Source organism: Cryptomeria japonica, chromosome 10 (assembly GCF_030272615.1).
Source record: "Cryptomeria japonica chromosome 10, Sugi_1.0, whole genome shotgun sequence".
NCBI lineage: Eukaryota > Viridiplantae > Streptophyta > Pinopsida > Cupressales > Cupressaceae > Cryptomeria > Cryptomeria japonica.
Genome location: NC_081414.1, coordinates 10,125,290 through 10,269,468, shown reverse-complemented (window position 1 = coordinate 10,269,468; position 144,179 = coordinate 10,125,290). Strand labels below are relative to the sequence as shown.

The window sequence follows — 144,179 nt, the reverse complement described above, 5'->3', positions numbered from 1 at the left end:
GACAAACTTTATTGATAAAAAAAATAAAAAAATTCTCATCACTCTAGATGTGATATCCGCATAAGCTATGAAGACATCTTGAATACTGACACAACATCAAGCACATTATTTGAAGATACAACCCTAGAAAAAACATCAAAGACATTATCCATTCATGCATTTGCTATTACATAACAAACAAGAAAGAAATCTACATGGTGGCATCTACCAGCTGGCTTGCTTACTGGTCTATGACATCATCCTTCCACAGATGTGAAACCTACATGGCCGTATCTGCCCTCCGGCTTGCTTAGGCTATGACATCATCTTTCGGCAGATGTGAAATAATTCAGATCAGTTACATCGTACATACGTAATTAATTATAAAAAAACATTGCAGCCTTATATTGTACCGGCACGTTCCAAACTCTCCTCATTTTCTGCTTTCCACAGAATCACATGATCTTCCTTTCTTTTCACAAAACCCCGCTGCCCGATAAATTTCAGGGAATAATAAGTTCGTCATTCGATAGAAATTTAGAAAGATGAATGAAAACTTTTGACTGGCGACTGGCAGAGGTCAGCTTTCATGGAAAATGTACCGCACAAATTACGCTGACACATGAAGATTCTTCTCAGCCCATGTGATTTTCGCATTTCTATAAACTCTTTCTCCACACCCAAAATTTGTAACATGCTTTAAAACTTTAATCATAAAAGCTGAAATATTGTTGAGAAGCAGAAAAATGAAAAACTACAGGAAGAGGCACAGATAGATGGTGATTTAGTTTATCTATAGCAGATGCTGATCTCTTTTTCTTGTGAGATTTTCAGTATGTTTGGAGGATTCAATGAAATGAGCAGGGCAGAGATAAAAATCACAAGGATTGATTTTGAGCTTCTGAAAGTCTGCGCGCTTGAGGATTCATTTTGGTGCTATCCTACCCGAGCTTTGTAATATGTTAAATTGTAATGTAATGGATGGCTGGTCTTGACCTTGCAAGACCTTCGAGCTTTGTCTCCTTGTTTGCCCATTTTTTTTATTTCACAGCAGGAGAGTTTGAATCCATTTGCTCAACATAAAATTCTATCCCTTCTGAGCTTCATATCGTAATTATGTCTGCACTTTTACAGCTTCTGGTGTTCTGGGTATGCATTACAGGCTATAGCTATGTAATCTACCAAATTACTTTCAGTGTTATCTTTTTCTTTTTCTCGTCTGGTGATTACTGTTTATCAAGTTTTGAATTGTATTAATGGAAAGGGAGTAATTGTTCTTCGCCATGTTCAATCCTTAAGAAAGTAACTTGTTTCAGAATTCTTCTTCGTTCTGCTTCGAACAAAATTTGTTTCGCTTGCTTACAGAGATGATTACGTACGTTTCTTCTTATCTGATATTATTTCCTTGTTTGTGTAAGAGGGGGAAAAAACGTTTCCCATCATTTATAGGAAAGTTGGATTGGATTAATGGCATTTATTTCTCTGTCGGCTACCTACAATTGGAAACTAGTTGAGGAATTAAGTTTTGAGCAAGAAAAAGTTGAAGTGGACAAGTAAAGCAAGCTCTTACTTTTTCACTCTCATTAATGAAGAGTGTGGTTATTTGGTTATGGAGTATCAGTTTTAAACTCAAATCTTTTTGGTTAAGAATAAGGCGTTTCATTCCTTATCTATTGGGATCCGGTCTTTAGGATGTATCAAGATATAAATGTCATTAATACATTATAACTATTTATAATAAATGTTTGATACATTCTAAGGGCTGGATAGTCATTTCCTCATATTAGGATCTTCCATTCAACAAAATTTCATCTTTAATGGGCTCAATTAAAACCATTGAACTTCACTAGCAAACTAAAGGCCCACTGACATAAAGAGTTGACTTTAGAGATTAATCATTTAAGCAAAGGCAATCCATAAGACTTTCAAACATAAAATTTGATATATGAATTATTAACCTTTATAAATATTTAAAATAACAACATAATAGGCCTATTGATGGGCCTCGAAGGGTTGATCCTTTCCCAAGCAAGAATAGGGTAGTCAAATGGGAGAAACTAGATTGAGGTTGGATCAAAATAAATTTCAATGGAGCTTCTAAAGGTAATCCAAGAGTGTCAGGAGTTGGGTGTGTAGTGAGGAATGAGTATGGAGTTATGGTAGTGATTCGTGCTCTGAAACATAAGGATGGGACAGATAATGAGGCAGAAGCCCCAGCCGCTCTTCTTGCCATCAAGCTAGCAAGAAGATTATTAGTGACTAAATTACATTTAGAAGGTAATTCCTAGATCATAGTTAACACGATTACAACAAAGAAAGCCCAAAATTGGAAAATAAACAAGTGGATTAATATATTATTAAAATGATTAGAAGGTTTTCAAGATTATCTGATTTCACATATTAGAAGGGAAGGGAACATGATAGTGGATATAGCATCAAAATGGGGATGTGATTTGAATTATTTTGATCAAATTGAATGGAGAGAAGATATAAGTCAAGTTCCATTTGAATTTGACAAAGAGGGGTAAGTACCGGTGATGAGATGGAGAGAAGTTGAGTCAGACGGGAAGCTAGAGTATCGCATGTGGTAGCAGGTTGAGGACGTCATCAAACCAAAGACCGTTGAGCTCCCCACGTAGGTTGTAGACCAAATTGACATTGGAAGAAGAGAACGAGTTGGAAGAGGATATATTTTCATATTATATGGATAACAAAGATAGATTAGTAGCAAAGGAAGGTCAGGTTAGCAATATGCAAGGATAGATATGGAACTAAATTTCTCTCAGGGAACGACCAAACAATAATGCACATTCAAAAGGAAATAATTGAGGAGAGGATGCACCACAACGTCAAGATAGAGGCCCCTGAATATTTGTGAATGATGGATGTTTTTCTAGGGGAAGCTTATAAGAAGTAAACATTCAGATTCTGAACTAACGTAGATGTGGTGTCTTTGTTCCTAGCATGGTGCCTAGAGCTTGGAAACAAGAAGGATGTCAAATGGGTTATGCGAGAAAGTGTCAGAAAGGAGTGGAAGGGTTGAGTTCCTTCTTAGTCATGGCTCGACCAAGTGAGCAATTTATCCTGAAAGGTGGGGAGTGGGTTCATGTGGCAGAGGTTAATGCCCCTCTAAGGCTTTTTTTGGTGTGGGGAGTTGATGATGATCATGAAGTGAGGAGAGTATAAGCTCTTGATTGGTGGAGAAATATCAAATATTACTTGAGGAAAAGAGAAGTGGAAATGCAGGATCAAAAAGGAAACTAATAGGGAGGATCCTAGTTGCTTGAGTCAGCTTGACTCACTCCAAGGCTTTCTTCCTAGCCTAACCCAGGAATACTTCTCTCCATTCCCCTAATCCACTCTAGGTCCTCACTACCGAGGGTTGTTATTCTGCTCCTTGTGAATTCACTTTCGTAAAATCCACCAACTCATTAATCCATTGGATCACACCAAACACCTTGCAGGGTTTGCTCTACCATGGACTATGCCTACAACTCCTCCTAAGTTGTTTTCTCCTCATCCTAGGATCTTCTCTCCCTTTGATCCCATCTTCCTCTGGTCTGAGGTTGATAGCCTAGACTCTGGTCTATCCTGCAAGTGATTTCCTTTTGGTCACTGATACCTAGTCGGGCTATCATCAAGCTCGCCTAGGGCCAGTTTGTTGAAACGACTGACGCCATTCCCTGGTCTGCTATTGTACATGAATGGCTCTTCTTGACAACCTCCAATGATCGTGTGGATCCCACGATGGAGAATCAAGACAGAGCCATGTTTATGACTGCTTGTCACCAACAGAAAAACAAGAAACTAAATGACTACTTATTTACAGAGCCGAGCTTGGCACGACTTCACAATCGGAACTTACAAAACACAGAAAAGTCACATTTACTCTAGCACATCGATATTTAGAAACTTAAACCATTATTTACAGAATTCTGAGAAAATAACCAGAAAATGATCTTCTATTTGTTATTGTACAGAAGTCTGATTTTGTGGAACTACCACATCCAACAATCTGAAATCCAACCTCTTACAGAATGCCCATTGGGTCTTTTATAGCCTCTGTGACATGTCATGAAAACATCCCTAACGGACGAGATTCAACTCGACACAATTTGGACACAATTTGGTTTCTGTCTGTAACTGATTTTCAACCTCCATTGGATCATCGGGTTAGCACCACAACACTTATCCCGACGTCCGATGGTCGTTTACAAATCACTTGTTTCCCCTATCAGGTCATCAGAGTAGCCTAAAAACACTAACACCGATGCTCGATGACATTTGACAAACTACACACTTCCACATTGGTTTCCATCTGGTCATCAGAGTGGCAACAAAACATTATCGGCGATGGCCGATGGTGCGCTCCTAACAAAGAGATTCCTTATCGGGTTGTCGGTATAGCCTAAAAAACCTCTTGCCGATGACCGATCAATGGGTTATCGAGCGACACACAAAATGGTTACATTGATATCCGATGGCTCCCCTTCGTCTCACTCCGTTCGCTGCCTTTGCTTTCTCATCGGGTTATCGGGCGGCACAAGAGCTAGTTACACCGATACCCGATGGCTCCACTTCGTCTTGCTCCGCTCATTGCCTTATCACTAAGTCCCACCATGGTCGCCAAGTCACGAGCGATAAACCCTGTGCAGCTTCCCATAACGGTATAGCGACCGACGTAGATCAACCTGGGACTTGCTCACCTGTTAGCTGGCGGTATTGGTCGGCTATCGGGTTACGTAAAAAACACTCCCACCCATATCCGATGGTTCGCTTTGACTCACTCCAACCACTGATGACTTCATCAAGGCAAGTTACGTCGAAAAACATGAATTTTCAAAAATGAAGACACAAATGCGCTCCAAGCTCCAAACATACAACCTAATGGACTAGAATCAGTCCTTATGCCAAAATTGCCAAAATTGCAAAGGGTATTTCCTCACCCTTAGGTGCTCCTGTAGTAGAAACGTTCCAAAGAATGGCAAGAAGAAACAATATTTTAAAAAGGAATACTATTGGGTTAGTAGGGAAATGTCTGAGGGTGAATCCTGTATCCAATAATGTCCTTCGTGTGATTAGGTAGTTAAAGGGGAATTTTTGGTAGTGGATATGATGGTAGTGTTAGCCATGGTCTAATTTATACATATATGAGTAGTTTAGCAAGCAATCTTATGTGTATTTATGTTTAAATTTCATATGGAGTATTAAAAGATGTAAATTCATGGCTGAAATAGCTATTGTAGAAATGGTGTTGCTTTTGGAGATGGGTTCTTCAACACATTTTTGTAAAAGAATATGTAATTTCTATTATAATTAATACGATACTATAGATTTTACCTATCAAAAAAAAAATAACAACATAATATGAATGATGTATAAATTATATAATTATTACTAATATTATTTAAAATAGTTAAAATTAAGTGTATATGAATATAGTATTTGATATTTAAATTATCATTTTGTAATGGTAGAATTATTATATCATTTTTTTTTTAATTTGTGTTTGTGTGTGTCTTGGTTGATATTGATCATTAGTATATATTTGTGTTTGGTTTGGTTCATGGTTTGATCCATATTCATTTGCATTTACTCTTATCTACACAAATTTTAATACATTCATTATTATTTATCATTATTGCACCTTCATTCACACTTGGTTTCATATATTTTCTCATGATCTTGAGACTATCATGTTAACTCTAATGTTCATTTTTTATTAGCTTGAGATTGACATAGTTCAATTGTGTGGTGCATAGTAATGAATCTAAATTTCATATTCTAAATCTCTCACCCCTTCTACTAATCATTGTAAATTAACTTACCATACAATTGTGCAACATGTAGCTCTTCCAATCTATTGAAAGGCATTCAATGCATAATAAAGTAATTGGAGGACACTTTCATTTATAAAGGAAGAAAATAATTGCTTCTACATGATTACTTATGTAGTCTTCGATATCTTTAATGTAACTTGCCAAAGGGTTTTCCCTAGGACAACTCATTCATCTATGATACCACAAACTCCTAAATAATGCCCCCACACACCACCTTCACAAAATAAACTATCAAAATGGCTATAGTGAAGGTGAAAAGATTTTCAAGTGTACATTATGTCAGATCATTACTATATGTAACACAAATCATCTTGCACATCAAATCAAATTTTCATCACTTCATATCAAACCTATAGGACTAAATATTGAACCCCAAAAGTTTTATAATACAATAAATATTTTAAGACAATCATCAAACCAAGGATAAATGTTAAATTTTAGATAATGGTCAATTGTTTTTGTACAAAATTGTCATTCATCCACCAACCAATCTAGAGCTAAGTACCCTTGGCCCCAACTTTCAATTTTTATAAACTAATTTTCATTATTGACCCTAGCTCTTTTTATCTAGGTTAATTATGTACTTGTTGATTGAATTCATTTAGTTAACCTAGGAAATCCATGTAAACTATTTTATTTCTTTATAGTTTTAGTGAACATGGAATTGTCAAACATGACCTACAATTTACCCTTAAGTTTTTCATCCTTTATCACATATTTTAGATCCAATTTTTTAATTTTTTTTATCTAATTTTTTAGATTAATCAGGGTTTGATTTTCGTTCTTTATTTGTGCTTGATACCTCTATTTATTTATTTTAAGATTTTGAATCCTTTTTCTCATCTTTCTTTCACCCATCTTACTCACCCTTGATTTGATTTCTAGGGTTTCAATGTTTGGATCTAATTTTATCTTTTTTATTTCAAATTTACCTAGGCTTCTAGGTCACTCTCGTGTACCTTTTTCTTATCATATTTTTGTTAGGATTTGAACATGCATAATGACTTGCCACTTTGATATTAATGACCCATCATTGGATAATATATCATAATAACTTATCATTGATTATTCTTCTTAGCTAATACACATGCATGCATTTCAAATTTCGATGTGTTTTTTTTATATATCTTTTAACTTGTGATCCTTCCATCCTTGGTGTATTATCATGTGACATTTTTTATGCCATCATTGATGTATTATCTTGGTTCCAAGTGGGTTCCGAAATTAAGTTTTTAAGATCATACAAAGGAGGTGAGTTTACTTCAAATGATTTTGAAACTTTTTTGTGAACAACATGGTATAAAAAGATGGTTCTCATCTACAAGTACTCCTTAGCTGAAAGGAAGTTGTGTAAAGTAAGAATAACACTATCCAAAAAATGGCAAGAACCATGTTGAATGAATCTAAGCTACCTAATGGAGAGAAGTAGTTACCAATTTGTTGACTACATTCTAATATAGAGGACAAAAAAGAGTCTTGCAATAACAAAACTCCTTCTACATCATGGAAGGGAAGATATGCAATAGTCAATTACTTCAAAGTATTCAGAAGAAAATTCTATATAAGAAGATATGATGAATAATTGGAAAAATTTGATTCTAGATTAGACGAAGGAATTTTTCTTGTTTACTCCTCAAAAAGAAAAGCCTATATATGTTACAACAAGAGATTGTAGAAAATAGTTAAAAGTCCAATTGTGAAAGTTGATGAAATAATGCATCAAAAGGAAAGATCATAAGAGGATAATCGGTAGAATCAAACTATATAGAAGAACAAAGCATAGAAGAATAACCAAAAATAAAGGATACAAAGAAACCTTTTAAGTAAGTTCAAAGGGATCACACAGAGAGTCAAATGCTTAGTGAAAAATTGTTAAAGTTTAGACCAAAAGTGTTGGCATTTACATGAAGATTGCATTAATGATATGTTATGTTGTCATTGATGTCAATTAATTGGTAGGATGAGCTAAATGAAGAAAACTGTAAATCGATATGTAAGTTTGTGAGTTGAACCGGTAACCGATAAAAAGGTTAAACCCTATCCATTGATGTAACTGGTAAACCCTACCTGTTGTTTTTGTTAAACCCTAACCGATTAAGGTTGTTGAATTGGTTATGTTGGTTTATGATCTGATGATGAGCGATAATGATGGTGACACGTATGGTCATTATATGAAGATGATTTCAAGTGTCTTTTGGTGCGTTGTTGTAATGGTTTTTGTCTAGGGAATGAGCAAAGTGTATTGCATATAATGCAAAGCACGTGATGAGTTACTGAGATCGATGAAGTGGTGATCAAGGAGTGGTCAAGGTTTTCTCGATTAATGTGCAGAGATTGCTATGTGATCTAATGGTCATACTTGAACCGATTTGTTTGTAATCTCTATGAGAATTAGGTTTTTGTCGTGTTACCGATCTAATTGATTTGTTTATAAGGTCGATGAAGTTGTTTAGTTTAAGAGTTGGCAAAAGATTAGTTGAGTGTGTGGTTGCCAAACTAGATGATGTATCTGCAGTTTGAGTAAAGGTGGATAGGAGCATAAAAAGGATCTGATCAAGCAAGTGTAGTGCTATTCAGATAGATCAACAAACTCCTATTGTTTTCTAACAATTACAATAGATTTGAAATCCCTTAACTGGGTAAACTCTAACAAGCTTGGTGCTTATTAAATCCTCTAACAAGGTGATCCATTAGTTTGGGTTTTCAAATGATCTACCGAGGTTACTCCTTACAGGGTATTGCTTCTAACAAGGCATTTGTAGTCAATCCCTTAACCGGGTGGTTCTTAACAGGATCAATTCTTAACAGGACTTTTGTAAAGATTTAACAGGCTTGGCTCCTAACAGGGCAAACTTCAGAAGAGTTCAGATAGTTATATTGTGAGTCTCATCTCACCGTGTTTTTTACCTATTTGGGTTTCCACGTCAAAAAATATTTGTGTCAAGTGGTGAATGTTTTTGTGGTTATGATCTTATGGTTGATTTGATTAAGTACTTAACTATTTTTGATAAGTCGTGATTATTGGATTTTGCTAAGATCAAGAGGTCAATGAAATGTACAAGATAGAGACATAATATGGGACAAGAATAAACTGTATTCTCATCAATAGAAAATGATCAATAATCAACTGGATTATCCGTTATTACATACAATGTAGATGAGCCTGCTTATATAGGCAAGGCTAGGGATATGTATGAGCACACAAATATGACATGTGGATCAATAAGAAACAAGGGTAGGTAGGAAATAGGTGTGGGTAGGTAGGAGAAATAATACAATATTCCACATGAGGTGGATCACCCACCGAAGGTGGAATTATCACTCCACTATAAGTGGATATGATAGTGTAATAACAAGATCAACACCATAAGAGGTGGAATTTCTCCTACACACACTATCCCAATGTGGCACAAACACCCAAGTGTCTCATATCCAAACTACTATGAAATGCATTATCCTAAGTAAACTTAAGTAAGTGTAATAATATCCATGGTGAATAATTATTTACACCAACACCCCCCCTTAAGTGCAACTTAGGGGAATGCACTTAAGTCTACAATGCAACTAAGCAATGCAAGATGGGTCCCGGCTACGAGGCCATGTTAGGTACCCATGAACAAATGCAAATGCATGCAAACCAATGCAATGAAATCTCTCACAAAGTGGGGAAAGAGAGAAAAACCCAATGGGAAAAAACCCTCCCCCAAAAGAGAGATGAAAGCTATACAAGAGAACTCTCATAGAAGTATGTGAGGAGCAAAACCCCATGTGAGGAAAAAGTCCCCCCCATATGAGAGAAGAAGAGAAGTCAAACTGTGATCCTCCCTCAATGAAGAATCTGCACCAATGATAGAAGTTCAATGTATGAAGAAACTGCTCCACGAACGTCGAACAACATTCCTCCCTTTAGGAAGAAACAAAACCAAAGGTGTATCCATGAAGTCTCCCCAATCATGAAGGGAAGATGTATGAAGAAAACTCATGATGAAAGGAATCTCTGAAAACTGCTCAAGTGTCCCCATGTCGATGCTGAAAGATACCCCTTCCAAAGGTGGTGAACTGCTCCACACTGCTGAAAAAGGAACTCCAACATCTAGTGGAGATGAATGTAGAACAATATCCAAAGACTCATGTGTCTCCTCAAAGAATAAAGAGACCTCCTCCAACTGCTGTACATAAGTATCCACAATCATGTCAACCTCGAAAGAATGATCATGTAGAGAATGAACAAGAGGGTCAGAGTGTGCCCTCGCAACAATCGAAGAAGGATCATCTTCATCAAAGAGAAGATGAATGTCATCAATGATGTCTCCCAAATCTGCAATGTAGGATTCCACAAACAAACCTGCAATATCTGTCATGTAATCATCCCATGAATCTGAAGCTGGAAGACAATGTATATCCTGCTGCACTGAATCACATGAAGGCAAAACTGTCGCACTATCTGCATCATCAGGTGCAATAGGTGATGTGATATCAATATGAGGAGATGAGATACAAGACTCAAGAACGGGGTCACATGTGAGAATCCCCATGTTCAAGTGTCCAAAGTTCTCCTCAAAATCTGAACCATCACAATAAGTGTGATCATCATGTGTAGAATCATCAAATGTGAAATCATCATCATCAACAAAATCTGAAAAGGAGTATAACCGAGATGCATGATCAACCACCCCAGGCGCAATGATAGCTCTAGTCTCCATGTCTCTAATAAAAACTGAGTCAGGTGTGAACTCCACAACTCTCTTAGTTGTGCCATGTGTGATTTGATAGATAGAAAGGAGATTGTTTGTCAAGTGGGGTACACACAACACATCATTGAAGGAGTTATCCCCAATGTCAATAGATCCTTTCCCAATCACATCCATGTATGTATGATTGCCCATCAAAATCTGTGGCATGGTACAAGGCTCAAATGTAGAGAACATAGATTGTGAAGATGCCATATGATGAGAAGCCCCTGAATCTAGAAGTCATCTCTCTGAATCATGACTGATAGTAGCACATAGAGCTTTTCCTTTTCTTGTTCCAAAAGAGTGAGTTTTTCCACTTGTAGAAGCCATGAATGCTTGCCCTTTTCCTTTTGAATGTGAGGAAGTGGAAGTTGATGAATCATCCTTCTTGTAGACTTTAGGCAAATCAATGTTATGCTTTTTGATGATATGTGTGAGCTCATCAATCTTCTTAGTATGGCAACGATGTTCCTCATGACCAATATTTTTACAATAAGCACAAGTAGGTCTCTCTCTCTTTGGTGAATTATCTTTCTTGGAAGAAGATGAATCTCCTTGTTGTGGAGAAGATGGTGCTTTTTCCTTAGGTTTTGATTGCCATTTCTTCTTGTTTGAGTTGTCCTTTCCTTGATTTCCTTTGTTCCCTTGATTTGCCACTAATGCTTGAGACTTAGAAGAAGCCTTAAGAATGCCCATGCTTATCAACTTAGTTTGTTCCATCATCAACATTTCATTGAAAGCATCAAATGTAGGCATTTTGTAGCTTGAACCCATTGTCATCCTATGAGTTTGGAAACTAGAAACAAATGCTGCATATTCTTGTGGAAGCTTGCCTATCAAGTTGAATATCAATTCAGTATCCTTTTTATCAATGCCACAATCTTTGAGTTGTGCCCTCAACTCATTTGCCTTAGTGACATAATCTTGTATAGTATCAAAGTTCTTGGGATCTAACATGGTGAGATCACTATCAATTTGATATCCCCTAATCTCATCAACTTGACCATACAAGTCTTGAAACTTTTGCCAAGCATCCTTGATTAGAGTACATTTCTCAATATGAAAAATGAGATCCTTTGATACATACTTTCTTAAGGTACCAATTGCCATGATATTTTTAGTGAGCCAATCTAAGTGACCAACTGGATCAGCCTTAGGATCAGCTAGAGCAACAATAGTTCCATCAATGTAATGAGTGAGTCCTCTTTCCATAAGTTTACTCCATGCATCAATTTTCCAAGTAGCATAGTTATGTGGAGTTAAGAGAGGAAACTTAGAAGAACCCATAGCAGCAAAGAGGAAAGAACACAAGAGCACAAAAGCACAAGAGACACCCCCCAAATTCAATCAATCAAAGTACCCCCCCAAAAGTGATGATTTTGGCACTTTATACTTAGTGTGATTACAATGAGCCACTTGCAAAACAAGACAAAGTGGGCTTATGATGCAAATTTTACAACTTCTCAAATGAGATACAAGAGACTTCAATCAATAGTGCAATGAATCTAATTGAGATTCAAGCAAATATACAAGTACCAAGAGAGCCAAAAATGGCCAAGATCTGAAAGTACAATTTCTACTGACAATGACATCAATCTGATAGCATCATGTGAAAGTAGATGAAAAAATACGCACTTTCAAAAAAAACGGCACCTAAAAAGGAGGTCGGATGACCCCAAACGAAGCCTCTGAAGTTGCAAAAACTAGGATTACTCAGGGACAGTCACCAAAAACTGCATTTTCTGAAAAATCCGTGCATCAAAATCAAAAAATGCTTTCACCACTGCGGAGAGCACGAAATTCTAGCCCATTTCAAAAAAAATTGAACCAAAAAAGGAGCAAAAATGAGCAAGTTATGGCCATTTGAAGTTGAACTGCAAAATCAAAAATGCAAATGAGAGGGGGTCCAAAAATTTTCAAACCCTGCTGATGTGGCGCTGACGTCAGAAAAACACTGTGTTAAATTTGATGGCCGTATGACCGTCGCCAAAACTTCGCCTATCTGGCTGACTGGGCGTCCGTACCGTACGGACAGATGACGTGGCGTGCTGACTGTACAGTCCGTACTGTACGGATTTGCTGACGGTGCAGGATGATGCGGCTGCTGATGTGGCAGTCCGTACGGATGATGCGTGGCAATACGGAAAAATGACGTGTCTGTGTTTAGTCCACGGGCCACGAGCCTCCTGCCACGTGGCGGGCGTGGATTCGCCTGCCTGGATGCCGCGTGGCGGAGGATGCCTGAGCCGAGAGGCGACGGTAGGCAGAAGGCAGTGGTGGTGGAGGCGCTGCGGGAGGAGCCGAGGTGGGCAGTGCTCGGGGAGCAGCGCCGGAGGAGCAAGGACGGCAGCGGCGCTGCTGGGGAGGTGTCGACGGACGGTGAGCGGAGATCCGGGAGCGGAGGGAGCCTGGGAGTTGCGGGCTTCGGCGCTGAGAGACGGTGTAGCGGGCGCCAAGGTGTTGCCGGGAGCGGAGGGAACGGAGGACCTGGACGGCGCGGCTGCGGGCTCTCTGCGGCGAGGACGGCACGGGCGGGCCTATCAGCGGCAGGCAGACAGAAGGTACAGCGGCAGGTACGTGCTCTGCGAAAAAACTGCAACACGCGGAAAACGGGGGGTACGGGGGTCTGCGGACCCCCAAACAAGCAATTTTTTGTTTTTTTTTTAAATTTCTTTTTCGAATTTTTTTTATTTTTGACAATTTTTTGAAAACAAATTTTCAGAAAGAAATTATATATATATATTTTTTTCTGAATATTAATAAAAAAATTTCGAAATCCGTACGATATAGGCAAAAATGGAGAAAAAAAATTTCTCACCAAAATAGGCCAACTTTATAACCAAAATTCATGGAAATGGCCTTCCGGACGCAATGGAGAGGTCGGATCTGGTCTAGGACGCCTCCAAATGATGCTGCTCCTCAGATCTGCCTCTTGACGTCACAATAATGCCTCTTCAAGACGAATCAATGAGACTCCAATAGCTCTGATACCATGTTGGATTTTGCCAAGATCAAGAGGTCAATGAAATGTACAAGATAGAGACATAATATGGGACAAGAATAAACTGTATTCTCATCAATAGAAAATGATCAATAATCAACTGGATTATCCGTTATTACATACAATGTAGATGAGCCTGCTTATATAGGCAAGGCTAGGGATATGTATGAGCACACAAATATGACATGTGGCTCAATAAGAAACAAGGGTAGGTAGGAAATAGGTGTGGGTAGGTAGGAGAAATAATACAATATTCCACATGAGGTGGATCACCCACCGAAGGTGGAATTATCACTCCACTATAAGTGGATATGATAGTGTAATAACAAGATCAACACCATAAGAGGTGGAATTTCTCCTGCACACACTATCCCAATGTGGCACAAACACCCAAGTGTCTCATATCCAAACTACTATGAAATGCATTATCCTAAGTAAACTTAAGTAAGTGTAATAATATCCACGATGAATAATTATTTACACCAACAGAAATAACCCGAAGCACTGAGAAATGAAGTTTGTTGACATATGATAAAGCATTTGGATGTTTATAAGTTTGATGTTGTTTACTGTTAAATTGTTGTAACAGTCAACCGGTTTATCTTATGAGTTTTTATCTTGACAAGTGGTATTTCATTGATAAGTTTACTTTGAGAGATTGAATTTGAGTTTGGGAAAGTTTGTATCAGTTTTTTAGATTACTGATTCACCCCCCCCCCCTCTCAGTAAACTACTGGATACTTATTCTTTCTTCATACCATCAATTGGTATCAGAGCTTGTCAGGTCCTCTAAGATCTAAGCCTAACAACTTGAGGTAAAGATCTTGCAGATCATGATGAAGAAGGAAGGTCCGAAGTTTAATAGAGAAAACTATAAGATATGGAGCAACATAATGAAAATTTACATCAAAAGTATGTGAAGTCAGTATTGGGAACATTTCAATACTCAATATATTGCACCTACGGGGATTTTGACTGATGATCAGAAGAAAGAGCAACAAGAAAATCATCAAGCATTAGAGGCCATTATCAGTTCTCTGTCTGATGTTGAATATGTAGATGTTCATGGTCTAGAGACTACATATGAGGTATGGAAAAAAATTGAAGAGATTTATAGCGGTGATGAACATGTTAAGATTTCTAAAGAGGAGAGTCTAAGAGGAAATTTTGATGACATGTAGATGGCTGAAGGTGAGAATATCTAGCAGTATGGTCAAAGGATAAAAGAGATAGTTGGTGAAATTAAGAGTGCAGGAGGGAAAGTGGAAGATGCCACAGTGATCAGTAAGGTACTGAGAACCCTACTACCGGTCTACGCTATTCGAGTTGTAGCCATTCAGGAGATGAAGTCCATTGACAAAACTAAGGTAACTCTTGACTCCATCATTGGAAAAGTTACTGCTTTTGAATTGAACGATTATGATGGTAGTGTACAGAAATATGAGTTTGCATTTAGAGCTTTTGTTTCTAACCCATCTATGAGAAAAAGTAGAGATTCTAGTCACAGTTATGAATCCAGATCCAGCTGAGATGTTGATGATGAAGACAGTTTAATGGAGCTTGAAGCATTGTTGGTAAAGCGGTTGCCTAGAGGCACTGGAAAATATAGAGGTAAATTACCTTTGAAATGTTTTGCATGCAACAAGATTGGACACATAGCTGCTAACTGTCCTAATGGTGAAAATGAACACAAGAGAGAAATTCAAGAAGTGTAAGGGTAAAGGAAAGAGAGATTGTGTTATTTTTGTTGATGGTGGTATCACTGATGAAGAATATGATGGTGATGCTAATGAAGATATAGTGTTTGTAGCTATTAAAGAAGAGATATCAGACTAGAAGGCATTAGTATTCAGGATATATAATTCTAATGATTGGATCATTGATAGTGGTTGTTCACATCATATGACCGGTGATCGAAGCAAATTACTTTCTTTGAAGGAATTTGATGGCGGAGTTGTAAGATTTGGTAATGACTCACCCTGCATGGTTAAAGGTAAGGGAATTATTTCTCTTAATGGGAAGAGTAGTGCAGATGATGTCTACTGGGTTGAAGGTCTAAAGCACAATCTTTTGAGTGTGGCACAACTCAATGACAAAGGATACCCACTAGAGTTTAAAAATGGTATGTGAAAAATCTTTGACAACCAAGGTGAATTGATTGCAACTGGGAAGCAAACTAAAGGTAACCTATTTCACCTTAATCCTAAAGCTAACAACTGTTCAATTGCAAAAATAGATGATAGATGGCTTTGGCAAAGGCGATCTTGTCATATAAACTTTGATAACATTGTTAAAGTGAGTAAGTCCAAGACAGTGAGAGGTTTGCCTCAGTTGGACAAACTAGTTAATGCTCTTTGCAAAGAATGTCAGTTAGGAAAGATGACATCCTCAAATTTCAAGAGCAAATCCTTTTCAGCGGAGCATTTATTAGACTTGGTTCATACAGATCTTTGTGGACCAATAAGAACAAAAAGTATTCAAGGTGACAAATATTTCATGATCCTCATTGATGATTGCTTAAGGATGATGTGGGTCACATTCTTGAAGGATAAGACTGAATCTTTTGGTAAGTTCAAGGCATTCGAGGCCTTAGCAGAGAAGGAGGGCGGTAAGAAGATAAAATTTCTGAGGACATATCAAGGTGGTGAATTTACTTCTAAGGAATTCACTAGGTATTGTGAAGAGAATGGTATCAAACGTCAACTTTCTGCACCAAGGACACCACAACAGAATGGTATAGCAGAGAGGAACAATGTTGATACAAGGAGGTGTAGCGAAAACTTTTTGGAGAGAAGCTGTCAGCACAACTGTCTACGCTATGAACATAGTTCTGGTAAAAAGAGGTAAGGACAAGACTCCTTATGAATACTGGTATGGAAGATCACCTGATGTTAGTTATTTCAAGATATTTGGAAGCAGATGTTTTATTAAGAGAGGTGATTATATTAGCAAGTTTGAGGCTAAAAGTGATGAAGGTATATTTCTTGGCTATTCCACCAAGAGGAAGGCCTACAAGTGTTTTAACAACCGGACACAGAGAATTATTGAGAGTGTTGATGTTCAAGTGGATGAATATCCTGAAGCCTCAAAGGAAACCAATTTGGAGAAGAAGGATGAAGATCCTTGCATTTTGTTTTTGGAACTAGAAACTGTGAAACCTGAACCGGAAAAGCAAATTTTGATGCACCAGTTCAACCAGAACAGATAAATTCAAAATAAGATGATGATAATGAAAAAGTTGAACCTGGAGAAAATGATCATGTTATTCCTAGATATTTGAGATTGAATCACAATCCTGAACAGATTATTGGGGATAAGGATGTTGGAGTACCAACTAGAAGAAGTGGTCCAAGAGCACCTAGGACTTAGGCTAGTAGTGATTTCTCAATTTTGGCTTGTACTGACCCTAGCCAATTTAGGTAGTGAATAAGGACTCTAGGAGGGTCCAAGAGTTAGTGTTTAGAGTCAATTTAGGCCTAGGTTGAGTTCATTCTTCCTAGGTTTGCATTTTGTGTCTAAATAGTGGTTTGAGTAGGTAGTTGACCTTCTTGATGGTCAAAAGTGTTAAAAATTGGTATAGGCATTAGGGAGGGTTAAATTAGTCTTAATCATGTTTTAAAAGTCATGAGTGATGACTTAGAATAGGTCTCATAGGTTGAGAAGACCAAAAAGTGCAAAAGTTCAAAGTTGCAAAAAGTTGTCATGACAACTTTTGTCCTGAATTGGTTAGCGATGGAGTTAGGGATTGTCCAACTCCCTAGAAAGACTCCAAAAATGGTAAATTATATAATAACCCTCTCTTGCATGGTTACCAAGGTTGGAGAATGTGTTTTGTAAGTTCAACAATCTGAAACTACTCATTTTCAGACTAGTTGGCAGCATTTTGGCTTGTTTTTACTCATTTTGTAATTGCAAATGGATTGAATCCATTGATCCAGAAATGGATTGAGTTTCTCTAGTGTGTTACACTATTGTTGGTTTCATTTCAAGATTTGTAATTAGTCTGTATTGGTGTTTTCTTGCTTTGGTTCGCAAACAGCTAGTTTTGGCTTGTATATAGCAGTTTTATGAAAAATGGTTGCCCCATGAATTCCACACGTGCTAGCATCATGACCTGTTGGGACATAAAGGGAAAATACTTGTACAGTGTGCATATGCAAGGACAAGTGCTGGAGATGGGTTTCAATATGTCTGTCACCTTTTTCTAGGCGAGTCCAGGAGCAACTCGGCTAGAGGAAACAAGGTGAAATTGAAGTGCAAAGTGCAGGGGTGAATGCCAAACCACCATCTAAGATTTTGGAGGGGTCCATGAAGTTGGGAAATATTTTAAAATGCAAGGAGAAGCCTTGAAAAAGTCATTTGATGTCCAAACACCAACTTGACTAGTCATTGCCGGCTAGAAGGCCTAGAAACCCTTCAAAACCCTCATTTTTGGGGTTAGCATATTGTACGGTGGAGTAAGGAGCCCCCCCCCCAAAAAAATCACTTGAGGTTAGGTGTATCTTTGAAGGAAATCCAAAATTTCTAGGGGGTCTTTTGGACCGTTTTCATTCAAGCCCTAAAAAATAGGTTTTAGGAGGCCTAATAGGGCTAATTCCTTGTAGCCCTTTTCTAGGCAAAATATTGAAATTGGTAAGAAAGCTAATGGTTGTAAACCTAAAATGGACCCAAAAGGCATTCAAAACATGTTAGAAGACACCTCTGCATCAACTCACAATAGTAGGAGGTCAATTTGACAAGTTGAAGCCAAGAAGCCATAATTGAGCACATGGGAAGCATTGTAACTTGGTAGGGTTCCTAGCTAGAACGCTTGAAGCAAACACCTTGGAATGGTTAAGAATAAATACCTAGAAGAGATTGAGAAGGAATTTGAGGTCTAGAATGCAATTAGGCCTGGAGAGTTGGTGGAATTGAGCAACTCCAACTAGGTGAAGTGTTGAGGAAACTAGGTGAACCCCACCAAATTGGTATCAAAGCCTATAAGATTTGGGCTAGGAGAGTAGATGTCCTTAGTGGAATATATAGGAGATAACAACATGGTGACCAATGCAGAGTTGGAAAAGAAAGTGGATGATCGGGAGGAAGAGAACAAACTCCTGAAGGAGAAGTTGCTAGAATTAGAGAGTAAGCTTGGTGAGATAGAAACCAAGGCAGATGAAGTGTTGGTAAAGGTAGAAGGAGCAGAAGGGAAGGGTAAAGAAGTGTCAGAGATAGAAAAATTACCTGAGCCAGATCCCATCCTAGAACAAGAACCTTTCCTAAAGGCATTGAAGGCCTTAAGTGGGAAATCACTAGAAGGATTGTCATTGTTCACTGGTAAGATGGAGACAAAAGTGGTCCTATAATGGATAGAAGGCATGGACAACCATTTTGAATGTGAAGGCATAATTGAAGCCCAGAGAGTCAAGGTAGCCAAGTCAAGGAAGAGAGGAGATGCTCTCACATTGTGGAAATTTGTGCATGATAAGAGGAAGAAAATGGGCAAAGCACCCATCTCTTCTTGGAAAGGGATATTAGTCAAAATCAAAGAAGTCTATCTCCCTGATGACTATGAAGTGAAAATTCATAGGAAGAGGAAAAAATTAAGACAAAAAGACATTGATGTATGTAGCTATACGGAGGAGTTTCATAAACTTAGCCTTAGATCTCATGCGGTGGAAGAAGACAATCTCAAGGTTGCTAGGTACCTAAATGGTCTACGGTGGAACATCCAAGAAAAAATCAGTTTAATGAGCCCAAAAACTGTCCATCAAACCTATCAACTTGCCCTTAAAGTGGAGGAAAAATTGAAAAGAAGACATGACTCAAGAAACAATAGGGGCGGGGGTAGAGGAAAAGACAATAGAGGCCATAGGGGAGGTTTTGGAGGAAGAAGTTATGAACAAAGAACAGAAGGAGAGTCTAGAGTTACTGAGCAGCAAGAGAGTGGCACTAATTGAGGAGGATTCAATAGAGGAAGGGGGTCCAACAGTGGTTTTAGAGGAAGATCTAGTGGCCAAGGTAGAGGTTCCTCATATTTTGCAACAATGAAGTGTTACCATTGCAACCAACTTGGTCATCCAGCATATAGGTGTCCAGAGAAGGGATCATCACCACATGGTAGTGAAAGAATAGTGAACTACCTTCAAGAAGAGTCTTCAAGCAACAAGACTTCATAGGTTGCCTTAGAGTCAGAGGTAGGTGACAACTTGATGATAAGGAGAACTTTGATCAAAGAACCGGTTAGAGAAGAGCCAAGCCAAAGAAGTTCCTTATTTAGGATCAAATGCAAGATTATGGACAAAGTTTGCAAAGTGATCATTGATTTAGGGTCAATAGACAACATTGTGTCAGAAGAGGTAGTGAGTAAGCTCAAATTGCAAAGGATACCTCATAGAAACCCTTATAGAGTCACTTGGTTGAACGAAGGCCAACATGTCCTAGTCAATGAGCAAGCATGGGTGGATTTTACCATTGGGAGGTATAAGGACAAGGTATTATGTGATGTCCTACCCATGGATGCATGTCATCTTCTATTAAGAAGACCATGGCAATTTGATAGACAAGTTATTCATGATGGAGCCAAGAATACATACTCATTCAAGCAAGATGGAGTCACATTCAAGATTTAGTCTATCCTTGAGGAAGGTGAAAAGAGGGTAGTAGGTCCCAATGTTCTTTTGGTAAGTGAAAATCAATTCTTGAAGACACTTGAAAAAGGTGAAGGTATGGGGTTTGCACTAGAAATGAAGCCCAAAGAGGAAGACAAGAAAGAGAAGCCAGATTTACCAATAGAGGTGCAAGATTTGTTGAAGAAATTCAAAGGCATAGTAAGTGATAGATAGTTAGCCACCTTACCTCCTAAAAGAACCATAAGCCATCAAATAGACTTCATTCCCGGAGCATCCTTGCCTAACAAGGCAGCTTATAAAATGACTCCCCAACAAAATTTTGAGATTGCCAAGCAAATCCAAGAGCTCTTAGACCAAGGCCTAATTAGGAAAAGCATTAGCCCTTATGTTGTCCCTACTGTGTTAGCCCCAAAGAAAGGTGGTACTTGGAGATTGTGTACTAATTCTAGAGCTATAAATAGGATCACCATCAGATATAGGTTCCCTATTCCTAGAATAGAAGACCTAAGGGATTGTTTAGGAGAAGCCAAGTAATTTACCAAGATTGACCTTAAAAGTGGATATCACCAAATTAGGATTAAGGAGGGTGAAGAATGGAAAATTGCCTTTAAGACAACAAAGGGTCTTTATGAGTGGCTTGTAATGCCATTTGGTATATCCAATGCTCCAAGCACATTCATGAGACTCATGAATGAGGTGATGAAGGACTTCATAGGTAAATTTGTGGTGGTATATCTAGATGATATTCTCATTTTTCAGTAAGGATAGGGCAGATCATATTAATCATTTGCAAGATGTATTACAAAGATTGTATGACGAAAAGCTAACCATGAACTTGGATAAGTGTGAGTTTGTTAAGCAGGGGTTGGTTTACCTTGGGTTTTTGTTGTCTTAAGGAAACCTCAAGATGGATCCCAGCAAGGTTGAAGCCATTGTAAATTGGCCTACTCGTAAGTCAGCAACAGAGGTGAGAAGCTTCCATGGACTAGCTCAGTACTACAGGAAGTTCATTAGGCAATTCAATGCTATATGTACACCAATGTTAGACACCATTAGAGGTGGAATGAACACCAAGTTTCAGTGGGGTGAACAAGCAAACAAAGGTTTTGAAACCTTGAAGGAGAAGATAGCTACTCAACTGGTGCTAGTGTTGCCTAGTTTTGAGAAAGTTTTTATAGTGGAATGTGATGCAAGCGATGTTGTAGTAGGTGTTGTCCTAAGACAATAAGAAAGACCAGTAGCTTTCCACAGTCAGAAGCTAAGTGATTCTAAGACAAAATACTCCTCTTATGATCTTGAGTTATATGCTTTAGTGCAAGCTTTGAGGAAATAGAGACACTATCTCCTTCCTAAGGAATTTGTAGTCTATACGAACAACCAAGAAAAGAGTTTTCTAAACTCACAAGACAAACTCAGTCATAAACATATGAAATGGGTGGAGTACATGCAGGCCTACACATTCACCATTAAGCACAAGAAAGGGCAGTTAAACTGGGTAGCTGATACATTAAGTAGGAGACTTTTGACAGTCCAAGAAATTCAATTGAGAAGCATAGGTGTTGACAGTTTTAAAGGCTTGTACCCAGAGGATGAAGACTTCTCAAATGCCTACAAGGTGTGTAAGGAGTACCAAAATCACTTCCATAGTGAGTATTCTGATTTTACTTTGCAAAATGGACTATTGTTTAAAGGTGGGCATCTTTGTGTGCCTAGAGGCTCAATGAAGGAAAATCTCATTCAAGAGAAGCATAAGGGCAGCCTTAGTGGACATTTTGGAGTCAATAAGACTCAAGAGTTGGTTCAAAGGTATTACTATTGGCCAAGGATGAATCAAGATGTGAAAAATTACATGGAGACTTGCATAGTTTGCCAAAACACCAAAGGTACTTCTTCAAATGTCAGTTTGTACCAACCTATTCCCATACCAAGTAGACTTTGGGAATGCATTAGTATGGACTTTGTAGTAGGTTTACCAAGGACAAGGTAGGGATATGATGTCATTATGGACATATTTAGAAAAATGGCTCACTTTGGGCCTTGCAAGACTACTCATGATGCATGCCAAATAGCTCATTTGTTCTTCAAAGAGGTAGTGAGGATACATGGTTTACCCATGAGCATTGTTTAAGATAGGGACTCAAAGTTCACGAGTCATTTTTGGAAGACACTTTGGCAAAATATTGGCACCAACCTCTCTTTTGGATCAGCCTACCATCCTCAAACAGATGGGCAGACCGAAGTGGTGAATAGAAGCTTGGGAAACTTATTAAGGTCCTTACTAAGGAATATGGTCATATATGGGATCAAGTACTCTCACAAGCTGAATATGCATATAATGACACCATGAATAGGACTACCGACAAGAGCCCTTTTGAAGTGGTCTATGGTGTGCACCCAAGAGGTATTTTGGAGTTGAGAGACTTAGGTAGTGCAACAACAAGAAGTGGATATGCAGAAGACTTTGCTCAATCAATGAAGAAGATACATGAATCAGTCAAGCAAACCTTGATGGAGGACACAAGCAAAAAAAAAAAAAAAAAGTTGATGAAAGAAGGAAAAACCTCCAATTTCAAGTGGTAGATCTTGTCATGATGTACCTAAACAAAGCAAGGCTACAATAAGGAGTGCCTAACAAGTTTCAAATGAGAAGGATAGGTCCATGTGCCATTCTAGCCAAGTATGGAGAAAATGCATACAAGGTGGATCTACCTACTGACATAGGATTGTCACCGGTTTTCAACATAGCAGACTTAGTTGCCTACAAGGGACCAATTCAAGGTTCATATTGCAGTCACTCAGAGGTATCAGATGATGTGAACAACCTTCAGTTACCAGCCAAACCAAATCCAAAGGCTGAGAAGGTGTTGAGTTCAAGGATCGCCAAGAAGACAAGGCATCAAGCCTATTGGGAGCACATAATCAAATGGCAGGGTATGGATGATGCTGAAGCTACATGGGTGCTTGAGACAAAATTTAAGAAGCTAGGAATTGATCAGAATCTGATTCCCAAGGAGGTGACATGGTTTTCTTTTGTTTGGGAGAATGGTGCAGGAGCACCTAGGACTTAGGCTAGTAGTGATTTCTCAATTTTGGCTTGTAATAACCCTAGCCAAGTTAGGTAGTGAATAAGGAATCCAGGAGGGTCCAAGAGTTAGTGTTTAGAGTCAATGTAGTCCTAGGTTGAGTTCATTCTTCTTAGGTTTGTATTTTGTGTCTAAATAGTGGTTTGAGTAGGTAGTTGACCTTCTTGATGGTCAAAACTGTCAAAACTTGGTATAGGAATTAGGGAGGGTTAAATTAGTATTAAAAATGTTTTAAAAGTCATGAGTGATGACTTAGAATAGGTCTCATAGGTTGAGAAGACCAAAAAGTGCAAAAGTGCAAAGTTGCAAAAAGTTGCCATGACAACTTTTGTCCTGAATTGGTTAGCGATGGAGTTAGGGATTATCCAATCCATAGAAAGACTCCACATGTGGTAAATTATATAAGAACCCTCTCTTTCATAGTTACCAAGGTTGGAGAATGTGTTTTGTAAGTTCAACAATCTGAAACTACTCATTTTCAAACTAGTTGGCAGCATTTTGGCTTGTTTTTACTCATTTTGTAATTGCAAATGGATTGAATCCATTGATCCAGAAATGGATTGAGTTTCTCTAGTGTGTTACAGTGTTTTTTGTTTCATTTCAAGCTTTGTAATTAGTTTGTATTGGTGTTTTCTTGCTTTGGTTCGCAAACAACCAGTTTTGGCTTGTATATAGCAGTTTTATGAAAAATGGTTGCCCCATGAATTCCACACGTGCTACCATTATGGCCTATTGGGAAATGAAGGGAAACCACTTATAAAGTGTACATATGTAGGTAAAAGTTCTGGAGATGAGTTTCAATATGATTGTCACCTTGTTCTAGGCGAGTCCAGGAGCAACCCGACTAGAGGAAACAAGGTAAAATTGAAGTGCAAAGTGCAAGGTTGAATGCCAAACCACAATCTAAGATTTTGGAGGGGTCCATGAAGTTGGGACAAAGTTTAAAATGCAAGGATAATCCTTTAAAAAGTCATTTTATGCCCAAACACCAACTTGACCAGTCACTGCCGGCTAGAAGGCCTAGAAACCCTTCAAAACCCTCATTTTTGGGGTTAGCATATTGTACGGTGGAGTAAGGAGCCAAAACCAAAAAAATAACTTGAGGTTAGGTGTATCTTTGAAGGAAATCCAAACTTTCTAGGGAGTCTTTTGGACCGTTTTCACTCAAGCCCTAAAAAGCCGGTTTTAGGAGGCCTAATAGGGCTAATTCCTTGTAGCCCTTTTCTAGGCAAAATATTGAAATTGGTAAGAAAGCTAATGGTTGAAAACCTAAAATGGACCCAAAAGGAATTAAAAAAATGTTAGAAGACACCTCCACACCTTTTCATCAACTCACAACAGTAGGAGGTCAATTTGATAAGTTGAAGCCAAGAAGCCATAATTGAGCACATGGGAAGCATTGTAACTTGGTAGGGTTCCTAGCTAGAATGCTTGAATAAAACACCTTGGAATGGTTAAGAAGAAAGACCTAGAAGATATTGAGAAGGAATTTGAGGTCTAGAATGCAATTAGTCCTAGAGAGTTGGTGGAATTGAGCAACTCCAACTAGGTGAAGTGTTGAGCAAACTAGGTGAACCCCATCAAGAAGAGTAAGAGAAAACTCTTGCATGATCTCCACCATTGAACCAAGAACTGCTAAAGAAGAATTTCGTGATGATAATTGGGTTAAATCTATGGAGGATTAATTATATCAAATTGAGAAAAACAACACTTGGACCCTAGTACCCCGACCGGTAAATAAAAATGTAATAGGTACTAAATGGGTATTCAGGAACAAGTTGAATGAAGATGGTGTTGTAGTTCACAACAAAGCTAGGTTGGTGTGCAAAGGTTATTCTCAAGAGGAAGGAGAAGACTATGGTGAGAATTTTGTACCAGTGGCAATACTGGAAGGTGTTAGAACTTTAATTGTATTTGCAGCCTATAAGAAATTCAAGGTATACCAGATGGATGTTAAGTCTGCATTTTTTAATAAGATACTGGAAGAAGTTTATATTGAGCAACTAGATGGTTATGTTCTGACTGATGAGAAAGCCATGGTATGAAAATTGCATAAGGCTTTATATGGATTAAAGCAGGCACCCAGAGCATGGTCTGAAAGGCTTCATACACATTTGATGAAGATGGGCTTTCTGAGAACCAGTGATGATAGTAACATTTATCTCAAATCTGAAGGAGATGAAATACTGGTCAGCGAAGTATTTGTAGAGGATATCATATTTGGAGGTAATGATGTTATGAGCAATAGTTTTTTAGATGAAATGAAAAATGATTTTGAAATGTCTTTAGTAGGAGAAATAAAAAATTTCATAGGCTTGCAGATACAACAAATGAAGAATTGTATTTTCATTACACAGTCTAAGTATGTAAAAGAGGTCTTGAAGATATTTGACATTAGTGACTGTAAACCACTTGGGACACCAATGGTTACAAGTTGTAAATTTTCTAAGGAAGATGAATCTAAGTCTATTGATGAGAAGGAATATAGGTCAATGATTGGAAAATTGCACTATGTAGTTCACTGTAGACCGGATATAGCTCATGCAGTTGGCATAGTTGCTAGATTCCAGAAGAATCTGAAGGAAACACATCTGATAGAAACCAAGATATTTTTAAGGTACTTGAAAGGTATTGTTGACTATGGATTATGGTATCCATATGGAGGAAATTTTTACTTGAAGGTGTACACAGATGCTCATTGGGCAGGAAATGTTGATGACTGAAAAAGCACAACCGATGGAGCATTCTTTCTTGGAGAAAGACTTGTTTCATGGAGTAGTAAGAAGCAGAGTTGTACTTCACAGTCTACTGTTGAAGCTGAGTATGTTGCAGCTTACATGATTTGCACACATGCTATTTGGATGAGGCACATTTTGGAAGGTTTTAAGATGAATATTTCAGAACCTATAAAGATTTTATGTGATAATACAAGTGCCTTAAATATTTCCAAGAATCTTGTTTTGCATGCATGAACTAAACATATTGAATTGAAGTATCATTTCTTGAGGGAAAAAGTGCAAAGCAAAGATGTTATCCTAGAGTATGTTTCTACCAAGGACCAGCTTGCAGATATTTTTACTAAACCTCTACCTATGACTACATTTGAGTATCTTAGAAGTCAGTAGGGGTTGTACCCCTTCATGAGGTTAGTTGAGCATGACATAGATTACATCAGTCCCTGAGCTACTTGTAGAATTTTACAAAAGGATTGGTGTAGAAGTGGAAGTTATTCCACAGGGGGCGTATCTAGTTGTAGATTATTGTTGTTGTTGCACAGTGAAATTTGACATTACATGTTTTACTTTCAATTTGGCATTGTTCTCAAAGGGGGAGAGGAATTATGTGATTATGAGGAGGAGAACCAGTGACAAACTGAAGACATGGAGAGCATGGTGAATACTTGGTAATGTAGACCAAGATTCCTATTCAAAATCACAACAACAATCAATGGTATTAATATTTGTATTGCCATCAATGCCAAACAGGGAGATTGTTGGCATTTGCATGAATATTGAATTAACGATATGTTGTGTTATCATTGATGTCAATTAACCGGTAATGATATTGATGTTATTGCTGATATTGTTGATAGTGTCTTGTAACTGGTAGGATAAGATAAATGAACAAAACTGTAAATTGGTATGTAACTTTGTGAGTTGAACTGGTAACCGATAACAATGTTAAACCCTATCCATTGATGTAACCGGTAAACCCTACCTGTTGTTTTTGTTAAACCCTAACCGATTAAGTTTGTTGAATTGGTTATGTTGGTTTATGATCTGATGATGAGCGGTAATGATGGTGACACGTATGGTCATTGTATGAAGATGATTTCAAGTGTTTTTTGGCACACTGTTGTAACAATTTTTGTCTAGGGAATGAGCAAAGTGTATTGCATATAATGCAAAGCGTGTGACAAGTTACTGATCGATGAAGCGATGATCAAGGAGCGGTCAAGGTTTTCTTGATTAATGTGCAAATATTGTTATGTGATCTAACGATCATACTTGAACCGATTTGTTTTTAATCTAGATGAGAATTAGGTTTTTGTTGTGTTACCAACCTAATTGATTTGTTTATAAGGTCGATGAAGTTGTTTGGTTTAAGAGTTGCCAAAAGATCAGTTGAGTGTGTGGTTGCCGAACCAGATGATGTATCTATAGTTTGAGTAAAGGCAGATAGGAGCATAAAAAGGATCTAATCAAGCAAGTGTAGTGCTATTCAGAAAGATCAACAAACTCCTATTGTTTTCTAACAATTACAACAGAATTGAAATCCCTTAACCGGGTAAGCTCTAACAAGCTTGGTGCTATTTAAATCCTGTAACAAGGTGATCCATTAGTTTGGGTTTTCAAATCCTCTACCGAGGTTACTCCTTACAGGGTATTGCTTCTAACAAGGCATTTGTATTCAATCCCTTAACAGGATCAATTCTTAATAGGACTTTTGTAAAGCTTTAACAAGCTTGGTTCCTAATAGGGTGAACTTCAGAGGAGTTCATATAGTTATCTTGTGAGTCTCATCTCACTGTGGTTTTTACCTATTTGGGTTTCCACGTCAAAAAATATTTGTGTCAAGTGGTGAATATTTTTGTGGTTACGATCTTATGATTGATTTGATTAACTACTTAACTATTTTTGATAAGTCATGATAACTGGAAGCATTGAAAAATGAAGTCTTTTGACATATGATAAAGCATTTGGATGTTTATAAGTTTGATGTTGTTTATTGTTAAATTGTTGTAACAGTCAACCGGTTTATCTTATGAGTTTTTATCTTGACAAATGGTATTTCATTGATAAGTTTACTTCGAGAGATTGAATTTGAGTTTGGGAAAGTTTGTATCAATTTTTCAGATTACTGATTCACACACCCCCCTCTTAGTAAACTACCGGATACTTATTCTTTCTTCACACTATCAAAAAGAAGGTTATAAAATGCATTAGAACATGCAAATTTCTATATGTATCTAAAATAGAGCGTAATGAATTTGTAAATGAAAGAAAGGACAAGCATTAGATTGGAGCTATGGAAGAATAATTGAACAAAATTGAGATGAACGAGACATAGAAACTTGTTCCAAGGCCACAAAACAAAAATGTGATCGACACCAAGGGAGTTTTAGGTGGTATTTATAAATAAGTTTAATGATAATGGTCAAGTAATTACAAATAAAGAAAGGTTAGTTTGAAAAGGTTATGCTCAAGTTGAATGTATTGATTTTCAATAAAAAATTTCTTCTATTACTAGATTAGAAGCTATTAGAATTTCCATGTCATTTAAAAAAAAAATTAAAGTCTATCAAATGGATATCAAGTCTACATTTGTAAATAAATTTTTTGAAGAAGATGTATACATTGAACAATCATAAGGGTTTCTATTATCAAAAAATTAGGACTATGTATGCAAGTTGAAGAATTCACTTTATCAATTGAAGCAATCCCCCCTAGAGAATGTTATTCAAGACTAGATAAGCGAATGAAGATAGGTACACAAAAATTCTTCCTACACCAATCTAATGAGAGGAGATAGTGTGATTTTTCTTAAAACCTTTAATATTTACAGTAATGAGATGCACATATAGTAATTTAAAAAAATGAAACAAATAATTATACCATAACACAAAATACATGTGGGGAAACCATTCGAGGAGAAAAATACCACACCCCATAATCCTACTCAATGTATTAGGATTAACAGTGGTCTTATAATCACTTGCAAGGAAAGTCTTCTTCATAGGAGTTTACAGTGTGACCATCTAGAGCTATTCTAGCAGCATAACATTACCTATAAATTACAACATGCATAATTCTCTCCAAGGCATCTGATATATAGAGTAATACGAGCAAAGAGGAAGCTTCTAGAGAAATAAAGGAGATATGAGTATCCAAATATATGTGGCACATTTTACAACCACTTATAAGCGTGCAAATTTTACTTGTATGTAATTTTATAACCCCTCTTACATACCTCCAAACTTGGGTGCCCAAAATTTTCCATAAATAGGTAATGACGGATGTTCATACACACCTTACAAATATTAGAGTTGTAAAACAACCCGTCATAACTGACTATTAATAGTTGGTTCTTTAATAGCATATCATTACCCAACTTGGGCATCTATCTTCCCCATGTAAATATGCCTTGTGATTCTCTTCCATTATGTCATATAATATGGCTCTTACGCATCATGATTTGTCAAAGGAATCTATCATTCGTCATAAGTCTTCATAACACCATACATGCTACTTAAGATGTCAATATATGGAAAATTATATCTACCACTAAGTGGTACTCCTACCTCCTCAAGTGAGGAAAAAACCATCCGTGTCACCTCCCATGTCACCTTCGATCATGACAACAACTCATCATGCTTAGTCACACTAAAAGATGAAATATGATGTGCAAGAAAATACAAATGTAGGCATAAATAAGTACATAAATAGTATTAAAGACTAAGGTTGAGATACCTTAATTCCCATCAATAAGTATCTAGCATTTATAGTTTTTAAAATAGGAATTTTTGATAGCAATGTGTATATCAAGACTAACAGTGAATATCAATTGATAGTTGTAGTCTATGTTGATGACATCATTTTTGGATGTAGAAACGAAAAGATGTACAAGGAATTTGAAAAGGAGATGCAAAAATAATTTGAAATGCTCATTCTTGGTGAGTTGTCATTCTTTCCTGGTTTACAAATCTCTCAATATAACAAAGCTATATTTATTTCACAAATAAAATATATTAAGGATATGTTGAAGAAATCCAAATTGGAGGGTTTCAAACTAGTGAGTACACCTATGGTTACAAGTAACAAGTTAAGAAAAGTTGATGAGTCTCCTAAAGAAAATTAGAACTTGTATATATCAATTATTGGTCGCTTGGTGTATGTAACAACATCGAGACCATACATTATTCAAGCAATGGGCATGGTGAAATATTGCAAGCTACACCAAAATAAATTTATGTGTAGACACTCATAATAATTTCTAGATATCTAAAAAGAACTGTGATTTTGGTCTATGGTTTCCTAGAAGTGAAGACTTCACATGGACAACATATACAAATGTAGATGGGGTAGGTAGTATTGATGATAGGAAAGTACAAAAGGAGAAACGTTTTTCCTTGGAAACAATATATTTTTGTGTCTTGGCTAAGTGAGAAGTGCCACTATGTGTCTCTACCCAAAATAGAAGCAAGGTACATAGAAACAATATCATGTTGCATATAGGTACTTTGGATGAAGAAGACATTTAAGTACATCAAGGTATATTATGATCAACCAATTTCAATAATGCGATTTCATAAGTATGATAAACATATCAAAGAGTCTAGTTATGTATTCAAGGACAAAGCATATTCCCATAAAGTATCATTTCTTGAGAGAGAAGGTTGCATAATAGCATGTCAAATTGGAGTATGTTGCTACAAAAGAAAAAATTGTAAATATTTTCACAAATTCCCTTCTAAAAGAATTTTTTCAATATCTCAAAAAAAAATTGGGAGTGATATCTCTTTCCTATTACTAAATTCTTAAGAAGAAGAATAGGTTCATGGGGATAATTTCAATGCATTATTTGTGTATCCCTAAAGTGCTATATTAAAAATGAGAGATACAATACCAAGGGGGAAAGATACATGGTATTAGGACAAATACAATATGGGAGAGATAAGTCAATATTCAATAAGAGGAAGAGATACATTGAGGATTAGAGATGCATATAGGAGGAATCACAAAGATGAAGTGTGCATGAAGCAAGCAAATGTGAACATAAAGAGTAATGTTGCACTAAGCATCCCTTTGCCATTGATGTCAAATGGAAATAGATAACCCTATGGGGTAGATTTGCACAAAGGGGGAGATTTCCTAAGCATCATAGTTATTCTCATTTGTTTCCATCTATTCAAGAGTGTCAAAGGTTGTCATCAATGATACAAGGGAATAGTGTTGTAATTTTTTTCTTGATATCAAATGCTAGCTCTCCCTTAGTGTATTGCAAACATTATCCTTGTTAGTTCAATATATGAACAATTAATTTGAATAGACATATCTGAATTTGCCTTTGGAAACCTTTTTTCATAGTCTTTAGGATTTAATCTAGCTTTATCCAAAATCCTAGATCACTTCGAGCCTTAGGGGAAGGGTACCAGTAGTGGACATAGTTCCAATAGTGGACACCTTTTTGTCAACCCAAACCCCTGGTAGTAGATTGTAAATGAGCACAAAAAAATTATAATGAAAAGTTCATTAATGAATATCACCTGTACCAATAATGGATAATTTTTCAGCTTTTTTGCCCTTTATTAGCACATTTGTGCACCACTACTGACCCATTTGTGCACCACTACTAGGACATTTGTGCATGACTACTGGGTCATTTGACCATTACTATTGGACTACTACTGGATATTATGAGTTGTCTACTATTGGGGCAAAGGTGTTTATGTATGGGACGACACTTTTAAATGACCACTTTTTTACCTTTCCACATATAACAATTTCCACATTGTGCAACATTACTACCCATAAGTCAGATCCTTAGTTATAAGTAGTTAGGTCATATATAGAGACAACCAAAAAAAAAATTAAAATCCGACGTACAGTTTGAGAGTTCTATGTGCGCAAAGTTAGTGATGTCCACTATTGGTATGCTTCCCCTAGTTATTTTTATTTTATTTTATTGTTGTCTGTCTCTAGCCCATTCCTAGTTGCTCAAGTTACGACAATCCACATTATGTCGTGTGCATACTGACCCTACATTCCTACTAATATTGATGACCCTGATTGCTCAAAATATATAATTATGATGCAATGGTTCACAAAGGTGACGTGTCATAATTTCATGTCATCACATCTACCATTAATTGCACCTTGTCAGTGCTACGTCGTGTGTGGTCATGACAACTATCAAGTTTGTCACCACAAGCTTAAGTGATGCACAATTAGAATATTTGTCTAGGTTGTCCTTCTTGTGAGGTTATTTCTCATTCATGATTGGTCATGTAACAATGTGAAAGCACATGTCTCTAATCTTTATAGAATCCCAACGATGTGTAGGTACCCTATACCTCAGGTTCACTAAAGAGATATGAGCTTGTACAAGAGGAGGAATGAATGAATGAAGGAATTTTAATGATTTCTACAAGACTCAACAATCTAAGAGATCAGGATGTAATAAGTTAACTAGCATGGAAGGTTAGATCAAGGACTGTGATGAAGTGAGATGCTTCCACATGTTAGACTAGTGTGAGATAATATAAGGAAATATGAAGGCTCACAACTATGAAAGATGATTTTGTGTGGTGGCTTAGCATAAGAGTGTAGGACAAATATTATAGGACCAATCCTATCCAAAATGCACCGCTTTTCTGACATTCTCTTGGGTTAGTTCAAAATGGATGTCCATGTTATACCAACACATATTTGGATGTCTCTTGATTTGTGGGACATGACTGAATGACTTGTAAACAGTGACCCCATTTTGTTGGGTCGATGACTTTTCAACGCAGCATGTCCTCCATGTCATGCTATTCAAATCTGGTCAAGCATGGATCTCCATCAAATTTTCTTATAAAACTCTTGATCAACGATCGATATTCAAAAGTTGAAATAGTATGATAAGGCTCGTAATTCAAACATAAACATGGTTAACTCAAGCTTTAATGAATGAATCTTTTATATCATATTAATGCACATTGTAGTGATATAAATTGTATACCCTTGACAATTTAACACTAGTTTAGCACTCATCTCAATGGTTGTGACTAAACATATTTAGATGTGCATGTCTCAGGACTAAATCTACAATGAGGATCACCCTAACTAGCACCTAGCTCTTTGTGCAACCAAAAAGGTATGGACTCTAGCACCCAACACTAATGTCCTCCCAATTTGGGTATTCGAATGCCAATGTTGTGCCCTTAATGGTTGTATCCCATTGTCAACCTCTCCCAAAAGTTGTTAACAAAAAGGTGCAAGTCACATATACATGTGACTCCCTTTTCCATTTGAAATTTTATTTCTCTAATTCTTAATCCTAAAGAAATCCATTTCAATTGAGAAATCAATCAAGCAAGTACTTCAAGTCATTAATTGCAAGATTACAGATTAATCAAGCAATGATGTCTGAATCAAACATCCAAAATCATTCGAGCATCATTTGTTGTCATGTTGCAGGACTTATGAAAGAAAGTTTTCATCACCTCATAGGAGATCCAAACTAGGGTTTTTTGTATGAGATAAAAAAATTTCATTTGTTTCATTCATTTTCCTTTGTTCTTGAGAGAATATGTGATGATTTTCATTCATCATTGTTGTTGTAGAGGTGGGAACACCAACATAGAGTTTAACTTAGGAAAGCTTCTATAAAATACAACCATTTCCCCCTCTGTGTGTGTAGATCCAATGCTATGGATTTATGATAGTTGAAAGTGTAATGCCCCGCCAGGAAACCTCGAAGGGATAAAGCTAAAACACAAGAATAAAGTGCAAATATATATATATATATATATATATATATATATATATATATATATATATATATATATATATATATATATATATTTAAAGTTAAAACAAAATCAAACATACATTGAGTTATCGTTAAGTTTAGATTACACAATAGAAGGGTTAACTAACACCTAAAGAGTTTCCCAACGTGATTACTTGATTCAACACTTAACTCAACTCACCCTAATTACTCCAATTAAATTGATTAACTTAATGACGTGATAATACTTAACCAAATGATAAATTCTTTTGGTAGGTTAAAATTATAGATAACATGTTGAAGTTCATCTATTACAATTTAACCATACATTACGTTTCAACTTACAATAAGACACAAATCATGCATCTACTTTCTTTACATACTGTGTGGGGGAAAAAGTGACACTAAGCAAACATGCCCTAATCTCACTTTCAATCACACATTTGTGGAATGCGAAAGAGCCTAGAGGTATCACACAATTGGCTACTTCTTTTTATGGAAGAGAGAGCCACGGGCTACCTATTAGGATTTCTATTCCTTTGTTGTAATTGAAAGATAAAATGATGCAAGTTCAATCCCAAACCCCAAAGTGCAAGTATGAACTAATAACAAGATTTGCAGAATTGAACTTAAATAATGGAAAGCTATAAACACAAGGACAAGACAAGAATGTAAATGCGTACCTGGTGTTAAAATCTAAGTGAAAATGTTCGGGACGGGGGCGCGGGCGCCACTGTCTTGATTCTGCCCTTGAAACTGCTGTTTTGCAACCTGAAAAACTGTCAGAAAAATGCTGAAACTTGATGTCTGACAGAAGGACCAAGGCGCCCAGCGCCCCTATCCCAGGGACTAGGGCGCCCAGCGCCCCTGTCCTGGCAGGACCAGGGCGCCCCACGCCCCTGTCCTGGTCTTTTGCTCTGCAATTTGGTGTGGAGTGCCGTCTCAATCTGCTTCCGTCGGATCTGCAACTTGCAGCGTCGTCCGAATCCCAAAACCTGCACTTATATCTGAAAAGGGTATGGTGGGCGGCTATATAGGGTTTTGCCTTAGTCAAACCCCCGCTTTGGTGGTTTCCACCTCCACGAATAGCCAAGTTGTATTGTAAAAGTAATGTGTGTGCAGACCTTGTGTGTGTGCAAGATCCTAAAATGCAAGCAAGCAAACTAGAGCAACCTAGAAAGTAAACCCTAATTGCTTGTAAATGATAATGTAAATGCTCTAAATCAAGATGCAAAGTGATCTAAAGCATGAATACAAATGATATAATGAGGCTTATGCAAAGACATGAAAACAACATGAAATCATACCCAACCCCAAGGGAGGGGTACAAGCCAATCTTCAGTCGGTGATCCCTTATTGTTCTTCAATGCCTTCAAAGCCCTAAATGGATGAATGAAATTGATATATGCTTGATGAATGGATGTTGAAGTCTTCAAAGATCTGCTCTTTCGCTGCCTAGAAGGTCCTTTGAAACCAAAAATCTGGATCCCTTCCAATGAAGAAAGAGAGCTCTTATATATGAAACCCTAGGTCTTAATTTCAACTTTAGGCCGACCTAGAGATTGAATCTCCCACCAATTTCTTGGGGTTAAGCTTTATTTTATGATTGGATCGCGCTCCTAAAATTTCAGGAAAAATGTCCGGGACCATGTGCACGTCGGGCACCATGGTCCTGACAACTTTTCACCAAATTTTTAGGGTCGTCGGATATGATGATTTTAGAGCGAATCCCAAAGTTACAGCTGATTTCGAGATGTTTGACCCCCGAAATCAAGCCCCCAAGTTCAAAATAGGACCTAATTAGGGTTTTAGATTGAATGATGTATTGGAAGAATAAAATGAAAAGGGCACACTTTAATGAAAGGGCCCAACTTTATGATGTAGATGATGATGAAATAGAACCTTAGACCTAATTAATTTAATTAATTAAGTGCTAAAGGGGAAATGCAATGCAAAATGCAAAATGCGCCAAGGCGGGTGCTAAACTAGGTGTGAAATTGTACCACCCTAGCAAGTGCGTACAATTTACAACGCTACACATACTTAAATTGCATTTAAAAACTAATGAATACTTTTCATTATACCAACCTACATTCTTCATGATCAATATTACTGCATTTAATCAGATAAATACATACATGCATTTAAGATTAACATCATCTAATCTACATTATACATTTTAACCATAATATCATCCATACATGCTAAATAAAAAGGAAACAGATGGACACAAACACCACATAACACCAAATTGATATTGGAGTTCATCCCTAGTGGGCTACATCTCCGGGTCTGATCAACTGCAAGACTCTGATAAATAATAGGCTAAAGAATACATAAGGTTCACATCCATTACAACTTGCCAATAAGGCGTACATAAACAAATAATACATACGACCACATTGGTCCAATAGATACATGAATGATCCTAGAAGAAGGAAAAGGATCCATCTGAAACATGATAAGAAGCAATAACAAGAGAACAACTGGAGCACCTGCGAAACTAAGTCCTCGTAACCCATCATAAGCAACCCATGGTCTAACATGAATAAAAGGTACTCTTAAAGGCATAAACAACCAGATATAACTCCACAATAGTGCTCCTAGAAAAGACAACACAAACTACACACTAGTGAACATAAGGGACAAGTGTCATCACATAACTTGGTATCATTACCCTGTCAGGCCTCCATAGGTTCCGGCCCAATCTACTGGGTTACCCTGGCAACCTTTCCCAAACGTCTGGCTCATTCAAGTCTCATGTGGACCCAACACATCCTTTCGTGAAGACAAGGTTGTTGGTTTGTCATTTCAGGCCTTCTCACTGCATGTCAAGTCTGTACTAGCCCGCATCCCATGCGTGAGGCACAATTATCTTACTTGGTGTTTTCATTAACTAAACTCTCTACTATGCTATTAGGTTATCACTTATTTAGACACACTTTCGATGGGTTACCCTGCAACCACTTTAGGCGCAGCCCCCACTCGAAAGCCACTCTCCCATACGACACAAGACCATAATCAGACGAACTCCTAAACCCAAGGTATACACAAGGACAAGCATACAGAGTTCAATACGGTAGAAATACCCACTTGGCCAAACAAGTCCTCATACGAGGTGCACTGACTGATGGTTCTCTGACTAGAGACATGACCAACTACAGTCAACCACATACCAACATTCAACACACACATAAAGGACATGACCGGATACAAAACCATCACATGAAACAATCAATTCTAGAGATCAAGGTCTTGCCATTTTAATCAAATGCGAATACAGAAAATTAAACACGTAAAGACATAAATCTAAAATGACAATATTTTTCCATGTCATTTAAAAATACAAATCGATCAAGTTTTCTAATTGATCTGAATTTTCATATACATTTTTAGAGAAAATCACCATTACATAATAATTTCAATACCAAAATTGCAGTCATATGATCGTGCCTATAATCCAATACATAAAAACAAAACATTATTAAATGTATTTTCTCATCTAATATCCATATTTCATTAAGAGAGAATGTCATCAAGTTTCTAACTATAACTATCCATCTTCAAATTCCCCAATTAACATATTATTTAAACTCAGAAATCTCCAACTAATATATTGCTTTAATTCCCAAAAATTAACAAATAATATAATATCTATTTTCCAAATTTTCAAATACTTTATTGTTTAATTTCACTTTCAAGAATTACCAAAAGCATATGTTAAAGACTTCCAAAATATACCCATAACATTTATTAATTTACTTAACGAATTTATATTTAAAGAAATACAAACTTAATATAATTTTAAAATATATTTTAAATTAAAATTAAAATATATATATATAAATGGCTTTATAGTCACACATTTTTATGCGGACCAAAATGCACACCGCAAAACGGAATAAGCGGGGGGCTGCTACCTGTCGATAGCAGACACTACCAACTGGTAGTGCTGCTACCTTACGGTAGCAGACACTACCACTGGTAGTGCTGCTACCGTGCAGCTACCATCCCATGTGGTGGGTATACCCTACCATGTGGGTTAACATATAATATTTCTTTAAAAAATTATTTTTAAAAGAAAACCCATCCCAAATACGCACAGTCTCAGACCGAGACAAAATAGATTTTAAAAATTAAGTTTCCAGATTACCAAGGTTTTTCAAATGTTTTTTTTTTTTAAATAACCAGTCCCAGAAAGTTAAAACTAGGAAGATTTCTCCAACCAAATTCCATATTTGGGCAAATGGAATCAATTTACTCACAATCATCCAACTAATTTGCCAAACACAAACTAATTTCACAATTTATGAACCAAAATAAGAGATTCAAAATGAAATTTCTTAACCAAAACCTACACACCCATTTTCAGTATAAAAAATCAATTTGAACAAACAAGAATTGATCTCGGAGTTGAAAATGAAAGCAAGGAGGATTCAGAATCAAGATTTAACTACAACTCTTCCTTATCCCACAAATTTATGAGATTTTCAAACAAGCACAACCAGATTTCTTCTAGATCAAAAAATCTCTTTTAAACAAAACCAAGGAGATAAACAAGAATCCAATCTTTATCAACAATCCTGGGGATGATTTGATGAAGAGCCCAACCTGCAAGCTCAAGAAATTTCTTCTCCCACAAATGCCCAAAATTTTCCATTCCAAAAATATTTTCAAAACCTAGGTTAAAAGGGAAAAGTTTTTGACCAAAAATCCTTTTTTTTTTGGATTTAAAATATTTTCCTCCAAAATAAAAATCATTTTTCAAACAATTAAATATGCAAAAATTGCTTTTTCTTCTAAAATTGATTTTCTCAATTAATTAAAACTAACATTTCTATTTCAAAATGCCAAAGAGGGTAAATATTAATTTTCCAATACTATTTAACCTTTCCTTTCAAAATGCATATACTTAATTAATTCATTATTTTTAAAAAATAACCATTTAATCAAACTTGCTACAAACATGAATTTAGCAATTTGATTATTGATAAATCACACAAAGGGGTCCTATTTAAATTTAGTCCCTTAATTTACTAATGCGTAAAAACACATTCAATCTAATTAAATACTTGGGATAAAATACTCAATTTTACCACACGCAAAACACACAAACCAAGAAAGCCAACCAAATACATGACCTGCATACCCAACCAAAGGGGAAACTGACGGACGACTGACCACACTTACTTGAGCACGACTAGGGTAAAATGAGGGTCTTACGACTACCTAATCCAATTCCTTAGGACCAATAAGGTACACTCAAACCTGTGAATCCAAGTGGAGATGAACCTCGTACCTATGGGTATGTGCACCAAGTTGTGGTACCAAAAGGGGGTCTTAAGATGCCACTTTTTTTTTTTCCGAAATCAGCAAAGTCTGAACTTCAATGACAAATTGAAGATAGTTACACTCCAAATTTGAGGATGCAACAAGAACAAGAGTCAGAGTGCTTCGAGTCTACTTTCTAAACTACTAATTTTTTTTTAAAATGGTGGAGATTAAGGGCTTCAAAAAGGGGGGCCACAAAAAGTGGTCATGTTTTTATGCAAAAAACATAACATAGCGTCTGTTATGGCCCCCCTAAAATGTAAACTTTTTTTTTGAATTTTTAAAATCGCTTCAGTTCGAAATTAGCTAACACGTTGTAGTTTATGCCAGATTTTTCAGCTAATTTTTTAACGAGTATATGATTTTTTACTAATTTTCGAAGTGGACACATCCTAAAAAATAGAAATTTGAGCATGCTCCCCCCAAAAATATTTGATAACTAATAAAAAATAAAAACCTTTTTTTTTAAATTGTGTAGAATGGAGTCAGTTTCTTCAAAATCCGATGAACGTGTAAAAAACTATACCCAAAATAGTGCATGTTGGTTTTTGACAAAAAAATGGACAAACTAACAAAAGAAATTATAGATGAAAGCCTTAATGAAATCAAAATGCAAAAAAAATTACATGCTTGGATAGCTAAGAGAGAGACTGAGGTTGCTTTGGTGTTTTTTTTAGTTTCACTGAAACACGTACAAAACTGATGGAGAGCACAACCAAACATATGTGAAATTTTTTAATCTTCTGATAAAAACACGTCTCAGGCCTGAAATGGTCGTCCAACCCTTTGGGTTGGATGCCCAAGTACTGTAGACACCTAAAATTGTCATGTCTAATTAAATAAATACCTTTATTTATCTAATTACTTTAGCCTAATTCTTCTATTAATTAAATAAATCTTTATTTATTTAATTAATTCATTTATCCTCTTCTAGCCTTATTTCTCATTTAAATAAATACCTTTATTTATTTAAATTATCCTTTTTCCTAAATTAAATAAATATCTTATTTATTTAATTGATCTCACTTCCTCTATTAATTAAATAAATCTTTATTTATTTAATTAATTCATTAACCTTTTCCACCTATGACACATGTCATTCATCTCTTAATTCATACACTACCTACCCTCTCATTATTTTCTTATTTCCTCTACCTACCCTCTAATCATATCCGACCTCTTTTACACCTCTCAATCTTATCCATCCATTTCATATAGTGTCTTCTATATAAGGAGATGCTCCCTTCATTATCAAACACTCACTAGGCATTCTAACTACTTGATTACTCGACTACACTACGCCTTTGCACTTTTACATGCGATCCTACTTGCAACCACATTTTCATTCTTTGTTGAGCTCTTGTGCACATAAAATCTGAGAGCAAATATATCAAGCAAGATCAATGGAGATAGGAAGAATGGAGATCCAAACCCTATTGGACATGTGATGGTATAATCTTTGTGATTTCATTTGATTTGCATTGTCTTAGGTAATCTTCATATGTTATGGTGGATCTTTGTTGTTGTCAGGCTAGGGTTTTGTGGTTGAATTCATTTAGTCTTTCAACATTGTTGTTATCCATTTTCACCGTATACATTTTGGCACATCCGGTGGGACCCTTGTCCCTTTTTGCATTTAACATCTTTTGTTGCAGATTTTGTGTTTTGAAGTTGCAGATCTGACATTTCTGACAACATTTTGATATTTTCGCGTCTGCGCACTTTCAGATCGTGTTTTTGATTTTTTGTAGCGTATGTGACATCTGGAACCGCGTCTGCGTCTTTGACAATATTTTATTTTTTGTAGATTTCGAGAAACGCGTCTGTGTTCCGTAGTCGCGTCTATGAAGTCTTCAGGCGCGTTTGCATTAGGGAGCCACGTTTATGTCAGATCTAGGTGCGTCCATGTGTTTTTGCAACGTCTGTGTTTGTGACAACTACGTTTGTGTTCGGTTGTTGCATTTTTTGTTTCTTTGATTCAGTTTTGGTCGTTTAAGTTTCAGATCTGGTTTATTTTGCGCTAACATTTTCAGATCTAGCTAACGAAATTGGTGCATCTTGTCTTGAAAGAAAAATCATTTTGTTGAAGGCCCCTATTTTCACAAAGTCTTTTGGATCTAAAACTTAACTAACTTGTGTGCTTGCAGGAAGGGGTGATTATTTGAAACAATCCAAACTACTAATAGATCTTTGTTGCAGGACCTTGGCAAGGGTTTTTGATTTTTATTGTGTGCCTTGTTTTCATAGACTAGCAAACACTTCAATTGGTGCACTAAAATTGAACCATTGTCTTTTGTGTCTTGAGCAATAGGCTCTTTTTGTTTAATCTTTAGAGGGCTTGTCTCCCCGTGTGGTCATTAGGACTACTAGTGATGAGAGAACGACCCAAGTGGTAGCAAAAGAAAAGCCATCTTCTTCCAAACCACTATAAATAACTGTATTCATGGTGAAAACTATGGATAACGTGTGTTGATTAGTTCATACCGACACTATGTCTCCCCATAAACCCGTTTGATCAAATTTATTTGATCATTTGTAGGGCGTAACCCCTACCGGTTGGGAGCCTTCTGTATTTACAGAGCTGAAAGTGCCGCATGTATGGCCACACGAGCGGATGCCCTTACTAGCACCTTTTTGTTTTAGAAGTCAAAATCCTTCTAGTTGTTGGGGCAGGAGGTCGGACCTCTGGTAGCGGCCCACACACATACAGTTCTTAGTAGAGATACAAAGTTCGCCATGAGGAGTTTTCGTGGGGACTGATGCTTGGCTGCCTCGAGAAGTGAGTGCCGAGGGTGGAGCCAGTGGGGTCAAGCATCTAAGTATCCGCTCTAAATAGCGTAGCCTCGGGGGAAACTCCATGTTGGATCAACAACTATTGTCTTGGCCAGCCATAAGAATTGTGCTTGACTTATTTTGAACATCCAAGACCAAACACCAAAACATTGTGTCTTTTGTGTTTTCAAGTGTATGCAAAATAATTTTACATCAAACAACACACTTTTCTTTGAGTCATTTTGAGTCTAAACACTTGCAAACATTGAGTCCTCATCAACACTGTGTCCTCTTGTCACGAAAAATAGTCAAACATTCAGATTTGGTCACAATAAAACAACTTCACAAATTGGAAAAATTGTACAAAGTCTGTCAAAACGCGTCTGTGTCTGACAGACCCACGTCTGTGTCATCTAAACGCGTCTGTGAAGGGCAGAAACGCATCTGTGTCTTTTGAGCAACATTGCAACATCTCAGAAATGTGTCTATGTCTGATAGAATAGCATCTATGTCCTTTAAGCGCGTCTATGAAGTATACAGCACATCTGTGTTCAGGATTGAAAACTTTCATAATTTAGCAAACAAGAACAGTCAGTTTCAGAATTCTTGAGCTTCCTAAGATATCTCTTTGGGTTTTTCATCTAGCATTCAACCTGTCTTTGGGCCTCACAAAGTCCATCATTGCTTTACACCTTGCATTACATTCACATTTGTCTAAACTTGAGTCAAAAGGTCACTTGCTTGTCCTCATCATACTTTGTCAACACACTACATACATACAACATTTTGCTAAGTGGTCCCTCATCAAGGTCTATCACCTTTGGGTCTCATTTGGTCTTACTTAGAGTCAAGGTCAACTTACCTCATCAAGAGAAACTATCATCTCTTTGGAAGCCACACCTACTCTACTACATACATACTTAGTCTTACACTTTGGACATTGCAAGTACACCTTAGATTCATGTGCATTCCATCCAAACTCTTGGTCTTCCATACTCTTTCCATTTTCATCTAGTCTCACACATCTTGGTCAATACCTAGTTCATGGTTGAAACCTGTTCCCAAAAATCTAGGAGAGAAGCTAAAGAGGCTCAAGAGTCCACAAACATGAGTTCCTATGAGTCTGACAATGATATCTTTTTCAATTCTGATCATACCACATTACCTGACATGGATGCCTATAGAAACATTCCAAATGTTGAAAACATGGACACTACAAACAACAATGATACACACAATGACAATATGGACAACTTTTCTGTACATTCAACAAAAGTGGAAGACACCATTATGAATCCCCATTTCAATTGATTGGTTGAGGAAATAATGAGGAGATATAGACAATACTTTCTACAAGTGATGGCACAAAGTGGAGCCAAGATCCCTCATGCTTTTGACATGTCTTAAATAATGGAAAATCGACCTTTGCAACAACCTCACCTCAACGTGGATCAAAGGAGGCCTAATAGTGGAGGCAAGAGAGGACCACATCTTGTGCCTAAATCACCATCATCTTTGTTTCAAAAACTAGAGGTCCCATACACACATGGTCAAGCATATGATACTCACCTTCGCAGACCATTATGGAAGTCTTATGTAGAAAAATATGCTCAATCACATACCAATGCTAAGGATCAACCACCAAAGCAATTGGATATCCAAAGGCATGATCAAAAATTGGACACAAGGAAACCCCGCGTCAAATTTGGGGGCAACACACTAGAACAAACTCATGACATGCCTATAGAGTACGATATACATGGACAAAGCAGATATTCCATTCCTCAACATGACTCTATACCAAGTGGTCCTTATACACAACATCACTATAGACCTCCTCCATATGAACATGTGTATGATCAATATCATCTATATATGCAACATGCTCCTCCTCCACCCGGTGGTTCAGGCATGGGGTATGGTCCAAGAAGTCGGTCTCCACCTAAGAACAATTTGGAACAACAAATCAAGGACTTACAAAAGAAAATGGAGGACATAAATACACTGAAGCCAACATACACGATGAGACATATGTCCCTATCCGTTTGACAAAAGCATTCCAATGCCTCCTTTTCCTACACATTTCGTGACACCTAAGTTTGATAAGTATAGAGGAAAAGGGGATCTTAAGGCACACATAAGACAGTTTTTCACAGCTTGCATTGAGGTAGTAGCAAAAGAGACATATTTGATGAGATTATTCCCACAAAGCTTTGGTGATCAAGCTATGGAATGGTTCTCCCAACTTCCACCTGGAATCAAGTCTTGGGGTGATCTAGCAGAGGCATTTATTCAACATTTCTCATACAACATAGAGACAAACATATCAGTCACTACTTTGTGCAACACCAAACAAAAGGATGGAGAGTCTTTTTCATCATTTTTACAAAGATGGAGGAATCTAGCCAGCAGATGCTCTTGTGAAATTCCACAAAAACAAATGGTAGAGATGTTCACCCAGAATGTCAACAAAGACATTGGTTATGATCTAAGAAAAGCTTGTTTGTCCACCTTCAAGGACATCATTGAAAAAGACTTAGCAATAGAGAAGGTCCTAATTGAACAAGGAGTCATTAAGATGTTCAAAGAAAACAAAGATGACTTTAAAGGAAAAGATAAGCCAAGATTTTGGAACAAAAACAAGAACACAGTCAATGATGGTGTTGTTGATGCCAATACAATACGACCAAAAATCATTTTTTCTGGATCAAGCTCTACAAACAATCAAGTGAATACTCAAAAAACTTCCAAATCACGAAGGAAGTACAACCCATTGGGAGAACCAGTTGAATCAGTTTTCAAAAAGCTAGTGGCAAACAAAGTAATCACAGTTCCAGATTTTCCTCCATATGAGCCAAAGGTTAAATCAAATTGGTGGAATGATGATGAATATTGCGAATTTCATAAGAGCAATGGCCACAAGACAGGAAATTGCCATCAACTGAAGAACATCATACAAGATCTCATTGATAGAGGTGACATTGAGATTGAAGGACACTCATCCAACCAAGAACATGAGATGTTTAAGGAACCATTCCCAAAACATGACAAGGGAAAGTCTAAAGCCACAGATGACCAAACCAACTATACTAGAGCATCTTATAACTATGATTCAACTATCAATCACATCTCGATGGACAATTATGTCTCTGCCATTATCATCAAGGACAAAATGCCTGAGAATTCTACCTAAAGACCCAAGATTGTCCTAAAAGGCATTGGATCTTCTTCCGAACCTACCTCTAAATGTAATGTTACAACTCATCGAGGTAAATTCACTTTGCAAGGTGCTCCAACCAAAAACATAGCTTCCTCATCGACCAAGCCTGAGTATGACCTTGTAGAACAATTAGGGAAGACACCCGCACTCATCTCCATCCTTGAGCTCTTACGCATATCCCCTGCACATAAATCCATTCTTGATAAAATCTTGAGAGACACTGGTGTTCCTACTTATTTGAACGTGGACCAGTTTCAAGCCATGGTGGGATACCTTTCCATTCCACACTCCCTTACATTCACAGAAGTTGATGATGCCTCCGTAAGTCAACCACATAATGTACCGTTACACATTGAAGCCTTCATACACAAACATCAAATAAAACAAGTCCTGGTAGATGGAGGAGCAAGTCTGAACATTTGTACATTGAGCACTATTAAACAATTGGGATATTCTAATAAAGTTGTGAATTATACAAACAAAATTACCATCAAGGCATATGATGACGAAGAGCGTTCATCTAAAGGCACAGTCACCTTACCTCTCAGAGTTGGGCCAGTTACAAAGGATGTGGTTTGTCAAGTCCTAGACCTAGATCTCACATACAATATATTACTAGGATGTCCTTGGATTCATGAAATGAGGGCAGTCCCATCTACATATCACCAATGCATTAAGTTTCCTCACAATGGAGTTGAAATAACAATTAATGGAGATCCTAATCCATTCATATACTACAATAACTTGAGACCAAAAACTGAGACAATCATTCCCACTAATCGCAAAGTTGTTCCTTCTTCTGCATACATTGATCCTGAGTCATTAAAACCTTCGACATCAAAAGAAGGTGAGCTTAAAGGCAAATTTCAGGACAAGGGCATGGGTGAATACACTTTGAATCATACAATGTACTTACAACAAGTCATGAGTTCACCAAAAGAATATGGAAGACCACATCCTAATAAGCAGGTATCTATCATTATACTCAAATGGGATCCTACTATCTTTCAAAGATGGGGTGAACTGGAAGAGGAGGACTTATACAAAATGCTTTAAAAAGACCCTGAAAATGATACACAAGATCACATCAATATACCATGTGAAAAGTATAGCAAAGGGTTCAAGATCCTACAAAAATTTGGGTATGATGGCAAAAGCCCTCTTGGCTTAAGAAAGGAAGGCATCATTGAACCTTTACAACCTGAATTGACATTCAAAAAGGAACGCTCGAAGGGACTTGGTTTCGTGACTTCCAAGGTCCACACCCAAAGGATAGAAGAAGCATTACAAATCAAAGCTGCCAAAATTCAACAAGAGAATCTCTATTCCACAGACTCCAACGAATGGGAATGAGGTTCAGACAAATCCGCCAGTGACTACGAGCTCATCGAGACATTCAGAGAGCCAGATGAACCCATAGAAGAAGAGGAATTTTATGAAAAATTCAAAGTTGGTCAAGAAACAACCCCAGAGGATCCCATACAATCCTTGCCTCTAGGTCCTAGGTTGAAATCACATAGAAAGAGAACACCTATCCCAGAATGCGCTACTAGTCATGATAATTTGGATTCGTTCATGATTGAGACTGATGAGGAGAGTGCCAACGATGACCTTGATAACTACCTTGACATACCTGAATATAACTGCATCTTCACTCTTAGCCCCACTAACTTCGAAGACATCAAAGGCCTTCCCCTTGTCCACCACCAACTTATTGACTGGGACCATGAAGGACCTACACAGTTTGACACATTCCAAAATGATGAAGCTTTTATTGACTATCTTGGCATACGAGATGATCTTCCCCCTGCGGACCATAAAGCGGGATACACTATAGAACTCAATAGCATGGCATATTTTGGTGAGGGTGTTGGGCCTTCTAGTCGCAAAAATATAAAAATAAAAACAAACCAAGGGTCTTATGGCGAAAACCACATTGTGGCATTGTCTCACCCCAAAAAAGTAAAAACAAAGGACGTATCTGAGGGCAAAAACCTCTCTTAGGCACCCGAAGATGGAAGGCTTGACATTCTCCCAGCATCATATGAGGAAAAGTCATCCATGTTGGTAGAGGAGACTATCAAAACAAATATTGGCACAGAGGAAGTTCCACACAACATATTCTTGGCTCAATCTTTGACAGAGTCAGAAAGGTCAAAATTCATAATTTTCTTCACAGAACGACAAATCAACTTTGCATGGTCATACGCCAATATGCCCAGATTGGATCCGGATTTGGTAATGCATCATTTGACAGTTAAACCAGGGGCAAAACCAGTGAAACAGAAATTAAGGAAGATGCATCCACAAATCGCATTATTAGTCAAAGCAGAGCTTGAGAAATTATTGGATGTCGGATTCATACACCCAATTGATTATCCTGAATGGATCTCTAACTTAGTGCCTATCAGTAAGCCAGATCGTATTATCAAAATATGTACAGATTTCAGAGACATCAAAAAGCTTGTCCTAAGGATGATTTTCCATTACCAAATATTGACTTGATTGTCGATCTCACAGCAGGTCATGCGATGTTATCTTTGATGTATGGATTCTCTGGTTACAATCAAATAAAAATTGCATCCGAGGACCAGCACAAAACAACATTCACTTGTCCTTGGGGAACTTTCTGTTGGAATGTCATGCCCTTTGGGTTAAAAAATGCAACCACTACATATCAAAGAGCCATGACTACTATCTTTCATGATCTCATGCACGTTACTGTGGAAGATTATGTTGACGACCTCTTGGGTAAATCAGTAGACAGAGATACACATTTGGACATACTTTCAGTCATCTTTGATCGGTTGGAAAAGTATAAATTAAGATTAAACCCCAAGAAATGTGTCTTTGGAGTAACCTCTGAGAAGCTCCTGGGATTCATTGTATCAAAAAGAGGAATCGAAGCCAATCTAGCAAAAGTCAAGGCCATCCTAGAGATGCAACCACCAAGAAATATCAGTCAACTTCGATCTTTGCAAGGGAGACTCCAGTCCATACGAAGATTCATAGCACAACTTGCAGATAAGTGTAATCCTTTTCAGCACTTGCTACATAAAAACATCAAATTCAAATGGGATGCTAATTGTCAACGAGCTTTCCAGACACTCAAAGATAATCTTCTGAATCCACTAGTTTTGATGCCACCAGTTCTGGATCAACCTCTATTACTATACATATCAGCTACTTCAATAGCACTGGGAGCACTCTTAGCACAACAAGTTGTTGAGGGCAAAGAAAAGGCAGTATACTATATCAGTCGCACATTGGTGGGATACGAGATAAACTACACATCAATTGAGCATGCATGTCTCGCTGTGGTCTTTGCTTCACAGAAATTATGACATTACATGCTAACTCATAAGACTAAGTTGGTTGCAAGGATCGATCAATTGAAATACCTTCTCAATAAAGCAACACTTACTGGGCGACTAGCCAAATGGGTGATGCTCCTGAGTGAATTCGACATCGAGTATGTGGACAGAAAAGAAATAAAAGGACAAGCTATCACAAATCAGTTAGCAGATGCTCCCATGTTAGATGATGTTCCTCTAATTTCAAAATTTCCAGATGAATCCATTTTAATAGTGTCACATGCAAAGCCTTGGCAACTATACTTTGACGGCTCATACACACAGCATGGGGCAGGAGCTGGCATCCTCTTCATAACTCCTCAAGGGGATTCTATACCAAAATCATATCGATTATCATTTCCCTGCACTAATAACATAGCAGAATATGAGGCATTAACAACTGGATTATGGATTGCAGTTCAGTGGAAGATCCAGGAACTTCGCATTTTTGGGGACTCTCAACTTGTAATTCATCAAGCAACTAATGACTACCAAACAAAGGATGATAAATTAATGCCTTACAAAAGAATGGTGGATGACCTGAAACAACATTTCACGAAGATAGACTTTGAGCAGATACCCAAAGAGAAGAATAGAGTTGTGGATGCCATGGCTACAATTGCTTCACTAATTGATCTACCACCGAATGAGACCTGCTATGTGTTCTTGGTGGATAACCTTTTGGTTCCCTCGTATGAAATCACTTCTACTGAGATGATATGTGTTGTTGGTCCTGAGTCCCAGTTATACGGTTCCATTTTCGCATACCTTCGTGACAATATCCTACCTCCTGACCTATCCAATAACCAACATCACACTTTCATTCACCAATCTTCTCGATACGTCATTTTAGCCCACATCCTATACCGTCGAGGTCTAGATGGCACTCTTCTTAGATGTTTAGAAAGTGATGAAGCTCAGATTGTGTTACGTGAAGTACATGAAGGGATATGTGGTCCACATTCTAGTGGTCCTACCTTAGCCAAGAAACTCATCAGGACTGGATATTACTGGCCCAATATAGAAAAAGATTCATATCAGTTTGTCAAGAAATGTAAGTAGTGTCAACTTCACGGAGACCTCATCCATGCACCAGCACAAGAACTTCAACCAATTGCGACTCCTTGGCCCTTTTGTTAGTGGGGACTCGATCTCATAGGCAAGATTCACCCTCCATCTTCCAACGGTCATAAATTCATCATCACTGCCACAGAGTATTTCACAAAATGGATCGAAGTCATGCCTCTCACACAAGTCACTGTAAAACAAATTGCTACATTCATTCTCAACTATATCATTTGTCAATACGGTATCCCTGTTTCCATCATCACTGATAACGGGCGTCCCTTCAAAAATCAAGATGTTCGTGAACTCTGTGACCGCTTCCATATTACCCATCATTTTTCCACACCTTATTATCCCCAAGGTAACGGTCAAGCTGAGGCGTCTAATAAAACAATCCTTAAAATCTTGAAAAAGACAGTCGATGACACTGGTCGTAATTGGCATATCCAACTTAATCCCGCACTTTGGGCTTACCGCACAAGTGTCCCCACACCTACAGGAGCTACACCCTATTCACTTGTCTACGGCACTGAAGCTATCTTGCCTGTTGAGGTCGAGTTACCCTCTTTACGAGTCTCTTTGAAAAACATTATCAGTGATGAAGACTACTAGGTCTCTCACTTACAAGAACTTGAACTATTGGATGAACGAAGACAAACTGCTTTTAATCATCTCAAGGCTTATCAACAACTAATGAGTCGTAGCTACAATCATAAAGTCAATCCTCGCACATTTGAGGTAGGTGACTTGGTTCTTAGAGAAAATCCTAAAAATCAACAAGACAGAGAGAAGAAGGGCAAGTTCGAACCAAACTGGCTTGGTCCTTACATTATCACAACAGCATATGGATCTGGTGCATATCAACTCTCAACCACAGAGGGTGAACCCTTGGAGGATCCTATCAACAACATGCACCTTCGCAAGTTTTACACATAGCTCTCCAGAGTATCCCAATTCAAAAGTACAAAAAAAATCAAAAAATTCAAAAATACAAAAAAAATGTGAAAAACAGAAAAACATTTCGTCCAACGGTGAAAACCACTTTGGTGGCGCCTTGGGCAAGTACCATGGTGAAAACCGGGTCACCGGCGCCATGTGTAGAGACATTGCTCCTCCCTCCTTCAGGATTCAATTTCATCCTTTCACTTTGCACACACTCACAACCTCTTCATCCATAATAAACTTACACATTCCCATCATGGCTTGTTATTGATCTACCTAAGATTGGTTAGCCATTCATAATAAACCTTCCTTTTCACCCTTTCCATCCATAATAAATCAGCTCCTATCTGTGGCTAATGCAAATCCTACGTCTAGTGATGGGTGTGGAACTGAGAGCATCACATGTTCTAAGGAGTATAGTTTCTTCCAGTTTTCTTCAGTCTATCCGTACACAATCCGCAATAAAGCAGCATTTGCATCGCCAATCTGCAATAAAGTTCCGTCTTCTCCACAATAAAGTATTAGTTTCATGGATTCAGTCAATTTTAGATGAGACACAATAGCAACAATGAGCTTCAACAAATCAAATCTTTCAACAAACTCAGACAACATATGGTTCAGTGCTATCTATCTTTTTTGTGAAAGTAAACATTGTGACCACAATCAAATAAGACTTATACAAGTGACAAGAGACACTAAACTTGAGGACTACAGTGGATGTTGGTGTCGAGTCTTGGTTTTCTTTTGATTTTAATTTTCTGGTGACATGTCTTTTAGCTTTTCTAGGATGTCTCTGACTAGAGATTCTATCTCCAGGATGTCTTTGACTAGAAACGCGAGGATGGGGTATCGTCACCTATTTTTCTTTTGTTGTCTATGGATTGTCTCCTAGTAATGCTATGACTTGTCCAAGGATATGAGGACACCGAGAGTCTAGTGTGAACTGAGGCATTCCTTTTTTGCGATTGTCTTATCTCCATGCAAACGGGTACAATGACTTTCTGGGTCAAACATATGCCTCGATTGTCATAACCTATTTTGCCATAATAAAGCTCAATGATGATAACGCACAAGAAACTCTTTTCACTTTCATATCTTATACCTTCCATCCCCCTTTCTTGATTGACTTCCATCATCCTTCTCGAGTTCGTGTAGCCTGCTATCACATGAGTGAGTATAATGACACACCAAAAACATTTGCATTTCATGTAGTTGCACATGCATTACCACATATAAGCATTTCATACATAGATATAGATATCACAATTGCATCACATCCTTCACACAACACATATTAGCACATTTCATCATTTGCATTATCATATTCATTGGAATTTCATACATTTACATTCACATATGCATAACATATTAAAAACAAAAAAGAACAAAAAAAAAATATTGAATTTCATTATGTACATATTTGCATCCATATCATAAGCATCACATAGAAACATACATCATAAGACATAAACATCACATGGGTACACATGCATATAGCTTCCGCAAAGATGAATCATCTCATATATATATAATCAAAAGTGTCATGATACAATGATGTCAAAATCATATGGCTACAATCACCCGAAGGTGTCTACATCATAATACAAAATGGTACAAAACTGATACATAGGGAGCCCTCTATGGCTATGATGAACTCCCTCCCTCCGAGCCGCTTGGCCTTGATGAAGTCTGAGCCCTGGAAGGACCCGCCTCAGGATCATCTCTCCTGCCCCCTCTATCTAGTGGTGGTGGCAAACCCATGACCCCACCGTTGGACGTCGGTCTCCTCTAACTCCCTCCAGTGGTCATCGTTGTCCGTGATGGTCTGTGGAAGCTCCTAGCCCGCTGCTCTAGTGGCACTACCCCGGAGTATAAGTCTTGACAATAACCTATCTCCTCCCCTGCCTGTAGAACATAGGCGTATCTAGCCCCTGTGTCCTCTACCGTCTGCCTCCCAGCCCTCAATGTTGTCTCAGCCTCAGTATAGCGCTGGATAGCCTGATCCCACTCCCGCTCAGTATCCCTCAATTGTCTCCCGAGCCTAGCTGTCTCCCTCTCCAGGTCCTGGATCTCATCTTCTTGTCCCTGGAAAATCTCCCTCAGCTCCAACAGCTCATCCTCCTTCTCCTTGACCCTCTGTGCCTGTGCCTGTGGCTCTACCTGTGGCTCCCCCTATACTGGTGGTTGTGGTTGTGCCTGTACCTGTACCTGCCTCTGTCCCTATCCCTGCACCTGTCTAGGACCCTGTGCTGCCGACACCTATAGTGGCAACGCACCGCGACCCCTCACCACCCGAGCCTACCTCTCCTCCCCACCCTCTCTCTGTGGAGCCACTCTCCTCTCTCCAACTGCACCCCGCCTCCTCCGTCGCCCTCTACCCCCACCATCTCCATCCTCATCCTCATCCCCTCTGCCATCTCCATCTATCTGCTCACTTGGGTCTGTCAGGCGTGGAAATGGATGCTTAGCACAATATGCAGTGTACTCTGCATCCATACCTGCATCCTCAATCTCAGACCACATATCCCATGGCATGGGCACCACTCTACCAACTGCATCACGGCCTGATCATATGATAATAGTGGCCCAAAGTGTGCCTGGTCTCGCACTGTTTGCGCATGCATACCAGAACCCTGTGGCATCCACTGGATCCTACCAAACTGCCTGCATACCCTGTCCACTAATTGCCTCTCCAGTACATAGGACATCTGCCCAATCATATATCTGCTTCTGAAGGTATAGGGTATATCCACTGTGCCATCCTCTCACTGCTCGCACTCGCGGTACGACCTCAATATCATAGTGTCAATCTCATCAAGCACCCTGTGCCAGTACTCCAACCTGCCAATCTGTGGTTGTGAGGTAATCATATCATATAAATGAACAAAACTGCGTCCATGACCCCAGCCTCTGAAATGTATCAGCCGTGTGACTAGCAGATGCTCATATGCCCAAACCTGCAACAATGTAACTCCGCAGCCTAATCCTACGGATCCATGATAAACAAATTGATGAAGCTCATAGTACAAGTGTGCCAGCACACACGGTCCCCGGGCATATCTGGTATGCTGTGTAACTAGTGTCTCCAAGGTGCTCCCCCAGCCCACAACCAACCCTCGTGTCGCCCTGTCTGGACATAGGAACTCATTGATCACTCCTCCTAACACTATTGGTAGTGCTAGTCCTGTCACTATCATCGTGTCCCATGCCATGTGTCCAGCCCTCATCTCCAGTCCTGGATCCTGGAACACTCGTGTCAGGGCCTCCCTATCTCTATCTCGATCATAGGGTATCAGCTCCTCGTCGATCGGTATCCTCAATATCCTGTAAACATCCTCTAAGGTGACTGTCATCTCACCCATCAACAAATGAAATGTGTATGTCTCAGAGTGTCATCTCTCAGCAAGTGCAATCAGCAAACCCATGTTCGCCCGAAACCCAGGCACATACAGAATGTATCTCAGACCCATAACCTCAATTGCAGCTTGGTCCTCAAATGTAAGCTCTGGTCATAACCTCTGAGTTGATGGGAATCCCTCTCGTGACTCCAGCATAGGCAAGTACTCCTATAGTCAGGCAAAGCAATCATGTAAGTCATAGTGGCATTCCCTGTTCATCACAAAATGCTGCTCTTTATCCTAGTGCTTATATTTATCATATGGCACTATTTATCCTAGTGACACTCACTATTCATCACAAAGTGTTGCTTCTATCCTAGTGACACTCATTGTTCATCACAAAGTGTTGCTATTTATCCTAGTGACACTCACTATTCATCACAAAGTGTTGCTTCTATCCTAGTGGTACTCCTTGTTCATCACAAAGTACTACGTGCTTTGCACTCCCTGTTCATCACAAAGTTCTGCTCATAGTTGCACTCCTTGTTCATCACAAAGTGCTGCTCCTATTGGTACTCCCTGTTCATCACAAAGTACTATGTTTTGGTACTCACTGTTCATCACAAAGTGCCTCAATCTATCCTAGTCTTCCCTAGAGGACCTGCTTGAGTGTATCCTCTCAACAACTTATCCAATCGACAGCGTATGTTCATCACAGAACTGTCGATTTGACCTTGAAGACATAAATGCGCCTTCATGACATAAATGCACTTATAGACTGCAAAAACGTGCCTGCTCTGCACAGACGCGTGTGAAATACACAAACGTGCCTATGCTCTGCACAGACGTGCCCACATTTCACAAATGCGCCTGCACAACGCAGACGCGCTTGCATCTGGCATAGATGCTTTTCCCAGCATAGACGTGCCTGGCACAAACACAGACGCGCCTAGCCAACATAGACGCGCCTAAGCGTTTTTCAACCTTGTTTGACATATTCTAAAATGCATTTATTGCGCTACCTAAGATGCATTAATGACAACATTTATTACAACAAAGTACAAGGAGGTTTTGAGGTACTCACTAGCTCTCCTGCATCTGTTGGCCTCTGAAATTGGCGAACGCGATCGAATCTGTGAACCAATGCCATCGCTGTTGACTGTTGCTTCTCTATTCTCTCTCTGCACTCTGATCTCTTGGATGTGTGGATGACAATGAGGATGTTTTCCCCTCGTGGTCTATCTTATAGACTGCCCTAGCCCTAGCTCTTGTTTCCCGAGTCAGTCTTCTTTATCCCATGACTCTGTCACTCCATCTGGTCAATCCATTCTCCCCTTTCTTTCTTATCGAGAGATTGTCTGCGATCTTTTCAGACATTTTCATCCAATCTCTCGAGGGGGCATATCATTCCCATCTTGGGGCAACTTTGTATCAGTTCATATTATCTTCTTTGAAACAACGCGACAAGCTGCATTGTCTCAAAGAGGGGCAAAATGTAGACACCTAAAATTGTCATGTCTAATTAAATAAATATCTTTATTTATTTAATTAATTCATTTATCCTCTTCTAGCCTTATTTCTCATTTAAATAAATACCTTTATTTATTTAATTGATCCCACTTCCTCTATTAATTAAATAAATCTTTATTTAATTAATTAATTCATTAACCTTTTCCACCTATGACACATGTCATTCATCTCTTAATTCATACACTACCTACCCTCTCATTATTTTCTTATTTCCTCTATCTACCCTCTAATCATAGCCGACCTCTTTTACACCTCTCAATCTTATCCATCCATTTCATATAGTGTCTTCTATATAAGGAGATGCTCCCTTCATTATCAAACACTCACTAGGCATTCTAACTACTTGATTACTCGACTACACTACGCCTTTGCACTTTTACATGCGATCCTACTTGCAACCACATTTCCGTTCTTTGTTGAGCTCTTGTGCACATAAAATCTGAGAGCAAATATATCAAGCAAGATCAATGGAGATAGGAAGAATGGAGATCCAAACCCTATTGTACATGTGATGGTATAATCTTTGTGATTTCATTTGATTTGCATTGTCTTAGGTAATCTTCATATGTTATGGTGGATCTTTGTTGTTGTTAAGCTAGGGTTTTGTGGTTGAATTCATTTAGTCTTTCAACATTGTTGTTATCCATTTTCACCGTATACAAGTACAATCCAACCCAAAGGGTTGGTGGTTTCCAATCCAAACCATTTGGCGAGTGCCAAATATGGCGCTCGCCAAATGTGAAAAGTCATTTTTTTGCATTTGGCGAGCGCCAAATGTTTTGCATTGTCCAGAGTTAATGTTTTGTGAGTGTGTAGATTTTCCAGTCTGGGCACAATTTATATCCACCCTCAAAGGAGAATATATACATGAAATATAACATTTCTTATACTTTAAGTTATATTTCATGTATATATTGGCAGGATGTTTGAGAGTGGTTTTAGCTCTATAGGACTTATAATGTAGATTCTAGTTTTGAGAGGATCATATTAAATTTTAGACTTAGTCAAATTTCAGTAATCAACATGCTCTCATTAGCATTCTTCAGCTATGTATCTCACTCTCTTTATCGTCCCCAAACTCTAGACCTATCTCTATCCCTCTCTTGTCTCTCTCACTTCTCTCTCCCCTCTCTAGGTAAACCCAACTTCTCTACCTTTCATTCCTTCCTTAACCCCATATCTATCTTTGACTCCCTCCCTCTCTCTTCTTCTCTCTCATTCTCTTATTATTTCACTCCCCTCCCTCTCCATTCTCTTGGCCACTACCTATCCCTTCTATCTTCTCTCTCCCCATATCTAGGTCTCTTCCTCCCTCCCTATTCACCTCACTACCTCTCCCTCCCTATATTATTACCCACCTCTCTCTCCCCCTCTAGTTATCTCACCTAATTAATTGTCCACCCTCTAGTTCTCTCCCCCCATCTCCATATTTCTCTCTTTCTCCCTTACTCCTATCCATTTATGAACTCTCTGCCTCTATTCTCTCTCTTTGAACCTATCTATCTCCTCATTCCTTAGGTCTCTGAATCCCTCCATGTCTACCTCTCCATCCATCCCCTCTTAGTCATCTCTTTTATTCTATCTATTCCCTCTCTCCATTGTCTAGGTTGTCACCTCTCCCTCCCACTCTCTCTACCTCCCTCTCTCAAATTTCTAGGTTTCTCCCTCATTCCCTCTCCACCTCTATACTTATCCATTAATGTCTCATTAGGAACCTATCTTTAAGCCCCTCTATCTATCTCTCCTCTATCTCTCCCATCTATGTATTTAATCTATCTCTCATACTCTACATATCTCATCTCTATATTTATCCCCTCTCTAGTTCTCTCCATTCCTCTCCACCTCTCTCTCTTCATCACCCTTACCCATCTCTCTTTATGAACTCTCTCCTTCTCTTATCTCTCTCATCGCCTCTTTATCTACCAAAAAATCTATATCTATTACTCCCCTTTCTTCTCTCTATTTTTTCTCTCCCCTTTCTAGGTCTCTCCTATACTCTCTCCCTCTCTCTCTCACCTTCCCTCCTTATCTCCATATCTATCCTTCCCTCCCTCCATCTCTCTTCTCTTCTTATTGTTTCTCTCCAATCTCTCTGTGTTCTCTTAATGAATACCTCTCCCTCCTAACCTCTCTTTCCATACCGATTTTTCTCCTTCCCTCCATCTTTACATACCTACATCTCCCTCTTTGTCTCTTAATCCCCCTGTATCTCCTTCACCTCTATCTTTCCACCCTAGGTCTCTCACCTCTCTCTTCCTAGGCTCTAGATCTCTCACCTCTATATCTCTCTCCTCTCTAATTCTTTCATTTCCACCTCCTTACCCCTATTTTTGTCTTTGTGCACTTATCTCTCTTATTTTATTATCTCTCTCCCTCGCCTATCTACTCTTCCCTCTCTAGGTATCTCAGCCACTCCCTACCCACCTCTCCCTTTCTTCATAGATCTCTCTTTCTCTTTATTCTTCCCTCTCCCCTCTTTTTTCTCCTTCCGCTGTATAGGATTTAGATAATAGGTTGTAGGATATAAGGTTTATGGTATGGGGTACAAGATTTATGGAACATTATTTAGGGTAGATAAGGTTGAGGGTAGTAGTCGTATTGATACTTAGGACACCATATGACCCCTTAAGACACCATATGACCCCTTACGATACCATATGACCCCTTACGACACCATATGACCCCTAACAACACCATAGCATTTCTTAAGGTGTCATATGGTATTGTTAAGGGTCATATGGTGTCCTAAGGGGTTATATGGTGTCGTTAGGGGTCATATGGTGCCATACGGTATTCTATGACTCCTTAGGACACAATATGGTATCCTAAGGGGTCATATGGTGTCCTAATGGGAAATATGGTCTTCTATGACCCCTTAGGACACCATATGACCCCTAATGACACCATATGATGTCCTAAAGGGTCATATGGTGTTTTATGACCCCTTAGAACACCATATGACCCATAACAACATCATATGGTGTCCAAAGGGGTCATATGGTTTCCTAAGGGGTCATATGTTGTTCTAAGGGGTCATATGGTATTCTATGACCCCTTAGGACATCACATGACCCCTAATGATACCATATGGTGTCCTAAGGGGTCATATGGTGTCGTTAGAGGTTATATGGTGCCCTATGACCCCTAACGTCACCATATGGTGTCCTAAGGGGTCATTATATTTCCTAAGGGGTCATATGGTATCCTAAGGGGTTATATGGTGATCTATGACCCCTTAGGACACCATATGACCCCATACAACACCATATAATCCCTAATGATACCATATGGTGTCCTAAGGGGTCATATGGTGTTCTATGACCCCTTAGGACACCATATGACCCCTAATGACAACATATGGTGTCCTAATGGGTCATATGATGTTATATGACCCCTTGGGATACCATATGAGCCCTCAAGACACCATATGACCCATAAAAACACCATATGGTGTCCTAAAGGGTCATATTGTGTTTTATGTCCTCTTAGGACACCATATGACCCCTCATGACACCATATGATGTCCTAAGGGGTCATATGGTGTCCTAAGGGGTCATAGAACACCATATGATATCTTAGGACACCATATGACCCCTAATGACATCAGATGACCCCTTAGGACATCATATGGTGTTGTTGGGGGTCATATGGTGTCCTAAGGGGTCATAGAACACCATATGACCCATAACGACACCATATGACCCCTTAGGACACCATATTACCCCTAATGACACCTTATGGTGTCGTTAGGGGTAATATGGTGTCATATGGTGTCCTAAGGGGTTATAGAACACCATATGACCCCTTAGGACACAATATGACCCCTAACGACACCATATGACCCCTCAGGATACCATATGGTGGTCTTAGGGGTCATATGGTATCCCAAGGGGTCATAGAACACCATATGACCCCTTATGACACCATATGGTGTCATTAGGGGTCATATGGTGTCCTAAGGGGTCATATGGCATCCTAATGGATCATATAATACCATATGATCCCTTAGGACACCATATGACCCCTAAGACCACCATATGGTGTCCTGAGGGGTCATATGGTGTCATTGGGGGTCATATGGTGTAGTTAGGGGTCATATGGTGTCATTGGGGGTCATATGGTGTAGTTAGGGGTCATATTGTGTCCTAAGGGATCATATGGTGTTCTATGACCCCTAAAGACACCATATGACCCCTAATGACACCATATGGTGTTGTTAGGGGTCAGTGTCCTTAGGGGTCATATGGTGTTCTATGACCCCTTGAGACACCATATGGCTCCTTAGGACATGTCATATGGTGTCCTAAGGGGTCATATGGTGTCCTAAGGGGTCATATGATATTCTATGACCCCTTAGGACACCATATAACCCCTAACATCACCATATGGTGTCCTAAGGGGTCATATGATTTCCTAAGGGGTCATATGGTGTCCTAAGATGCCATAACGTGTTCTATGACCCCTTAGGACACCATATGACCCATAAGACCACCATATGGTGTCTTGAGGGTTCATATGGTGTCGTTAGGGGTCATATGGTGTCGTTAGGGGTCATATTGTGTCCTAAGGGGTCATATGGTGTTCTATGACCCCTTAGGACACCATATGACCCCTAACGACACCATATGGCATCCTAAGGGGTCATATGATGCCTAGGGTTCATATGGTGTTCTATGAACCCCTTGAGATAACATATGACCCCTTAAGACATGTCATATGGTGTCCTAAGGGGTCATGGTATTCTATGACCCCTTATGACATCATATGACCCCTAACGTCACCATATGGTGTCCTAAGGGGTCATATAATTTCCTAAGGGGTAATTTGGTGTCCTAAGGGGTCATAGAATACCATATGACCCCTTAGGACACCATATGGTGTCGTGAGGGGTCATATGGTGTCATGAGGGGTCATATGGTGTCGTATGGGGTCATATGGTGTCCTAATGGGACATAGAACACCATATGACCCCTTAAGACACCATATAGTGTTTTTTAGGGGTCATATGGTGTCTTGAGTTCTCATATGGTGCCCCAAGGGGTTATAGAACACCATATGACCCCTTAGGACACCATATGTTGTCATTAGGGGTCATATGGTGTCCTAAGGGGTCATAGAACACCATATGACCCCTTAGGACACCATATGGTGTTTTTAGGGATTATATAGTGTTGTATGGGGTCATATCATGTCCTAAGGGGTCATAGAACACCATATGACCCCTTAGGACACCATATGACCCCTTATGAAATTATATGACCTTTAGGTTACCATATATTGACGTTAGGGGTCATATGGTATCCTAAGGGGTCATAGAATACCATATGACCCCTTAGGACACCATACGACATTTCCTAAGGGGTCATAGAACACCATATGACCCCTAAGGACACCATATGGTGTCTTAAGGGGTCATAAAACACCATATGACACCTTAGGACACAATATGACCCCTAACAATACCATATGACCCCTAATGACACCATATGACCCCTCAGGACACCATATGGTGGTCTTAGGGGTCATATGGTTTCCTAAGGGGTCATAGAATACCTTATGACACCATATGACACCTAACAACACCATATGGTGTTATGAGGGGTCATATGGTGTCTTAAGGGGTCATATGACATCCTAATGGGTCATATGACATCCTAAGGGGTCATATGGCTTCCTAAGGGGTCATATGGTGTCATTAGGGATCATATGGTGTCCTAAGGGGTCATATGATATTCTATGACCCATTAGGGCACCATATGACCCCTTAGGACACCATATGACCCCTAACAACACCATATGACCCCTAACGATACCATATGACCCCTAACGACACCATATGACCCCTAATGACATCATATGGTGTCGTTAGGGGTCATATGGTGTCCTAAGGGGTCATATGGTGTCCTAAAAGTGCATTTGGTGTTTTATAACCCCTAAGGACATCATATGACCCCTTAGGACACCATACCACCCCTTAGGACACCATATGACCCCTAACGACACCATATGGTATCCTAAGGGGTCATATGGTGACCTGAGGGGTCATATGGTGTTCAATGACACCCTAGGAGACCATATGGCCCCTTTTAACATCCTAGTACATGACATGACCACTTGTGACACCATATGACCCCTCAAGACACAATATGGTGTCGTTAGGGGTCATATGGTGTCCTAAGGGGTCATATGGTGTCATTAGGGATCATATGGTGTCCTAAGGGGTCATATGATATTCTACGACCCATTAGGGCACCATATGACCCCTAACGACACCATATAGCCCCTAACGACACCATATGACCCCTTAGGACACCATATGACCCCTTAGGACACTATATGGTGTCTTTATGGGTCATATGGTGTCATTAGGGGTCATATGGTGTCATTAGGGGTCATAAGATGTCCTTAGGGGCCATAAAACACCAAATGACCCCTTACGAAACCATATGACCCCTTAGGACACCATATGGTGTCATTAGGGCTCATATGGTGTTCTAAGAGATCATATGGTATCCTAAAGGGTCATAGAACACCATATGACCCGTAATGACACCATATGACCCCTCAGCACACCATATGACTTGTAACGACACCATATGTTGTCCTAAGAGGTCATATGGTGTACTAAGATAGATAGTAATGGTTTCCTAAGGGGTCATATGGCCCACCATGCTCATGCACATACCTAGATGGGTTATATAGAGATATAAGATACCTAGAGGGGGAGAGAGGCCTGAGAGACCTAGATAGGGTGAGAGAGAGAGGGATGAGATAGATGGAGGGGGATAGAGAGAGGCTGGTAATGAGATATGGATGGAGATGTAGAGAGGTGGAGAAGGAATGCGGGAGAAACCTAGAGAGGGGTAGACAGGGTGTGATAGAAAGTTGATGATGTAGATGGTAAAGAGAGAGTAATAATTAGTAGGGAAGGGAGAGAGAGGTGGGGATAAGAAGGGAGAGGGAGATAGAGAAGGAGAGGGGAAGAAAAGAATGAAGATGCCTATAAATGGGAGGGAGGGATAAGAGGAGAAATGAAATAATAAAGAGAGAGAAGAGTGTGAGGGGATTGAGTGAGAGGTAGACATGGAGGGACTACAAGACCTGGGGAAGGAGAAGATAGAGAGGTGGCGGGGAAGAGAGAAGAGGAGGAGAGAGTTAAAAAATAAATAGGGGTAAAGGGGGAGGGAGATAGAGGGGAAGAGAGAGGGAGAGAACTAGAGAGGGAACAAATGTATAGGTGAGAGAACTATATTGGGAAAGAGAGATGATAGACCTAGATGACAATATAGAGAAATGAGATGGATAGAGGGGGGGGGGAGAGAGGTGAGTAATGAGACATGATGCAGAGGTAGATAGGTGGAGAAGAAGGAAGTGATAAACCTAGAGAGGTGAGAGAGAGTTGATGACCTAGAATGTATAGAGAGAGAATAAAAGAGGAAGATGGAATAAAAAAGTGTGGGAGAGATATATATGGGGGTATGTATGGATGGGGAGGTAGAGAGGGAGAGGGGAAGAAATGAAGGGAGAGACCTAGAAAGGGGAGGGAGGGAGAATAGAAGAGATAGAAGAACAAAGAGAGGAGTAAGAGGGGATGGATGGAGAGGTAGACATGGAGGGAGGGAGAGACCTATGGAAGGAGGAGATAAAGAGGTTAGGGGAGGAAGATAAAATGAGAGAGTTCATAAAGGGATAGGGTTAAGGAGGAGGAAGAGAGAGGTGGAGAGGGACAAAGAGAGCTATAGAGGGGGCATATAGATAGGTGAGAGACCTAGATGGCCAAAAAGGAGTGAGATAGATAGAGGGGGATAAAGAGAGGTGGGTAACAAGACCTATATGCAGAGGTAGATAGGTGGAGAGGAAGGAAGGGAGAAATCTAGAGAGGGGAGAGAGTGTGGGATGGAGAGGTAATGACCTAGACAATGAAGATAGAGAATAAGAGAGGAAGAGAGAAGACGAGAGAGTGGGAGAGGGAGATAGAGAGGGAGAGAGGAAGAAAGGAAGGTAGAGACCTGGAGAGCGGAGGGAGGTAGAATAGAAGAGATAGAAGAACAAAGAGATGAGTAAGAGGAGATGGATAGAGAGGTAGACATGGAGGAAGTGAGAGACCTAGAGAATGAGGAGATAGATAGGTTTGGAGAGAGAGAGAGAGGGAGAGAAGAGAGGGAGAGAGTGCATAAATAGATAGAGGTAAGGAGAAGGGAGACAAAAGGTGGAGAAGGAGGGAGAGAACTACAGGGTGGACAATTAGATAAGTGAGAAACCTAGAGGGGGAAAGAAAGGTGGGTAATAATATAGGGAGGGAGAGGCACTGAGGTGAATAGGGAGGGAGGGACAACCCTAGATATGGGGAGAGAGAGAGAGGATAAAAGGGATAGGTAGTGACCAAGAGAAAGGAGTGGGAGGGGAGAGAAACAATAAGAGAGCGAGAGAGAAGAGAGAGGGAGAGAGTCAAGGATAGAGAACTGAGAGAGACAAGAGAGGGAAAGACATAGGTCTAGATTTTGGGGAAGATAAAGAGAGTGAGATACATAGCTAAAGAATCCTACTAGGAACATGTTGATTACTTAAATTTGACTAAGTCTGAAATTTTATATGATCCTCTAAATACTAGAATCTACATTATAAGTCCTATAGAGCTATACTTAAATGTTATATATTTTGTATATATTCTCCTTCGGGGTGGATATAACTTGTGCCCAGATTGGAAAATCTACACACACAAAACCTTCACAATAGACAATGCAAAACATTTGGCGCTTGCTAAATGCAAAAAATTGACTTTTCATATTTGGTGAGCGCCAAATGTGAAAATTCAAAATTTTGCATTTGGCGAGTGCCATATTTCGCGCTCGCCAAATGGTTTGCTTGGGAGAATACCAACCCTTTGGGTTGGATTTGCCTTGGGCATCCAACCCATAGGTTTGGACGACCTTTTCATGCCAATGACGCATTTTTATGAGAAGATAAAAAGTGGCACCTTTTTTCTACCACAACTTGGTGCACTTACCCCTATGCGGTATTGTACCTACAATCTCCTACAACCATGAGCCACACATGTATACATATATATTTAATGAAAGTGTTAGCCCGAGATTAATAACATGAATCAGGAGAACAAATAAACTTACATAAGAATCGATGGGAAAACACATTTACAGGTACACACAATAATCATAATATCTGACTATAACATTACAACATGCTAAATCAACCATCCAAGAAGGCCACTAAAAATTCAACCAAGGTCAAACCAGGTTTATAAAAATTTGATTAGGGCAGGGGTACTACAGAAATATATAGGAATATAGAGAAAAAAATGACAAATAATTCTAGATTTTGAACCAAAAAAACACTCAAACACTAGAGATAGGCACTAGTGCCCTCCCAAATTTGCTTAATATTTTGAAGACCCCTTGATCCTGATCTTGACACTATCTTTTTCATTAGGCTACTCTAGGACTTGAATTCCCAACACCCTTATCCTATCCAAATTGCTCCCAGTTTTTGTAACAAGTGCCTCTTTGTGTTTCATTTATAGGTCTATCCTTTTGTTGTTCATTTTTATTCTTTGTTTCATGAATTTTGTCAATCTTGTCCATAATTGCCTTCTTTAGTGTAGTTTGTTACACAACTTCAATCAGTCCCTAATTACAACCCCTCATAAAAATAGACTAGGTGTGGATCTCCCTTGAGGACTAAAGTAAAACCCATTCACACCCATTCTAAATGAAATATATGTGAAAAAAAGATTGATTCTAGGTTGATGCACATGCTAGTTTAGGATCACATTTTTAGCATTTCATTTTATTGAACCCAAAATATCTTGCGCTTGCATATCTTCTAATTTTTAAAGCATAAGTTTGAATTTTATTGTGTACATTGTTTTACTTCATTAATTAGTTAATACTTCGTTAAATTATTTAGTTGCATGTTTTCTTTGAGTATTGTATCATTTATAGAAGCATTGTGTTTTGTTTAGAAATAAAAACTTTAAAACATTTTCTTCTCACATATCATCTACATATCCATCTTGTCATCACTTAATTCTAGTATCTTGCCTTTTAGGAGTCTACATGTGTTGTGAAACTTATGAGTTTTATGGCGCGGTGCTCTTAATCTAAAATCCCTATTAGAAGAATTTATTAATAATGGTCTCCTGTGATTTTGATGGTTGTAGTGATGAGCCTAAGCATTTTAACTCCTTTTCTTTAGAAGAATCAAAAAATAAATCCTTTTTGTGATAATCCTATTTTGCTGACAATACTTGAGCTAAAACAACCTTATCTTTTCCTTAGAGAGTGAGCACTCTATTCTACAAGTTCCTAGAGGTCAAATTCAAAAGCTAGACAACAAGTTGGCTAGGTTTCATAACTTATCCACTTCAAAACCATCAATCAAGGAGGAAACCCCACTTATAGAGAATTTTAGGATATTTTTGTTCAATGATTCACATGGTGTATAAATTCTATGAACTCTAGCTCACATAGGGACACAAATGTTATGTTAGTAGCTAGTTGTATAAAGATCATCAACAATGTGTTTCCTCAAAACCAAACAGGGACATAGGTGTCAATACCTATGTTGTCATCTCCTTTCCCAACCTTCACTTATATTGTCATCACAACTATTGCATATTTGGGTAATATTGCTCATACTATCTATGGGGTTCCATGTGAGAATCCTATAAATCAATATAATTTTGTCCCCCTCTCCCCTACCCTATTTTTTACTTCATATAGTGGACACAAATGTTATGTCAGCAACTAATTGCGTAGAGATTATCAATAATGGGTCTTTGTAAAACCAAACGGGGACAAAGGTGTGAATACTGATGTTGAAATCTCCTATTCCAACTTTCACTTATACTATCATCACAACTATTGTACAATGAAGTAACAATGATAATACTAGCTCTGGGTTTGCATGTGGGAATCCTATAAATCAATATAATTTTGTCCCACTCTCCTCTAGCCTAGCTTTTACTTCACATAAAACCTATTCACTAGTTTTTCCACATCTTTTTAACCAATCACCTCAGCCTTTCACTTACCAAAACATGCATCTCCTTATAGTTATCTCTAGTACATCACAATCTATTGATTCGCCTAGTGATCTCATCATAAACCAACTTTTGTAAAATGTTAGATTGCTACAACAACAATTAGCCAATTTGAACCAAATCCAATCTTAGCCTATATGTCCATAATTTTACACCTGCATTCCATTGTCATATACCATCGTAAAGATTCCCATACCTACCCATATTGAGAAACCTCATTTTGAGAAGTATAATTAAAAAGGAAATCCTAATAGCCATGTGTCAACCTTTACTTATACCATATGCAGTGATTTCATATTCAAAGATGCTCTTCTTGAAAAACTTTTTTCTAGGTCATTGAAAGACACGACCTTTGATTGTTTTTTCTCTCTACCTAATAATTCAACTTATTAATCAATTTTTTCAACATTTTCAAGCTAACATTAGACATCAAGTCTTCTTGATTGATTTGGTTCATTGCAAGAAACACGTGAAGGAGAAAGTTATTGTTTTCATAAGATGTTATCAAGACCCTTTCTCATAGACCTCTTATCCCCTTTTGCATGGAGATTTATAATGAGTTTTTATTAGGAACTTTTAGCCATACATATGTGAGAAGATAATATTGATAAAATATCCTTCATTTACATGTTTGTGCATAGCTCTCTATGAGTACCAATTATTGGTTAGCTAATATGAGGGCATTTCATCATAAGCTCTTATTGGTTAATTTGATGATGCCTTTCCTTAGATTTTCAGTCATTTAAAAAGAAAAATAAGCTTCACTAAAATTTATCCTTCTTCTAATCATATCCAAACTCAAGTTGTCGTTGGAACTCCTAATATGTCCCCTTCTACTCCTAGACCAAGGACACAATATTTCTCCTATATTTTTTATTTCCTCTATTATATTATGTTATAATTGCTTAATAGTAACCTAATTTAGGTTCCCCCTTATCTATCCTATAGATACCTTGAAACCTTTACCCCCTTCCTTTAATTTGAAATCCTTTTTCAATATCAATGTGCTCCTCGACATGATACTGAGTGATGTATGTGTATTAAGCATGAAATTCAAGACATCGTTGACTATAATGCCATATAGGAGGTTGTTGTAAATGACAAACGGAATAAATATGTTGATCCTCCAAACCAAAATCTAGAAAAAAAAAATTTGATGTCATTTAGCCAACCTTGTAGAACCTTTCATAGAAATAGAATATACCAATCCTAAACTTTGAAACAAGGAACTTGTTAACATTTTCAATGTGATAGATGCTCATCCTCACCAACCCAAACCCCAATTGGCATTACCTATCCCCACATTGATCCTCCTAAGCATGCACCTGATGGACCTTTGTACATTACTATCAGATTTAATGATAAACCCACATGAGGAGTTCTCATTAATCTTCTACATGGTGAATATTATTACATAAGGGTTTCTCTATGTATGAATTTCGCTACGAAACATACAGACAATCACAACTCTTGGTTAGGATGCATGATGATTCCACCTGTCCTACCCTTGGTTCCATAACCATTTGTGTCTAGGTTGGACCTAAACATCTAGATGTATTATTTTTCATAATTCCTACCTCAAACTAATTATGTGTGAAGTTGGGTCATCCTTGGCTCACTTCTATGTGGGTGATCCCCTCGATAATCTACAAGTTTTAAATGTTTTGGTTGAAGGTGAAGTGTATACCATTCATCATAGTGGATATAAACCATTATTTCACCATGGATAATTTTCACTTGACTACCTTTTGTCTTGTCTAATCGAACCTCCTAAGCCTCATGAATATGTTTTGTTCTTATCTTATCAAAAGTTCAAAGCTAGTAAGATTACCCAATTATCTACCTCTAGTTTCCCAAGTCCTAGTCTAGTTGTTATGCCTAAGGATCCTTCTTTTGTGGCTAGATCAATAGTTCCTCTTATCTCATATATAGTGAATGAAACACATCCCAAAGATGTTATCCTTCCCCAACCTTGAAATTCTGGTTTTTTATATTGTGGTTCCACCTATTCCATCCTATGTAGCACCAGGAGGCAAATGCCTAGCACAACCTATAGCTCCTCACACTTTGACGATCACTTTTTTCCCTCTTGTTTTGTTTGAATATAAAGGAAAGCAACTTTTTGTAAAATGATCTTCCCGCCCTATTATTTCCCAACCTTCAATGAATCCTTTTTATCCTCCTATTCTAGCAACAAATAAATAATATGATTCAGCATTGTGTGGCACCCCGATTTTTCCTTCACAAGCTCCCTACTGCACTAGATAAAATTGTAATGCAAACAAAAGTAGGAAACGACGTCGTGTTGTAACTTATCAACTTGTTGAAGCAATTAAACTTTTTCTCCCAATACTCTTCCTATGTAGTTGGATCATCGGTTGACCTTGTCCTTCCCAACACCTGAACCTACCTCTAAGATTGAGCCTTATATTTTCCAACCTAACCAAAAGTTAATGTGTGTCGCCTTCTTCTTTGTCAAGTCTAAAGGTCCCTCCTATCACAGGTTCTTATTCAATGGTTAATAATTCTCACGATGATGTTTATAGAATTATTACACCACCTCATATTTTATTTGGATGATAATTCAAATGATATGGATGACAAAGTTGAGAATAATGTAGAAGTGTATATAATCTTTTTTGCAAAATTGATAAATGTAGATTTTGGGGGCATACATGACAATATTTATTTCATGAGTGATCCTTCATGCATGGAACCAAGTTCTTCTCATAGCACTTTCTATAGTGCCTCTAACATATTGCCCACCATCTCTTTATGGTGAGCAAGATTGGGATGCAGACAATTTAGTATTGATCGTCTCACAGCTGCGATACCCTTCATGTTTTATGTTTTACTTGTACGAAATGTCATTCCTCGTGATGTGTTTTATGGTGTGTATTTTATATTGTTATTTCTATTTGGATGACCCTTGATGCTTTTTCGCACTTGGATACAAAGGGAACACATCTATTATGGCATTCATCTATGTGTATCTTCATTCTAATATTTTTCATAAATGTGATATTGTTGTAAATGTGTTTTTGTTTCATCTTTTGGGGACAATGAAAATCATGGAGACAATTAGGTCTCTTCCATATTGACCCAAAAGTATGCCTTTGTCTATCATGTGCTCTTCCTCCTTTGTACTTGTATTTCCATTATGTTTGGGGGACCGGGTCAATTCAACACAATCATATTGATACACATTATTTATCACATATTTATATTGACTCTAAATCATTAGATCCCTTATGTGCTCTTCTATTATATTTTTTTCTTGTATGTTATATCACCTTAATTTTCCTATGTTGGGGGTAGCGACATGCTTGTCTTTACATGTATTGTTCTTTCTACCTTAAAGGTAATTGCTCTCGATTAGTGTTATCAATTACTTTAAGGTGGGGGCATGCATTCACTATGCATTTCACCTTGCTCACAAACCATGAAGCTAGTTGTTCTCTTGTAGCACCTTGTTGATCATATTTGCAGTACCTTATCAAAGTTACCTAGCAAACATTGCATTTTGTTTGGCTTATAATTTTTAATATTAATGTAAAACTCACCTAGTAAAAAAGGGGTTTTACTAGTGTGTGTTATTTTCCTAGTACTTTTGGAGCTCACTTAACATAACATATCTTGATAGCCCTCTTGATGTGTTCACTTTTCCATGAGCCACCTAGAAAAAAGAGGATTTTGCTAGCCTATGACCTAAGGACGTTTTTGTCGATATGGCTCCTAGTCAAGATTTTTTTATCTTGCTAGTCAAAGGTATCATACCTTGTGTGCTTGTTGATATGGCTCCTATTTAGGATTCAAGGATCTTGCTAGTCTAAGATGCCATACCTTGCATGCTTGTGGATATAGCTCCTAGTTAGGATTCAAGGATCTTGCTAGTCCAAGAAGCCACACCTTTTATGCATTGTTTGTCATGTATGTTTCATATATGCTCAATTATTTCTTAGTGTATTCTCTATGTATGCTTTGTGTATGTGGATTTTGTTTTTGTTGCTAACCATTTTTTATGTTGCATCTTATGTTTATGTTTATATCTTGCTAAAAATACTATGTATGATCTTTTTTAATCTTCTAATCATGGATACATAGGATCCCAAGTCTAAGGGCTATCACATCTTTCAACTTGGAGTTGTCGAGTCTCTTCACTGTTTGGATAGAATACTTTATCTTCATTATATTTTATCACGTGTATGGGCATAAGCTCATACCCCAACTAAAGTGGGGGCTAAATGTAACATTGCAAGTTCAAAACCCTTGACAATTTCATGATAGGTTTATCACATGTCTCAGCGGTTGTGATTGAACTTGTCTAGATGTGTCTATCTCGAGACTATTGGCGATAATGCAGCAAACTGAGAGGGGGGGTGAATCAGTTTGCACCACAACTTACTGTAACTTAAACCACAAAACAAATCTAATAATTAACAGATAAAGCATGAAACAACACCACATCAATAACACACATAACACCAAGATTTTTTATGTGGAAAACCTGGTTAAGGGAAAAACTAAGGTGGTAACCTATCCACAATGAGATAATACCCTGTTAGGAGTAAATGTGAATATTACGATGGGAATGCACATGCATTCAGGCACACTACCTAGAGCTCACTGCTCAAAATAAAAAACCCGGGAAGGCAACAACTTTAAGGGAAGGCTCATTGCCTTACAAATAAATTCAGACTACAATCCGGATTAAATAAACTATAAAAATAGCATCTCCATATGCTTGAGTACAGTTCCAGTTAAGCACACAATCTTCTCTACAACACTTTTCTTCTTCACACTTCTGAAAGATCAAATCACTTGTTCACACATCCAACTCAATCATATACAACGTAGACACTCACAAACATACATCTTACATGATTATTACATATATTTATACAAACCCTCATCTCATATTTCAAGGTTGGATAAACCCTCGATACAAATTACAAAATAATATCCTCACACACTACAACAATACATGCAGACCCAAAAAATGTCAGCTAAGACATAGTCTGGACCAAAATCAATACCGCAAATACACAACACCTCCAAAGATTATGCCTCAATCATCCCAACATGCTACAATCATCAAGAATGTTGCATAACAAGAAGAACATCACCAGACAAGGAAAAAATTCAATAACACACACACTAATCAATGCAGACCACCAATATGCATAGAAAATGATCTAGAGACATTCACAAGCAACGTGAATTGCATCACAACAACCACAACAACTCGGATTACCAGAATCATCATCATTTCTCTACTGAAGCATAAGAACATCAACATAATTATTTGTTAAACTAAAAGATTTACTTGTGGACCTCCAAATCATGAACCACTTGAACTGAGGACACAAATCAACGTCCAGAACACATCCCAAACATCTGCAACCAAAGATATTGCAATTCCAGAGCAATATGGAGCACAAATCAGAATACCGAATAACACGAACAATTGTGTAACATCCTTAATACCAAATCTCATAACTCGATCAAATAATCATGTGGACCTCTACAAATGGGAATGAACCATCTACAGACAACATACCAGAAACCCTTTAAACTGCATCATCTCATCTGGAACACATAGGCTAAACCAACTCATTCAATCAAATTGCAACACTGGAATACATAGAAACTGTCCAACAATCTCCACATATGTTGACATCAATGACAACATAACAACAAATATCCAACATAGACCAAACATTTAATGAGGGTCACGTCCAATAGTGCCTATCCCTTTGTGCAACCAAAATAGGTTGAAAACTAGCACCTAGCACTAGTGTCCTCGTGATTTGGCTCCAAATTCAAATATTTGAATGTCACTATTGAGCCCTTAACAGTTGTATCCTATTATCGGTCTCTCCCAAAAAATTGTTAATGAGAAGTTGAAATTCACATTTAAATGTATCTTCATTTCCTATTTGAAATGTTAGTTCCCTAATTCTCAAACCTAAGCCAATCCAATTCGGTTGAGCAATCAATCAATAAAGTACTTGAAGTCATTTATTGTAGGATTACAAATCAATCGAGCAACAAAGTCAAAATCAAGCATCTAAGATCTTTCAAGCATCATTTGTTAAAATGTTGCAAGACTTCACCTCACATGGATCCAAACTAGGGTTTTGTTTATGAGGTAATCATTGATGTTTTGTTTCATTCATTTGCCTTTGTTCCTGAGGGAATGTGCGATGATTTATTATTCATAATTGTTTTTGTAGAGGTAGGAACACCAACATACAGTTTGACTTAGGAAAGCCCCATACAACTTAACCATTTTCCCCCTCTTTTTGTGTGTGTAGATCTAGATATGAAGATTGACAACAATTGAAAGATACGGGTAGATAGAGCACACATTGACAAATAATTCCACATTTTGAACAACAAAAACCACTTGGATACTACAGATGGGCACTAGTGTCCTCATAGCTATGCTTTGAATTTTGAGGACCTCTTGATTCTATTCCCAACTTGTCTTTGCATTAGGATGCTCCAATACCCAATTCCCCTATCCTACCCAGATCACTCTCGATTTTTGTCACAAGTGCCTCTTTATGTTTCTTTTCCAAATCTATCCTTTTGTTGTGCATTTTTGTTCTTTCAAAACTAAAATAGATTAGGTATGGATCCAAGTCTATTTAGCTCTCCCTAGAGGACTAAATTCAAACCCATTCATACCTATTCTAAATGAAATATATGTGAAAGGGATATTAATTCTCAATTGATGCACATATTAGACTAGGATCACGTTTTCACCATTTCACACCTTACACTAATGATCTTAACCATTTTAAGACTAAAATCTTCATGAAATTAAAGTGTGTGGATAGATATATGGTAAAATAAAAATAAAAAATGGGTAGTTGGTGAGATTGTGGGCAATAGTTGTCTATTGATACACCAATTCTTAAAGGTGAATCCTTGCTCAAAAGAGGTTGGTGCCTCCTATCAAAAAATATTGGTGTCTCTTTCTAAATTGTTGCTTAGTTGTATGGATTGGTGTCTCCAATGGGTTGGTGCCAACAAAATTATATAGGACATTAGTGTCTCCAGTGGGTTGGTGCTTGGAAGCATTGTTAGATCATATTATTACTTTTTGTGAGACTAGATCTGGATAACATATCTAAGAAGTCCTTCATGGTAGTTTTCTCTTATAAAGGTTTACACATAAATCTTGTGTTTTGTCTTGTGTGGATGTTGCTTGTTTATTGTTACTGCTATTATTGTTGTTGATTCATGGTCATTAATTTTTTAATTAAGTAAAGTATTGCATTATACAGATTCACCCCTCTCAAAATAATTGTGTGCTCATCAACATCATTAAAAGACAAGGATTTCTCCTTTAAAGATAAAGTGACCTACTCCAAATGTTGTTCAAAAGTATCTACACTCGTGTCAAATTGTGAGGAATAACTATGTAGAGAATGGACAAGAGGGTTAGAATGTTCCCTCACAACAAATGAAGAAGGGTCGTCTCCATAAAAGAGAACCAACATGTAATCAATTATGTCTCCCAAATCTAAAATGCAAGACTCCACAAATAAAACTAAATTGTTTGTCAAGTGATTATCCCACATAGTAATCTCTAGAAGACAATGTGAATCCTACTACATTGAATCACAGGAGGCAAAAACTACGACAACACAAGTATCATCAGAAAAAATAGTAGATGAAAGAGATGGAATAATAGAACGTGTATCTAGAACCTCGATAGATGAAAGAACTCCAATATTCAAATGACCATATTTAATATCCTCAAATGTATCCACAGTAAATGTCATAGTGTGTACATCAACCAAAGGAACAATAGGAGGAAAATGTGGGAAGGTGTAGACTCGAGATTGGTGATCAGCCTCCCAATTGAAACAATATCTCTATTATGAAAATGTGGAGTGGTGGTTGAATCTGGTGTGAAATCAACACTTTTTCTTGTTCCATCATCCTCATATGATGTACAACACCCCCATATAGATGAACAAACGATTGTCTTGTTTCTTGTTGCCTAGATGGAATCGACCTCAACACTAATATGTGTTCTAGGCCCACATTGCAATATTGTAACTCCACATCCTAAGCTTTGCCCATCCTAATATACCACCATGTGCATATCTCAATAAAGGTGTGCCGAAATGCAATAGCCCCATCCAAACACCTCCTCCTCAATCATTTAATATAAGACCCAAGACCACCCAATAGGAAATCCATGCACTGGCCTATGTAGCATCAATAAACCACTAATCAAGATTGCTATATATAACAGCAAGATTGGCAATCCTCTTTGCATGTCCTATCCCAAGTCCATCTCAATCCCTCTCAAGGGAAAAACCTCTATCATAAATGTGTAACAAATGTAGTAATCCTTGGTACCTATATCATACTCCATTAAGGCACCATGGATCAAGATTCACAAAATCAACCAAACATCTTGTGCGAAGATCAAAGTTGATCATCTCTCTATGTCAATGCTCCACCAAAGCGGCCATCATCACTCAAAGTTGATAATCTCTCTATGCCAATGCTCCACAAAAGTGGCCATCATCACTTAGTGCACCTTAATTTATGGCCAATGCCCTGCTCCATCCAAACCCACCTCCACTAGGAACTCTTGCACCATATCAATCAATTGAAGTGTTAAATTCATAGTCATTGGTTGTCGCTCTTGTGACTATAACAATGACAATACCACTTGCATTTTCAAACAAATTTAGGCCAAATCACCCTCTAATAATCTTAAATAGTGCAAGTGTTATTTTTCCCCTTGCAAGCATTGAATCAACACAAACCTTATTTCCACCTATGAAAGCATTGAACCAATTAGCATAAGCACTTATCTATTGTGAATAAGATTCGATCAACACATGTCCTAAACTATCTTACAAAAGCGTTGCTTTAACTAATGCAAAGCATCACTCTATCAAAGAGTTTAACCCCACCTAGGAACACAATGAAAAGTGTATTTGAGATCTGTGATCAATGGAAAGGCCAAAATTCTAATTGCACAGTTAATGGTGGGATCTCATCATTTGAGATGCAAAACTGGTAGAGGGAAGGTTCCCAAAGAAGAATGGGAAGAAAGGACGTGCATCTTTTGCAGTAAGAGGGCAGTGGAAACAAAATGGTGTTTCATCAAAGAGTGTGCAACGCATGAAGATATATGCAATCAATTTGCTAACGAATTAAAGGTGGATAGTTTGAATGAGCCTTTTGAAAATACAAGACTTCACAAAACGAGTTTCATAATCAAGATTCATAGCAACAGAGTCAACATGGAAAAGAAATTGAAAATGGGTTAACTTGTTTCATCTTGGTCCCTTAGACCGTTGGGTCTCGTGGGCGTCATTAAAATTGCTTCATTCATTCATTCATTCTAACCCATGCATGTGCAAAATTGTACATTTGCTAATCTAATTCACGCAAGTGCTAAATGAGGTTTTACCCTATCGCAATCCTTGCATAGTCGTTACATCTACCAATGCAAGCACTAATTTAACCTACAAAAGTGCTTGATGCGACCACATAAATGTTAAATTGGTGTGTAGTGCCTCTCCCCCAACACCTTTTACATAGTATTAATGACACCTAACATACCCCTAGGAACCTAGGAATAGAATACATATCATTGGTCCTTCCTCCACTGACATCTCATGCAATCAACCCTACTCTATGCAATATGTATAGAAAGGAATGGCACCATCTTGTTTGCTGCTACCACACCAAAGAAATCTAAATCCATTAAATAAGAGAGTGAAAATGACTCTTATGAGCCCTCCCCTAATTTATTTATTAAAATGATCCTTATGGACCCTCCCCTAATTTATTTATTAAAATGATCCTTATGGACCCTCCCCTAATCTATTTATAAGCATCTAGCCCCACAAACTCATCCTTCTATATTGGAGGCACCACTTTCTCTCTTCTTTCTTTTGCCATTCTTCCATTTCTTCATCTTTTTCCTCTATTCTTTGGTGCCCTTGTGTCTTTTCATCATTCCCTAATTTCTTTTTCAAGAATTCACCCCAAAAACTTATTTTCTCTCGAGGGAACATCATCCAACCTTTCTTCCTTTCACCAAGGGCACGATATTTTTTTTCTTTGATATGATATCCTCCTTCTTATGATGACACTATATCAAAGAGGGCCAAACTGTAGAAACCCTAAAATTCAACCCATCTATATAATTAATTACATTTAAAATTTAATTAAATATTTTCAATTAATCATATTCATTCCCACAATTAACTTCTTCAAAAGGTTTAATTAATTTATTTAATCTAACATTAGCCCTTATTCCTAATTCTCTTAAACTTGATTACTTAATTAATCTGTAATTAATTAATTAAACCAAGCCTATCACTCGTTAATATTTGTTCCAATTTAAAATTCTTCATGTTTCCATTTGACATCTCCTTGTTCTTCTTAATGTGTGAGCACACTTTCCCTCCTCTCCTTGCCAAGATCACTCACATGCTTCTACCTTGTGACACGTGTCCCAAGGCTAAAGCATACCATTCTCATTTAATCTCAACACTCCATTTTAGCCACCAAAAATCTATAAATTGGAACCCTCTCCATTCATTTTAAAAATCCATTAAAGACCAAGTTTATGTTGTCGAAATCTTTTTTTCTTTCATTATGTTATGGTTATGTTGTTGAGAGAACAATCCACATTACAAGCGCATCAAAAAGCAAATCAAGTGGAGAAGGATGTCTCTAATTCAACTCAATCCATGAGATGAGAAGGTAAAAGGCAAGGTAAGCCATTTACTTTCATTTATCTATTTGTGGTTTATACTCATTTTGGCATTTGTGTCCCATGTCTCTATTACTAAGGAAAATTGGTTTTTGTGTATTTTTGCATCTAATGTTGAAGTACAATGCTTGTACCCTATGTTTCAATGCCTATGTTGGTAGGATCAACACCTAATATCATCTTGGTGCATGTTTTCTATTCTTCAACACTGTGCCATATATTTCAACACCTTTGCTGATTTAATTTTTTTTTTCAATTTTGTGTTTCTCATTCTATCTTACCTGTTGTTTTCTATTGATTTTGGTGTTTTTCTAGTAACCCTACTTTTTGTTGAGACATGGACCAGCTAGGACTTGAACCTAGGGCCTTCCATACGCTACTGGAGTGCTCTACCATTGAGCTACTGGCCCCTCTTGGACCAGTCCATCATCGGTCCGGGTGTGGCTTATTTCCAACACCAACACCCCCCCTTAAGCCACACCTCTCGTGTGCTTGGGGGTCCTAGCCAGGACCTGGCTCTGATACCATGTTTAGACATGGACCAGCTAGGACTCGAACCTAGGACCTTCCATACGCTACTGGAGTGCTCTACCACTGAGCTACTGGCCCCTCTTGGACCAGTCCATCATCGGTCCGGGTGTGGCTTATTTCCAACACCAACACTTTTTGGATTAGTAACATGTCCCTTGATGCTGCTGCTTGGTGTTTGTTTTAACATTATTTTGTAAAATCTTTAAAACCATACTTGCACCCTATGGTTCAATGCTTACATGGATCACTTTCTTAACCTTGAAGATTGGCACTTTCGAATATGAGGTATAATAATTTACCAATTGTTTTTTTGTATTTTAGTGCCTAGTGTGATCGCAAGTATTGTGCCTACATCGATCAAATGTGCTCGTAGGCTTGTACCTTAGCCTTGATATTGCTAGCTTTCATGCCAAAAACTTAGTGCTCCAAATGGACAATCATGACTATGAATTACTGTTTCAAACCCTCATTGGACTAGCATGCTCGCAAACTTTGTCCCCCTATTGGGCTACCATGCTCAAAGGTTCTTACTATTCTTTACATTGTTATACATTCATCTCAAGGATAAGATCCCCTAATTGTGACCTCACCTAATCCAACCCAAACCAGAAGTCTAAATTTCACTAATTAAGAAAATAGATACAATCATTTAAAAGAAAGAACATCTCTTTCACAATGATAAATCTAAATTCTTTCTTAAACCAAAATGAAATGTTTTCTAATGTCATTCCCTATTAAGACCACACCTTGAATTCTAATTTGACAATCTATGAAGATTACACACAATTATTCCAAATCAATTCTTAAATTCACTCCCATAAAACAATCCACTAACTGTAACTTCTCCACTTTTTCATTTTCTAATGCAATAATTTTTTATTTTTTATTTTTAAATTCAACAATCATCACTCATTAGAGGAATAACTTATAAAATCGAATTCTTGAATAATTTGTTTACCTGAAAACTTTTTTTTTATATTCCAGATTGTTTACAAATATTTTGCTCATACGAGCATCAATTTGAGACCATTACATGACTTGTATTTGCTCATATTGAGCAACCACAACCGTGACACTAATGCTATCTCATTTGAAGACCAATCATCACAAATTAGAATCCACTTATTAGAAACCATCATTAGCTCATTTTGAGCAACCACACTAGAATCAACCTATGGAAGACCAAGAGTCACAAATTAGAATCCACTTATTAGAAACCACCTAGAAGCCAACTATGGAAGACTAAGAGGCACAACTTTGAATTTCATATTAGATGTCTCTTTAGGATTTGAACTTTGATCTCCACAATGAGAACTCAATGCTTTAAACAATAGAACACAACCCTTTGGACCTATGCACACAACTTAAAAAAATATCTACTAATTAATTATTACATTTTCCTATTTTTTTACTATTAAAACTTACTACAATTAATAATACGAAATCTTTTTTTCATTTTTCTAAAATGAAATCATTACAATTATCTATTGTACAACCCACTATTTATTCCTCTAAAAGAATTGGCTATTAGAACTAGATAAAATAAGACAAAATAAATTCTTAAAATAACTGATTCAACATAAAAAAAATATGTTTAATTAACTAATGATTAATTATTTATTTCTCATCCCACACAATTGAATCAAGTCAAATTACTTCAGCAACAGTTCATAGTTCACAGTTCATCTTTCTTAATTCCTGTATCTACTGCACAACATAATCTCGCCACAAAATCCTTAGTAGCATTGTTACACAATCAATAATAACCGTTAAAATAATTAATCATATCAATTAAACAATATTATTGCAACAACACATTATACATAAATACATTAAATCGACCATCACAAAAGACCAAAAATTTATTTAAAAAAAGAAAAAGAAAAGAGATGCTACATAGAAGAAACACACAACCTCCCGATGTAACTCCTCCACAATTATCCATTTCTAAGTAGATCATATACGAACATACCCATGTGAATTTCCTTTATTATTGAAAATGGTGAAATGGAGAATCAAACAAAACTAAATTGTAAGGGACGGCCAAAAAATGGAAGTACTGTGCTAGTACAATGATACGACGTATCAGAGTTCGGACCATACATGTAACTGTCATGAATAACATGAAGCACGCCATAACACCAGTAGCGATAACTGAGTTCCCACAGATAAAAGTTATGCTCAGGTGCAAGAAGCAAAACATTTGAATTTTACACCATCTACACTCATCTACAGCTGAATGATGTTCTAGAACAATTTTCAATACATTAATGCTGACATACATCCATCATCAAGAACTTTGCGTGAGCAGAGTCTGTCAAGAACATAAGAATAGGTACAGGTATTTTAATGAAAATTTTAGAGACCATTCCTCATAGCACCTCGTGCAGCCTCACGCTTCATCTCTGCTGCTTGCCCTGATCCTCTAAAGTATGTATAGACTTGCTGTAGTTAAATGGGAAATGTAGTGTTAACAAATAGTCTTGACCAGCGTTTCAAAAAAAATTCTCTTCTATGATGGAATAATGTGAAATAAAGGCAATGGTTAATGCATGAACTGATACATGATACATATTAATGCTTGTTAAGGACTCAAACGATAATCAAGTAAAGATGGATCAATAAACATGCAAACTTAAGAAACAAAATTGCCAGAACGTACAGATGAAATTTGCATTCAAAGTTACTGCACTATAATTCATGACAGCTTTTCCACAATATCATGTAAAAAGTAAAACTAAATAGTGTGTCAAGAAAGAGCAATCTTGATCTTACCTGGATGACCCAAAAACTTAGTAGCGTTTCTAGACAAAATAACCCAAAACCAACAAGGTAAAATATCTATGCAATGCCAAAAAACAAATAATATATTAGAATGCTCGCTTGAAATTAACTAGCTTGGTTAACAATGAAATAGTCAAACATAAAAAAATTACACAAATGCTTACCCCAACTAAAACATGATCCTGAAAGATATCAACGGCCGGCAAGATACCCCTGTTACATTGCAATTAAAAAATGTGAGAATCGATCAAAGTTCAAGTAGATATTCAGAACAATTGCCCAAACCCTGGTCTGTAATATACACAGGAGCATTTGCATTCCTCCTTTAGAAGGATGCTCACATTTATATCCCTAACGTTGCAAATACTTTCTAGCCACTAGCAAAAAATAATAATAATTGACTTGTTTGCGGCCATGAAAACCCCTTTAGCCTTCATCACTGTTATTCAGACACCATATCTTCAAATCTCTAAGAAATACTGAATATTCCTCAAAATGGTCTTCTTTGGAGAATGAAATTTTATACAAGCAATAATAATTTTTAACCATGATTGGGTAGACTTTACAATGAAAATTGTTTCACACTCGAGTTATTATATTCATAATCTCCAAGTTATCAGACATCAATGTAATGCATAGTAGCAAGTAGTATTAAGTTCATGTCTTTGGGCTGGCGCACCCGCACCAAGTTCGCCTGGGTCAACCCAAGGTACATCCCAAGTACACAATGGGCACACGGGCTCTTACCCAAAGCACCTGCGGCATACCCTAGGCACACCAGGGCGAACCCATAGGTAACTCGTGGGGGAAAAACCCAGCATTTTATAAAAAACAATTTTAAAAAACCTTTTTTTTGCCTAAAACCCTTATCCGCCCCTTATTGCATCATTTCGCCCTAGACAAAACATATTCTCTCTTCACTCTCTCTCATTTCATTTTGACATTTTGAAGGGCTGATTTTTTCCAAGGGGATCGATTGAGAAGTGCCAAAGGAGGGAAGATAGCTGCATAAAGGATTTAATCACCTAAGGTAAGCATTTAACACTTTTCTCTAGTCTTTTAACGATTTTTTTCAAGATTTTAATGAATTTTTCAAGTTTGTCTTTTTTTTTTAAAAGAAAAAGAGAAACAAGTTTCACTATTTATAATAATGTTTTTTGTTCGTTTTGAACTTTTGTTAGCTTGTACATATTGTAAGCTTGCTTTTTTCTTTTTAAAAAATTTAAAATTATGTAATTTCTTATAATCACAAATTCAGATAAGAATGGCCAGTAGTTCAAGTTCAATGAGTGTGGATGCAGACCAAAAATTTAAAATTGATAAAGAGAAAAACTAAGATCTCATCCTTCCACAAATTAAAAAACAATGACTTTACCTACGGATTCTCAACCATGAATGGCCTCCCAACATCCTTTCTTGGAGACACCCTCTATACAAGTAGAAGATCCCAATCTTTCCCACAAAAGAGGCCCATTGTTCAAGTCATTTAAAATGGAAGCAAAAGACATTGCAAAGGAAAAAATTGCACATTGCGTTTATGCCAATGGTCTTCCTTTCAACTTGGTGAGATCACCATATTGGCGGGAAATGGTGGCGGCAATCAATAGTGCACCTCCTGGTTTCACAAGCCTTGGGTATGAAAAGGTGTGCACCACCTCGTTGGGAAGAGAGAAGAATTTTGTAGAGACATCACTCAAACCAATTAGAGATTCTTGGTATGAATTGAGAGTTTCTATTGTTTCTGATAGATGGAAAGATTGCAATAACCGTCCATTAATAAATGTAATTGCAGTGTCCCCCAAAGGGGCAATGTTTTTTAGGGTGATTGATTGTGAGGGGCAAATCAAAGATGCAGATTTCATTTCCAAAATCCTCATTAAGTCCATAAAGATGGTGGGTCATGAAAATGTTGTCCAAATCATTACAACGATGCAAAAAATTACAAAGCTGCAAGTGCTTTGGTTGAGCAAAGATATGAGCACATTTTTTGGATGCCATCCACTATACACTCCCTTAGCTTGGTGATGCAAGCAATTGGCACTCAAATAGAGTGTGTGAAAGAAATATACCAAGAGGGTGAGGAGATCGAAATGTTTGTGACAAACCACCATATGTCACAAGGCATTTTCAGGACTTTCTGAGGTTGGAATTGTTAAAGGTAAATTTAATTTATTTATTTAATTTTATATATTTTAATGTGTTTACATATTTTTTACATGATCCTAAGTTGTTGAGACCCAATTTGCATCACATACAATCATTTTGATACAACTTTCGAAGGTGCGAGAGACATTGGGTGTCATGGTTATTAGTAACCAATGGAGTGCCAAGAAGGTCAGATCATTGATCCTGGATGATAATTGGTGGGCTCCTGTGGAATGTCTTAAATTTCACCGAGCCAACCATTAGCATGATCAGGTTTGGTAATATAGATACACCACATTTGGAGGAAATCTATGATGGCATGGACCCCATGATAGAAAAAATAAAGGTCATAATAGCACAAAAAGAGAATGACCCCGAAGAAACATTTTTCAAAAGGGTGGAAAAAATCAGTCATAATCGTTGGAACAAGATGAACACGCCATTGCGCCTCCTTGCATATGTATTATCTCCCAAATAGTATAGCACTGCAATAATTGCTTTGCCAAGGAGAACTCCACCATATAGAGATGGTGAAGTTGCTATTAGGCACAAGCGAGCATTCGCTAGAATCTTCCCAAATCCGGAAGTGGTGGAACATGTTAGGGAGTTTGGCACGTTCATCTCAAGAAAAGATCATAGCCCTTGTACTATTAATGAAAAATCCAAAGTAAATACACGTACATAGTGGGTACCTCAACGATCAAGTTATTTGTGCCTCCAACCTCTTGCAATCTCTATCCCAAGTTTTTTTTTATTTTTTGACATTTGTATTGTGGACTTTAGTACATAGCATTCTTTAATTTATTTTGCATTTTTTATTTTTAAGTTGAGTTGATTTTCTCTCCAATTTCAATAGGTTGCAAGTTCTTCCATTGGATGGAATTGGAGTACATACTCCTTTATCCACTCAATGAACCGTAACCAGTTGGCTGCAAATAAAAGCAAAAGGACTTGATTTATGTTCATTCCAATTTGTGTCTTCTATCACATAAGCAACACCACTACAAGGATGGGTCAACGAAGATTTGGGATGTAACCCCTGAGTGTACCAACTTGGATGCATCTATTGAAGAGCTTGCTAGAGTTACTATGGATGATGATGATGATGATGATGATGATGAGATACTTACACATGATCCACCTAGTGGGAGTGGCACTGTTAGTGTAGGTTTTTATTTTCCTAGTTGGGTTTATTATTTTCTTTTTTCCTAGGTTTTTCCTACACTTTAATTAGGCTTGCTTAGGTCAATAAAGCATGTTTACTTAAGACAAGTGGGTATTGAGGTGTCCGCATGCTATGAGGAGGTGCAATTACTATGTTTAGACCATCATGGTGGTCTCTCCTCATTGGCCACTATTGCCACCTCCACCCCTCACTTGAGTCTATATAAGCACGCTACCTTGCTTGTATTTTCATATTGGACATTGGGAGATTTCTCTTAATGCTATTCTGTCGTTGAGCATTCACATCAAGTTTCTCTAGTATTGTTATTCTGTCCATTTTATTTCCAGTATTTTGTCCTAACTCTTTCAATTCGATTCTAGTTTAAATCTGTTTTCTCAGATTTTAACATCGTATCAGAGCTTGTTTTGAAAGATTAGATTATTGTAGAGATCTTGTAAAATCTTGCTTTGTTTTCTTTTGCATTTTGCATGATTTGAAAAACCAACAAAGACTTATGAAGATCCAATAATATTGTTTTACATATATTTTTTTTGTAAAACAAGGTTTTTGAAGCTTAGATGTGTGAAGGAACTTTCAAACAATGTATTTTGAGGCCTAACAGACTTTTCCTTTGTGTTTGGAAGGCCCAAAAACCTCTATTTTCATATAAAGTGTGTGCAGATCGAACACCAGAAGCTTTGCATGTTGTTTTTTTCCTTGTTAATGCAAATTGAACTTATTATAGATATAGATAGATGTGAACTAAATCAAATTCAGTCTTCTATTTGCAGGTAAGTATCTTTAAATTCAGTTCTTTAACTTCTTTAGACTCAAGTAGAGAAAGACAAATCACAGGTATGTAAAGATGTCTTTAGAATCTAATATCAAAGAATGCAGTAGATGATTTGCAACTAGTATAGAATCAGTTACTTATCTGTACTTTGACTAATATGAAGCAGTGCCTGATATATAATATTGCTCAAGTCCACCTTGATCACCGATAGACCTCACCCAGGTAAGTATACTGTAATGTCTGATATTATGATTAATTCACTAATAGTGAATGCCCAGCACTTGAAAATATATATTCAATCTGCAGTATAAACTGCCCTTAATATGATGTCGATCTGCGATATAGAATGCCTTGGATATTGTTATCAATCTGCAATATCAAATGAATATATAATGTCGAACTATATCTTGTGAATATATGAGTCGTTGGGATTATCTTTGCTGAAGAATACAAGTCATTTATCAATTTCGATGATTGCATTCTTCCATCGAATGAGGCTATATATGAATTGTAGAACCGATCCATGATCGGTTGTGTCTCTTCAATATCAAACGGTATGTCTTAATGGTTAGTTAGTTAGTACTAACTAACTATTAGTATGTTAACAATACAAACATGGATCGAACTATAATTCAATCGCATCTCCAGCACTTAACATTTGATATTGATTCATATATGTCTCAAGTTCATCTTAGATGTGAAGATATTAATCCAAGTCTTACATCAGTATGGTTTGTGCTTCAGTCTGTATATATATATGTGAATATATGCAAGGCATATGTTCACATATATATATACAAATAAATCTCAGTAATCTGACCATAGCTACAATATCTTCAACACTTGTTGAAGGCGTTTTTTTACATTGTGGCCCCATCTTCCACAAGTGATAAAGAAAAATGCTTTCTGGGTTTGTTTCACCGCTGAAAAAACCATCTGGGTCATTGCCAAAGTTTGCATTCAATCAGCAGATCTTTCGAAAATCGTGTCGGAAAGATTCAGCCAGACCCCTCACCATTGCAGTTTTCATTGTTGCATCTGATCTTCAAATGAGTTGTTCTCAGTCATAACGGAGGTATTGTTCAGTGCAATTTATTTTTTAAAGGGGGTATTTTTTTGTGCTCTTTGCAATGGTGTAATCATTTTTTTCTTAGAAGTTACCAATTTTCCAAAAATTAAGTTTTATCAGCAGATCTCAAGGGCAGTCCCTGTTTTATGAACTTCAAACCACTATAACTTTCACATATGATCTCGGACTTAGGTCATTCTTTTTTTGAAAGTGGATATTTTTTCAAGTAGAATACATTGGTGTTGGTTTGATGTTCATATTCTGAGAGATTATTTTCGCCTTCAGTATTTGTGTCCATTTTTTGGACTTTGTAAAACTCTGGAAAATGGATCAAAATACAGTACCAATACTCACACCTTACAACTACTATGAGTGGAAGTCAAAAATGACAAGCTATCTTAAGAAGTTGGGGTTGTTTAGAGTAACTATGGGATTTGAAACTAAACCAACACTAATTGCAGAAAAGCCAAAATGGTAACAAATGTGATGAAGCTTATGGTACTCTATGTATGTCTGTATCTTCTGATCTTCTTTTTCATGTTGAATCTGCTACAACTCCAAATGATGTATGGACAACATTAGAAGGGTTGTTTGGTAAACAAGATGAACTAAGGGGACACCAATTGGAGAATGAGCTAATAGGGTTAAATCCATGTAATTTTGATACAATTCAGGACTTCTTCACAAAACTAAAGGTTGTAAGATTGCAATTGAAGACATGTGGGATAGATAAGAAAGATTCACAATTGATTCTAAGCAATCTTTCCAAACTTGGTCCAAACTATTCAGTTTTTGTTTCTACTTTCCATGCTACAAAAAGGGCCTTAGGAACCAACTTTAAAATGCCTTCTCTTGATGATTTTGCAAAATAACTCACACAAGAACAGGATAAGCTGATTCAAATGGGCACAATTAAGCCCTCTAAATCTCAAGCCTTGGTTGCCGACCAAGGTACAAAAAATCAAAAAGGGCTTTCTAAGCAAGAAAAGAAACAAAAGAACCAAGGAGAAAAGTAGCAAGAACAAAAGCCAGTTACTTCAAAAGCAACTAATGATGCATCTTCTTCAAAGGGTGACAAACCCAACAAGGAGAAAACTAAGTGTTCCTACTGTAAGAAACCTGGTCATGATGAACATAACTGTCTGAAGAAGCAAATTGATCATTTGACACATCTTCTAGGAAAGAACAACATCAAGGTGCCTGATTTTGTCAAATCAAGTTCATCTCAGGAATCTTCAAAGGACACAAGGGGAAAGAAAAGGGCAAGGCCTTGGTTGTTGCCGCTTCCCAGCGTAATTCCTGGATCATTGACTCGGGTGCTTCACACCAAATGGCTTCATTGAAAGATAGTTTTACCTCTTTGAAGTCATGTTCTATGCCATCTATTCTATTGGGTGATGACACTCCTGCAAAAGTTCATGCGAGAGGGTCTGTTGATGTGAGTGAAGGAACATTTCAGGATGTCCTTTGTGTTCCATCTTTGTCAACTAATCTCCTATCTATCAATTAATTTACTCACACTGGCTCTGGCAAGCAGGTTGAGTTCACTCCAGACACAGTGGTAATCAGAGAGGTGCACAATGGGTCTACAATTGCAGTGGGAAAGGCAGATCATCAGTCCAGACTGTATCACTTTTCTCACTTTGTTCCTGATTCTCCTTCACTTGCATTGCTCACTCACTCTGATGAGGTGAGTCGTTTGTGGCATCAACGGTTTGGCCACTTGAACTACCGCTACTTGCAGTAGCTCAGTCAGCATGACATGGTTATAGGGTTGCCTTCTATTCAATTTTTTGATGGAGTTTGTCAAGGATGCATTCTTGGCAAGCACCCTAAAGTAAAATTTGATTAAGTAGAGCCACACAGCTTTTGGAGCTAGTTCACAGTGATTTAGCAGGACCATTTCCACCTCCTCCTTTTAGCAACGCCGAATGTCTTTACATTCATTGATGATCTTTCTCTGTACACCTTTGTATATTTTCTCAAACAAAAGTCTAAGGTCTTTGAGTCTTTTCAGGAATTCAAAGCATTTGCAGAGAAGCAATCAGGGAAAACCATCAAGGTTCTGCGCACCAATAATGGGGGGGAATATGTCAACTAGAGGTTTGAGCAGTTTTGTATCTTAGAAGGCATTGATCTTCAACACAGTTCCCTCCACTCCACAACAAAATGGAGTTGCCAGAAGGTAAGAATCGGTCATTGAAGGAAATGGCTAATTGTATGATCCACTCCAGATCATTGGCACTCCAGATCATTGGCACCTCAATATTGGGCAAAGGCCATCAACTGTGCATGTTATATCCAGAATCGGGTTCCTCATTGAGCTGTGAAGGAGGTAACTCCTTTCCAAGCTTGGACTGGTCGGAAACCCACAATCAAACACTTTCGTGTGTTTGGGTCTCCTGCATGGGCCCACATTCCAGTAGAGAAACGCAAGGCTATGGATCTGCAGAGCAAGCCTTGCATATTTGTTGGGTATCCAAATGGTGACAAAGGCTACAGGCTTCTCCATCCTACCACACATGAGCTTTTCATTGACAGGAGTGTTCGTTTTGAGGAGGATACTTCCAGTTCTTCTTCTACCACTTCTCCATCTTTCATTTCTATGGAGACATTGCAACTTCATGATGATAGTTCTTCCAAGGATTTTAATCCTCCTTATCCTTATGTGGAGTCTTCTTCCTCCACTTCAGATGACGATGATGAGGATTCATCTTTCTCCTCTCTTAGTCATCATTCAGAGGGTGATGATTCTCCTCCAGATTCTCCTCATTCTCTAGCTACTGGGCCTCTTTGGGCTCGTCAGACATTGGAGTCAGTAGGTGATTGGGTTGGTGATCCTTCAAATGAGAGAAGAACAAGGTCTCAATTCGAGCATGCTCCACATCTCTTCTTTGCTACAGTTTTAGATCCACAGTCCTTTCGGGAAGCTTCAGGTGTCCCCGAGTGGGATGTTGCTATGCAAGAGGAGTTCAATTCCTTGGAGAGGAACCATACTTGGGATTTAGTCCCTCTTCCTAAGGGAAGGAAACTTGTTCGGTGCAAGTGGATCTACCGAAAAAAAATTGTTGCAGATGGGTTGGTTGATAAGCATAAAGCTCGCCTGGTCACCAAAGGATTCTCCCAGGTTGTTGGGATTGACTACTCTGAGACTTTTGTGCCAGTTGCCAAGATGAATTCCATCCGACTTGTCCTTGCTATTGTTGCAGCCCATTGCTGGTAAGTTCATCAGATGGATGTGAAGAGTGCTTTTCTTCACAGTGACCTTCAGGAGGAGATAAATATGGAGCAGCCACAGGGGTTCGTCCAGGATCTTTCACTTGTTTGTCGCCTTCGGAAGTCTCTCTATGGCCTTAAACAAGCCCCTCGAGCCTGGTATGCCAAGATGGACTCCTTCCTTATGTCAGTTGGGTTCACTCGGTGCCATTTTCATCCGAACGTCTACATTTTGCAGCAGGATGATACTCTCACCTTCCTTGTTCTCTATGTTGATGATTTTGTTGATCACTGGGAGTCACTCATCCCATTTCAAGGCAATCAAAACTGCCATTCATGATCGTTTCTTGATGTCTGACTTAAGCCTACTCCACTACTTCTTAGGGATTGAGATCACTCAGTCGCCTTCTGGTATCTTCATTGGACAGCCTTAGTACGCTCTTGATATGCTCTCGAGATTTCACAAGGCTGATTGTAAGCCTGCATCGACTCCATTTCTATCAGGAGTCAAACTTGAGGCTTCTTGTTCTTCACCCTTGGCGGATGCTACCTTGTATCGTCAATTGGTTGGAAGCCTCATATATTTGACTCACACAAGGCTTGATATTTCATATGCCATGGGCTTGGTCTCAAGTTCCTGCAGGAGCCACATGACCTGCATTGGAAAGAAGCTAAGCGAATTCTTCACTATGTTCAGGGCACTCACAGTTATGGGATTCATTATACAGCGGATGTGGATATTGACTTGGTGGGATATACAGATTCAGATTGGGCAGGTGATTCTCTCTTGGTTCTAGTCCAACTTCTTGGTCGAGCAAGAAACAATCTGCTATTGCTCTTTTATCTATTGAGGTTGAGTATCGAGGAAAAGTTAATGCTCCTACTAAGGCCATTTGGCTTCAGAACATTCTCACCGAGTTTGGTATTTCCTTTCGAAAGCCTACAATCATCTTTTGTGACAACTAGAGTGCTATTCAGATTTCTCGCAATCCAGTCCATCATCAACAGACCAAGCACATTGAGATTCATATGCACTACATTCGGGAGTTGATTCATGAGCAGGTTCTTGATCTTCAGTACTGTCAAACATCAGATCAGACTACGGACCTCTTCACCAAACCCTTCACTGAGAGCAAGTTCATTCATTTGAGAGCTTTGCTTGGGGTGCGACGGGTGTTCTTTTTTGATGGGTGGGCTTCTTAGTTCCTTCTTTCTTTCTCTCTCTCTATTCTGGGGGTGAGGCGTACTCTCCTTTGTTGGGGGAAGTTTCTTCTTTGTTGAGGGGGAAGACTGTACATGGGTACCCATCAGGCTTTATTTGTTGGGACCCATATTTTCACCCACCTAAGTTATGCTTAAAGGGGGGTGTTAATGTAGGTTTTTATTTTCCTAGTTGGGTTTAGTATTTTCCTTTTTCCTAGATTTTTCCTCCATTTAATTAAGATTGCTTAGGTTAATAAAGCATGTTTACTTAAGACAAGTGGGTATTGAGGTGTCGGCATGCTATGCTATGGGGAGGTGCATTTACTATGTTTAGACCATCATGGTGGTCTCTCCTCATTGGCCGGTATTGCCACCTCCACCCCTCACTTGAGTCTACATAAACACGTTACCTTGCTTGTATTTTCATATTGGATATTGGGAGATTTCTCTTGATGGTATTCTATCGTTGAGCATTCACATCAAGTTTCTCTGGTATTGTTATTATGTCCATTTTATTTCCAGTATTCGATTCTGGTTTAAATCTGTTTTCTCAGATTTTAACAAGCACTGTTTTGGGTTCAAATGATTGATGATTAATGAACACAATTATTATTTTTAATTGTCAATTTTGTAATTGTAATGATTTTCATTCGAATTGTGAACCTAGACATATATGAAATATATAATATGGCATATAACATAATATTGAAATTCTGAACTATCAATTGGCATTTAATATTTTTCTTTATAACTACCATTTTGGCATTTGCCATTTGGAATTGATCAATGATGAGGTATGATACCATCAAATGTATTCAATTTTACAATTCTGTAAATTTCTTTAAAAATTTTGTATATAATATGTGTGTGTATGGACGTAGCCAAACCCACGCACCCAAGGGCAAAACAAATTTACCCATACCCATGTACCCGATTCTTGTACCCATACCCATGCCCATACAGCTGACATAGATTTTTAGCCAACTTTACAATGAAAACTCTTTCACACTCTGAAGTTATTATCTTCAAAAATCTCCAAGTTATCAGATATCAACAAAATACATAGCAGTAATTTCTCCAGACAAATCCATCAATAAAGGTCTTTGAGGGTCACTGTGAAGACCATTATCTTCAAATTCCTTTATTAATACTACGTCTGGATATAGAAATTAGATTTGACGCTAATGGGAAAGTTTTAAAAAAAAACGCTAATAGCAATAATGAAAGTCAACAAATTGTGTATTTTCCTATATAGTTAATATTTCTTTATTATCTTAAAAAAGATAGAACTGTACTTACGCTAATGACTTCCCTTTGAAGACAACTGGAGGGGCTACAGCAGCAAATATGCAGAAACCTATGTGAATCTGCCATAGAAAAGCAAATTTACCTGAGTAGCCTAGAAAAAGATAAAGTTGACCAACCAGTGACATTCAAAATTAACTCATATGACAGAAGAGAATATAGAAGAGAAATGTTATAGAGTACAGACGTTGAGTGGTAGATAACATTACCAGATACATTAAGAAAAACCAGCCAAATTTGAAAGCACTTTCAGAACTGCAAATTCAAGAGAGAAATGAGAATAAGCAAAAAATATCCACATATATTTTGTTCATATTAATATAATAATCATGCTTACCTCTAATTTTGCATCAAAATCATTCAAAGTATGCATTTATACAGTACACAAAATTTTACCTCATAGCCCGATATAGAGGTTTGTACCATAAAACATAAGACCCAGGGCAGCCAGCAAGAGCATAGATCATAGCGAGCAGCCAGATTTTGACCTCTAAAAATTGACAAAATTTTATCAGTTTTTAAATGCACAGAAGACCATTATGTATATTCAAGACAACAAACGCAAAAAGGATATAATCATTGAAATAAATAAAAACAAACTGCATATATTACAAAATTCTAGATAAATTACCATATCCTTTTATCCAAGCTGTTGTCACAGCAATTAAATTCCATGTAAGACAGAGTACCATGCCTGCAAATTGTGCAACCAACATTGTTACAAGTGACACAACTTAACCAAACAAATTATCAAGTTGAAGAAACAATCTAGTTTGCAACATTATAGCGTAGACCCACATTTGTGAAAGCATACTTGCACATGCAGAGACAGCAATTTGGAATAAGTAAAATCACATAGCAAAAAAACATGTAGGACAACTCCCTGTAATCCAATTTACGGTAATGAAAAGTACTACATACACTGGTACAAAACATACTACAGACATTCATTTCTTACACTTATTGCACTTAAATAAATTTTCTTGCAATTGGATGACCATGTAGTAGTATCACGCATGCTATCATGCCCACTTATTCTCTTTGTGATTTGATTTAAATTTTCAATTATAATGAACCAAGCTTTGGAAGGTAAAAACAAGTAAACTCCGACGCAAAAGTAAGTCCAAAGGGAATCAAATTTCTGTCACAGATGGGCACTTGGAAAAGATGAAAAGGATGGAAAATTTCTCATATGGTGTGATAGATATTGTCTCACCAACATGTGAGTACTTGAAATCGTGACTGATAAACTAGGTAGACCACAAACAAATTCTTAAGTTAGAAAATGGAAATACTGGGCGAATACCTTTCTTATTGATCAGTTTGATGTTTCAAGTAAAAATTAAAGTATCACGCAATCAAAATGTATAAATTACTCACTGTTTTCTCTTTTCATAAAGCGTGTTGATTTTTCAGCTTAATCAAATATTTATTGCTGCTGGGTGACATCAAACAAGTAACATGTTATTTAGAGTGTCTTCTGCAGATATTATCTCTGATGCCTTTCAAATTAGAAAGATTTTAATGAAAGTTAATATTGATTCTTCCAAATGGGAATGTCCTACTCTATTATGTTTTTGCCACAATTAGTGCTTATTGTTGAACATTTGACCCAAAGCAAATTAGTTTTAGTTTTAGACATTCAAAATATTTAATAGGGTGTGAAAGCATGCATCTCATTTGTGACACACTCACATTTAGAAACTAAAAGGTTAGGGAAATAGGAAATATAGGACTTCCAAAACTGGATGAGGAATGTGAAAGGTCATGTTGGTTGTCTTTCTAGAGGTGGTTGTCCGTGGCAATGTAATATTTTTCCAATGAATAAACTGTCTATGGACACCCATGATAATCTCTTCTTCTCATCAATAAAACTTGTCCTGCCAACAAGACCTTGGAGATCTCCAATTCCTTCACTTATGCGAATGGTCAGTGCCCTGTTCACATGATGCAACAGATTATAGTGCTAGAACAAGCGCTAGTTCGCAGATGGGATGGCCAAAGTATGGCCCTGTACAGCCTAGACATGCACAAAAGGCACCCAGGGCAAAAAAAGTCATGCCCTACCCAAACCTAAGCCATGCCTGACTAGACTCAGCCAAGCTCAAGGAAACCATAATCAAAAATAGCAATTTTTTATTAATAAAAGTCAAATCCACCCCATTTTACAATAAAAAATGCATTTCCCAACCCTAAAATGTGATTGAAAACCTAGAATTGCCTCAAAACATTTGATATTGACTAATCTCAGAAAATATTAGGCCACACAAACATCAAATATCATTGAAAGTTGTCATTTTTGCAATATTTAAGCTTGCCTATTTTTTGTGACGATGATGGGGCTTCTCTTTGGAGTTGTAGTTTAAGGTGGGATGGAACATAAGAGTTCATATAACCAACTGAAAATTCACCTATGTGCTCTGATCAAACATGGAATTAGAGTTTTTCAAGGGCCAAACAAGAAGGGGTTCTGAAGGAACAAACTATCAAACATATTAGAGAACAAGAAGCTCATGACAGTGAGAGAGCAAAATTCAAATCTCATTCTTTAGCAAAGAAAGGATTAAGAAGGCCACCTACAAGGTCTACTTCATCAGTGGCTGCCCCACATCCTTTCTTGGAGACAACATCTATTCAGGAAGAAGAAACTTAGAATCCTCTCTTCCCATCAAAGAGGCCCATTAAAAAAGGCATTTCAAAATGAAGCAAGAAGCAATGCAGATGAATACATTACACATTGCAATAAGTCTTCCTAACCATTTCTAGTGAGATCACCATAACGGTTGGAAAATGGTAATGGCAATTAGTCAAACACCCTCTAATTACACAGGTCCTCGGTATGAAATAGTGTGCACCACCTTATTAGCAAAAGAAAAAAATTGTAATAACATCCCTAAAACCAATCAAGGATTCATGGGGTGAAACAAAAATGTTCATTATTTTTTATGGATAGAAAGATTACAAAAACCAACCTTTGATAAATGTCATTGCAATGTGGACTAAAGAGAATGATTTTTTAAGATAGTTAATTATGAAGGGCAAGCACATGATGCAAACTTCATCTCCAAAATCCTCATTGAGTTTATAGAGATGGTGGCTGTTCTGAACATTGTCCAAGCCAGTATGGATAATGCAAGAAATTGCAGGACAGCTACTGCTTTGCTTAAGGAAACATTAAAGCATATTTTTACACACCATGTATCATCCAATCCCTCAACTTACTGATGCAAAAGATTGGCACTCAAATAGTGTGACAGAAATATACACCAAGGACAAGGAAATTCAAATATTAATAGAAAGCCATCATAAGTTACAAGGCATGAAATAGTGTGCACCACCTTATTAGCAAAAGAAAAAAAAAATTGTATTGATGTCCCTAAAACCAATCAAGGATTCATGCGTTGAAACAAAAATGTTGATTATTTTTATGGATATAAAGATTGCAAAAACCACCCTTTGATAAATGTCATTACAATGTGCCCTAAAGAGAATGTTTATTAAGACAATTGATTATGAAGGGCAAGCACATGATGCAAACTTCATTTCCAAAATACTCATTGAGTCCATCGAAATTCAAATATTCATAGCAAACCATCATAATTCAAATAAGACTTTCTCCAATTTGAAGTTGTTGAAGACGAATTTATAAATTTTCAGTTTTTATTTTAAATTCAATTTATATGACATTTAATTATTTAAATTCAATTTATATGACATTTAATTATTTAAATTTAAATTTGTTATTAAATTAATTTTTACACTTCATTAGATCGCTAAGTCTTGATTCACATCGCACACAATCGTTTTGATCCTAGATGATTTATGATGGGCTCATGTGGATTACATCTTAAGTTTCATTAAACCTATGATGGATATGATCAAGTTTATTGATACAAATCAACCACATTTGGGTGAAATCTATCAGACCAAGGTCTACAAGCTGAAAAAATGAAGGTCATAATAGTATAGTAGAATGACTCTAAGGAACCCTTTTTTTCCAAGAGTAAAAAAAATCATTCTTGACTCTTGGAACGAGAAACCACACACTTGCATCTCCTAGCATATGTGTTATCTCCAAATATTACAACATGGAGATAATTTCTTTGCCTAAGAGAATGGCATCATATAGTGAAGTTCTTAAAGGTTTACAAGAAAGCGTTTCGAAAAATCTTCTCAAATCTAAAAGTGGCAGATAAAGTTAGGAATAAATTTGGTAGGTTCATCTCATCACAAGATCATAATATTTGACGGATAACCTCCATGGGAAAAGTTGTGTTCCTCGAACCTCGTTCCTATTAAAATTCTGTTTCACACAATATTTTTTATTTGTTGAACATTCTTCCATTCTTTCACATTTTTAAGTTGTACTTTCTTTCCAATTTCAACAAGTTGAGAGTTCTTCTTCGGCTAAGTGGAATAGAAGTACATCTATCCACTCAATTAAGCACAACAAGTTGGCTGCAAAAAAAGCCAAAAGATTTGGTCTATGCCCATTCCAACTTGCATCTCCTATCATGTAAGAAAGTTAACTACACACAAGGGGCAACAAAGAATTGGGATGTAACCCCTAAGTGTGCCACCCTGGATGCATGTATTCTAGAGCTTGCCAAAATCAATTTAGATGATGACGAGGCTCCTACATAAGATGTAACTAGTGGAAGTGGCACTGCAATTGCTTGTGGTTCAAATGAAGTTGAGCTAAAGTGATGACTTAGATCTAGATGCTTTCTCTAGAGAAAAAAATACAGATTATTGGTTGTATTTACTTACTTATTATTTTCAAATTTGGTAATGATTGGACATATATGATATAACATTGAACTATTGATTATCTTTATACAGTCATACCCATAACCAAGGAAAAATAGATTTGCCATACCACCATACCCTAACCCCATTCTTGTACTAGAACAGAAAACTTAGGAATACAATAAACATTATTCCATAGATTCCCAAATGTAATTGTCAAAAAAGACCCATACCTAACCAGCTCGCAAATGTAACATACATCAACCGTTGCGCATGAGGAGGTATTTCTCTTGCAATATCATTATGAATAATTGGGAAAAAGGGAGGCCAGTTTTTCTCTTGGATCACAACACCACCTACAAGCAAAAGGAGCCGTTAACCTTGTTAAAAACTAGTTAAAAACAATAACTAAAAACCATAATCACTTAAATAACATAACATCAAAAGGTGACTTACTACGAGCCACAATTTCTTCTCTTCGCTTGAGTTCCTGCACTAATTAAACACACCACATAAGAACTATGTTTCAAAGAACAATGCAAATAGCTGTAAAGTTACTAAAATTGACAGAGATATATAATATGTATAAAACATCTAAAATGACAATGCTAGAGCCCAATGGAGGAAAACATTTGGACAGTTGTGATTTGCCTAACTATATATTAACGTTATCCACCAAAATCAGGCTAAATTCATACTAAAAAGATCTGGTAGAATATTATAATAATAAAAATAATATTCTATTTAAGACTTCACTACACCATTCATTCAAGAAATAAATATAAGGAAGATGAGGAATATGCTCTCTTTTCCAATGCAATGGGCATACCTGCTCCTTTCTTCTTAGCTCTGCCTCCCATGCTTCTAAATCCTTTTCCCTTTTCTTGGTGTCCTGATTACACACAATTTTAAATGTCTCAAAGATTACAAAGAAAAACAACGGAAAGCTGGGGCTGGGAGTGGAGAGAGGGTATTTATTAATCATGTTAGCAGTAAAAAGCATGTTCCATATTTCAACATACTTTTGATGTCCCAAGTGGAATATCTACAGTCACATCCCGGTCATAAGAGAAGTCTGATCCCTCAGATGGCAAGGGTGAAAGCTTTGAATTCGTTGTTGACTGCTGCAGACATCAATACTCTTATTAGTCAATCCCTGTACTCAAGGAAAGTTGTGCAATCCACGTAAATAGGATCCAACAATACAGTTAAACAGACCAACAGTAAAGATTCTATAGCATTATGCTATCAGTTGATATGACAAAAACCAGCATTTGTCATTATATGAAGAGAGCATGGCATATCACATATTAAAAGCACAAGTTTTGCTGTTATTGGCAATTTACTTTACAGTAGCTAACTTATTGCAAATTCAAACATTTTTTGGGAATAATGGATTTGAAAGCAACAAAAAGTACATAAACGTTTATTTAAAAAATCAAAAAGAATGAATAGAAATTTAGCGTTAAAGTTACTACCTTTATTGGCTCCCCTCAAGTCAACCTAGGTATGATATTTATGAAAGCTTAATGTCAACAATGAGGATTGTGTAGACTAAATTTTATTTTTCTTAATCATAGTAACAGAGAAAGGAATCCATTATAAATATTACTTGCATTGATTTCCGAAAGTCCTAGCTCCAAATGGCTCACCAAATAGGGTAGTTACTAGGATTAAAAGCATTATTCTTTAAGAAAAAGAGGGATGATCTTATTTATAACTAATATAGATCACTAATCATCCAATATATACTTATTGTTGAACCCAGAAATTATAGAACCCAGAAAAAAGCATGGTCATGTGGCTGAAGGCTAAAGTGTTTGGGACCCCAAATTCAAGGATTTGCTGGATGCCCACTACACAGCTGAGGTGATCTCTTTCCATATTTACAAGGAAGGAAAAGGAAATAACAAATAAAGGTGTAATCCCTGCACTAGAATATTATACTGGACCTGAGAAGGATACAGAATAATGATTCTGGAATTCTCTCCAATTGGCAGTTGAGTAGATTTTGATTCTCTTTTCTGAATAATCCCACATGCAAAACAATTGTGAAGGACCTTTGTGAACAAGATTTGGGGTGCAAGTTCCCTGGTTGATGCATTAGCATTGTCCCTCTTGCCCAATCTAAAGTGCCAGAGGTTTCGATGCTAGGCCCTGTGGGTCGCCTCCATCATAGCTATACGATATCAGTAACCCATGTATTATTTACTTAGCCATATAACCCTACCATGGGATTTTGCTCCACATTCATATTATCCTCCTTATCTGTCACTAGGGACCTGGCTTTTGCTAGCTCTAAATGTGTGTAGCCTTCAGAACAAGTGAATACTTCTCTTAATTTTATTTTTGCATTTTACCACAACTTACCATGAGAATATAAATTACCACAAGTCACTTTTATTCTAATGTTTGTGCATTAAAAAAATATATAAAATACCTTTATAAAACCTATATCAATTTTAGAAAGGTAATTTCTACTTTTAAAATAGTAACCCTTTAGGCCAGATCTCATATCTATTCTGGCTGATAATACTCCATGACAGATTTTATTGAATAGCAAATATCAACCTATATATTATTTTTTTTAAATCAAAAAATCAAGAGACTGCCCAATATTTTGGATATATTTTCCTTACGTATCCTTATATCAACTTAAAATTTTAAAATCGCAACGATTTTGAAGAGTAAACATTTATTTGGAATCACTACAACAAGAAATACATTATCATGAACTTTTTTTATCTGGTTGCATAGCACAAGGACTCTGCATACTTATTTTCCACTTGTGCTTTCACAAAAGGCAATGACTTTCATAAGTAATCCCTTGTGTTGGCTTATTCCTCCCTATAGCTGAACGTAGAAACCACCAAACAATGTTAAACAATATTTAAAATGTTGATTTCAAGAAGCCCTCCATTTGGCTTTGCTGGTACCCATACAAAACTCAACTTTCACACTCCCTTGCATCAGAATTGTTGTTAATTGAAATCCTTTCAATTTCTGATCATAACAGTCAGTTTGCAAAAGCTTTTTATGTACTGGTTTTTTGTTCTAATGACTTTTGCAGGGAAGCAGAGAATGATGAAGACGATGGAACAGAGCAAGGTTATAACAAAACGCAAATCAGCTGAATAGACATGGCAAAATGATTCTGTATTGTTGATTTTTAATCTTAGTTCAGAACTTTAAATAGGTTCAGTGTGAATGTACAAGTAATTCAAGTTATTCATATTCTGTAATTCACTTTACTGATTATAATGGAAACCTTTTCTTTATTTAATCAGGTCTAATAAACTGTAGATAATCACTAATAATTTAGACTTATCTTTCAAGTCATCTGCTATGTGTGATAGGATTTCTATTTTGGAAGATTAGCTTTTCTAGCTAAATAATATAAAAATAGATGCTGGATATAAGTTCAATAACTCAATACGTTGTAATAATTCCAAGTAGATGTAGTTAACTGTTGTGGACCCTTCCTTGCAAGCTTTTGAAGGAATGCAAAGCAGATTTTCAAGGTGTAAATTGTTTCATACATGTGTTCATTTCCGTAGTTTGAATTTAAATGGTTTGCATCATAAATTTAATGTTTATTGTTTTATAAAATTAACATTATAAAATTAACAAATTTATCACTTGCAGCATCAGATTCGAACCAGAAAAAGCATGAGATTGAAAAAATAATTTTATTGAAACGTCCAGACATGTTTCGAGGGAATTTCACCCTCTCATCAGTGGACTTAGAATTGTTTACAATAAACGATCAATACAAGGGTTTAAATAAAAGTGAGATGATAACCACCTCAACTTCCAAGAAAACCAAGGGTCATGCTAAAAATCAATTAAAATTAATTAAAATTAATCAATTAATTAAAAAATTTAATTAATCAATCAATTAATAATTAATTAATAATCAATTAAAAACATCACTATAGAGGAATTAAAATACCCAAAGATAGGCATGTGCGGGTACTTTTTGGCGAAAGCCATACAAATAGTCTAGGGTTTAGGGAAACCCCCATGTTCGTCACGAGGTGACTAGGCATGAGGGGACCCAACTCCAAACAACAGGGGGCACAAAATTCCAAAGTATAGTGATGAAGATCAATGCAAAAAACCCGTGGGCAAGAAGAGTGGAATCACTAAGTAAAAACCGGAGACCAAGAGAGAAACCGGAAACCGCCGAAAAAGGTGAAACCACCAAGTAGAAACCGGAGAGCGAAAACAGGAGAGCAAACTGGAAACCGCCCGAAAGCAAGAAACCGAAGAGCAAACCGGAAACAACCCGCAAAAAAACCCACGGGGGCCAGGGAGCCGAAGACGCCGGAAGAGGGCCGGAAGGAAGGAGGCAGGTGTCTGCACCAACCGCCGAGCACAGAGAGCGGCGGCTTGCGAAGCAAAGCGGCGGCATCGAAGGGGTCAAAGACCCGAGTTTGCAGCACGGAGGAGGCGGCAGGTTCCAGCATACACAGCCCTCCCGAAAATCCACAGCGCCGACAAACGACGGGGACACGAAGTGTCTCGGCTGGTAAAAACCAGTGAAGGAGCGGCCAAAAGGAAGCCCAAAGGGCTTCGAAAAGAACAACGCCCGGACCTCCATCGGTTGCAAAAAACAATGGATGGAGGAGAAGTTTGTCGAAAGGCAAAAACCCGGCAAAAGCAAAAGATCAGATGGAGAGGGTGGAAGAAACTCCATCAAAAACCGAAGCCAAAAGACCATCCACAACAAACACCCGAACTGAAAAAAGAACAGGCGAAGTGAAACACCGACGATCAGGCAAATCGGTACTAGCAGGAATCCAATGGCAGCGTGAAGATAGAAAAAATTAGTATTATAAAATTAACAAATTTATCACTTGCAGCATCAAATTCAAACCAAAAAAAGCATGAGATTGAAAAAATAATTTTATTGAAACGTCCAAACATGTTTCGAGGGAATTTCACCCTCTCATCAGTGGACTTAGAATTGTTTACAATAACGATCAATACAAGGGTTTAAATAAAAGTGAGATGATAACCACCTCAACTTCCAAGAAAACCAAGAGTCATGCTAAAAATCAATTAAAATTAATTAAATTAATCAATTAATTAAAAAAATTAATTAATCAATTAATTAATAATTAATTAATAATCAATTAAAAACATCACTATAGAGGAATTAAAATACCCAAAGATAGGCATGTGCGGGTACTTTTTGGCGAAAGCCATACAAATAGTCTAGGGTTTAGGGTTTAGGTTTAAAATTTAAAATTTAACATTATAAATTGACAAATTTATCACTTGCAGCATAGATTCGAACCAGGAAAAAAGCATGTGTAAAAAAATATTTTATTGAAACGTCCAGACATGTTTCGAGGGAATTTTACCCTCTCATCAGTGGACTTAAAAATGTTTACAATAAACGTTCGATACAAATGTTTAAATAGAAGTGAGGGGACAACCACCTCAACTTCCAGGAAAACCAACAGACGTGCTAAATAATTAATTAAAAAAAAATCAATTAATTCATGTGAGGAAATCACAAAGCCCAATACAAGATGATGTTCATACCACTCATGCAGATTATAAAATCTTCCCATTGAAATTCAAAGGGACATGTCTTCACAAATTTTGTAAGTGTGTAAACAAGGTATTTTGCCAACCCTCCTACAATATCACAGAATGCACAATCTAAGACAAATATTCCTCATACAAGTTTTGTGTCAATGACTATAACAAGGGCTTCTATTATACCTAATAAGAACTTATCAAGTGTATACACTCCACAAGTTCAAGCTATTGCAAGAGATTGGAGTACTGCTACTAGAAATAGCATTACGATTGATGTGTTTTCAACATCAATGGTTTTGGATAATGCACAAATTCCAACTTAATTGCAATGTGCTCCCTCTGCAATTGTACATTCCTTTTCTCACAACCAGCTTGTCGTTAAGTCTCAAACAGTGGATGGGGATCATTGTTTATCAAAAAGTATTACCATTGATTATCAAAAAGCAAAACCGTTGTTTATCAAAAAGCATTACCATTGATGTGTTTTCAATGGTTTTGAATAATACACAAGTTCCAACTCAATTGCAATGTGCTCCCTCTGAAATCGTACATTCCTTTTCTCACAACCAGCTTGTCGATAAGTCTCAAACAGTGGATGGGGATCATTGTTTATCAAAAAGGAAACCCCAGGCATCTAATTCTATATCAAAATCTTCTATAGATAGGTCTTTTGCCATGGCTAATCATTATAATATCAAATCTCAACAATTTGTTGGTCCTCAAAAAGTTGTGGGGCCTAACTAAAAATGGAAGCAAAAATCAGCAAATTAAATTGCAAGCATTAGTCCTAGAATGATAGATACATCCACTATTAAAACTAAAGTTCGGAAATCATAAGATTACCTTCTCTAGCATCAAATTGTGTGAAGATTTTAGACACAATTGCCAAAATGCATAAAAAGTTAAAAAGAGATGAATGTTCAGGATGATCAACATGTTATCATGCCAAATTATCTTCAAGTTCCTGAAATTGAATGTATAGGTCTTAGTTTTGCATCAAGGATTGACAATTACAAATTTTTAAGATCGATTTGGGTTCCCGGTATCTTCAAAAAGACTTAGTCAAATGAAGAGAAAATTCTAAGAGTATCTTAGGTTGTGATGCTTGAGGATAAGCAATCTTAGGAAGGGTGAAATATAATGTCCCCCTTTTCAAAATGGGATTATAATACTAATTAATTAAAATATAAAATAGAATATAATTATAAAATATAAAATTAAAGTTCAATTTTATCAAAATTCAAGGGGCATGTGAAGAATTATGACTATTGGCGAAAAAACACATATAAGAGACACCAAACAAGAATAAGTAACCACCATACGAAGAACACATCCTTTATTATCTGATTCTTGCTCCTTTGGAGCATGGAACTGCAGTTCATTTAACCTGAGGACGAAACCCCTCATTGCAGGAATGGATGGACGGAAATGTTAAATTTATTAAGATATTATCCTTGTTTGTTTATTTAATGGTTAATCATGTATTTTCTTGTAATTTTAGGAGTTTCTATTTTTACTTTTGTTATCGCTTGTTTCTTTTTAGAAACATCAATCTTTGTAATCCTATTTAATGATCTTCTCGATCATTTGCAAATCAATCAGTTTTTACCAAATAATAGTGTATTATAGTAAAAGAGCTTAGGCAAAAAAAAATTTCGAAAAGATTTTTTGTAATTCTAAAATTTTTTTTAGTGAAAAAAAAAATTCCGAATCAATTTTTCAGTCCTCTTTTCAAAATTCTGCCTAAGAATTATCCGTACGGACATTTTTTTGCGATCTATCTGAGAGCTCAACCAGCGTCGGAATCTTCTTCCGTCGCTTGTGTTCATGGTCGCGTCGGATTTTTGCAGGGATTTGTCTACAACAATCGTGATTTTTTTTCGCAATCCGTGGTTTTCTTTTCCCGCCGGCAATTTTGTGTTTGTCACGCGGATTATTCTTCCTGCTTTTTTCTGTAGTCGCGTTTTTCATTGTCGCGCCTACGCGAGTCAATCATTTTCCAACGACGGTGTCTGGGGGGTCTCTCTGTGCATGAAAGTGTTTGCTCACGACTTTTTTCGCGACGCCTCTCTGTGTTATGCCTGCGTGAAATCATTTTCGCCTGCGATCTTCCTCCATTTTTTTGAATTCACGCGTCTGTAAAATTGTGTAGTTTCTTTTTTGCGATTTTTCATGATCTGTGGTTCATTTCTATTTCGCAATTTTTCGCCATTTTCTGTTGTCTAGGGTTTCTTTTTAACCCTCTACCTTTTCCAACGGCCAATCACAAAGAATTTCTGAGTTCTTTTTTCTGCAACTAGGGTTTTCACTATAACTCTTTGGGTTTTAGTCCGATTCAAAAACCGAGTGCAAATTCTTGGTGGGTTTTTTGAAAGTTCATCTGGGTCACTGTCAGATTTTTTTTGGGTCGTCAGCAATCCGTACATTGGAATCCATGCCACCAAAATTTTTCAAGATCTGTCTCGAAGTTAGTGCATGTTTTCTGCCTCTGTTTTCTTGCACGTGTTGCGTTTACGCGATTTCATGTGTCTTCTACCTTGATATTTGTGTCATCATTCGGTCAACCAACTTTGACCTCAGTTTTCAGCAATGGCATCTTTGACGAATATTCTTCTCGAGGGAAAGAAATTCAATGGCAGAAATTATAACACTTGGAAACAACGGATGCTCACCATTTTCGAGTATCGCGTTATTGATCAATTAGTGCTTGGCAAGGTCACCCGTCCCACTGCAGCCGATCCTGAACAGACAAAGTTTGATGAACAAAATTGTGAAGCGGTCATGCTCATCAAGCTCTCAGTGACCGATGATCAGCTTCCTCAGATACCTTCCGGCAAAACAGTTGTCGAGATATGGGAGCATCTCAAGACATTGCATGAGACGTCTGATAAGAGCAGAGGCTTCTTTCTGAAAAATATGCTCTTCTCTATTGTCATGGATGAGCACAAATCCCTTCAAGATCATCTCGATTGGATCAAGGAAATCCGTGACCAGTTGGAAGCCATCGGTCGGAAAATGGAGGACATGGTCGTGATAACTCTTAAGAGCTTACCAAAGTCCTATGAGCATTTTGTCGAAACACTCAACATCACCTCAACTGGTGTTGATATGAAGTTCGTTGATCTCTGCACTAAACTTCTGCAGCAGGAACGGTGGAAGCAATAGTTCGGCAGCAGTAATAGCTCGTCTGCTTCAAAACAAGCATTCGCAGCTAAATCCTTCCAGAAGGATAAAGGCAACTCACAGTCTTCTCATTCTTCTCAGCAGAAACCCTCTGCTCCGTCATCAGAAGGCTCAAAGAAGAAAAATGTTCAGTGCAATTACTGCCATAAATTTGGTCACATGAAGCTTGAGTGTCGTAAAAGCTTGGCTGCACAGGCTTAGCAAAGTAGTTCGCAGCCGAAAGCAAATGTAGCGGAGCGAGTCTGCCTTTTACGCCTTCATGGCTAAAAGACCTGCAGACCAAGTCAAATCCTCTGCCTGGTATATAGATTCAAGTGCCTCACGCCACTTCACTCATCGCTGAGATTGGTTCACTGATTTTCAGACATACTCAGATTCAATTATCTTTGGAGAGGGGAAGAGTACACTGTTGTCGGAAAGGGCAATGTACAGATTCAATCTGGCGGAAGGAAATTAATATTCCTCAATGTGTACTATGTTCCAGGAATGGAACTCAACCTTCTCTCAGTCAGTCAAATTCTGAGACATTATCCTCAGCTCCACGTGACCTTCAGTTCACATCAGTGCAGTATCATTGATCGGGAGACTCAGACAACTGTTGTTATGGGTCTTGAGGATCATGGTCTATTCAGACTAGTTGATTCTGGTGATTCTTCGGAGCTCGCCATGGCAGCCAAGCGCTCCTTTGTTAGTACACTCTGGCATCAGCAGTATGGGCACTTGAATTTGCACTATCTTTCTCAGCTTCTTTGGGAAGATCTTGTCATTGGATTGCCAGAAATCCAGACCCAGAACCTTGGAGTTTGCGGAGCATGTCAAGCTGGCAAGCAGCATCAGACTCCGTTTTCAGATGGCAACCCCTGGAGAGCTTCTAAGGTACTGCAACTAGTTCATGCTGATATCTGTGGGCCTATGGCTACTCCTTCTGTTACTGGGTCCAGGTATTTTCTACTTTTTGTTGATGATTTTAGTAGAAAAATGTGGGTGTATTTTATTAATCACAAATCAAAAGTGTTTGTTGTGTTTCAAAAGTTCAAAGCATTAGTAGAAAAAGAGTCTGGTAATCATATTATACTCTTCGGTTTGATAATGGGGAAGAATTTTGTTCTTCTCCCTTCTCCCATTTCTGTGAACATGGCATCAAGCGCTAACTCACTACACCATACACCCCGCAATAAAACGGTGTCGTTGAGCGAAGAAACCGCACGATTACCGAAAAAGCCCGGTCTATGCTTGAACACGAGTGTTCCGAAGAAATTTTGGGCTGAAGCAATTCATACTGCAGTCTATCTTTTGAATTGATCTCCTACTGTGGCCATGAAGAAGACCCCAGAAGAGGCCTGGTCAGGCCGCAAGCCCAGAATCAGTCACCTCAAGGTTTTTGGCTCCACTGCCTTTGTTTGGATCCCTGATGCGAAACGCACCAAGTTGGATGCCAAGAGTCAGAAACTCATGCTCACTGGCTACAGTGATAATCACAAGGCCTACTGACTGATTGACATTGAAACAAATTGTCTCACCTTCAGTTGTGATGTGGTTTTTGATGAGGATCGAGGGCCATTTCAGCTCTCTTCTCCAGTTGTGGATTCCGCAGATCAACCTTTGAAGGCTTCAGACTTGGGTGTTCGTCTTCCATTAGGTCCACCTGATGGGAGGGCTCCAGCTGTTCCAACTCCTGCACCTTCACCAGTTCCTTCTCCTACAGGATCACCTAGACATGCAGCTGCACCACCTGATTTTCCACAAGATTCATCCAATCTTTTGTTAGATGACCCTGATCCTGTTGCACCTCCTGCATATTAATCTTTTGTTAGAGGTTAATATTGGCACTTCTACTCTCCGGCCTAAATGGTGGGCTAAGACACTTGTTGATCTTCATGATGATGAGCTCATCGAGGGTAGGACTGCTCGGAAAAAGAGCAAGCAGCCTGATTATGTCAATAAACAAAACTAACAGAAACCTAACTGACTCCCTAATTGTTATAAACAAAACAAATTACAATGACATAGACTAATTCTTTCCATCCAACCGTTGACCACATTTCTGGATATGTTGAAGATATCCTTCATCTTTATATGTGCAGGCGTTGAGGATGATGTCTCTAACCGCTACTTCTGCTGTAACAAAACTCTCAACTTGCTCCCCTGTTTCGTTCATATCCAAAGTATCTGCACGGGCAATGCTAAGGGCTGAACTGAGTAGAGATCTGCATTCAGTAATCCACTGGTGTTTATCCTTTATAACCCCTGTATCATCTACCACGACTGGAAATCCATGATTAACAATCCCTTTACATTCCTCATATTCAATAGTTAAGATCAGATTTTGCAACGGCTAGTCGTCATAACTCCCCCCAACAATTCAATCACTTGGCACCATCCGTCCTTTTTATCGGCATAGGTCTTACCGATCACTTCGTCGGCGTCGGCGTAGCTCATTCATTATCATTCCGATGGTTATACTTCCCCGATGGCTCTACCTTCTAGTTAGGCTTTACCTTTACCTTTACATCTCATCGACGTAAGTCATTCCGATATATCCTCCTTCTATTCCTCCGTGGCATTCTGCCCATCGAGTATCGGCATAACCTAAAACACTTTCCACCGATGGTTTAAGTTATCCCGATGAGTTCTCGCTCATAGTCCGCATCTCGCTTTTTTACATCAGGTCACCTTATCCGGTATCGGAACAACTCATTTTATGTTTCTCCGATGACCAGATGACATTGCCTTTGCACTTGTGTGTCTTTTTATTCCTCCGGTTTATCGGCATATATTTCCCCAATGAGGTTTCCTTGTTCACACCTATCTTTGTTTTTTCATCGGGTATCGATGTAACAAAAAATGTCTCCTTCTGATGAGGCAATAGTATCCCGATGACTTCGTCTTTGATCGATGTAACTCATCCCGATCAAGTCTCCTTCTTCGTGCCTGGCTTGTCTTCCTCATCGGGTATCGGCGTAACCTAAAACACCTTTCACCGATGGTTTAAGTTACCCCAATGACTTAGTATTTTCCACCTTTTGGTATCGCCTCGTCGGAGTAAGTCATGTCGATGACACCGCCTCTGCCTCCTAGCCCATCGGGTATCAGGGTAGCGTGAAATGACTTTTTCCGATGACCCGATGACATAGTCGACGTCTACTTCGCATTCTCCTTCATCGGTGTAGGTTATACCGATAGCCTCATTGGCTATCGGCATAACATTTTTCTTATGCCCCTGATAGTGAAAGCTATGCCGATGAAACCCTCCTTTTGAACTTCCTTTTGGTTCTCCTTCGGAATGGTCGGTCTAAGTCACGCCGATAGGTTCTTTCATTGTCTTGGCTAGTCGGTCTTGTCGAGATAACTTACACCGATAGCTCAAATTTGATAATTGTGCTAAGTAAGCTCTTCTTCATATACTGTTCACACTTCCAACCTTCCATGGAATCTTGATATGAGCAATATGAAAATATGCTTGTCTAAGTTTGTACGAAACAGTTAGGATTAAATGCCACAACACAATACCAATTAAAACAGCAACTGCAGGTACAACCTGAGTTGGCCTAGTGGTGGAGAACTTGTGCTCTTGAAATAGAGGTCACAAGTTCAAATCCCACAAAGGGGGTAGGGTATGTACACCTTGTCAGCTTCGGCCCATTACCTATCAAAAAAAAAAATGATGCCAAAAATCAACAAGTTGAAAATAGGAGCAGAAACTAAATATAAAATTAGGAAGATATATATGTATATGACTATTTTTTGTTTTCTGAAAGAAAGAACTTGTTAAAAGTGTCCTTTTATTGTTATAAGTAGATGTTTAGCTCATTCACATTGTCAAGATAGCAGACAACAAATAGAGAGAATATTATGTGGGTATAGAAAAAGAAAATTCAGAGTTTTGATTGTAAGCTCAGTATGTTGCATAGGCAGAGTAGGAGATTGATTTGATTTAATATACAAAGAAAATTGTTCCTTAAGAGTCTTTAATGGCTTTAAGATCTTATGGATGGTATTTATAATTTTATGTTTCTGATTTCTTGAAGTTATTGTCCTAACTTGTTCCATGCAAAATTTTGTAATGTCCCCATTTTCAGGTTCTATTGAAATACAGCTAGAATCGGCTTTCTGAGTTGGTGTCAGCAAGATCAGAGGAGTATTTCGATGTTGCCAGTGTTTTCAAATGGATTAATGGAGATGAACGACACTTTTTGGAGTGATTTCAGACAACTTGTCCCCAAATTACTAATTTTAGTGTCAGTTTGGACCCGATTGGTCAAAAATTGGGAGTTTTGGCTGACTTACTATTTTTAGCAGTTACTATTTATAGTAACCACTATTTATGACAATAGCTTCAGTCTCCTCTAATCTTCAGTGTGCAGCATCTTCAATTTCAGTGTTTGTGTAATTCTTTTTAGCATATGGCTATTTTTAGTAAGTCTTGGCTTCTATCTCCTTACAGTTCAAACTATAATGCTTTCCAGTTCAGTGCCTTGGTGAGTTCTAAGGTTGATAGGTTGGTATTTGATTTAATTCAATTTAGTGTTATTTTATAAAATCACTTCATAACTTAAGTGAAGGGTGGTGTGTTCATGAAATGTTCCCTTTGTTTAACGCCTAGGAAAGTGGCCTCTTCAAGTTGTTTTTTAAAAGGCAAGTAGACTTCTATTTGGAAACCAAGGCAAGGAGGGGCTTTGCTATTTTTAAAAGATCGATATATTGCCTCCAAAAGTGATGCCAAGATTGAAGGGTAAGATAAAGTGTTTTTAAAAGTTTTAATGTGAGTTCAAAAAAGGTGGCCGACCCATTTGGGCTAATTTCATTTTATTTCATAAAGTGAAATGGGAGAGAAATTAATTCAAATTCAGATGTGCATTGCCCTAATTTCTCCCTCACCTTATAAATATGAGTTTGAGCTCTCATTTGGGCAATAGATGATTTGACAACTTAATGAAATGCTTCTGAAATGAGCTCAAGGAGTTCTTTGCTGGTTGAGGACAAAAACCCTCTTCTTGTTTACTGGTTTCAGTGATGAGAGATCCACTCTAACTGGTTGTTGTACTTGATTTGAAACTTACAGTGATTTTGGCTTTGTGGATGACTTTGGGTTTGAATAAGATGATATTCTCAATTTTCTGATATGGGTTTTATGATACTGGTATGGTGTGTGCTTGTTTGGAGCGTGGTCTGATTTTTGGTGAGTTTAGAAGTCTTTTCAGCACGCTGGTGTGAAATTTCTGAGTGCTGGAGTGCTTTTTCAGTGTTACTGGATATCACCTTTTGACTCAAATCTCTATGAAGATTGATAGCAATCATTTTGGGTATCATTTCTGAGTGTTCCTCATAGCTGGGAACCCCAATCTCAGAATTCATTTGGAGATTTGGTGAAGAACTGAATTATCTAGTCAAATCGCCCCTTTAACAGGTGCCATTCTTCCTTGCTAGCACGTGGGTATTGAAGGAAGTACTAAATTTGCATTTTTGGTCATTGAAAATAAGGTTGGTGTTGGAGTTTTAATTGCTGATTGCAATCAGAGATTGCTGGCGCGGATTTAAAGCTGTCTGAAGACATAAATATCATTTCCAGAATTTGCACTTGACATCCTTGGATGCCTAATTGGTACTGGACTGATTTCTGAGTGTTATTCTACATGTTTGAGAGACTATTTCAGGTCTGCAAATAAATTGTTAAGTCTGATTTTCAGAATACTGTTCATTGATATCTGATTTGTAATGCTTGAGTTTAAACAAGTTCAATTAAGCTAAATAAAATCTGTGTTACAAACAATTAATTTTTTATATTAAGTTGCAAGTGTCATGCTTTATGTAAGAGTTCCTATCTTGAATGTAATCTAAAAGTCTCAATCAGCAAACATACTTCATTTGTTCATAAACTTGCATACACATACTTCAAAAAAAAATCAGGGGTATTCTTTACAATTTTCCCAACAAAAACCACAAAGTAATCTTTGTCCGAGGCATAAATAGCATCTTCCTCTTAATAAGCATTTGCTTGTAGTTGCAAAAGGGCACAATCCCTGGTTAAGTAATCAATTTCAGTTTGATCCTCCTGTGGATTTGAGATAGATGATCATTTTATTTTCCTTTCCACTATATTCATTTATTCATGAGAAACCATGAACAACCAAAAAAGGGTTCTTTAATAATCATGGTTGACCCTTCTTCTGATCTTCGATGGTTTGCCAGTAATTTTTATATCTGATACTAAAATAATGCCATATTGAACAATATGAAAGGATGTTTGTCTAACTTTGTAATAAACAGTTAGATTTTGAAGGTTATTTTTGGCACATCTCCTCGCAGGGAAAACAACACTTCTGCCTGACCTTTGGATTTCAAATATAATATTTGCAAGTTTAACAAACTATATGTTGTTGATGTAAATTAATTTTGTTTCACAAACAAATACTTATGTCATTGGCTTTAAATTTTATTAAGCAACCATATCTGAAATATTTCCAAATGTCTTCTATGTTTTCGACCATGTCCTCAAGGATGAAACTGATACATTATCCCTAGTTGCTTTTCAATTGGTGTTACTATTAATCATGTTAGTGTAAATCTCGTATCAAAGTCTCCTATATAATGTAAATAAAATAATGCACTATTAACCTTCTCATCAATTCATTGTATATCGACCTTGCAAAAACATACTAGGAGATTCTGGCAGCCTCAAAAGATACATGAAATGAGCTTGATCGTCAATCATTTTTCAAGCTCCAATACAGTAGGTTGATCATTATTCATGATTCTTTAGTCTAATTAAGCACGTCAGGATCATATGATTGTAATAGAAAATGGTTCTTACCTTACCAAACAGTTTAATCCATTCATTATTAGATAAATAATTCAAAACAACCTAAACAAATTGGGAACTAATGCAGATGTATATATTCATAAGAAAATATAGAATATCAACTTCACGCACTGTAGTGTAAAATGAACCTCCAGAGTACTTTGGCTGTCCAGCTACTTTCGCCCGTACAGCAGGGTCCTACAGCAACCAACAAACAATGTCCACGTATCAAAAACCATGAAAAGTTCAAAAGATATTGAAGTCTAGTATACAATACTGCCCCGCTCCCCAACCCCCCCTCCCACACACACACACACACACATTCTTCTTTATGGAATTACAACAAGTGCTTTAAATAATTCCAAGGCTATCCAAGACATTCTTATGAAGACATTCTCATCTCCTGGACTTGTGATTATTTTGTAAACTGTTATTAAGAATTGTTTTCATTCCCATGCATATAATATGATTTCTATGTATCCTAAAAGTTCACTAGAGATCAAAAATATTCTTTTGCATGCATCAAGGCTCCCAAAAAAAATTTAAATAATAATGCAATCTATGCTAACAACCTGAAGACCTGAATGAGACGATCAATATTTAAGCATCATCCACTAAATTGATGTTCTGTTCAAAATAAAGCAAAATTACACCATTTCCTCTCACAATACTAAGAGATATATGCTAACAACTTGCATGTAAGTTCCTATTACATCATCAAACATAAGTTATAGAACTTGTCTTCATCAGATGCCCATTCATGAAAGCAGGATCTATGGCCTTATAAAGAAAGAGGGAAGAAAGAAAGAGGAATTAAAAATAAAAATAAAAGAAGAGACAAAAGGCAAGATCCTAAAAAATAAAAAATAAAAAGGACACGAAAATGACAAGAGAAAGAAAGATAAAAGACAAAACGAAAGAAAAGTTAAAGAGAGGGTAAGATCAAGAAAGAATAAAAAAATTATACAATTTAAATAGAAATAAAATAAAATAACTAAATTAGAAATGGAATACGAACAAATGAACAAATAATGTGAGAAGAAACAACATGAAGTAAAACATGAAATAATAAGACCAAAAAGGCATAGGAAAGAAAGTAAAATTAAAAACAAATGAAAGAACAACAAAAGGGGAGAAGGTTAAAAAAATAAAAACAAACAATAATATTATAATAACAAATAATATGAGGTTCTTTCCATTGTGTGTTGGTTGAGTGGTAGAGTTGTTGTTGTGATCACCAAGGTTCAAACCCCCATTGTGCCATTGTGATCACAAGCCTGTGCCTTAGCTGATCCAATGTGCTTGCAGGTTTGAGCCTTAGCATTGTTATATGGGGATGAGGTCCCCCATATGTGATCCCACCGGTTCATAGCTCCAAGTCAAAAGTGTTTCATGTGGAGCTGGAGGGAGGGTTGTGTCAGCGTCACCAGTCACATTAAAAGGTTTACCTGGCACTTACAAAAGAAAGCAATAATAAATATAATAAAAACTCAATAATTAGAAAGGAAGAATTAATAAGATCAACCATAATATAAAACAAGAATAATTAAACAAAATAAAAATCAAAGGAAAGGAAGACATAAATAAAACAAACTAACTAACAAGACAATGAAGAAGATAAAAATAAGAAAATAAACAATCAAAAAGTTAATAAAAATAAATATAAACTAACGAAAAACGTACACACAAATACGAACTCCAAAAAGAAATATTGAAAAATAATTAATTTAAGCAACGGAAAATATTAAACATGAAAGAGAATTAACAAAATTATACAGAAGAATTAAATTACAAAATAACTATTGCTGTCATCTTTTGCTCCTTACTCCACTATACATGGTAGATGAAGTGATTTCTAGCAAACATGAAATTCTATACCAAATAATTCCATCACTTGCTTTAAATTTTAAAGCAACCTCTTTCAGTTGTCTTCCTTTCATTCCTCAAGAGCTTTGACAGTTTCCTTTGATTTGCTAATTCACTGGATATAGTCCCTTCAGTTTCCACTCATATGAGACAGCGTAGATTTCACCTAGTAACATTTACCTTCGGCTTCTGCGCAAAGGAGCCTCTTAAATTTGTTGGATTCTCAGTTTAGAGACTGCAAGAATCCTAAAATTTCCAGTCTAGATGCAAATCAGATCTTGTAGGTAACTTCAGAAATTAGGACTGGAAAGTAGAAATTAGAATATAGATCTTCACACCACGCTAAATCAAGTATAATAATTATTACTTGAACTCTTCATAAACACAAGAGAGTTATGGCACAAAGATCTCCACTTTATTTGCAAACTTTAGTAAATAAATGTTCTCAGAATTAGTCCAGATCCTGAATATGAATGTATTACAGTTCAAAGCTCTATAGGCAGCATTACAAAAGAGTGACCCTGGTTCAGACCATGTCTGATATCCCTTTGACTTCTGATTGCACAAAATAAGGAAGGAAACTGGATACACAGGTGCATAATCTTCAGAATGTATAAGTCAGTCCCCAGCAATGTACGGCCCCTCAATGATGTCCTCTTGAACTGCTGATGATTAGCAATAAGAGAAAATTGATTTGCCTGCTTCCCCTTCAATGATTCTGTCTCCTGCAACTTGCAGATAGGCAGTTCTTGTTACTATACTGGCACAAATCACCTAAATTGAGAATGTGCTAAATGCACACAGAATGGGGGTTTCGACCCACCTGTGATTCTGCTGGTTGAGGGTTTCAGCCCAATCTGTGATTTGTCATGTAAATGGCAGAAAGTTCATAACAAATCACATGCACTCAAATTGAAATTTCACCTCCCATTGATACCTGCAAGCCTAGTGCAAACAAAACCAAGTTGGCCTCTCACAAAAGCTTTTCTTTTTTTTGTTGGCACCCAAATTTGAGCGTCCAGGCCTGCCAAGGAATATATATATATTGAATTACTTAATATTATTTTTCTTATAATATAGTGTTTTAAAAACACTTAGCGTCAACCCAAGGTTTCCCAATGAGACTGGGTAACTAGGTTTCCAAACATACATAATGTTTTTGCCTTGATAGCAATTCCACATGAACAATGACGTAACAATAAAGGGTTTAATGGTGACATATCTTCATCCCTGGAAGAAGTCTTCTTGTAATATGCAATATAATTATCATCATCTATTGCCACCAGGTTACAAACTAAAATGAAGCCCAATAGGGTTCATTGGGATATAATCTCTATAAACACAAAATTTGAACTAAAATGAAAGTAAACAAAATGTAAAATATTTGAAACTAAGTGCAAACCTCAGGTTGAGCAACAGTGCATTTAAGTAAAACAAGCATTTAGCAATACAAACTCTATTGTTGGTACCAGTAGGCTCAAGTTAAATGAAAATGGTATTATGGATAATACATAGTTGCTATTTGGATGCTTCAAAATCTTTGCCACATGTACTTGTAAGTTTACAAATGATTTTTTGTGGAAGTTTGGAGCTTAATTTATAATTTTTTGAATGTTTGAGTGATCAGTGTAGATTTGTTCAACAAATCTACAGTTGAGATTGGCTGAGAGGCTTTTCCCACAATGTTGGAGGAATGATAAAGGGTAAAGATTTAAAATGGATGGTGAGAATGCAAGTTGTTTAAAATGATTGTGGAAATTTAATAATTTGCTGCAACAATATATCATGGTATTTAACATTTTGTTGCAAAATAGAGAGTTGAGATTAAATGATTTAAATGTATGGATGAGATTTGAATTTATGGATAATGAGGTGTATTTTTCTGAAAAAAGGGGGGAAATTGATTTATTTGTTCATTTATTTGAAATAGTCATGTTTCATGGAGGGGACTGTTGTGTTGCAAACACACACACCCCATTGCAAATGGGGACCCCCTCTTTTTTGCTTGTTAGATCAGGTGGTTCTGCTTAGTTTTGTTTTAGCTTGGCAATCATTTTGATCCTTTAGCCTTTGGGAGAAAGTGATGTCTTGTCAATCCGAACAAAAGGTATAGGTTAATCCATGAGGCAGGTGTGAAATTCAATCCTTGGATGGGTAAGTCGAGTCTGGAATACCAAGTCCAGGATAAGGACTAACGTGCAATCCACCATCTAGACCAGGAAAATTCCTTGCCTGCAATTAGAAAGGTGCAATTGTTCTAAAGAATGCAAATAAAATTTATCCAAATTCAAGACCAAGGGTAATCCCCAATTGAAAATCCAAGTCCAGGATCCATAGATAGGCAACCTCCAAGATAAGGAAATGTAATGCAAAATCATAAGGAAATTCACCAAGCTCACTCAACAAAGCATGAAATTTGAAAATGTTGTCAAGTGAAAATTGTCAATGTTGTCGGGACAAGTTGTTAGGAAAAGTGAAAATTGGAAAATTAAGTGTGAAAAATGACATAAATTCCAAGGAATGTGATACCAAAACAAGGAAAATTCCTTGTCAAGTTCAGATTTTCTGACCTTGACAGTAGAAGAAAATAAAGGAAATGGTGATAGATCCTTTGACAAGATTGTAATTTCCATAGAAAATTCTTGGTTGAGTAAGAAATTCTATGTCTTGGATAAGTAATGAATGAAAAATTCTTAAGGAAGCTAGGAAATTACAAGGAAAATCATGAAATATGAAAGAAAAATCCACTTCCAAGTCATAGAATGCAGGTAAATTTCTTGTCATACTTGGAAATGCGCCCAAGATTACCTCTCCTACATGAAAATACGCTCAAGATTTTCTTTTAAGGCATCAACATTTCCACTCCTAGACAAATTTACACCCAGAATTTTCTTTCTCAAGATGAGAATGCAACAAATTCCTCCTCCAAGGTGAAATTGTGACCATCATTCCTTGCTTCATGTGAAAATGTGCTCTAGTCTATACATGGCTATGCTTGATTCCAGCCTTGCAATGTTGAGGAAACCCTCCATTTCCATTACAAAAATTTAAACTTTCACATGAGAATGTTGATCAAGGTCGTAATCCCACACTAAAATGCATTACAAAATGTAATTTCCATCATAAAATGCAAGGTAAGGTCGAAATTCTGTTAGAATGCACTCCACATTGCAAAACCACCCCTAATTCGCACCAAGGAATGCAACACAACTCCTGATTTGTGCCCAGCAATGTTGCACAATGTATAATTTGCACCCAACATTGTAAAAACCCCCTTCATTTGCGCCTTACGTTGTTGTATCATGTTGAATTTGTGTTTTACATTGCAATACAACCCCTAATTTGCACTCTGCAATGCAGAGTAGACCCTAAAACCCACTCAGAAATGCATGGTGACTTTTGAATTCCGCCATGTGTATAGAAGGTGCAAACAGGTATTGGATATGAGGGCCAACCTAGAGTGGAAATAATAAATTTTCCTCACGAAATGTGCTCGTGCAAAGGATGGAATATAAAGCCGACCTAAAGAAGAAGCAATTTAAAACTTGAAATGAAACATGCGAATGCAAGAGGGTCGACCCTATTTGAAATCCACGGAAAATCCATGCACAAGGAGGCTGACATAGGGTGAAAATGTGTAGAAATGCAAACGTGGTAAGAGAAAGCAAGGTGGACCCCTGCAAGGAAGATTAACATGAGACGCCTATGAATGTAAGACCAAAAGAATCATTTCACATCAGTCAGAAGCAAATTCACAACAATTCAAGTGCAGAAGTAAGTGCGAAGTTGGAACAGAGATACCAATTTGATCAGTTCAAAGCGAATTAGCAGCAGAACAAAAGCAGATACAAAGTGCGAGCTGAAGCAGAGAAGGTGCAAATACCATCAAAAGGGAATGAGAACTTGATATTTAACAGCAAAGGGGCAAATTGTGAAGGAAATCCAAGTTAATCCCTTGCAGACCTGGATAATCTTTTTATTATTTTATCCATTTCCAGATCTGAAACGTGTAAACCAGACTTGGAACATCAACATTTCCAGACTTGAAGTGTCATTTCCAGATTTGAAAGGGTTTTGAGAAACATGATTTGTGAAGTGTTAAAGTTATTTTCATTCATTTCATAATGTTATGAAGAAAGAATTGTCATGAAAAGCTTAAAGCCTTTCATCATGAATTAAAAGTGTGTAAGATTGAGATTTACTTTATTATCACATTCTTCTTGATTCAAAATGTTTCCTTTTTTCAGGTTTGATGCAAGGATGAAAAGTGAAATGAAAGACTCAACCACATGGAGGAGACAACAAGAAGATCAAGGTCAAATTCCAAGTGATGCAAGGAATGGAACGATTGCATGGAGGAAAGGCAAAATGATAAGAAGTCAACATTCAAGAAGACAACATCAAGACATCCAAGATATCAACATGAAGGATTCTAAAAATGATCCAAATTTGGAAATCCAAGATCAAAGGAAAGACACTACAACAAGAAGGAGAATCAAGGACATATTCCACATTTCAAGATGAAATCAAGGTGCTCAAGATCAAGAATGTCCAAAGAAGAGAATTTCAAGATTTCAAGGATGATGATGACAATGCGGAATGAAGGCATCACAAGAAGAAGAATTCCAAACATGAAAATGAAAGGCACGAGATGAAATGTGATCAAGGAAAGTGGATAGTTTCAGAAGAGTTAATCAAAGTTAGAAACTTATCAAGATGATGCAATTTGGGAATATGAACCATCTCAATTAGTCAAAAGGCTTGATGATGTTGAGTATCAAGAAATATTGCAAGGAGAAGAAAGTCTACAACAAATGCAAGCTGAGGTGGTGCCCAATCATCATCAACCAAATGAGTTATTCCACATCGACATGTCCAAGTGCGTTGAACCCAACTCATTCCAGGAGTATCAAAGTGACATGTGGAATTACATTTAAATATTATACTGTAATGTCCCCTTCCTTTTTGTGATCACTCGAGGGGCGAGATTAACCCATTTCCACATTCCCGTGGGTTATTTGTCGTTAGGGAATGTGTTTTTGAATTAAGGGGGCTTCATGAAGATTATTTAATTATCTATGGGTAACTTTACTTTATAAGTTGCTTTATTTATTAAGTCCAAACTTCTAAAGTAACTTTATAAAATAAAGCTTATGACTTTATGTGAAGGAGGGCAATTCAATAAAATGGGGATTATTTTGATTTTTGCTTATGCCTATGTTTGGTGATTGAATAAAATATATTTCCTTTATAAAAATTTTGAGCAGGGGTTATGTGCCAAGATTATTTGACCTTATATTTGGAAGGAATATATTTTTGGGGGGAGCATATTGATTTCTGTTTTTTCGTGAAGAAGAGTTTGAGCGCGCCTTTGAGGACGGAAACCCTAAGAGGACTGTGGATTGGACGTAGCCCCAGTCCACGGGTTTGGCACTGCAGTTGGGTGTCACTTCTGGACGTAGCTGAGCCGAATTCAAGGCACAATTGCAGTCACAGTTGGGTGTTCGAATCTTGGTTGTAGACAGCATTATTGTGGTTGTCATGACCCCTTCCTTCAATCCACACTCCTAAATTTCAATGCATACAGAGAGCCCAGAGAGAGGAAGTTTGTCTCTTGCAACATCCGTTGGGAGAGTGGGCGGATTTCAGTGGCGCCACTGTAAGGGTGCCTTTCTGGCAAAACCCCAGTATCAGCGTACAGGTTGTAGACCCCTTCCAGCCAATCATCTCCAGATTATTAGCGTGTAGTGCAGGCATTTTTGGTATGTTTCATATTCACACAGCTGTAAGCATTATGATTGTAATCGATTATCAGTTTGGGAAGTGCTGTAATGTTAATCTTCTAACAAAGTAACCCTCTTAGATTTGCATATGTATAGGAATATAAAATAATGATGCTGTGTAGAGTTTGGTAAACTAGGTGACTGAAAACAACTCCAGAATTATGTGATATCTTGTGCTCTGTATAAAACTTAAATTTTGTAAAGATATATACATGGGAGTGCTTCTTGTAATTTTGGTTAAAATCACTAGTATGATATAACCTTTCAGCCCTGGTGTACCTTGCTACCGTTTGATGTATTTATTCACATTTTTGGCATTGGAAACAAACAATATACAAAACACAGAAACTCAAACTCAGAAAACAAAACTCAGTTAATTAATTGGTCAAGCACTGCCACCATACTTCAAAACCAAAATCAGTAGGAAAACAGGTAGAAATTTATAGCAGAATTGGATAAGGATTCTTACATATACCTTACCACACCTCACTTCGCATTGGCCCATTCTAAAAAGGGACATGTGTCCAAAGTTGTAATTTTCTCAGTGGTCAATAAGATGGTAGTTGTAACAACCTAACATTAGGATTTTATAGTTCAAATCTTAGCCATTGATTTAAAATTAATCTGAGGCCTTGAATTATAATTCAAAATCTATAAAAGGCTTGGCCTTTTCATTTGTAAAGGTTAATTAGAAAGTAGTAGAGCAGAATAGATTACAGGAGGAGGAGACAAGAAATTGTTGCCAAGATTGCATTGAAATTGATACATAAGTTTCACTGAAAATATGGTGGATCTTTGTGTCTTGTTTCTACATTTTGCATGTTTTCTTTCTACTTCTCAAATTTAGCTAAAGTTCATTGGTTATGATGGTGATATGTGAAGATATTTGATGAATTCCTTGGTTCATACCATTGGTGATTTGTTGATTGCAAGTTGTTTTGCTTGGTTAGTCTGAACCTCATAATTGGGAATAGTTCAATTGTGAATGTTTCGTTTGGATTGCGCCGATTGGGTATTTGAATGAATGTTTGCAATATGAAAATCCTTCACTACCTTAGAAGATAGCACTCTTTCTATGGTGTTGTGAGCTATTTAGATTAGATTTTGTATCCCTTTATCTCTTTTGATCTTTCTTTGTTTGAGGAGTTAAGAGCATTCCAGTTCTAGTTAAGCATAAGTCCCTTTGTGATACCAACATATCACATCATTTCATTGAGACTATCCAATTGCATGTCAAGACCTGGGTAAAGAAACCTTGGGGTTGCCTTATTTGATCACATTGTTTAGCATTTGAGGTTTCCTTGTTCAAGAGAATAGAATATTTAGTATTTGATTATGTGTTCGAGGTGTCATAAAAAACATGTCACCAAGGACTTTCCACTCCAATTTTTATATTGTAGTTCATAGATGGCAAACTCGCCAAGTTGGCAAGTATTCAATGAGTCAAACACATAAAACTTGCCAAAAAGACTTGTCAATTTTTTTGGAAAGACTTGTCAATTTTGGCAAGTACTCGCCAACAAGTCAACAAGTCCATGCCAAATACTGATGGCTAACATGAAAAAAGTAAGTTGGGTCAAAAACAGACACAAAAACACAAAAAGCATTGAAAAAAAAGGTGATTCTCCTCTACAAAACCCCCCACGCCCCTCCCACTTTAAACACAACTATCACAACACTTTACATCTTGAAGAGAAGATCTAAAAGGGTTCTTTTATGAATTTGGAAGGCAAATTAAAGCATAGGTCAGTAAATTGTTTTTTGTTTCTTTTAAAACATTTTACTTAATTTTAATTGCAAAATCCAACATCCAAGTTAAAAAAATCATCATATGCTAAAACTAAGTAGCATTTTTGCATTTAAATTCCAAAAAATTGGATTCCTCACCATTTATGACTTTTTTTATTGAGTTCATAGTTTTTTAAACACAACTTTTTTTTATTGTACCCCTTTTTTGGAATTAAATTTTAGAATCTTTAGATTATATTAAGATTTTACTGATTTAAACTAATTTATATTAATTTAAATTAATTTTATGCTAATTTTAGGTGATTTATGTTGAATTAAGGTTTTTTTTGTATTTATAAATTAAAATGTTGTGATTTCACTTTGTATGTGTAGGTTAAATATATCATATAATTGCAAATAGAAAAGCTTTTGGATCAGGTTCAACCTTGGGGTCTGCCCCATTGATGCCACGGCCAATAACCAGATACCTAAGGTAGTTGTTTCCATTATATGCAAAAACCTATATCATGGAGGCATAAATTGCCTCTAATACCATATTGCAGGCATTACTCACATGATGCCAAGCCCTATGTCTACACTCATGAAGAGATAAAAAGAGAGATGAATACCTACATCACATAGGCAGAAAAGAAAAAATTACAAAAAGAGAAGAAAAGGGCAGCCATAGCAACATCCATAGCTAGTGGTCATGATCCTCAAGTGCAACCAGAATCGAATGAAGATATAGAATGTCAAGGCATAGCAAGCGGTCCATGCATCCAAAGCAAATTGATCTTGACTTGATCTACTCTAAGTAAAGTGTCAGCACCCATAGATGGACTACTTGGTGAGTAGTAAAAAACTTGCGAGTTTTTTGGCCTAGCGAGAAAACTTGCCATTTACTCACCAAAAAACTTGGCGAGTTTTTGGCAAAAACTCACTAAGTCCTTGCCAAAAACTCATGTGCACAGCTGATAAAGTGCAGGGACGTCAAAAAGTGTATTATCATTTCATATTCTTGGTTATCTTTTGCTGCTCAAGAGGAAAAACAACCTCCAAGCCTCTCCAACATGATTTGCATCAATTTTAATCAATTAAAAGCGGATTTGGAGTGGATTTGAAGTGGATTTGAAGCAAAATCGGATTCCCAGGTAGGTTTTCTGAATTTTTTTCTTTGTTTTTTTAAAACATTTTATTTCTTTTTTGTTGCATCTAGGTTAACAGAAAATCATCAATGGGTTTTCCTAAGTAGTCTAAATTGATTTAGAGTCCAATGAACAAGATTTAACACCATTTTTTGCCATTTTTTACTAGTTTTTTCACTATTTTTCAAGAATTTCTACTTTCCCAAAAAAAAATTCAAATTTTTTCAACTTTTAATGATGTCTAAAATTATTTAAACTAATTTAGTTTGTTTGCCAAATTTTTTTCTTAAAATATTAACTTTGTGTTTTCACTTTGTAAGTGTAGGTTAACCATTAATTTATAATGGCAAATAGAGAAGGTTCAGCTTCAGGGTCTGCCCCATCAGTAGATGCATGCCCATCTGGATATGTAGGCACTTGTCCTAAAGGTGCTAAAAACAAGGCTTGGAAGTATGCCTTTGAAGGACCAGAACCTAGGTCAGTAATATGCATTAAATGTAAAAAAACTATTTCATGGAGGCATAAACTGCCTCAAATACCACCTTGAAGGCATTAGTAAGCATGGTAGGGGATATCTTGGGGCAACAGTAGAAATAAAAAGAGATATGAATCTCACACTTGCAGTTGGGGAAGAGAAAAAGTTGCAAAGGGAGAGGGCAAAACCAGCCATGAGAGCATCCATAGCTGAATCTCAAGGTGTTTCAATCAACCTTGAAGAAGCAGCAGCAGCACTTCAAGGCATAGTGAGCTCTCTTCATGACCCACATATCCGCAAATCCAACACCCCCTCGGCCACCACTTCAGCTACTTCTAGTAGAACACCAGCTACATCACCATCAGTGCCACAGTCTATAGGTGATTATTTTGTGCCCAGGAACACAACTGGAGCACAACCATCATTAGAGGCAACTGGGCGGACTAGAGAAGTGCGAGCAAACAGACATTTTCAATGTGTCGATTTTTGGTACTTCAATAACATCTCATTCAATGTGGCAAACAATCCTTATTAGCTCAAGTTACCGCAATGATAGTTTCAGGAAAAGGATACAAGGCCCTCATTCAATGTGGCAAACAATCCTTATTAGCTTAAGTTACCGCAATGATAGTTTCGGGAAAAGGATACAAGGCCCCTTCTCGCAAGGACTTGCGTAGAAAGTTAGTAACTTTGTCCACTTGTTTTTATTTTTAAATGTTTTTACTTTTTTTTGTGTTTTTAATCAAAATTGTGTACTAAGACTTAATTTCACTTTGTACTTGTAGATTGCTCACAAATGCAATTGATGGGGCAAGACAAGTGGTGGAAGACCAAAAAAAGAATGGAAAAAATATGGCTGCACTATTCTTTTGATGGGTGGACAGATGGCAAAAACCGCACCATCATTAATTTTTTGGTTGCTTGCAAGAATAATGTGGTGTTCTTGAAATCAATGGATGCCTCCAAAAAGGTGAAAAATGCTGAAACTTTGTCTCTAATGTTGGAGAAAATTGTCATGGAGGTGGAAGTTGAAAATGTGGTGCAAATAATAACCGATAATGCAACAGCATATGTGGCAGTAGGTAGAATCCTCCAAGAGAGACACCCCACTCTTTTTTGGACACCTTGTGCAACACGTCTTTGACCTTCTTTTCGAGGACACAGGAAAACTTGATTGGGTGACACCAGTTGTAGAAGATGAAAGGAGGATCACAAAACACATCTACAATCACCCTTGGGTTCTTCACTTGATGAGAGAACACACCGAAGGGAAAGAATTGGTAAGAGTGGGTGTCACAAGGTTTGGAATGATTTTTTTAACATTGCAAAGCATTCTTGGTGAAATGACAACTTTGAAACAAATGTTTGTGATTCAAGCATGGCTAGACTCACCTTATTCAAAGCGTGACGGAGAGGCCATTGCATGCATGGTCTTCGACAACCTATTTGCACAAAAGAGCTCCAGAGATTGTGAAGGTAACTTCAAAGCGTGAATATTTATTTATTTTTTATTCAAGTCTCTCATTATTAATTTTTTAATTTTAATGATTAATCTTTTTCTAGTTTGTATTTTTCAATTGTAGGTGTTGAAGCCCTTGGTTAGAGTTCTCCGCTTGGTAAGTGGGGATCAAACCCCAATGGGTTGTGTTTATGAGGCCATGGACAGGCCCAAGGAGTCTATCAAAAATTAAGGGGGATAGACTCAAATTTGATCCCATCTAGGAAATTATTGATAGGAAGTGGAACAATCAGCTTCACCAACCCATTCATGCAGTAGGATACTTCCTCAAGCCTCGTTTTGAGTTTGAGGATTCTTACTCATATCCCAATGGAGAGGTCATAGAAGGCCTCAGTACATGCATTCAAAGGATAAAACCAAAGGTTGAGGTGAGAGACCTCATTGTGGCCGAATTCCAAAATTACGAGGAAGCAAGAGGTAAGTTATTCTCTTTACAATTGGCCAAGCGAAGAAGAACCACTCAAACCCCAAGTATAATATTTGGATTCTTTCACATGTATCTTACAAGCTATAAATTTCAAATTTACAAGTTACAAGTTGTAACTTACAACTATTAATAATTTGATAAAATACGTTCTCACTTTGCTTTCTAACTCTTCAATATTTTATTTCGTAGATAATTGGTGGCGAAATTGCGGTGGAAATACCCCAAACCTCTAAACATTTGCCCTTAGAATCTTATGCCAATCTTGTAGTCCATCCAATTGTGAGCACAATTGGAGCTTGTTCAAGGCCATCCACACAAAGAAGAGGAGCAAGTTAGCACAAAAATGCCTCAATGACCTTGTCTTTGTGCAATATAATCTTCGGTTGCACACAAAGAAGGTAGAGGAAACACCAGCTAGTCCAATTGATTTGGATGATACAAATCCTTACAGTGATTGGACATCACAAAAAGCAACCTCCATTGTTTACCGATGATGACATCTATGATTTGAAGACGCAGGCTATGGAGGAGGAGGGGGGTGGATTTGGATTCACACTAGGTGACATTGAGCAAGATGAGGATGATGAGGAGTCATTGCCACTATCAGGTGCAGCTAGTGGCGAAGGCAAAGCTATAACCAGCATGGAGGTCGAGTCACAGCTAGTCATGCTGAGTGAGAAGCCATAGCCACAGCAAACTCCTAGGACTACACCCTCTAGTTCTACCTCTCCCCTAGTTTTTACTAGAGCTGGGAAGAGGAAGATGTAATTGTATTGATGTGTTAACTTTTAGTTTTACAAAAACTATTTACTATTAACTATATACTATTTTGCTTCCAACCATCAGCATTTCTCATGAGGATGCGATTTTGTACCCAATTTGCATTTAAATCAATTAAATTTATCTAGACTCAACTTGTTTCTTTTGTGTACTCATTTATTAACTCATTGGATGCATCTCCTCATTGAATTTTGCCAAAAAAAAATGCCTTTCTAATTAAATTTAAGCAATATTTACGTTCCCAAGTTTTTTGCCAAGTTTTCACAAACTTTTTTTTGGGGGGCTTGGTGAGTTTTTGGTTTTGGCGATAGTTCAACTATGTCAGCACCTACATTTAAATTCATGCCATATAGTTTTTTGGTGCCAAGAAACACACCTAAAGCACAAGCATCATTGCAAGCTACATGGTGGAACAAGGAGGTGCATGAACATACAGATGACATGCGCTGTTTTTTGGTAATTCAACAACATTCCTTTCAATGTGGCAAGTAGTCCTTACTAGAAGAATTTAGTAACTACACTAACAGTTGCAAGAAAAGGCTGTAGGCACCTTCTTCTATAGACTTGAGTGGGAGGTTAATTAATTTATGCTAATTTATAATTACAATAATTTATGTTTCATTTTAGGCTCAATTTATGTTCATTAATTTATAATAATTTATGTTAAATTCAAGCTACTCTTTTTGGGGGTGTTTAAAAATTAAAATTTTGTACTTTCACTTTGTACTTGTAAGTTGCTCATGAATTCAACTAAATGGGCAAGGCTAATAGTGGAAGAACAAAATAAGCATCTGAAAATATATGGCTTCAACGCTTTGGTAGCTTAAAAACGGTGAGGTGATTTTTTTGAAATCAATTGATGCCTTTAATAAAATAAAAAATGCAAAAACTGTGTCTAAAGTTGAAGAAAGTCGTCATGAAGATGGGCATAGAGAATGTGGTATAAATCATAACTAATAATGCAGCAACATATGTGGTGGCCAAAAACTTTCTCCAAGACAAACATAAGACACTTTTTTGGACACCTTGTGCAACACATTGCCTTGACTAACCTTCTTTTGGAGCACATGGGAAAATTTGATTGGATGAGTCCAGGTGTAGATGATGCAATGAGCATAAAAAACGTTACCTACAATCACCCTTGGGTTCTCAATTTGATGAGAGATCACATCCAAAGGAAAGAGTTGGAAGTATCATGTGTCACAAGGTTTGCAATGATTTTCCTAACATTGCAAAGCATTATCAATTTGTTGACTTCTTAAAACAAATGTTTATTAGTATGAATACAATTATAATTTTTGAGTTAGAAATATTGTTTAGAAGCAAAAAATAGGAGGACGAAAACCCTTACTTCTCCCATCAAGTTATTGGATGAAAACCCATAACCTATCTGGATATCAAGGACAAACATTCAAGGAAAAATAGTTGCAAATAGAAAAGAGAATTATAGCAATCAAGATAAGTCTATTTTCAGAATTATGTCAAAGTGATAAAAATAAATATTATAATTAAATTTATAAATTTTTAATCTATATTTATAAATCTAAATACAAGTATCACTTTTTAATTAGAACTACTGTTTCAAGGCAAAAATAAGAAATGTTCTAGAATGGGACATTACAATGAAGCACAAAGAATTAATTTTACACACCTCAAAAAGGATGGGCATGCTCTTGTATGGTGGGAAAATAATGCAACTAATAGTGAAAAGAAAAATAAGGTAATTGTAGGCGTTTGGAAGATTTCAAGGAATTGATCCAAAAAAAGTTATATTCCATAGGCACAAGCATGATCAAAGAATTAAGTGGATATTGGATATTTTTTAAACAAGAGGGCAAAGAGTGCAAGATTGCACCACAAAGCTCCAAAGACAAGCCTTGTCAGCTCGCATGGACTTGGAAGAAGAGGATATGATGATGAATCACCTCAGAAAGTGCCACTCTCAAATCAAAAGGAGAGCGGTCACCACCAACCTACATGAATTTCAAGGAATTGATCAAAATAAAAAATTATCTAATAGGCCATAATTTTGATCAAAGAATTAAGTAGATATTTTTGAAACAAGAAGATGGGTAAAGCATACCTGATTATACCACAAAAATCTGAAGGCTTCTTATGTGAGTTGTCTATTACAATAATAGATAGTTTCTATTTATTGTTAATGGTTGTCTATTGTAATATTTTGTAAATACTTAGTTAGCTGTTAGCTAGAATAGAATGTTTCTATTCTTTATGATCGTTTCCTAAGGAAACATAGTCTTTCTTCTTGTATATAAAGATTTATTGATCTCTGTTAATATTCATTCAATTATTTACCAATTACCTGTGTAATATGGTATCAGAGCTTAGGCAAAAAAAAAATTGAAAAGATTTTTGTAATTCTAAAATTTTTAGTGAAAAAATTTTCGAATCAATTTTTCAGTCCTTTTTTTTCAAAATTTTGCCTAAGATTTATCCGTACTCGCGTTTTTTCGCGGTTTGTCTAAGAGTTCAACTCGTGTCGGAATCTTTTTCCGTTGCCTATGTCCGTGGTCGCATCGAATTTTTGTAGGGTTTTGGCGGCTAGTTTTTGGCGGGATTTGTCTAGAACAAATCGCAATTTTTTCTTTCGCGATCCGTGGTTTTGTTTTCCCGCCGACGATTCTGTGTTAGCCACACGGATTATTCTTCCTGCATTTTCCGCGGTCGCATTTTTCATTATCACGCCTGCACGATTCAATGGTGGCGTTTGGCGGGTTTCTTTGTGCGTGAAGGTGTTTGCTTGCGATTTTTTTTGCGACGCCTCTGTGTTATGCCCGAGCGAAATTATTTTTACCTTCGCGCGTCTATAAAAATCGCATTTTTTTTCTACAACCTGCAACTTGGTCAAACCCGCGTTTTCTGACTTTCGGCTAGGGTTTTGACCTCCAGATTCAGTCGAAAAACATTTCTGAGCACAAATTCGTGGTGGGTTTTTCAAGAGCTCAACTGAGTTGTCGTCCAATTTTTTTGGGTGCCTCGATTTTTGAGTGAGTGGATCCAGATTCTGACAGCATATTCTTTCTAGGTTTTTCAAGCTCTCTTCTGGGTGCCTCTTCATTTTTTTGGGTCCTCTTACATTTTGCCTCGAAGTACGTGCCTTCTCAATTTTTCACAAAAATTTGTGCCATGGCATCTCTGACGAATATTTTGCTCGAGGGAAATCAGAAGTTCAATGGTCGAAACTATAGCACGTGGAAGCAGTGGATGCTAACCATCTTCGAATATCGCGGCAGCGATCAGGTGATTCTGGGTACTACTCAGCGTCCGACTACAACTGGTCCTAATCAGGTTGCATATGACCAACATAATCGGGAGGTAGTGATGCTTCTCAAATTGTCCGTAGCTGATGATCAGCTCCCTCAGATTCCATCCGACAAAACAGCTGCCGAGATATGGGCGCATCTCAAAACCCTACATGAGACTTCTGATAAAAGCAGGGCCTTCTTTCTCAAGAACACTCTGTTTTCTATTGTCATGGATGAGCGGAAATCGCTCCAGGATCACCTAAACAAGATTCACGAAATCTATGATCAGTTGCTTGCCATTGGATGCAAGATGGAGGAAGAGGACATTGTGGTAATCACCCTTCAAAGTTTACGCAAGTCCTACACGCATTTTATCAAAACTCTCAACATCACTTCTACTGGTGTTGATCTGAAGTTCACAAATCTCTGCACACTTCTGCTTCAGCAACATCGATGGACACAGCAGTTCGGTAGCAATTCCAGCTCCACCTCCACAGAACAAGCCTTTGCTGCTAATTATTTTCACAAGGATAAGGGCAAGTCTCATTCTCAGCAGTCTTCTCAACAAAAACCCTCTGGTCCTGCATCAGAAGCCTCCAAGATAAAGAACATTCAATGCAACTACTACCACAAGTATGGTCACATGAAGGTTGAATGTTGGAAGCACTTAGCTGCCCAAGCTAAGCAATCTAGATTGCAGCCCAAAGTGAACAATGCAGAGCACACTGAGCAGACAGAATCTGCCTTTTACGCCTTCATGGCTAAAAGACCCGCAGATCATGTCAAATCGTCTGCCTGGTATATTGATTCAAGTGCCTCTCGTCATTTCACCCACCGTCAAGACTAGTTCACTGACTACCAGCCTTATTCAGATTATATTATATTTGGTGGCGGGGAAGAATACACGGTTGTCGACAAAGGCAACATTCAGATTCAGTCTGCTGGGAGGAATCTCATTTTCCTCGATGTCTTCCACGTTCCAGGGATGGAACTCAATCTACTCTCAGTCAGTCAGATGCTGCGACACTCTCCACGGTTGGATGTCACCTTCAGTTCACATCAGTGCACCATCATTGATCAGGAGACTCAGTCAGTTGTTGCAGTTGGTCTTGAAGATCATGGTCTTTTCAGACTTGCACATACTGGTGTTTCTCAAGACCTCGCTATGGCTTCTCGGCAGTCTTCTCTCAGTACACTTTGGCATCAGCGATATGGGCACTTAAGTGTGCGCTATCTTGCTCAGCTTGCTCAGGACGCGCTTGTCCTCGAATTGCCAGAGATTCAGACTTAGCAGCTTGGAGTTTGTGATGCATGCCAAGCTGGGAAGCAACATCGCACACCCTTCAAAAGTGTCGATTCATGGCGGGCTTCTCAGGTACTTCAGCTTGTTCATGTTGATATCTGCAGCCCTATGGCTACTCCTTCTGTTCTTGGGTCCAAGTATTTTCTGTTGTTTGTTGATGATTTCAGTAGAAAAATGTGGGTCTATTTTCTTGCAAAGAAATCAGAAGCGTTTACTGTATTTCAAAAGTTTAAACCTCTAGTTGAAAAAGAGTCTGGGAAATCTATTATTGCTCTTAGATCAGATAATGGGGGGGAATTTTGTTCTAATGAATTCTCTAGCTTTTGTGATATTCATGGCATTAAGCGCCAATTAACCACACCCCAACAGAACAGTGTAGTTGAACCTCGAAACAAAACAATCACTAAGATGGCTAGATCCATGCTCGACCACAAACATGTTCCGAAGCAGTTTTGGGCAGAAGCAGTTAACACTGCAGTCTACCTTTTGAACCGATCACCCACTGTGGCGGTCAAAAGCAAGACTCCCGAAGAGGCCTGGTCAGGTCGCAAGCCCAAAATCAGTCATCTGAAGGTTTTCGGCTGCCTTGCTTATGTTTGGATCCCTGATGCTTCACGCACAAAGTTGGATGCCAAGAGCCAGAAACTTATGCTTACTAGATACAGTAGTCTTCACAAAGCCTACTGCTTGATCAACATTGAGACATCTCGTCTCCTGTATAGTCGTGATGTAGTCTTTGATGAGCAGCGAGGACCCTTCATGCATGTCTCTCCTGTTCCTGATTCAGCAGACCAACCTATGAAGGCTCATGATTTGGGAGTTAGACTTCCATTAGGTCCACCTGATGGGAGGGCTCCTGCAGCTCCAGTAGCTCTAGTTATCCTGGTGACTCCTGTAAATACACCTCCGGCTTCTCCTGCAGGATCACCCAGATTTGCAGATGCTTCACCTGATTTTGATCCGGATTCTTCTGATGAGGAACCTGATCATAGAGCATCTCCTGATGCTAATGTTGGTCCTTCTCCTCTCCGGCCTAAATGGTGGGCCAAGACACTTGTTGATCTTCGGGATGATGAACTCATCAATGGGAGAACTGCTCGGAATTAGAGCAAACCTGCAGGGACAGTTAATTTTGCTCTCATGGCCAACATTCACAGTGTGTTTGAACCTCAGACATACTCCAAGGCCAAAGGTATTCCAGAGTGGGAACAGGCTATGCAATCTGAACACCAAAGCCTGTTGAAGAATCACACCTAGGAACTTTCTAATCTTCCACCACCCATTGGCTGCAAATGGGTCTACAAAATCAAATACAAGTCTGATGGTACTTTGGATAAGTACAAAGCTCGTTTAGTTGCAAAGGGCTTTTCTCAGCGTCAGGGCATTGATTATGAGGAGACCTTTGCTCCTACAGCAAAGATGAGCACTATCAGATTAGTCCTAGCCATGGCAGCACAGTTTGGCTGGAAGGTCCATCAGATGGATGTCAAGAGTGCTTTCCTGAATGGTGACCTACAAGAAGAGGTCTACATGACACAGCCTCCAGGTTTCAAGGTTGCAGGTAAAGAACACCAAGTTCTCAGACTGGTGAAAGCTCTCTATGGTTTGAAGCAGGCCCCGAGGGCATGGTACATGAAAATTGATAAGTACCTCAGTGATCAAAGCTTCAAGAGGAGTTCTTCATACTCAAACTTGTACATCAAAACTACTAACAGTGATATCATCCTTCTGGTCATTTGTGTGGATGATTTGATCATCACCGACAGTTCGACATCTTTGATTCAGGGAATCAAACAGAGTTTATGCCAGTCTTTTGACATGACTGACCTTGGGCTCATGCATTATTGCCTCGGTGTTGAGGTTTGGCAGCAGCCTTCTGGTATATTCATTTCTCAGTCTAAATATGCTAGGGCTTTGTTAGACAAGTTTCGTATGCAAGATTGCAAGATTGCATCTACACCTATGGAGAAAGGTCTGAAGTTATCAGCCCAATCTGATTCTCCTCCCGTTGATGATACTACACACAGGCAACTAGTAGGTAGTCTCATCTACCTCTCTGCTACTAGACCTGATATCAGCTTCGCAATCAGCTACATTTCACGCTTTATGACAGCTCCCAAGGCTGATCATTGGATAGCCGCAAAGCGTGTGCTTCGTTATGTGAAGGGCACTACTGATTATGGAATTCTCTACTCTTGGAGTTCTAATCCTAGACTCCATAGATTCATAGATTCAGATTGGACCGACTCTGTTGACGATAAAAAGTCAACTTCTGGATATATGTTTAGTTTGGGATCCGGTGCCGTCACATGGACCAGTAAGAAGCAGCAAGTTGTTTCTCTCTCCTTTACAGAGGCCGAATACAAAGGGGCAGTTAAGGCAGGTTGTGCAGTTGTCTGGCTTCGTTGGATGCTTGGGGATATGCAGATGTCACCAGCAGGTACAACCACCTTGTTTGTTGATAACGATGGAGTTATCAAGTTAGCATGGAATCCAGTCTTCCATGAACGAACCAAGCATGTAAATGTTCATTGTCATTACATACGGCAGCTGGTTGAAGACAGGATCATAGACTTGCAGTATGTTCCTACGGCGGATCAGATTGCAGACATTTTCACCAAGCCACTTGGTCCAGATAAGTTTGTCAAATTCAAAGGACAGCTTGGTGCAGTGGATAGATTAAGTGATTAACCATTAAGGGAGGGTATTACGATAATAGATAGTTTCTATTTATTGTTAATGGTTATCTACTGTAATATTCTGTAAATACTTAGTTAGCCGTTAGCTAGAATAGAATATTTCTATTCTTCACGATCGTTTCCTAAGGAAACATCGTCTTTCTTCTTGTATATAAAGATTTATTGCTCTCTGTTAATATTCATTCAATTATTTACAATTACCTGTGTAATACTGTCATGGACTTGGAAGAGGAGGATATGATGATCGAGTACCTTGGAGAGTGCCTCTCTAACATCAAAAGGACAAATGTTACCACCAACCCATAAGACTTTGATGAAGCATGTGTACAAGCTTACCACATGGAAAGCACCAAAAAAGCTAGCACCCTCTATAGACAAGGTGGGGATCTTCCCCTCACTCAAACTCTCACTGGGTCTTTGTGGGACTGAAAAGCTCTCTAATAAGTGAGGTGTGATCCATATTTATCATTAAAATTGTAATAAAAATATATGACTTGTAAATATGTGAACAATAAAATGGGTCCGTAACCCAAATAAAAAACAAAAGAGATTAGAAAACAGAGAAAGAAAGCTTTTAAGAAAGGACCGCAACTGTGGTAGACTCCAAGAGAGGACCGCGACCACACTAGTCTCCTTTGACTGTACATCATGTCCTAACTTTGCAAAGTGAGTTGAATGGTTGCTGTTTCACTGTCCAATGCATGCAGGAAAAACTTACAGGATTGGGGAACCTTCTTGATGGCACAAATCTATACAATGAAGTAGAAACTAGCCTTTTTTCTCAATGGGAGGAAAAATAGAGTTGTCTTAATCAAAAGAAAATAGGATTCAGCTGTTCATAGGTAATAGAAGGGCTGAGACAATTGAAATCACCATTAAAGGAGCAAGGGACAGCTTATATCCAAACAATTTATTGTACTTGGTCAATTGCTGTTTTTAATATAGATAATGTGATATCTATCACTACCATTAGTGCTGGTTTTCTCTTTTTGGAGGATTTCCAGGATAAAAATCTGAGTTCCTGTGTGGAATTATTTATTTGCAGCATGTTTTCTTCTTACTTGTAGTTAACAATTCCCTCTCTCTAACACTGTTATTTGAGTTTACAAGTAGTACAATACGTTAACATAAATTTATGAATTTATAAAATTGTAAATTCTATTTAATTTTGAAACAGCAGGACCAATTTTTTGATCAACTGTTCTTTATTTTGCCTTTAAAATGTTTTATCTTCCCCTATTTGTAAACCTCACTAACCTCACCACCCCCTTCCCACATCCACCACCAACCGTCCAACAATGGCTAAATGTATCATACACTTGTTTTTCACACCACAAAGATGCATTTTTTTAACTTATTTTCAGTTTCTAATTTAGCTATGAATCTCCTCCTGCATTTCATTCTATATTTTTTATTTGACATTTCCTTCTCAGCAAGGCCAGTTTGCTCTTGCACTCACCATGAGATCAAAACGTATGGTATAGAAACTTGGACATCATTTATATATGGTAAAGTGAAAAGTCCCACTCAGGAGGTGCTCATATTTCAAAATATACACCAACAAAAAATCCTGCAAACTCTTACACGCCAAGTTGGCATGTCAGCTGGTTAAGGACCTAAAAAACTCGTATACTTATAACTAGAACCTGTCATTAATTCATAATAAAAACCTGCAAACTGTGTAAAATTGTTTTTATTAACTTATATGGCACATTATAATTTCCATGTCTCCATAGGATATACGGTGCCATGTGATATTTCAGATTACTCTGTTACAAAATCATGTAAACTTTCACATATGTTATAATTTACAGGAATAGTGCCATATTTCCCAAAAAAAATTCAGTCAACCCTTAATTTCCTCACCTTGCAATTTCCACCAAAATCTCTACCCAAATACCAAACAAAATGTTCAAAATAACTTTGCAGTTTCTAGCTTAGATGATCTACTTGTTGGCATTTCAAATTTATTGCCATAGATCCCACCTTCAAAACCCGTCAAGATAATCGTTGCCCCATGATTGTTTTAAAGGGTAATTGATAATTCAAATAAAATCGTGCAAATTTCTCTGCAACATTACTTGTACTTAAATTTTAAGGCGCATGGCATTGTATGGTTTCCACATATGCATGAGGTAAATAAAAAAGTGCAAACCCTCCAAATATTCATTTTAACTAATTATTTAAAGTACATGGCAACACAAGATTTTCGTAGGGTAAACATCGCCATATGGTTACAAGGGCACTTCACTACAAAATCGTGAAAATTCACTCTAGCGTATAGTTTGCATGATTTTAATTTGACTATTTCTGCATAGGGTAAATGGGTCAACGTGATTTTTAGGGTAAACGTACAATTACATAGTACTCATCTCCCTAATATGTTAGGATTCAATAAAACCATATCGCTTTTCACATTTTTTTAAACATGATGCCATCAAAATCATACGTCACAAATTGTGTCAAACTCTCAACAGAAATCTCATCTCAAACCCTCAAAACCCCCTTTATTCTCCAAAATCCAAATAGATCACCTACTAACTATGCCAAATTGGATGCCACGGTGCATAGTCTCGAACCCCAGCTAGGTAACGATGGAGTAAATCAAAAAATAACAAAGCTGCAACCCCAATTTACGCCATTTAAATCAGAACGTGAGTATTTCTTTACTACAAATAGAAATTAAAGATCTGGAGAAAAGGATCTATGATAAATACAATGTTCGAGCTAAAATTACCGAATGAAAATAAACAGGAGAAGAAGAGAAAAAGGCATAATTAATAATACTTACCGAGAAGGGGTTAACTTCTTCTTCTTCGAAGGGATTCGGATCACCACGACGCGCCATTGCCGCTGGACCTGCTTTTGCCTTTGGACAATTTGTTGCAGAGCTTTACTGTCTTTCACTGCATTTATTTTGCTTTCGAATGCTTCAATAGTCCACCAAAAATAAGAATACTCTCTTCCGATTCTTCCTACCCACTAATCGATTCGGTTTCTTAACTTTAATTAATAGATTATTACATGCGATGTTTACTACCCAAGGTCCTTTCATTCTTGATAGGTATATTGCAACCTTCCAAACCCTTTTGAAAGCGAAAATTCTCTCTTAATACACACGCTATGAACAATTTTTTTTCTTAATATTTTTATTATAGATTATAGATAATAATTAAGAGTTATACAAGGTTATAGTCAATCCTGTAAAGTCTAAATTAATAAGAATTTATGATGTTCTCAATGACTTTGTTTTTCTCTTCACATGTGATGGGAAAGATTGGTCACCTAGGTTAGAATTTGGAGTATGATTATTTCTAACTACTTTTTTAACATTCATCTATATTTACCTTCTTTTTTTACATTCTTCTATATTTTTTGTTGTGGTATATTTTAAATGATTAGTATAGTTAACACACATTTGTTTTAAATACTATTGATATAAAATTATGCTTCTAAATCAAGTCAAATAATTTTTCTAATAATTTTGAAATATAAAATGTGTTTTAAAATTTTGACTATTTTGTGTGTTTATGGTATGATAATATTGTGAAATTTTTATTAAAATTAAAATTAAAGATTAAGAAATATTATATACAATTATTCTTTAAAAAGTATTTAATTTGATAGATTAGGAAAATATTTTTATTCAATCTATATGAAATATGAAATATGAAATAAAATACTTATTGATATCTCTATCATTGAGATTTTATCCAAATGATGTAATGTTTTTTATTTATTTAGTTTAATGGAAGGGAGGTGCTCCCATTTGGTAGCACTTATCTTTTAAAAAAAGAAACAAAGAAATAACAAACTTATTATAAAACATCAACTCAGTCATTTAAATAAATTTAATATACCTTTAAAAATAATTGGTTTATTAAGATATTAAAAAATAATTTTCTATAGATATTATTTTATTTTTAATTTATAAATAATCATTTACTAATTTAGGTTTTGAGTAGCAAACAGGGGACATTGAAACTATTGTTTCAACATATGCTCCCCCTCCTTTAACAACTCTCTCTAATAAATACACAAAGAAAGACCCAATGTTAGAACCTTGCAAAGATTTGGTGACAATGGACAATGACTCTATTTTGGAAGGAGGAATGATTAAAACTGTAATGGTAGATAAGGATAACCTTATTCAAAATGTTGAAAAAGAAGGAAAAATTCAAGATCCAACTACTAATAATCAAGGTAAAACCTTAGAATTTTAATTTCTTGATGATAGAGAATGCATTGCAAAAATACAAACCAAAACTATTATTTTATTGTTCTTGAGAGGAATTCCTACTAAATTATAATTTTATAAATGGCTAAACTGACTTGGAAAAACAGAGGTTGGGAAATTAAAACAATAAGGGGTTTGTGTAAGGATCGTGTTTCTTGCATGTTTAGATTTGCATGACACTCTCAAGCAATTTTACAATATGGTACATGGGTTATGTATACACCTAAAAATGGTCTGAAGATAATTAATTAAATAATCGATTATTTAAATAATCACCCTTCCTAATTTAATTGAATTCATTAGCAATTTGATTAAATTCCCCATTCACCTGCTTATTAATAAATCTAAGGATTTATTTAATAAGTTCATTTCAATAGTCCCCTTTGATTAATTAATCTAAATTAATTAATCTTCCCCCTATTTAATTCATTTCTTTTAATCCCCTAATTAATTAAAACAAATCCATTTAATTCATTTCTTCTAATCCCCTAATTAATTAAAACAAATCAATTTATGAGTTGTTGAAAGTTAATTAGCCTTTTCCTATTATTTGAATTTTTAAATTCAAATTTCCCACATGCATCCTAACTTCTAACCACCTAACCTAACCCATTCCACCTAATCCTAGGTTTAGCTAACCCCGTCCTAACCTCCTCATCCTAACCTCTTTATCCTAACCTCATATGGGTTGGATAATCTCCCCTTGAGACACATGGCACTTATGCCACATGTCTCCTCCCTTGGACACTTGCCCTCGTGTGAGCAAGATTCCTTGATACTTATCACCACAGAGATGACAAGTCTCCTTCCTCCAACCTCGTCTCCAACCTCCTCCAATTTGACCCTTGATATCTTCAAACTCAATCTTGACCATTGATTACTGCCACCTCACCCCTAGCCTTGGAAATCCTATAAATATCCCCCATTTTGGAGCACAAAGGATCCCATCTCATCCCATTTCAAGCATTGTTATTATAGGCATATCCATTCTTGCATATCATTTAAGCGTTGTTATTATAGGCAATTGCATCTTGGATCTAGCTTGATTTGATCACCTTCTAGTATAATTGCTTGATCATATAGCATAATCAATCTCCCATCTAGCTTAATTACATGTATCATTTAGCATAATCATGCATACCATTAGCATAATTAGCTTCCTGGATCAATCTAGTTTAATCATGCATTTATCTAGATTGCACATCATATCATTTTAAATCCTTCGTCTTGGTGTAGTCAAGTCACTGGGATTGCTCATCTAGATCTAAGAGCAAATCCACACTCTCATCTCTTAGGAGATGATAGGTCAATTTGTCATGGTTTATCTTTCATTTGATTTCAATTTGTTAACCATGCTTGTAATGATTTATTAAGTGTTTGTGTTGCAGTTGCAGTTACCCTACTTCATAAGCACGATAGGTTATATGTGGCTAAGTTTGTTATCTTCAAGTCTGGACCATTAAATTTCATATTGAAGGGTCTTATAGCTCTTATTGTCTCATGTGGTTGGATTTGACATTCTTAAATCTAGTTTTTAGACCTTATCTTGAAGACATTGTATTATGCCTTTGTAAAGTATCTGGTGCCAAAAAAATAATGGGAGATTATCTAATTTAAGATCTCATATGGGAGTGTGTGTGGAATTCAATTTGAACAAACATCTACCGAATAATATTATATTATTTAGTCTTAGTTTCAGACTGGAATGGTTCAACCAATAGTTTATTTGAACAATTTGAATGGTTATTTTTTTTGTTGATAAGAAGGCCATCCAATCTAAGATTACCTTACTAGGAAAAAAAAAAATCATCTTGTTCTCCATATACACAAATTAACTTTGTCACTAAATCATCCCCTCAATATCCATTAGCCTTTAAAAGATCTTCTTCTTTTCCTTTTTAAAATAGCATTCTTCCTTCGTCTAGTAAAATTTATCCTAGTAACTCATCTCTAATAGGCCAACTAGATATTTTGAAGATGCTATTATGACTGATGAATGGAGAAGTTTCAAAAATAGACAAGAACCCTCTTCATCTTCTTATATTCACTCGACAACTAGTGAGCCATCCAACCTTCACTCTCAAAGTTCATTGAAATCTCCTAATAGATCCACTTATCCTCCTCCTCCTAATTCTAGAAAAAGATCAAGGTCTCTGACAGTAATTCAAATGAAAGGCTAAGCAATGAACAATTGATCTCCTTGCTAGCTACAATGTGGAGAAATAGGGTTCACTAGCTTGTATGGGAAAACTAGGAAACTTAGGCCTATTTCCAATTTAATCAATTTGAGAGAGAGAATGGTCCACTTGGCCCAAGATGTTCGTAGGCACAAGGTGAATTTGATGGTATCTCATGGGGGTACTTGAAATATGACTATGATTTAGAAAGAAGGATGTAAAATAGGGTGAAAAGATGACCTTTATTTGTGCACAAGAAGATAGTGAACTAGTATATCAATTCCAATAAAAGATCCAACAAAGTGGACTATACCCAATTTGCAGGACAAATCTCAGGCAAACTAGAGGGAGCAACGAACCTAGCTCGACCTAATCCTAGGACTAAGGCGCCCTACTCGACCTACTCCCGACAATTTCAGCTTTGATGAATTACAAACTATAGATCTCCATTTGCTTGCTCTATACCTATTTATGTGGGTGTATCACCTGTTATTGCACACAGAAAAGAGGAAAAATGTTGGGTAGAAAGGGGTTTGCCTAAGTCAAATCCCAGTTTTGAAATCAAGCTTGAAATTGAATTGAAATATGCTTGAAAGGAAATCATGTTGATATGTAACAGAGGCTAGATCTAAGAATGAGAATGCCTTATATCTTGATAATGCAAATGCTTCTTTGAAGGTGATCACAAATGTTGATACAATCACATGACTCTGCAAAAGACCTAAGAGGGCATCATAAAAAACATGCTTGCATGAAATTTGTTGAAGGTTGCCACAATGAATAATATAGTAGGATGAAATGCCTTGGATACTTGAATTGCTCGATCATTCACATTCTCTTTATGTTCTTGCATGTGCTTCAATCTTGTTAGAAATGAAATGAGGGAGGATAGCTTGCTTATATACCTCTCCCAAGCATTTCAGAGTGCAAAACTTGGAGCAAGCGAGCACGAGAAAATATTTCTCGCTTAACCATGTTGACTATTATATGGTTTGAATTTGGGTCCAAATGCTAGGGTGCAAGGCGCCATGATTGGCCTGCTCCTGGAAGTGGGTCACCCTAGGCATCATGCTCCCTCAAATGTGGCCCCAAATTGGGACTGAGGTCCAAAATAGGAGGGAGAAGTCAAAATGACATGTGGAATTAAGTTGGGATGAACAGGACCGGATGCGAGAAGCCATACATGCTAAAATAGTGCCTAGCTAAGCAAGAAATTGCATAGGGATGCAATTTATTCATCTACATTTTGCTCCCACTTTAGCGGGAGTATGAGCTTAGAAACATACTCATGATAAAGTAAAATAAAGAGAAAGAGAGATATTTCCTGCAAGCCTACAAAGAGATAAGACATCACTAAGTTCAAGGGAACAAGCCCCCAAACCAAGGACCCTAACTCACACAACCATGTGAAAGGACACAAAAAAAAAAAAAAAAGATAAACAAGAAACAAAAGACACAGAAAAGGGGTTAGTACAAAAAAAAGCTCCAAGTCAACTAGTTGAAGAGGCCTTGACAATCAAAATATCTCAAACACTAATATCATCCTTAGAATGCTATTGAAAAAGCACAAGTGGTCACCTAGAAGGAGCAAGAGTGCACACCAAAGATGAGACAAGACTCCATGATACAATCCAATCAACTAACAAAGTATGTTATGGGATCATAGAGGAGAGAGAAGGAGACCATGGATTCCATGGGCTAGAAATATGTGTTATGTTAGGTGATCCATGAGAGAGGAAGGAAGGGTAGAAAATTGTCTAGTAAGCAATGTTATGATAGTTTGACTCATCCTAAGAGATCTCGGTGCAAATAGAGAGTTGAATAGTCTAGCTTGAGTTGTGTTATTTTAGTCAACCCATCCCAAGGATAACCAATAAAATCATTGTCTCCGATGAAATCTATCAAAAATGGTGCGAAATGATATGATGTAGGGTGAAAACCAACCTCTACCTACAATCTCAAAACCAAATTCAAATAGAGACTCGTGTTTACAAGTAAAAACATAGTCCTTCAACAAATCTATAAATTGTATTCATTAAATCAACGAGTACAAAATGTAGCCTTTCATCGTCCCCTTTTCTATTCAACACTACAAAGCTCTTTCTAATCTAATCCACCAACACACTCACATATGTATCTTCTCCTCTGCCTACACTACATGCAATACAAGGTCTCATATCTGTTGCATCACAATGTCCAAATCCCAACTCCTATGTAGCACTTCAATTTTCTTTCCCCACATTGATTTCTCCACCAAACAACATGAAGCTTATTCCTTTGCTCATGCCTCCTCTCACTCTTTCATTACCATCACAAACAAAATTGGGAAGTCTCTTCTATGAAGCCACTCACACAATGGCCTTCTCCCCCCCCTTTGACATAGCAACTGCCCATAAATATTTTTTCTTCTTGAAATTGAATAATCTCCCTCTATCTCTCTACTATTGGCAATTGAAATCTACATCTAGTAAAATAAATGTCTATCCAACGTGGTGAATGAAATCTGTTCTTCTAACGTTCTTTTTCCTCATAATTTATTAGCTTCCACTCCTTCCACTTCCCTCCGTTACAAATTCTTCTGGTGACCATTCATATTTATCATCGATTCTTCTCTCCTTCAATGCACCATGCCTATATTTGTTTGGAAGCTTCATTTCCTTCGGTTAAAAATATCTATAGTCATTAACCAAAAATATGCCTCTACATTTCCTAGTTGTCAGACTGCCATTTGATAGGTGTCCATGCTCTATTGGGTAGTTCCCATTTTGAGGCGGGTAGGATGCTCATGCATCAGATGCACCCAATAGAAAGTTTATGAGCATAAATAGGCTCACAAAAGTGGAGTTGAGTGATAGAATCACACTTTGAGATTGCAGACAATCTGCATCAAACTCCATCACTGTGATAATTGCACATGAAACTAGTTCTTTTTCCTCTTCTTCCAACATCTCATAGGAACAACTGTCACCCTCCTCCTGCATCTTTTCTCACCATTCTTCACTTATCTCATGGATTGGCATCCACCATGTGACCTCCACCTCCACCAATGGTTATCTCCTCTCTTCATTTCCTTCGTGGGATCCAACCCACCATCAAATAATCTCCTACACCAAATATCCTCTCCACTCTTCCCCTCTCTCATGGATTTCAATCTACCACGAACTGACCACCTCCACCAAGTTTCACCTACACAATCTTTCACAACTCACACAAACAAATATGCAACATCTTTCTTTCACCTTGTCACTATGCAATCCTCTTTTTCGCTTACTTCAACACACAGATCCATCTCAAATTATTTATTACAAAGTTTATAAAAATTTACCTCCTCATGATGCTTCTCAAATTTGACTTTGTCGAATTTATCAACTACTACACTTATTCCCTTTGTCTCTTTACTCTCATTTACATCAAAGAACACATAAAAATATGATTTTACTTTACCTATGTTGCAACCTTTGTCCCACCTAAAATCAGCTCTTCCCATTCTCTATCAACCGCTTCAATACACATCAACAAGTCATCTGTTTCAACTTATTATTGGTTAGCTTTAGCAAAACCAACATGTTCCTCTTTTACCACAATATATTCCTTTTTCTCACCTTGCAAGAAACTATTTTTTCTTCTGGCCTCCTCTTTCAAGATGACATCCTCAACTTCACTAATCTACTCATCAAACAAGGGTCCCTCGAAGTGCACCATCTTAGCTTCCACATCTTGAGTATCCTCTTGGCTTGTCACAAAAACTATCGTGTCTTATATACCTTTACCTTCTTTAGGAACTTCTTCCATCACACCTTCATCTTCAAATCTATTACTAATTATGATGTCATTATCGCTCTCCACTGCACTTCTCAAATCTGCAACACTTGATGTTGTCACCTCTTCAAGATAACTCTCACTTCCCTCTCTAGTTTCTTCTAAATTGAACTCTGAAATTCTATTCTTGTTTCTGATTAGCTTAGTCAATATGTACACTCTATTCATGAGATCCTTCATTTCATTTTGCACCATCTTTTTTTATATCTGCAATCTTTTTTTTTTTATTCATCTTCTCCTCCTCTTTTCCAACATCACTATGTCTTTTAATCAAATTTCCAAAAATCCCTTCCATTGTTTCTTCTATATCATCAATCATACATGCTATTTTTCTTATCTCTATTATTTGTTTCTAAAGTCTACAAAAAATGGTTCTTTCTTCTAAGTCCAAAATCCGGACTCTTGGTCTCACATCTATTCCTTTCATTGTGTAACAGGAAATACTCACTTTGCCTCGATCTTCTCTTTTTTACTCAAATCTTCAAACCCCCAATCTCGCACATGTAAACTGCCTCACATTCGGCAATCTGTTTACACTTGCATTAGCCTCAACTCCTCAAACCCTCTAAAAATTTATTGCAAGTTGCATGTACACGTGCAACAAATCTCTCACACAATCCAACCCTCAAGTCCTGGTGCAAATTGCCTCCCTTTGACAAATTTGTCTACACACTCAGAATCTTCTGGCTCTGATACCACTGATGCAAGGTGAAAACCAACCTCTACCTACAATCTCAAAACCAAATTCAAATGGATACTCATTTTTATGAGTAAAAACATAGCCTTCAACAAATCTATAAATTTTATTCATCAAATCAAAAGAGTACAAAATGTAGCCTTTCATCGACCCCTTTTCTATTAAACCCTACAAAGCTCTTTCTAATCTATTCCATCAGCACACTCACACATGTATCTTCTCCTCTACCTACACTACATGCAATACAAGGCCTCATATCTGTTGCATCACAATGTCCAAATCCCAACTCTTGCGTAGCACTTCAATCTTCTTTCCCCACACTGATTTCTCCACCAAACTGCACGAAGCTTCTTCCTCTACTCATGCCTCCTCTCACTCCTTCGTTGTCATCACAGACAAAATTGGGAAGTCTCTTCTATGGATCCACTCATACAATGGCCTTCTCCCCCCCCTCCTTTGATGTAGCAACTGCCCATAAATATCTCTTCTTCTTGAAATTGAATAAGCTCCTTCTATATTTCTACTTTTGGCAATTGAAATCTACATCTAGTAAAATAAATGTCTGTCCAACATGGAAAATGAAATATTTTATTCTAACGTTCTTTTTGCACATAATTTATTAGTTGCCACTCCTTCCACTTCCCTCT

The 144,179-nt window shown here is 37.4% G+C and overlaps 1 protein-coding gene across 3 annotated transcripts; it reads right to left on the bottom strand.

Moving 5' to 3' along the window:
• Positions 1 to 79,606: 79,606 nt before the first annotated feature.
• LOC131069379 (secretory carrier-associated membrane protein) lies at positions 79,607 to 135,657 on the bottom strand. Of its 3 annotated transcripts, none has more exons than XM_059212101.1 (13): positions 135,394 to 135,656; positions 111,744 to 111,809; positions 97,099 to 97,200; positions 96,906 to 96,968; positions 96,533 to 96,566; positions 96,310 to 96,432; positions 91,959 to 92,021; positions 91,724 to 91,817; positions 91,537 to 91,582; positions 91,322 to 91,389; positions 80,596 to 80,644; positions 80,423 to 80,488; positions 79,607 to 80,092 (listed from the first exon to the last, which is right to left on the bottom strand). In XM_059212101.1, the coding sequence occupies exons 1-13, from the start codon at positions 135,448 to 135,450 to the stop codon at positions 80,006 to 80,008; spliced, it is 918 nt and encodes a 305-aa protein (XP_059068084.1). In that variant the 5' UTR covers positions 135,451 to 135,656; the 3' UTR covers positions 79,607 to 80,005. The 3 variants fall into 3 exon arrangements, with proteins under 3 accessions (XP_059068084.1, XP_059068085.1, XP_059068086.1); XM_059212102.1 differs by having other exon boundaries at positions 97,099 to 97,197; XM_059212103.1 differs by lacking the exon at positions 80,423 to 80,488 and having other exon boundaries at positions 135,394 to 135,657.
• Positions 135,658 to 144,179: the final 8,522 nt, after the last annotated feature.

What these genes read in the sequence shown, in the direction of transcription:
- LOC131069379 (XM_059212101.1), bottom strand. Translation starts at nt 135,450, where the DNA reads ATGGCGCGTCGTGGTGATCCGAATCCCTTCGAAGAAGAAGAAGTTAAC. An exon ending in TTCAAAGGGAAGTCATTAGC is followed by an intron (nt 80,645 to 91,321) that starts GTAAGTACAGTT and finishes GCAATGTAACAG; the next exon opens with GGGTATCTTGCCGGCCGTTG. An exon ending in TAAGTTTTTGGGTCATCCAG is followed by an intron (nt 80,093 to 80,422) that starts GTAAGATCAAGA and finishes ATTTAACTACAG; the next exon opens with CAAGTCTATACATACTTTAG.